Source organism: Panthera tigris, chromosome C1 (assembly GCF_018350195.1).
Source record: "Panthera tigris isolate Pti1 chromosome C1, P.tigris_Pti1_mat1.1, whole genome shotgun sequence".
NCBI lineage: Eukaryota > Metazoa > Chordata > Mammalia > Carnivora > Felidae > Panthera > Panthera tigris.
In genome coordinates, this window is record NC_056667.1 from 51,828,979 (window position 1) to 51,945,662 (window position 116,684).

The following is a 116,684-nucleotide window of genomic DNA, read 5'->3' on the forward strand; positions in this document are numbered from 1 at the left end:
AAAATCAACTGAAGATATAGACCCATATATTTGTGTGGGTATATTTCTGGACTCTATTTTGTCTTACTGATCTATGTGTCTTTCTCTTCACCAATACTACACTGTCTTCATTATGTAGCTTTACATATGGTAAATCTGTAGTCAGGTAATATGATTCCTCCAATCTTCTTGTTCTTTTTCAAAATGGTCTTAACTGTTCTAGTTTCTTTCCCTTTCCAAATGAATTTTTTTTTAAGTTTATTTATCATGAGAGAGGGTAGGGCAGAGAGAGGGAGAAAGAATCCCAAGAAGCTCTATACCACCAGCACAAAGCTCGAGGCTTGAGCTGACAATCCATGAGATTATGACCTGAGCTGATGTTGTACCCTTAACCACTGAGCCACCCAGGTGCCTCCTAAATGAATTTTAGAAGCAGCTGTCTATATCTACAAAAATTCTTGCTGGGATTTTGATCTATATTGTGTTAAATATATTGGTCATTTTGGGGAATTGACATGTTTATTGTGTTGGTTGCAATCCATGAACATGGTATATTTCTCCATTTATTTAGGTTTTCTTTTATTTCGTTTTAAAGAAAATAGTTTTATAGTTTTCGGCTTACAAATCCTGTACATCCTCTATAAGATTTACATCTAAATATTTTATTTTATTTTATTAAAAAAATTTTTTTGATGTTCATTTTTGAGAGAGAAACATAGCATGAGCAGGGAAGGGGCAGAGAGAGAGGGAGATACAGTATCTGAAGCAGGCTCCAGGCTCTGTCAGCACAGAGCCCAACACAGGGCTTGAACTCACAAAACTGTGAAATCATGACCTGAGCTGAAGTCGGGTGCTTAACCGACTGAGCCACCAGGTATCCCTAAATATTTTATTTTTATGAACTATTGTAAATGGCATTATTATTTTTTTAACATTTATTCATTATTGAGAGACAAAGAGAGACAGAGTATGAGCATGGGAGGGGCAGAGAGAGGGGGAGACAGAGCATCCAAAGCAGGCTCCAGGCTCTGAGCTGTCAGCACAGAGCCCGATGCGGGGCTCAAATGCACAAACTGTGAGATCATGACCTGAGCCGAAGTCGGACGCCTAAACAACTGAACCACCCAGGCGCTCCTAAATGGTATTATTTTTTAAATTTCAGGTTTTAGTTATAAACTACTAGTATATAAAACCATAATTGATTTTTTCATGTTAGTATTGTATCCTGAGACTCTTGCTAAACTCATTTGTTAGTCCTAGGAGTTTTTTCTTTGTAGATTCCTTGGGATTTTCTACATAGAAAAACATGTCATCTGCAAATAGGCACAGTTTTATTTTCTTTCCAATCTATATGCCCCCTCCCCCTTTTTTTTTTCTTGTCTTATTTCACTGGCTAAGACTTCCATAATGATGTTGAGTAGAATGTTGAAGGTGGATATCCCTACCTTGCTCCCAATCTTAGGAAGGAAAGCATTCAGTTCTTCACCATTAATATGATGTTAGCTGAAGATGTTTTTGTAGGTGCCCTTTATTAGGTTAGAAAAATTCTCTTCTATCCCTAGATTACTGAAATTAAAAAAAATATATTTAGTTTTGAGTGAGAGAGTGTGGGCATGTGGGGAGGGGGAAGGACAAAGAGAGAGAGACAGAGAATCCCAAGTAGGCTCCACACTGTCAGTGCAGATCCCAAGTTGGATCTCAAACTCACCATCCATGAGATGGTGAGCCAAAATCAAGAGTCTGACACTTAACTGACTGAGCCACCCTGGAACCCTGAGATTTTTTTTTTTAATCAGGAATGGATGCTGAATTATGTCAAATATATTTTTTGTGTCATTATATTGTTTTTCTTCTTTAGACTATTAATGTGATGGATTACACTCATTGATTTTCACATATTGAACAGCTTTTCATTGCCAGAATAAACCCCTCTTGGTTGTGATATGCTGTTTTTACAGTATATACTGTGAATTCAATTGGCTAGTACATTGTTCGGCATTTTTGTGACCATGTATGTGAGGAATATTGGTCTCTAGTTTTCTTGATTTGTATTGTCTTTGTCTGGTTTTGGTATCAGGGCAATACTGACTTTATAAATGAGTCAGGATTGGTTCTTCCTCTTATTTTCTGGAAGAGACTATGTGGAATTGGTGTTGTTTCTTCTTTTTTTTTTAATTTTATTTTTTATTTTTTAAAATTTACATCCAAATTAGTTAGCATATAGTGCAACAATGGTTTCAGGAGTAGATTCCTTAGTGCTCCTTACCCATTTAGCCCATCCCCCCTCCCACAACCCCTCCAGTAACCCTCTGTTTGTTCTCCATATTTAAGAGTCTCTTATGCTTTTGTCCCCCTCCCTGTTTTTATATTATTTTTGTTTCCCTTCCCTTGTGTTCATCTGTTTTGTCTCTTAAAGTCCTCATATGAGTGAAGTCATATGATATTTGTCTTTCTCTGACTCACTAATTTCACTTAGCATAATACCCTCTACTTCTATCCACGTAGTTGCAAATGGCAAGATTTCATTCTTTTTGATTGCCGAGTAATACTCTATTGTATATATATACCACATCTTCTTTATCCATTCATCCATTGGTGGACATTTGGGCTCTTTCCATACTTTGGCTATTGTTGATAGTGCTGCTATAAACATGTGCTATAAACAGGGGTGCATGTGCTGCTTCGAAAAAGCACACCTGTATCCCGTGGATAAATGCCTAGTAGTGTAATTGCTGGGTTGTAGGAGAGTTCTATTTTTAGTTTTTTGAGGAACCTCCATACTGTTTTCCAGAGTGGCTGCACCAGCTTGCATTCCCACCAACAATGCAAAAGAGATCCTCTTTCTCCGCATCCTCACCAACATCTGTTGTTCCCTGAGTTGTTCATGTTAGCCATTCTGACAGGTGTAAGGTGGTATCTCATTGTGGTTTTGGTTTGTATTTCCCTCATGATGAGTGAAGTTGAGCATTTTTTCATGTGTCAATTGGCCATCTGGATGTCTTCTTTTGGAGAAGTGTCTATTCATGTTTTTTGCCAATTTATTCACTGGATGATTTGTTTTTTGGGTGTTGAGTTTGATAAGTTCTTTATAGATTTTGGGTACTAGCCCTTTTTCTGATATGTCATTTGCAAATATCTTTTCCCATTCTGTCGGTTGCCCTTTAGTTTTGCTGATTGTTTCCTTTGCTGTGCAGAAGCTTTTCATTTTGATGAGGTCCCAGTAGTTCATTTTTGCTTTTGTTTTGCTTGCCTCCAGAGACGTGTTGAGTAAGAAGTTGCTGCAGCCAAGAGCAAAGAGATTTTTGTCTGCTTTTTCCTCAAGGATTTTTATGGCTTCCTGTCTTACATTGATGTCTTTCATCCATTTTGAGTTTATTTTTGTGTATGGTGTAAGAAAGTGTTCCAGGTTCATTCTTCTGCATGTCCAGTTTTCCCAGCACCACTTGCTGAAGAGACTGTCTTTATTCCGTTGGATATTCTTTCCTGCTTTGTCAAAGATTAGTTGGCCATACATGTGTGGGTCCATTTCTGGGTTCTCTATTCTGTTCCATTGATCTGAGTGTCTGTTCTTGTGCCAGTACCATACTGTCTTGGTGATTACAGCTTTGTAGTATAGCTTGAAGTACGCGGGTGTTGTTTCTTCTTTAAATGTTTGTTTCAATTTGTCTTTGAGACCATCTGGGTGTGGAGATTTTTTGGAAGTTTTTTAAGTGCAGTTTTCATGGGGCCATTGAATTTACCTATTTCATCTGGTGGGGGAGGATTGGTCATGTGTGGGTTTTGAGGAATTTGTCCATTTAATCTAAGTTGTCAAATGTATGTGTAGAGAGTTTTATGAAACATTGTTTATGAAGGCTGTAGCGATAATTCCTTTGTCATTCCTGGTATTAGTAAAATGTATCTTCTCTTTTTTTGTCAGCCTTGCTAGAGGTTAATCAATTTTATTGATCTATTCCAATAACCAATTTTTAGTTTCATTGATTTTTCTCTATTTTTGTTTTCAATTTAATTGATTTCTGCTCTTTATTATTTTCTTCTGTTTGCCTTGGGTTTATTTGCTCTTTTTCTAGTTTGTTAAGGCAGAAGTTTGGATTATTGATATGAATTTTTTTTAATTCTAATACTAGCTTTAAAAATCAATACCTTGGGTTGCCTGGGTGTCTCAGTCAGTTAAGCAACCGACTCTTGGTTTGGGCTCAGGTCATGATCTCACAGTTTGTGAGACTGAGCCCTGCACTTGACTCTGCACTGACAGAATGAGCCTGTTTAGGATTCTCTCTCTGCCTCTCTCTCTCTGCGCCTCTCCTGCTCATGTTTTCTCCCTCTCTCAACATAAATAAATAAACATTAAAAAAACCAATATCTTTGGGGCACCTGGATGGCTCAGTCAGTTAAGTGCCCGACCCTTGATTTCTGCTCATGATTGTGAAATAGAGCCCCGAGTCAGTTCAGTGCTGGGCATGGAGCCTGCTTAAGATTCTTTCTCTCCCTCTCTCTCTGCCCCTCCCCTGCTTGTGCTCTCACTCTCTCTCAAAAAAAAAAAAAATCAATTACCTTCTTGTGGTTCATACTTTGTTTCTTATATATTAAAAAAACTTTTTTAATGTTTATTTATTTTTGAGTGACAGAGAGAGAGACAGAGCACGAGCAGGGAAGGGCAGAGAAAGAGGGAGACAGAGAATGCAAAGTAGGCTCCAGGCTCTGAGCTGTCAGCACAGAGCCCTATGCAGGGCTTGAACCCATGGACCGTGAGATCTTGACCCAAGCCGAAGTTGGGTGCTTAACGGACTGAGCCACCCAGGTGTCCTTGTTTCTTACATTTTATATGTGTCTGGACTGCTCTGTTTTTAACTCCTTGAGTACAGGGTCTTAGGTGATTAATCTGAGCCTAAGTGTCTTGTACTATGTGTTCAGTGTTTTATAGATGATTTGAATGGTGGGATGTGTGGATAAAAGGAGAGTGAGGGTAATGAATATAAATTATTTCAAGATAGCTTCAGCATTAAGAAAAATATATAACAGGGGCTATAACAGTAAGGTAAAAGGAAGGAATAAAAATTCACTCATCAGGAAAAGTTGGTAACACCAGTCGAAGCTAGTTTTGATAGGGACTATTCAAAACTTCAGGGTGTTGTACAGAATACTCACTATTGCATTCAATTTTACACAGTGAATGAAACAGAATTCTGTTTCCTAGCCAATTCAAGAAAGAAAAAACCTTTTAACTTATTCAGGTAATTTGAGCAAAATAATTTGGAAATAATTACCTCCATGATTTCTTGATTCCCTGTTTTACTTCTGCTATTCCTGATATACTTTCCTCTGTTATTTATTCTTTAGTAGAGACTTAGGATATAGCCTACTTTCTCTTACTCCATCTCTTACTGAACACCTGAAGTCACACTGTAGGCCCCTAGGGAATCAGGCCATGAGTTTGAGCTTCCTGGCTTATCCTCCTCCATAAAATGAAAGCATCTGTATTAGTTTCCTATGGTTGCTGTAACAAATTACCACAAACTTGGTAGCTTGAAACATGAATTTTCCCACAGTTCTGCAGGCTGGAAGTCCAAAATCATGTCACTGAGTTAAAATCAAGGTGTCATCAAGGCTATGCTCTCTTTAGAGGTTCTAGTGCATAGTGCATTTCCTGCTTTTTTCCAGCTTTTGGTGACTGCTGGCATTCCATGGTTTGTGGCTGCATCACTCCAGTCTCTGCTGCTATGGTCCTATTGTCTTTTCTTCTGTAATGAAACCTCCCTCTGTTTCCCTCTTAAAAGAACACTTATGATTGTATTTAGAGCTCACTCAAATAATCCAGGCTAATCTCCTCATCTCAAGATCCTTAATTATGTCTACAAAGTCCTTTTCTTACCCTAATTCACATATTGCAAGGATTAAGACATGGGTATCTCCTAGGGAGCCATTATTTAGCCTACCACAGCATCCTGATTCCTTAATCAAGAACATTGGTGAAATGGGATAACAGAAGACATTCATTATCTCTTAAAAAGTGTCCTTCCTAATCTGTATTTTTAAAAATCTTATCTTTTTGCTATTTTAAATATTAATATTTGCATATAAAGTATTCATAGAAATTAATTCAGGCTGATATCCTTTATAGTAGATTCCAAAAATGAATTCTAAGGAAAAAGCCCAATTTATTATATATCAATCTTTTTCACATATAGCTTCATGAATAACCATTTGACACTGAAACATGAGCTCCAAAACTATTATTATTTTGGCACAGGAACAAACTTAATTTCAGAATCAGAGACTCCAGACATCCATTAACTTTTATTCAAATAAAAGTTTTAAGCACCTGAATAACTTAATGGATACAAATAGAAAAGGCATTAAATGGCTTCATATTGCTTCCATATGTAAGAACTAGTCATTACAGCAAGTTACAAATACATCAAAATTTAACATAATGAACAAAATCTGCAGCCAGGAAGATTTAGGTTTAACAGATGGAACTAATATGACATTTACAGTATTGCTCAGCATTAACTTGTATGGATTCATATGGAATCATCATTTAGTTATTCATCAGCCCCAAATAATTGAAAATTCTTGTAGGAGATTATCTATCATTTACCTATCCTGTCAGAGGTCTCTTAATTGAGACATCACCTTTCAGGCCTTGTAGAACTCTTGGGTAGGACAGAGATTTGGGCGACCATTCTAGGCCTGAACTAGAGACTATCCTAATACAGATTCCTCAGTACAGATTCTTCAAGCATCACTTGACACCACCAGACAGGAAGTTGAGTGTATACAATAATTGTGTTTTGTTTTTAACAATATAGGTACTTTCTAAGGCTTTATAGTAGATTCCAAAAATGAATTGTAAGGAAAAATACATACATGTTAGTGAATTACTTTTCAAAATTTTTTTTTAAATTTTGATAATCAGTTTCTGTATAAGCCATGTTAATGGCTAATACCTCTAGATTACCCACATCACCACCCTGTTTTGTTTCTTTTTTTTTTTTTCTTTTTTTTTTAAGGGAGGGGAGGAACAGAGAGAGAGAGAGAATCCCAAGCAGGCTTCGTGTCCAACGTGGAGCCTGATGTGGGGCTCAATCTCACAACCATCAGATCATGACCTGAGCTGAAATCAAGACTCAGACGCTTAACCGACTGAGCCACCCAGGTGCCCCTCCAGTGTTTTCATTATAAATTCCATACATGTCTTTTTCATTATCAATTGCATATGCACGCCATTTGTTATTTGTTGCATTCAGCAGAGATTGATATCCTATGATAAACACATTTCTTGAAATCATTATAGTTGGAATGCAAATGATGATTTGTGAAGGGTGAAGTTAAGCTGTCTTCAATGAACACTGTATTTGGAAATGGTATTGATTGACCAAGTCTTGTACATTTATCTAGCCAGCACTTAACCTACCTCCCATTTATACACATTTGTATATGTAGACAGAGAAATCATTAAAACTTTTCACAGAATTGCAAACTTTTCTTTTTTATTTAAACCTAGATCAAACCTAACAAAATTCTGGATAACTTGACCTCTAGGAAGGCTCCTAACTGGCATATTAATAACTTGCTGAAGTAGATCTTCCTTGCCTTTGAATGTAATCTAGTAGATTTGAGCTCAGGATTATGGAAAGCTGGATAGCTTATGGAAGAAACACATCTAAATCTTCCTGCTGGGTTGATGTTCCTAAAGAAATTCTCTTTCAAAGGTAGAAAAGCCTAACTTTTCACCTTTTTTTCCACACTGCAGTTACTGGCCTTTAAATGTTGGGAGTTTCTGAGCTCGGTGTCAGACTCTTTTTTTTTTTTTTTCCTGCACTCTGTATTCTCTCCCTAGTGATCTCATTCATTTTCAAGTTTTCAAATACTATCTATATGCTAATGGATTATAAATTCATATCGCTCTGCCAAGTCTCTTTTCTAAGTTCTAAATCTCTGTATCTAACACTTTTTTCTGTACCTCCTTTTGGATGCATGACAGAAGCCTCAAACTTTACATGTCGCAAACAACTCAGAATCATATTGTACCACCTCCAGCCCCACACTTCTTATAATAGGAGTGGTATCTCCTAGCAATTTGAGACTGGAACTATTCTAAGAAGTGTGGGGTTGGAGGGTGGTACAGTATGATCCTGAGTTTGGGACATGTAAAGTTTGAGCTACAATGCTAAATGAGTTACTTACATCACCTGATTATTATTTAGTGTTTGGACTGGAGCCTGGGTACTTTCAAAAGTGTCTCAGGTGATTGTATTGTGTATCCGTGATTGAGAACTACAGACATACAAAACACCATTAATTCTTGCAGAAACTCTTTAAGGTAGGTTTTCTGTTCATTTTATAGTAAAGAAATGGATGCTCACAGATACTAATTAACTTTCCCCATGTCACACATCTCATAAGCGGGGCAGGGAGAAGCTGTGGCTTTTCTACAAATGACACATTTTCTGAGCAGAGGAGACAATCACTCTCACCAAATCAAGGGGAATGCTAAACCAAAAGGAAAGAATCAATATTCCTACTTAACAATCAAGGGTCTTTTGTTCACTCTGTATCCTCCATGAACTCTTTCTGGCCACCTCAGTTCTTCTTGGTCTCTTCACCCAATTTTTATTACACAAATAACTGACTTATTTTGATGATGAACTATGCTATACTCAGCCTTACCTTATATTTGTACCTGTATTAAGGCCTCCCTGTACATTTCCTAGTTATGAAATCTGGTGACTTAGCAGGCGAACCAGGTTAAGAGCCCTGGTTTTGCAGCAACACCCACCTGAGTTGGCCTCCTGCATATAGTTATCTCCATGGCCGTGACAAGCCATTTAATTTTTTAAATCTCGTTTTGTAAGCATAAAATAGGGAAAAATAAAACTTGTACTTTAGCAAGGATTAGAAACATTCTATTCAATAAACTTTAGTTCTTAGTAAAGGCACCCTAACCAATGGGAAGTAAAGGGTTTGGTCCATCAGTAAATACATGGAAAGTAGTAGGTGGAATACGACTTTTGGAACTGACTGACTCCTTTTTCTGACACAAACTAATATTTGGACAGGGAATATAAAAAAATAAGGAGTCATGAAATCTACCTAAGGCTGCCACTTCTATCTCTCAGAACACGTTTCCAGAAAGCTATTTACATGAGATACTCTGGCCAAACCACAGGAAATTATTATACTCTGCAATTTTCCCACCCTGTCTCCAACACTTGCCCTCTAACCAAGTCCCTACCCCACGTTCTGCCCTTCCCTGTAGGGAAGGAGTTGCGGATTTCATTTTATAGTGGATTGGCTGACGGGATGGGGTGGGAAGGGGAAATCAGAGAGGCTCCACCCATTTCACTGGAGGCCTGGAGGTGGGCGCTCTCCTTTTCTCTACCCGCCCCCCTGTACCTGCAAAGTGGGGCTGGCCACGGGGGGAGGGCCCTGTCCCCTGTCCCTTTAAGGAGGAGGGCCGAGCGCAGGCGAGAGAGCTGGCGTTGCCCCTAGCCCGTCCGCGCCCTCACCCCAGAGCAGCTGCAGCCACAGCTCCGGCCTCCCCGCGGTTAGCAGAGTCCGCTCCGGCCCCAAGAAGCGAGTCGCCACCATGGTGAAGATTGTGACGGTGAAGACCCAGGCGTACCCGGACCAGAAGCCGGGCACGAGCGGGCTGCGGAAGCGGGTGAAGGTGTTTCAGAGCAGCGCCAACTACGCGGAGAATTTCATCCAGAGTATCATCTCCACGGTGGAGCCGGCGCAGCGGCAGGAGGCCACCCTCGTGGTGGGCGGGGACGGCAGGTTCTACATGAAGGAGGCCATCCAGCTCATCGTGCGCATCGCCGCCGCCAACGGGGTAAGGGACGCGCCGGCTCCTCCGCGGCGTGCGCCCGGAGCGGGGCCGTGCGCGACGTGCCGCTGGAGTCGGCCGCCCGCCCCCTGCCGCGCTCGGGCCCGGCCACTTCCGCGTGCCGCCCTAGTCTCCACCCAACTTCTTTGCTCTGGCTTTTCCTGGCCGGGAGGCCCCGCGGAGGTCGCAGGGTGCTGAAGGGTGGCCTCGGGGCTCCGCGGAGCTGCTTTGTCGACTCTCCGGGGACGGGCGAGCAGGGCTTGACCTTGGGAGGCCCGACCCTCCGCCTCTTGCCCCGCCCTTCTCTCGCCTCCTCCCTTCCCCACCCCTCCGGCTGAGGCCTCTGACATTTACATTAACCTTTCCTGTGGCTAAAGATACAGTTACAACTCTGAGTGCAGTCGCCTTCACCCGGAAAGGTTAGACGGCCTCTGCCTTGCTCAGAACCCCCTCCCATCCCTCCCAGTTGCTTGCTATTCTGGTCTGAGACTGGCGCTTCCCACTGGCTGGGAGCCCGACGCCGTGGGGCATGGTTGGCGGGAGCGCCCGCCCAGCTGGTGCGTGAGACCCGCAGGGCTGAGAAGAGGTTGCCAAGTCTTGCTCTCTCTCCACATCCTAGTTTGCGTTGGGACTGAGCTCCCGCCCTTCCACGGCCTGGTTGCTGGGACGCAGGCTTTTGAAAACGCTAGTCTTTGCCAGATGGTGCTTCTAGATCTGTTCTTCGAGGAGTTGGAGCTGAATTTTCATGAGAACAGAAACTGCATGCCCAAGGGTGCTCTTATGCAAGCCTTCGTGGCTGGCCAGGAAATTAATGCAACCCCTTGGCTCGCCCCTCGCCGCACCCTCCCCACCAGCTAAGGAACGTTAACAGACTTCAGGGGCAGGTCCACTCGGATAGGTGAAACTCTGAAAGATTTTTCAGTAAACTTCATGAATGAAAAGGTGGATTTATAAAACAGGCAACTTGGAGCTGATTATTCATTCACTTTTATAAAACATCTTCTAACGAGTTTCTCTTTCTGTATTTAAAATAAGATTTGACTTATACCTAGCTTTTCTGGAACTCATTTCTTTTAGTGATATTTTTATTCATTTTAGTAATACTTTATCTTTAACATATAAGTGTCATTTTGCCACGCACCACGAAAAGCACTAAATGTGCAGTATGTCATTTATGCTGCAGCCTTATGAGGTCGATGCTATTATGGGCATCTTCAAGTTGCCAGTGAGAAAACTGAAGCCTGGGCAGGTTAAAGAGGAACTATAAAAGCAGCACCCAGAATCTAATATAGACCTACCAATTACAACTTCTGTGAAGGAAGGGACCCTTAAATCTATAAGGAACTATTTTTCCCTAGTCTGTAAAATCTACACTGGGCCCCAATCTACATCTCCCTCCCTGAGTCAGGCATTTATAAGCATCAAGGAGAGAAGGTCCTCTGAATAGAATATGCTCTTGAGTTTTCAGACAACCACATATTCCCTTAAGATCAAAAACAGATGTTACCCAGTAGATCCCTTCATTTCCTTATCACCTGTGTTGAATATGTATTTCATTCATTCATTCATTCAAAAAGACTGAACCTATGCCATATACAGAAAATGTGTGGAATAAAAAGACAATTCAGACACAAGACTCATACTTAAGGAGCTTACATCATAGTGGGAATTTTTGAGGAAAGTTGTCCATTTGGGAGTAGTGTAGGATGGGAAAGAAAAATTTAGGCTGAGACCAAAAAAAAAAAATATATATATATATATATATGTATGTTTTTAAAACCTCATCCCCTTTTAGCTACTGCTTTCTTGCTTTTCCCCTTTTTGGCCAATTGCCACCACTGATTTTTCACCCATTCACTTACCACCTCCCTGCAGTCTGGCTCCTTCTTCCTTCACCACTTGCCAAGGTTACTAATGACTTTCTGGTTGCTAAATCCATTGAATACTTTTTTTAAGGCCTTATTTGGCCTTCTTATTGCCTCTGGCATTGCTGGTTTTGCACTTTTTTAAAAAAAATAATTTTTTATTAAGTTTATTTTTTTTGAGAGAGAATATGCATGAGTTGGGGAGGTGCAGAGAGAAGGGGGGAGAGAGAATCCCAAGCAGGCTCCGCACTGTCAGCACAGAGCCTGACATGGGGCTTGAACTCACAAACCGCGAGATTACGACCTGACCCGAAATCAGGAGCCGGATTCTCAACCGACTGCACCACCTAGGCATCCCTGGTTTTGCACCTTTAAAGTCCTCATTCCCTTGCCTTGATCACTCTCCTGATTCTACTCATGCTTTTTGAGAGTTCCTTCATGACCTGCTTGCGCTGTGTACACCCTAGCTATTTCCTAAGTTTTTGTCCTCAGCTGCTGCTCTCTGATTTTATTCTGTCTCTGTCTCTGTCTCTCTCCTCACCAGGGATGTAAATATATTCCTCCTGTCTTCTGGTGTGATTCAATTCAGATAACATCTTCAGAAAACTTTCCCCAACAACCTCTGTCTGCCACTTTCATCCCCCCCCCCCCCATTAAGTGCTCCTTTCTTATAGATACTTCTAGAATAGATTAATGAAATCCCAGTGAAATTATCTTCACATGTGAGACTCCCCTCTAGAGAGTAAACTTCTTTAAGATGGAGTCTGCTTTTATCTGTATCTGCGGTATCTAGGATCGTGCAGATTTCAGTGAGTCCTGGTTTCAGTTGCCCTGAATTGTGAACAGTATGCAATATACTTCAAGTTAAGTGTATTCCAGCCCTTAAAGCCAGTGTATAGTTGGTGAGCAATAAATTTATTCTCTTCAAACATTTATTATGTGCTTACTTTGTATCAGACATTGTGCTGAGTACTTGGGATAGAAAATATTCCTGTCCTCAGCAAAAACAGTATAGAAGGGGAGGTAGACAAGAATAAACCGAGCACAGTGCATTAGGCGTTACGATGGAGGTGTGTGCCAGGTACTGAAGGGGGAACAGCATGGAGGGCTGTACGGGTGTGCCGTCCTTTCTGAAAGTTCGTGTTAGGCCACTTCACTTGGATGAAAGACCTACCTTAATTACCTGCTTTTGCAAACGGCAAACCCAAAGCAATCTGAAGAGGACTTTTGCTCTTATGAAGAAAGGTGGAAACTGAAAGTAGAGGTCAGCATATGGTGTGCAGGGGGTCATTCGAGAGGTAGCAGGGACCCATCCCCAGCAGCAAGAGTGGCTCCACCAAGTGCTTTCCCCTACACTCAACGTCTGCCGCTATAGCTTTGAACTGTGTGAGCTTCTCTGCTTTATCTTGATTTATTCTGTGTGTCCGTTAGCAAGATGTGCCCTAAGGTATCAGAAAACACTAAGAGGTTTATTTCTGGAGTCTGAGAACACTGAAGGTGGTAGCTGAATTGAGGCTTAAAGGTGGAATTCCTAAGGTGGGTTTGTCAGGGGAAGAATACTAGACAGAAAAGAATAAAAATATAGGAGTTGGACACTGCTGGGCAAGTTCATTAACTTCTGATCCCCTTCCCCCCACTTTTCTGTAAAGGTTGGAAGCAATGAGACATACCCATAGAGGTTCTTGTGAGGATTAAATGAAATGAGTTTAAAAGTACCTGTAGTGTTGGGGCACCTGGGTGGCTCAGTCGGTTGAGCATCCGGTTTTTGGTTCAGGTCATGATCTCGTGGTTCGTGAGTTCCAGCCCTGCATCAGCTCACTGCTGTCAGCACACAGCCCGCTTCTGATTGCCTGTCCCCCTCTCTCTCTGCCACTCCCCTACTCACATTTGCTCTCTCAAAAATAAATAAAACATTTTTTAAAAATTAAAGAAAAAAAGTACCTGTAATCTCTTGTCACCTGGAAGCTGATTGACACTTTGGGGAAACCTTACGATGGGCCTGGAACAGGACTTTGTGTTATCAGTGTTCTGTTGATCTGGGGACACTAAGCTAATCAGGCCCAACCTGATGCAGATATTAACATCTCTTCCCCACCTTTCATAAATACTATCATTGTCCCCCATCTTCCTCTACCCTCAGTGGCCCCAACCAATATAGAGGGACTCCATGTTAGTCAGAAGCCAGGTGCATGCAAGTGGCAAAGACCTAACTCAGATTAGCACGGTGAGAAAGGAATTTACGGGCCTCTGTAACTGAGACGTCTTAAGAGATACCAGAGCAGACAACTTAGTTCAAACCACTCCTGGTCTCTAAAAATTGCTCTTGGGCCCAATGGTCTGCATGTGACCAGTATTAAGAATTGGGGAGAGTTCAAACTCCCAAGTAAATGAATGTTTGGATATTTTGTAAATTTTTTTTAATGTTTTATTTTTGAGAGAGAGAGAGAGACAGAATGCAAGCAGGGAAGGGGCAGAGAGAGAGGGAGACGCAGAATCCAAAGCAGGCTCCAGGTTCTGAGCTGTCAGCACAGAGCCCGACATGGGGCTTGAACTCACCTACCATGAGATCAGGATCTGAGCTGAAGTCAGATGCTTAACCAACTGAGCCACCCAGGCGCCCCAGAATGTTTGGATATTTTGAACGATAGTTCATCATTATCTCCAGCAAAAAAAAAAAAAATAAATAAATGCCTGCGTGGGAACTTGTGAGTAAGCTGGTTTTCTTTCATCAACCCACAGGGGTTCTTGTGTGTTGAATTCCTTTATTTAGTCTCCAGACTCCTTACTAGAATATATCTTTTTAAAAAATAGATAAAACAAAACATACAGGATTACAAAGGAATTATTATATTGAAATTCAATTATCAAAATATTAATCAAATTTGTGATGCAGCAAGATCTGTATGCTTCCTTACTGACACATTAAATAACAAGATTTAGTGGGAAGTCTAATACTGTCTTACTTTAGAGTGGTGATAAGTGATATTTTGATACATCTGCAATCTCAGTAATTTTAGATAAGTATAATATGATATGAAACTATCTGTGATTTCTATTGATGATAAAGTCCCCGGTAGTATTTGTAATGGTAATAATAATAATACTTGTTTGTTGCCTATATTCATAATTCAAGGAAATGCTAAATTTCATTTAGAGGTTAATGAAAATAAAGCTTTTGTTTGTTTTGCCATTCAAATTCAAGGACACCATTGAATTCTACCCAGGGATTTCTTCTAAGGATCCTGAGTTAAGAACCCCTGCACTAAATAAATGATCCTTTTTATTTTTAATGTTTATTTTTGATAGAGAGCATGAGAGGGGAAGGGGCAGAGAGAGAGAGGGAGAGACAGAATCCAAAGCAGGCTCCAGGTTCTGAGCTGTCAGCACAGAGCCCGATGCAGGGCTCAAACTCACGAACCGTGAGATCATGACCTGAGCCGAAGTCAGATGCTTAACTGACTGAGCCACCCAGGCGCCCCACGAATGATCTCTTTTTAGGGTCAGGTACTGCTTGCACCAAAATGGGCATCAAATACATGACACAGAGATTAAGGGTCTCAGGTTCTCAGATCAAACCAGTGGGGCTTTGAGAACTTTGTCTTAACTGGAGGAACTCCACTATCTCCCATTTGGGATGAATCACCCTTTCCTGAACTTTCATGAGGCCAGCTGTAAGCACGGGTGAAGGGACATGTTTCTAGATATAGTTCTGAGAAGGAAATGAAAGAATACTGGGGAGGAAGGGGGATGTTTTGGGACTCTGAGGTAACTGGTGTTAGGTAGAGGCACCTTGCTACCTTTCCTTAAAATCTGATGTCCTAGGGCAAGGAAGACTTGGCAGAGAACCATCTTTGGGTCAATGTTTAATATGCTATGACTCCCATTAAAAAAAAAAAAAAGTCCTTTAATTATGATGGCTTATGAATGATTGTTCTCCCCCTGTTCACACTTTGTTTATTTGAATTGGTATTAAATACCAGGATAAATGAGATACTGTCCTTTTCCATCCAGGAGTGGGGGAAATAAGACACAAGAAATACATATATGTGCAAAGAACAGAATTAGAAAAAGTGCTGAGTGCAGGTAAGGGAGAGAACATTCTGGACTGGGGAAAGAAATGGTGGAACTTGAATTGTGTCTTGAAGAGTGGATAGTGTGCGAACAGAAGAGGGGGGGTGCATAGCCGAAAGAGCTAGCTAAGTAGAGGAACGGACAGGACTGTTTTATAGAGCCAGGCACTTAGCCCTTACACAGCCTTTGTTATGAAAAATATTTTAAGCAATTTGTTCAGGAGCCTCTCTTTCCTGGCTTCACTGATCTAAGTCAGACTCTTTTCCCCTCTCACTCTGTGTTACACTGCACACTCCCACTGCTACTCAGAGTTGCACATTTGAGAAGGAGAGCCATCATAATTCAGCACATGCACTACACAGCATTGTGCCCTGTGGCTTTCTGCTTGGCTCATATTTGAAGTCTCTGTTAGAGTTCCCTATCAAGGCCTGGTGTCCCATCATCGCTCAGTTTTGGAGGCTCTGGAAGATGACATTTAACGGTGCCTTCCAAAGTGAATTTGATGTACACCAGTGGCCTGTATTTTAACTCAAATAATGTGTACAATTACATAGGTTCAACTTGTAACAGAAACTCAAACAGCAGTGGATGAAACAAAATGGAAGTTTCTCTCTCGTGGAATAGTCTAGGTCTAAGCACACCAGGACTAGTATGGTAGAGCCATGGGACCCAACTTCCTTCAATCATATGGCTCTGCCATCTTGAAGGTGTTGCCTTTGCCCACCTGGTTACAGGTGGCCCCCACACCCTTATCCACATTTCAGCCAGTGGGCACAGGAAAAAGGTGGAGCAAATTGTTTTGTTTTGGTTTTTTCCTTCCCTTTAAACAATCTGGAAATTGCACACCTCACTCCTGCTCACAATCCATTGATTAGATTTTCCAGACAGGCCACACTTACCTGCAAGAAGGGCAAAAAGATGCAGACTTTATACTGGGAGGCATGTGGCCAGCTAAAAAGGGGTGGTTCTGTTATCTTAAGAAAGGAAGTTGCAAGTAGAAATCTCTGCCATGGGCCACTTCTTTGGGCATGCAGACAGCCATGCCCACTGTTCTTCCCGCCCATGAAGCACATCACTCTTCCTTGGGGGCGTCACCTCTAATTCCTTCCAATAAATATATAGACTGATGTAGTTATAGAAATAGAGCAATCACCAGCCATGGTATTCACACTTTGCTGCTGGCTGGGAGTGCAGACTCCTTGGTCTGACAATGGAGTAGGTCCACAGGGAGCCCTGATTCTGCACTCCGGGAGGGATTTTCTTCCTTCCTTCCTTCCTTCCTTCCTTCCTTCCTTCCTTCCTTCCTTCCTTCCTTCCTTTTGTTCTTTCTTTCTTTCTTTCTTTCTTTCTTTCTTTCTTTCGGTTTATTTAATTATTTATTTTGAGAGAGAGAGAGAGAGAGAATGAACGAGCGGGGAGGGATAGAGAGAGAGAGAGGGAGAATCCCAAGCAGGCTCTGAACTGTCAGCGTGAAGCCCAATGAGGGGCTTGAACTCATGAACTGTGAGATCATGGCCTGAGCCAAAGTCAAGGGTTGGACGCCTAACCACTGAGTCACCCAGGCGCCCACAGGAGGGACTCTCTTATTCTTTGTCCTCCATGCTCATTTAGCCCTAGACACTAAGCTGTAGGTTCTGAGAGTTTGGGGTCTGCACAGCTTTTGCATCCTGCTTTCTGCTGATAAAAGTTGGGGGGTGTAGGAAGGCAGGAGTTGCTTTTGCAGACCAAGTTAGTGTGGTTTGTTTCACTATATAATTACTTCAAAAGTTTATTAGGCTTCTTCTGGCCTCTTCTGATCAGTTCCATGTACTGATAACCACAGTGAAAATTCTCATGTAGATAGAGTTTTAAGCCTGAAAACTTTGGCTTTTATTTTCTGGCCTCTGTGCTCTGTTCCTCCTCTGATGTTTCCATCATGATAGCCGCCTTGAGACAGGAAAAGCTAGGCTAAATAAGAAGGCGGTATCTTTAATTCAATCTTTGCTGGTGGGCCAGTTTTCATTGTCCAGCAGGGAATCCTGGGAAAGAGTTGAGTCCACAGCCCTTTCCTCTACACCTACTGCTTCATGTATAAGCTGCCTTAGCTGGGGAACATAGGTAGTGGTCATTTCAACTCTGTAAGGCTACAAATACTAGACTTGGACAACACAGTTTGCAGACCATAGTTAAAGAAAACATCCTTAGCAGAGCTATAACCTCCATTTTTGCCTGTGGACTAGCTAGTCTTTGCCTGAGCTCCTCTCTGTTGTGGCAAGAAGCAGCCAACAAATGCTCCTGTTCTGAATTCTCTCACCTGTTTGCCTGGGTTTGGTTGACCAGTGGTCTGCCTTCCAAGGTAGCAGTGATAATAGTTTTGCCATGGCATAAAAGGTATGCTGATGCTGCATATTTTAAATTCTGTTTTGGTACAGAATATCAGATTTTATCACTAGTTAGCATATAGATTTGTCTGTGAAAACAAGTTACTTAAACAAAATAAAAGATCATAGTAATAGAATCCTTTCTGTAATAGACTGGGTGTGGACAGTCCTGGGCTGTTGTGGGTGGCTCTGTTGTGTAAAGGGTCCTCTATTTCTTTTCTTTTGTTCCTCAGCCTCCCCTAGTGAATTGCCCTTATCTGCATGATCCAAGATGGCTTCCTACCACCATATGGTCATTCCGGGCAAGAGGAAGGGGAGGAAGTGGGAGGAAGGCACACTTTTTCTTTTTCTTCTTTTTCTTTTTAATTTTTAATGTTTATTTATTTTTGAGAGAGAGACAGAGCATGAGCGGGGGAGGGTCAGAGAGAGAGGGAGACACAGAATCCAAAGCAGGCTCCAGGCTCTGAACTGTCAGCACAGAGCCCAATGCAGGACTTGAACCCATGAACTGTGAGGTCATGACCTGAGCTGAAGTCGGATGATTAACCGACTGAGCCACCCAGGTGCCCCAGGAAGGCACACTTTTCAAAGAGACTGCACATCTTCAATTTTATTCATGTCTTCTGCACCAAAACTTGGTCTAAGCCCTCTAACAGCAAGGGGGCTGGGAAATACCCATGTTATTCTGGGTACTGTGTGTGAGGCTAACCATTGGGGGTGTCAAGCAAAATGAAAGGGATAATTGATATTGGGGGACACTCAATAGTCCTCACTGTCCTAAACATGCTTTCCAAATCTGGTGAAAACCATGCAGTCATTTTCAAGTGATAGAGATATAGAAGAAGACAGAAACTTAATTTTATATAGAGAACTAGATTTTTGGAAGAGAAGCTATCATTTATTCCAACTGCCATATTAGAAAGGAATCAAGGCACAAACATTCCTATTGTGAAGGACTTTTAAAATAAACTACCTTATTGAAATATGATTCACATATCACACAATTCACCCATTTAAAGTGTACAATTCAATATCTTTTTTTTGAGAGAGAGAAAGCATGAGCAAGGGAGGGGCAGAGAGAGAGAGAGAGAGAGAGAGAGAACATGAGCAAGGAAGGGGCAGAGAGAGAGAAGGAGAGAGAATCCCAAGCACACTGCCAGTGCAGAGCCCAATGCAAGGCTCCATATCACAACCGTGAGATCATGACCTGAGCTGAAATCAAGATTTGGATGCTCAACTGACTGAGCTACCTAGGCACCCAAAGTGTACAATTCAATGTCTTTTTTAAATTTTTATTTATTTATTTATTTTTAGCATTTATTCATTTTTGAGAGACAGAGTGCGAGTGGGGGTGGGGGGAGAAGTAGAGAGAGACGGAGACACAGAATCCGAAGTAGGCTCTAGGCTCTGAACTGTTAGCACAGAGCCCGATGTGGGGCTTGAACTCACTGACTGCCAGATCATGACCTGAGCTGAAGTTGGATGCTTAACCAACTGAGCCACCCAGGCGCCCCAATGTCTTTTAATGTGTTTACAGAGTTATGCAACTATCACCATAATCTAATTTTAGACTATTTCCATGACCCTAAATGAAGCCCCTTGTGTTAGTAATCAGTCCCTCTTATTTCCCTATGTTTTTGGCCCTGACCAACCACTAGAAGTTTGGGTGGGTGGATTTTACACAGTCTAGTTTGGGTTGCTAGGCAGAAGAAGTTACATTTAGCAAGTGAAGCTCCAGGAACACAAGAAGCAAAGTCAAAGGATTTGTGTCAAGAATGGTGGAATTAGTGTCTCATGCTTCTGTGTGTGCTGTCCTGAGCACTGGAGACACAGAGTTGAAGAAGTCCCCTTTCTCAAAGAGCCTTTGATTGAATGGGGGAGGACTGATACAAAAAAAAAGATAATCCTCCATGGATTTTTCTCAGCAGACTCCCTGTCCAAAGCAGACCAGGCTGTCAGTAAAAAGGAGGAGAAATTTCTCCAGGAGAATAGCTTCTTCATTTTCATGAGTGTAAGCAATCAGATTTCTTTTTTTGCAAACATATTTGAACTTATATATCCAAATTAGTATTGTACCCTGCCAAATCACCACTCTGGGAACCGTACACTTATTCCAGTGATGCGTCTAGTGCTCAAAGCATTTTGAAACTCCTCTATGGGAATTATTTTTCAGCCAGTCGGTTTATGGGTCACCTAGGAAAACCAGTCACATTATTTTATAGTCATGCCTCATTTTTCACCTAAAGCGATGTAACAAGATTTGATCACCCACTTTATTCATTAGACATGGCTCCAACCAATTTTTGTCTCTTTTCAAAGTTCAAATCTACTCTCAGAGGATTAAATTTGTTATGACTGAAGACTTTCAAAGGAAGTGCCACAGACTGTTAAGAGAGTTGCTGAGAGAGTTCCAGAAATGTTAGTGCAATGTGAGCACTGTTTGAATAAATATGTTGCTTCCCAAGATGATTGTTTTGAAGGAGATAACATTAATTTAAATGAAAATACTCTGGCATAACTGTTAAAAATGAGTTCCCATATTTTGTGCTGTTCAAGCACGCTGCCCTGTGGAGAGGGTCTTAGAAGATAGTTCATGGTGAGGAAGATTCTGGCATTCTGCTTTCCTTTGGCAGATGCCTGCGGTGGCCTAGGGATATGGTTCTCTTCCATTCTGGTAGGCATCTAAACATACTTTGGTCAGGCATTTAGAAATTGTGCACAATGAGAAGGTTTGTTAAAACACAAGTAGACCGAATGGCCCTGACCTAGGATGAGAGTCCTGTCAGCTCTAAGCCACAGAAACTAGAGACCTAGATGTTAAGATTGTGCCCGCCTGACTCCAAGAGGTCATCTCATGGTTGCAAAGAGGCCAGAAAATGGAGCTGAGATGGCTTGACTGGGTGGGGATGGGGAAGGATCTTTTGCTTTAGTAATGAAACTATTATGTTACACTGCCTCATGGGGATGTTGAGGAATGCATTCTGTGAGCAGAATGAAATGAAGTATGTTTAAAAATGAAGTAAAAGGGAAATGAGTGTAGGAGACCCAAATGGAAATGGGAGTGAGGTTGGCACCTGTTACAAAAGCCAAACCTCCTCTCTGAGCTCGGCCACACGGTTGGCCATAGTCAAATCTGTTAGAAAAACATGATCACATAGCTCGCCATAGCCAGTTCCCCCATGTGTAGATTTGGTATAAAAAGAGTAATAATAATATCTGCCTGGAAACATTTATGTGAGGATGAAGCATAATTTGTGAAGCGCTTACATAGTGCCTGACATTGTCTTTGCTAAACAGAAGACTTGGGTGATTCTAATGATTGTTATGATTATCCCAAACGCTGGGCCCATTTGGGCGCAGAGGGGAGGTCTTCTGTGTCTGCCACCATACCCACCACATAGATGTCTTATTCGCTCTCTATCCATACACTATCCCTTGAGTTTGATCTGTGAGGCAGAGGTTCACAGTGGCTGTGACTCTCCGTCACAGGCTCCACAGACTCATTGATTTGGGGCCTTTACCTTTTTGGAGTCCTGAGCCAGCAGTGGGTAGTTGAAGATGGTGATCGTAGGGTGGACCTGTGGAATAGTTATCTGGCCCAGGCTAATGTCATGCTGCTGATGAGGTGCTGCAAGAAATGTATGCTGGCATTGCTGTGTGCTGCCTACATATGCCGGACTGTATGGATTTGTTCATTCAACAAACATTGTTGAGCCGTCTCTAGGTGTAGGCACTGTGTGAGATGGTTGGGGGTACAAAGGTGAATAAGACAGAGTCTTTATTCTCAGGATACTCATGCAAGTAGAGCAACATCCATAGGTAACAAAAATATGGTGCAAATGCTAGTGTGTTGGTTTCCTATGGCTGCTGACAGTTGACTATAAACTGGGGGGCTGAAAGCAACAGAAATTTATTTTTTTCCTAATTCTGGAGACCAAAAGTGTGAACTCAAGGTGTTGGCTGGTCTTTGCTTCCTCTGAAGGCCCCAGGGGAGAATCCTTCCTTGCCTCTTGCAGCTCTTGGTGGTTCCACGTGTTCTATGCTCATGGCTGCATGAGCCTTCACGTGGCCTTCTCTGTGTCTGTCTTCTCTTCTGTCTCTTTTAAGGGTACTTGTTACTGGATTTAGGGCCAACTCAGATGATCTATGATGATTTCATATCGAGATCTTTAATTAATATGCAAAGACCCTTTTATCAAACAAGTTTGCATTCACAGGTTCTGGGTGGACATATCTTTGCAGGGAGAGGGTGGAAGTAGTTACCATTCAGCCTGCGTCAGCTGGAGGAGAGAAGTTTGGGGAATCATGAGAGCACAGAGGAGAGCAACCAGCCCCACCTGGAGGGGGACGGGGAGAACCAGGCTGTCTTCTCCCCAATGAGGTGATTTTTGGGGCAAGTATGGAACCATGAGGGAGGCCTTATCTGAGAGTAAAGTAAGGGCAGAGGCAGAGAGCAGTCACTGGTTTAGTGGATGTGGCTAATTTGTTGTCCTAGTTTAAAAAGTATACTACTGGGACGCCTGGGTGGCTCAGTCGGTTAAGCGTCCGACTTCAGCTCAGGTTACGATCTCGCGGTCCGTGAGTTCGAGCCCCACGTCGGGCTCTGGGCTGATGGCTCAGAGCCTGGAGCCTGCTTCCGATTCTGTGTCTCCCTCTCTCTCTGGCCCTCCCTCGTTCATGCTCTGTCTCTCTCTGTCTCAAAAATAAATAAACATTAAAAAAAAATTAAGAAAATAAAAATAAAATAAAAAGTATACTACTGGTAATAGTTGTCGAGAAGATTCCAGAGCTCCATAATCCAAAGTGCTTTGTAGACTTCTGACCTAATGCCAGATGGGAGACAGGCCATGTGGTGGCTCCCAGAATCTTACCAAACAACTTTAGTGCATAGTAGTGGGTTGGAATTGAAAATTTGGGTTCAGATCTCCGTTGTACAACTTACTGTACAATATCATGTAGTCTGCCTAACTGCTGTAAAGCTCAGTTTTCTCATTCGTGAAATGGGATTCATTCTAATATCTGTCCTATCGGAGAGTTTTATAAGAATTAAATTAAGTAACAGGCACACAAAGGTTTTGGGAATGGTTAAGATGTGAGCCAAATGTATGTTATTATGGTTGTTTTGAAATTCCATTGTTATTTCAGGAAAGTCACCCCCCTGGACTAATGTAAGCCTCCTGCCAAAACAAATCTCAACATGCAATGTTATCTAGCATCTCTCAAAGTCCAAAACCTAGATGTGCTAAAGGATAACCAGAGAGTAAAGATCTCATGCCATTCTGAGGATCTTAGTGGGATATCAAAATGACCTCTTGTACATTAGAATTTTGTGGCAGTATAGCTTTTCATGTCAGATAGATTGAATTTGATTCTTGGATGTTATTTATTAGCAGTTTAATCTTGGGCAAACTGCTTGAACTTTTTTTTTTTTTTTTTTTGCTCACGTATAAAATTAAAATAATATGTCATAGAGGTGTGTTTAGGAAATAATAAGATATACATAGGAAGTCACGTAGCATAAAGCCTCACACCATACTCATGATAAGCACGTTGCTAGTGGGGATTCTGATCAGAAATACAGATACTTTACACTTTTCTTTGTTAATGGTCCCCAGCCAGCTCCCACCTTTCAGTTTTATTTCTTAGCTTTATCGATGACCTATCAAGATGCTCCACACCCGCTGGCCAATAAATTTCAGAACTGAAATGTCTTTTCTTACAGAGAATGTTTCAAGCCCAGGGCATGGGGTGGGGGATCTGTTCTACATAACTTTAGGCTTTTAGAAATATGTTATCAGCTTGATACTTAGTTGTCTCATCTCAAAAGAACACAGAAGCCAGCCCAAATAACACAAATAGCCCAAATAACCCAAGTAACCCCAAATAAGTAAAACTGTCCCTGAGTAGCTTAAGTGCTAGGCTCAGTGTTCGGTGTTTGCACCAGGTCTGTTACCCATGAGGGTTTAGCGTCGCAGTTCTAGTAAGTGGTTGGGTCTGCTTGCTCAAGCAGCCTCTTTTGAATATTTGAGGGGTTGCGTTCTGTCCCTCAGACACTTGCTGAACATTTTGTCGTTGCTCAGTATCCTGCTGTGCATTTGGGACATGCACAGGTGCATTGAGACAGTCTCTGGCACCCCGCAGAGCTCATCGTCCAGTGGGCATTACCGTATAGTGTGACAAGTGCCTCCTCAGGGTGTCATTGGGAGCCCTTGGGAGAGGGGCGCAGAGAGGTGGTCAGAGGAAGCCTCCAAGGGGAGATGTATTCGAGCCAAGTCTTGAAGGATGATGAAAAGGAAGCCAGGAAAAAGTGAAGGCATTCTGCATGGAGGGAGTATGGGCAAAACAAGGAGGCCATTGTGAGAAGTAAGCCCACAGGCTTAGACTTTAAAATAGAAGTCTTTGTGACTCCTGTACTGCAGAAAGGGAGGAGGGTGGCAAGGTGGCCAGTGGTGAATTAAGGACCACATGGATCCTTAACCCCTGATGCTTTCTTTTACACGCTGGCCAACCTAAGATACAGTCTAAGAATTATCTTGTGAGTCCGGTAGGAAGGGAGAATCATGGAGACTTAGGTTAGCAAACCTAAAAAGCTATTTGTTTATTTATTTATTTTAATTTTTTTAAACGTTTATTCATTTTTAGATAGAGACAGAGTATGAGTGGGGGAGGGGCAGAGAGAGAGGGCGACACAGAATCCGAAGCAGGCTCCAGGCTCTGAACTGACAGCACAGAGCCCAACGTGGGGCTTGAACTCACGGACTGTGAGATCATGACCTGAGCTAAAGTTGGACGCTTAACTGACTGAGCCACCCAGGTGCCCCTAAAAAGGTGTTTATGAGGAGGACTGGGCCACAGTATTTGTCCAGTAACACGTCAGAGCTCTGTTTGCTGACTGTCTTTAACCACCAGAATATAAGGCATACAGCAGTCTGTATGTGACCCAGTGTTTTCATCAGGGCAAGTCTTTTAACTTGGGTTGGTTGATCTAAATCCATATCATAGAATGTATGATGCACAGTTCACTCAGTTAAATCACACATTTACAGACAACAAAAATTTACCAAAGAAATTAGACCTGTACTGTAGCTACACTGTTTCCTATAGATTTCACCCTGATATTAGTGAAGGGGTGGGGTGGGCCATGACCCTCTTTTTCTCTTGTTAGGTTTAGTCTGTCTCTCTCTTACCACTTTCCTAGTCTACACTGAAGTTTGCTTCCAGGAATGAGCACCTCTCTGTCTTTCTGCCTGTAATTATACGGGGCTCCTCTTGGAAGAAGCCCAAACATTGGGCCTCAACCACCCAGGCTAACCAGCTCTACTTCCTTCACTATTGCAGTTTCTAGCTCTGTTCCTAATTGTTATTACACAAGTCTGTGTGCTGTAGAAATTACCTAAGATGCCAGTACGCAGGCAGAGTGTGCTCTGTTGTGGATGCCTTGTGGTTTGGGAAGTTGTCTGATGCTGGGAGTAATTTTATAGTTGAGGTTGGTCTTAGGACAGGAGACCATGTACTGGGTGACTGACTGCCTGGAAAAGCTCACCTCTGTCCTCAGAAACTCTAGTCAGAGAGGTCACAGGATGCTCTTCCTTCGACAGTTCAGCCAGCAAATATTTAAGCTGCTGTCTGCTCCACTTTATTCCAGGTACCAAAGTTACAAAATGTGCTGTCCTTTTCCTCATCACTGAGCAGGGGAGCAGGCTTATTTGTATATTCCAAGCCATGGTACATACCGTGTTATTTAGTGGTGAGAACCAAACACTTTGGGGCAGTGTGGGGAGAGGTCTCTCCAAGGGCCTCTGGCTCAGACCAGCCGCTCTGATGCAGACGGATCAGCTGTCCCTGGACCTGGGCTTGCCTTTTTTTGTTTGTTTTTAATTATATTTATTTGTATTTTAAAAAATTTATATTAGTTTCCTCGGGCTGCTGTAACAAAATACCACAAATGGTGTGACTTCAAACAGCAGAAATTTGTTTTCTCACAGTTCTGAAGGCTTACAAGTCCAAAATCAAGGCATCACAAGGCCATGCTCCTCCCAAGAATCCTCTCCTGCCTCTTCCACCTTCTGGTGGTAGCCACAGTCACTGGTACAACCCAGCTCGTCTCTGCCTGTCTTCACGTAGCTTTCTTCCCCCTGTGTCTCTGTCCCCAAATCTCCCTCTTATAAAGATACCAGTCACTGGATTTGGGCCTACTCTAATCCAGTATGACCTCGTTTTAATGTGATCACATCTTCAAAGACCGTTTTTTTTTTTCAAATAAGGTCACATTCACAGGCATCTGGGGTTAGGATTTCAACGTAGCTTTTTTTTTTTTGGTGGAGTTTTCAACCTACAACCTACAACCTGTGCTCTGCCTACCAAGTGCAAGTGGGTTGTGCAGTCCACTAAAGCTCATATACTTTGCAGTTGGGCAGTATCCCTTTGACAGTCACCTGGGATCTATTTCCTTTTCATTTTCTGCAAGTTCAAATGTGCTTGGTTACCCAAAGGAAACAAACAGCTGAAGCATCAGCTTTGGCATTAAAGCTGGCATTGAAACCTGCCTTCCCAATTTATTAGTTGCAAGATGTGGAGTAAGTCATTTCACTTCTCCAAGCCTCAGTTTCCTCATCTGTAAAAGGGAAACAGTGAGATTCCCTGCATCGCAAGGTTGTTATTGAGCCTGCATGAGAACCTACATGTAGTGCTCTGCACTGTGCTATAAGCTCTTTGTACGTTCTCATTTAATCTTTTCAACAACTTTTTTTTTTAGTTTATTTATTTTGAGAGAGAGAGAGAGAGAGAGAGAGAGAGAGAGAGCGCTCACGAGCAGGGGAGGGGCAGAGAGAGAGAGAGAGAGAGAGTAAAGACAGAGAATTCCAAGCAAGCTCTGCACTGTTAGCACAGAGCCAGACTCGGGACTTGAACTCACGAACAGGGAGATCATGACCTGAGATGAAACCAAGAGTCAGATGCCTAACTGACTGAGCCATCTAGTCACCCCAATCTTTTCAATAACTCTTTTTTACAAAAAATTTTTAATGTTTTATTATTATTATTATTTTTTAATTTTTTTACGTTTATTTTTGAGAGACAGAAAGAGACAGAGCATAAGTTGGCGGAGGGGCAGAGAGAGAAGGAGACACAGAATCCAAAGCAGGCTCCAGGCTCTGAGCCATCAGCACAGACCCCGACACGGGGCTTGAACCCACAAACCGTGAGATCAGGACCTGAGCCAAAGTTGGACGCTTAACTGACTGAGCCACCCAGGCGCCCCATTATTATTTATTTTTAAGAGAATGATAGGCAGAGTGCAAGTGGGGGAGGGGCAGAGAGAGAGGGAGACACAAAATCCGAAACAGAGTCCAGGCTCTGAGCTGGCATCACAGAGCCATCACGGGGCTCAAACCCATGAACTGCTAGATCATGACCTGAGCCAAAGTCTGACACTCAACTGACTGAACCACCCAGGTGCCCCCTTTTCAACAACTCTTAAGAGCCTGGTATTTATATCCCTGTTTCACAGTTGAGGAAGTAGAGGATAAGTGATATGCCCAAGATCACTAACATACTAAAAATTATCAAGAGTTGGGATTCAAACCCAGATTTCCACTATGCCATATTCCTCAAGGTAGACATTAAAAAAAAACTTATTTATTTTTGAGAGAGAGAGAGAGAGAGAGAGCAGGGGAGGGGCAGAGAGAGCAGGAGACAGAGGATTCAAAGCAGGCTCTGTGCTGACAGCAGAGAGCCCAATGCGGGGCTAGAACCCATGAACAATGAGATCATGATCTGAGCCAAAGTTGGACACTTAACTGACTGAGCCACCCAGGCGCCCTGGTAGACTTTTTTTTTTTTAACGTTTATTTATTTTTGAGACAGAGAGAGACAGAGTATGAACAGGGGAGGAGCAGAGAGAGAGGGAGACACAGAATCTGAAACAGGCTTCAGGCTCTGAGCTGTCAGCACAGAGCCCGACACGGGGCTTGAACTCATGACCAACCAAGCCACCCAGGCTCCCCTAGACATTTTTAATAGAGTTATCTACAGCTGTAGTCTGAGGGTTCCCAAACTTTTTTATGTTGCAGTCCAACTTTTTATTTCTCTGAAGCCTGTTTGCACTTAAGCCATAAGGGCAGGAGAGAGTACCTTGCTGCCCACTTGAGATGCTGTTCATCCCAGGAATTCCTATAAATGTTCAGAGGGGAGAAAATACCCATAGTTCTTTAGATCGCTGTTTACAAAGCTATTATTTATTGAGTACTTACCATTTACATGGCCACATATTACAGTGAGAGGCAGCACAGCATGATGGTTGAGTGTGGGCTCTAGAGCCAGATTGTCTGGGTTTAAGACCCATCTCCACAATTTCCCAGCTGTTTGGCCTTGGGCAGATGATAAATCTGTGTCATCTGTGTCCATGTCCGTAAGATACGGGCTGAGAATGACAGCCTTGATCTTACAGTGTTGTTGTGAACATCTCATGAGTTAATGCTTGTAAAGCACTTGGAACACTGCCCAGCACACCGACCTACTGTGATTATTTCCTATATACAACAACCTTTAAAGCAGGTGTCATTGTCTCTATTTTACAAATAAGAAAACTGAGCCCAGAAAGACCATACACAGCCAGAATGTGGCAAAGCAGGATTCACACCCAGGCCTGTCTGACTCCAAAGCCCTAGAGCAGGGGCTATAAATACCCCTTCCATCACCTTTTCCCTGGCCCCTTATAAATATTCACTACCCAGACCCCCCTATAGCATTAATTTTTTCCTGCCTGGTCTCCCTTGCTCTAGAGATCAGAGGCTGTATTAGAAGGATGTGATCAGCCCTTATCAATAGGTCTTTCTATTTTTGGTAGTTTAGATAGCATTTATTGAGTGGCTACTGTATTGCCAGGCAATTGTGGTAAACGCTTTACATGCCTTTTCTCACATACTTTGAAAACCTTTAAAGGAAGTTTTACTATCCTCATTTTACAGAAACTTAGGCTCACAAAGTTTCCACAGAAAAATTCATCCACTTTTTGTGGTCATCTCCATTTACTTCCTTTACAGCTGGACATCCTCGTTTCGCCAGGCCATGCAATTGGAAAAAACCTTAATGAGACCGAGAACAACCTCACCATACCCTTCTTAAAAGTCCAGAAATCCCACCACGTTTTAGTTATTTCATAGAGGGCCAACCACTGTCTGCCACAAAACTCCAGGGCGCATGATTCCCATTATATTTGAGGAGAATGGGGTCCCCTAGACTTGTGTGATGCCGCTGGGCCACCTAGTGCGCCCCCTTGTGAGGTCATGAGAAATCTTGCATGTTTTTCCATTTTCCACCACAAGAGGGAAACACACAACCATGAATGAATTTGAACATAAAGCAGTTCTTTAGATTGACTTTTTAAATTGATTAATTTTTAATTTTTTTTTAAACCAAGGGGTTTTCATAAATAGTTTCTGGTAATATCCAGAATATGGAAAGATACTCTTTTAGCTCCAAATGAATACTCTTAAGGGAGTTAAATGAAAATTTTCTTGAGGGTGTTCCAAAAAGGAAATAAAAGATACATATAAAAATTTTATATGAGACATATAAATGGCCTCTTTTATAGGTCAAAATGGTTGAATACTGGTAATTTCTAATAAAACAGGAGCCCTCTTTACAGTGCAGTATATAGTAAGTAATATGTAGGAAGCCCTGTGCAACTTCAAAGCTTGTTTTTAGGTTTAATCATATGAATTAAGGATGGCATTTGTGGAGGTAGGGAATGCCTTTCTTATATTCTCTTTCTCCTTCAGGAGCTCATAAATCCCTCTTGAGCTCCCAGATTAGCACTTATTACTCCATTTTTTAATTTTAATTTTTTAATTTTTAATTTTTAAAAATATTTATTTATTTTGAGAGAGAGAGAGAGACAGAGGGGGGGGCATGAGTGGGGAGGGGCAGAGAGAGAAGGGGACAGAGGATCTGAAATGGCCACACGGATAACAGTGAGGCCAATGTGGGGCTCAAGCTCATGAATGGTGAGATCATGACCTGAGCCGAAGTTGGATGCTCAACCGACCAAGCCACGCAGGTGCCCCATCTTACTCCCTTTTTTTAAAAAAACAATCTGTTGATTTATCTATCTCTCTCTTTAGACCAAAAGTTTCTTAATGACTGGAGTCTGTCCTCCCGTGGTGCACAATGTTTGATAAAATGAATGGAGCAAGTCAGTTTTGTAGTAGATATTGGATACGTGGGTGAATAAACAGATGGATGACAGATGCTAAAAGATGTGTACGCTCTGATGCAGTGGTTTTGTTCGTTTTTGATGTCAAAATATGCTTCAGGAGTCTTTTTGAACCTGAGATTCTGTACAGCTTTGAGCCGCATGGCCCTTGGAATTCTTCAGACCTTGTACCTTCTTTATAGTTTAATGTAACTTCTCCATTTCTTTAAAGGACATTTCCTAACTCTGTTAAAACACTATACCCATTGATAGGTATGGAACACTGCTACATAGTTTCAGATGGGTTTGGGGCAGTAAAAAAAGCTAACCCTTATGTAGGGCTTACTACAGCCATGCTAAGTTCTTTACATTTATTAAGTCATTGTATCTTTATGCAAAAACCCTGCAGTATATACTAGTTTTTCTTTATTTTTTAAACTCTCTTTAAAGGATGAATTGTTTAAATTTTTTTTAATGTTTATTTATTTTTGAGAGAGAAACAGCGTGAGAGAGAGAGGGGCAGAGAGAGAGGGAGACACAGAATCTGAAGCAGGCTCCAAGCTCTGAGCTGTCAGCACAGAGCCCTATGCAGGGCTTGAACTCATAGATTGCAAGATTGTGACCCAAACTGAAGTTGGATGCTTAATTGACTGAGCCACCCAAGTGCTCCAAGGATACATTGTTTAAATTGATGTATAATTCCCAGGTTTTGGCGCACACACACACACACACACACACACAAATTGATGTATAGTTGACCTGTAATATCATATTGCTTGTAGGTGTACAAGGTAATGATTTGATATTTGTATATATTGCAAAACAATCACAGTAAGTCTAAGTAAGTACTATTTACAGTCCCTATTTTAAATATGAGAAGGTGGGGCACCAAGAACTTAGCTATTTTGCCCAACGTTCACCCAAATAGTAAATGATATTCTATCTGTCTCCTTGCTGTTGACTGAGGTTGCTCAAAGGGAGAAAGAGAGGGGGGCACCTGGGTGGCTCAGTCAGTTAAGCATCCGACTTCTGCTCAGGTCATGATCTCACGGTTCGTGGGTTTGAGCCCCGCCTCGGGCTCTCTGCTAACAGCTCAGAGCCCCGAGCCTGCTTCAGATTCTGTGGCTCCCTCTCTCTCTTCCCTTCCCCTGCTTGCACTGTGTCTCTCTCTTTCAAAAATACACTTGATCTTAGCCAAAAGGCCGAGAAGCGATTCTCTCTTTCAAAAATAAATAAACATGAAAATTTTTTTTTTTAAAAATGAAAGGGAGAAGGAGAAGGACTTTGCTCTCCTCCTCTTCTTGCCTGGATGGGCCAGCCAGTGGAGCCTGCCTCAGAGCTGCCAGATGGGAGCCAGGCACCACTGAGGCCCACTCAACAGAGTGAAGAGCGGCAGGTAGTAGCACGTGTTAGGAAGCGAGGCCGACTGCAGTGAGTTGCCAAGAGGATGGCTCCATAAGGTTAGAGAGGGGCCTCCTAAAAGCTGGGGGTGGAGTGGACAGTTGTGTGTCACAGGAGCCTGAGGCAGGAGGAAGCCCTGCAGCCACTCTCTGCCTACCCTCTCTGTTTATCTCGGCACATCTGCTTTGTTTTTTTCTCCTCCGCTGACTCGGTTGTCAGTGTGAGCTGGTGGGTTTGTGTGTGTGTGTGTGTGCATGTGATCTTAGTTATAAACTCATTTGCTCAAACTCCTATGAACATTTCAAATTTGTAAATCAAATGCATTTATTTACTTTTAACGTTCTTTGTCACGGGGCACCTGGGTGGCTCAGTCGGTTAGGTGCCTGACTCTTGATTTCACCTCAAGTCATGGTCTCGTGAACCGTGAGATTGAGCGCCGTGCCGTGTCTGTCTGACAGCTCAGAACCTGCTTGGGATTCTCTCTCTCCCTCTCTCTCTGCCCGTCCCCCGCCTGTGCTTTCTCTCTTTCAAAATAAATAAACTTTTAAAAATAAAATAAATTAAAATTCCTTATTTAACGAGCAAAGCTTGGAAGTATTCAAACGGAAGTCTTGTACAGGAAGCCAGCTGAGGAACAGCAGGATCCTCAGAGCCACCACAGCTGAGGAAGGAATCCTTTTTTGCGACCTTGGCTAATCTTCCAGTCTCTCCTCTAAGCTATTTGATGTGCCACTGGAAGCCAGCCAACTTTCCAGAAACATATCAGTTTAGATTCCTTTCGCTTAAAAATTTCCATAGCTTCCGGCAGCTACAAAATAAACTTTAGTGTGGTTCATGAGACTTTGTAATCTTGCCCCAACTATTTCTGCAGTCTCACCCCATTCCTGCAACCTCTCAAGAGCCATAGGGCTGTGCGTGCACCTCTGGGACAGGGCCATGGCTCCCACACTGTGATGGCTTCTCCCTGACATGAACTTGTTAAGAACAAAGGCCCATGCACTTTTTTTCTCTCCTCCTCCACCTCCCAAATATGAAAAAAAAAGTTCATATCTTTACATCGTTTTCCAGTTCACAAAGACTTTCATAGACATTTGGTGGGGTCGTTATCACAAAAACCTTGCGAGGCAGGTATTATTATCCCATTTTAGAGATGGGGAGGTTGAGGATGGGAAGGGTGAAGGGGTTAACAGTCACTGATAATCTACTAGATGCCAGACACAGCACAAAGTGTTTTCACATATGTAACCTGATTCAGTTCTCAGGACAACCTTGAAAGCTGTCCCCATTATACAGGCTCAGTTCAGTTAAGGCACTTGCTCAAGATTGAATTTCTCCTGCAGTTTAAAGTCAAAGATTTGAGCCCTGGTTGTATCTGGCTCCTAAACCTGTGGTCTTTGCATCGTCCTGCACTGCCTTGCCTGGGGCCGGCATTTACTACATGCTTTCTTACTGTTGGTGGGAGAAATGAATGAGTGTTTCCCATCACTTGGGTCACACACCCCAACCACTCAGGCAGGCACCTGCAGCTGTCGCAAGTGCAGGGCTTCAGGCTGGGGGTGTGATGATCCCTGCTGCTTTTAGCCCAATTAGTAGCATTCTTTCTCGTGCTTACACCTAGAGACAGCCTCCACTACTGTGGACAGCCCATCCCCCACGTCCACTACTGTGGCATCAGCTAAAGAAGAGCTCTTGGTGTGAAGAGGTGAACCTGTTCAGGGGCTGGGTCCAGCCCTCGCAGGAAGCCTGGGACATAGTAGTTAGCTACCCAATAAGTATTTGACGGAAAGAAAGAGAGATCGAAGAAAGGATTGGCAAGTCAGTCTACAGTCTCTGTTGTGTTCTGCTAGGAAGGTGCCTGCAGATGAGAATGGGGGCTGGAGTCTTTGTGAGCCTGGGAGCGAAGGGGTTCATAACTCTGCCGTCGTGAAATTGATTGGACCCAAGACCAGTACGAAAGTTCCTTGTCTGAAGGGAGTAATCCTTAAGTCCCCCATATGGTTTAAATGTAATTTGTGTCATTGTGAAGGGAGTACTGGCGATGCAGGCGAATTCATTAGGCCAAATTGGGTTCGCTATGCTCGACAGTAACGTTTCCGAAGATGAAGTTCAACCTTTGCTGGAGAGCTAAAACAAATGAGTTTCTTAATAGCTGCCCCACTTAGTCTGAGCGTCGTAGGAAGCTTCATGTTCTTAATGCCCCTTCTTTTTTTACCACACTTCACAGTCCATCTAGCATTGCTGCCTCTGGTAATATTTTTATATGGGATTGAGTTCTACAGTGTCCATAAAATTACGGCTCTGGCCCAATTTTAGAATAGAAGCTTTTCTAGGGCAAGGGCTATGTCTTTTTGCTTTAGTTTTGCATATTGACAAATACTGTGCCAGGCATATGCAGTTGCTGACAACATTATTCTCTGTTCTGGGATATAGAACTCTTTCCTCTGGGGGCTTAGCTTCAGCGTACACTTAAATTGCTGGGTATTCATTGACATGTGCAAGAGCCGTGAGAGAGGGAATCTTCCCCGGTCCATGCCTCGCTGGAAGGCTGGCTCATACACAGGAAGGTAAAAAGGTCCATGTGCCCACATAGATATTTCCATGCAAGAGGGATATAGTGGGTTCACCCAGTGACCGGATTCCACAGGTTCAGCATATATGATCCCCTGGTGCTCAGTCACTTCTGTTTCCTCTGGTGTTAAATATATTTTTTTTTAAACATGAAGATGATCTACAGGGGAGGTAGATTTAAAAATCCTGAAATGACATCAACCCTAAGGTGGCGTATCTAGTATGTGGAAGGTTCAGACTGGAAGAACTCCAGCATTACTGGTTTGCAATATTTCTTTTTTTTTTTTTTAATTTTTTTAACGTTTATTTATTTTTGAGACAGAGAGAGACAGAGCATGAACGGGGGAGGGTCAGAGAGAGGGAGACACAGAATCCGAAACAGGCTCCAGGCTCTGAGCTGTCAGCACAGAGCCCGACGCGGGGCTCGAACTCACGGACCGCGAGATCATGACCTGAGCCGAAGTCGGCCGCCTAACTGACTGAGCCACCCAGGCGCCCCGCAATATTTCTTTCTAAACTACCTTGTAAAAGTTTTTTACTTTTAAGAATCAGAATAGTGACATTTGGAATACTTTCTGTATCAGTTAGTTTTTAGATGGTTAGCAACCAGTGCTAGGTTCAAGAGCAGGTTCGATTCTGGAAAAGTGCGGCTTTTATGACACTTTACAGTGTAAAAAAAACATTTTTAGAAACACGTTGTGGTTCCTATGAGAAAACACCTCACTGGTAAGCTGAGGTGTTCTGGCCATGTGACGTGGCCATAGTCTTCAAGAAAAAAAAAAAAAAAAAGTGATTCCTATCCTTTGAAGCAAGATCTGTTGGATCTCATGCTGTGAACAAACCCACTTTTATGCTTGTAATTTTTGCATTGAACATCTATTTTGAATTTGCATAATTATGCCTTGATTCTTCATAACTTCTCATTTTATGAAATTGATTTGCATGAACCAGAAACTGTAAATAAAATCAATGCATGGGGAAAAAAAACCCAGAAGAGTGATACTTTCTTGGTTCCAGCTTCAGAAAGAGCTGCACTGAGAGAGTGGCAGACCACCAGCAGAGAACATGCTGGAATATAGGGACAGAGAAGCTTCAGCTGGGGATGTCGGAGCACCCTTGTGACCAAATGCCCCTAAGTCTACCCTGGGATTTCTTGTTAAGAAAACTACCAATTATGTGGTTGGTTGCTCTATTATTCCCAATGAAAAGATTATTGGGTTGCTATTTCATAAATCTTGATTTGTTATTAAATATGTCAAGACACATATGCTGGTATAGTTTGCAAACCTACCTAAAACCAGAAAACTTAGCACCAAACTTTAAAAAAAAATGAATTAAGCATGCATTTATTTTAAGTTGAAATACAGTAGGTATGTAAACTACTGTTCATACAGCAAGCTTGCCTCATAAATTAATTTCTAGAGAATTTTATTTTTAAAAACTAAGACCCCAAAATAAACTGTAACAAGTGTCTGTTGGCTGACTGGTCTTCAACTAAATAGACATGGTCTTGTGAATTTTTTAATGTTATGTCTCGAGGTCTTCCCTGCACGTGGGCCAGTCCCATTTGTCACGTGAAGGAGACCAGGCTTCCTTGCCAGTGGGCTCCAGCTCCTGGGCCTGTTCATTCTGCTGGCCCTGCACAGAGCAGCCCCTGAACCACAGGGACGTTCTTGCCTTAGGACAGTCTGCTGCTCCCAGTCTTGTTGGCTTTTGGACCTGGCTTGACAAATTAGCAGAAAAATATTCAGATTTTTTTTTTAATGTTTATTTTCATTTATTTTTTTGAGAGGCAGAGAGACAGAGTGTGAGTGGGGGAGGGACAGAGAGAGAGGGAGACACAGAATCCGAAGCAGGCTCCAGGCTCTGAGCTGTCAGCACAGAGCCCGACGTGGGGCTCGAACTCATGAACTGTGAGATCATGACCTGAGCCGAAGTCAGATGCCCAACTAACTGAGCCACCCAGGTACCCCACGGATTTTGTTTATCAAGGGGTTATTCATGTTTCACTTGAAAACCTGGACTGTAATGCATGTCAGACTCTCCAAACGTGGTGTAACTGGTGCTGGTTGACTTTTCAAACATCCTTAGCAAGTTCACCAAAACCTTGACAGTGGAGCTCCTTAATTGTCAGCCTCTGCTGAACCAGGTAAAGAACGTGTATGCATTTAAGTAGATTATTAATAAAATCTTAAGGATCAGATGGGGGTTGGATAATAACTTTATTCAGATAGAATGTTTTCAAACATCTTAGGTTCTTCAAATGCGAAGAAAGGACTTAACCTGCTTCACTAAAAATGTGTTCTTAAAAGCCACGTCTGTGTAAAACTGAGAAAATGAGGACACAAAATGTAGTCTTATGTTCATATTATTTTTCCAGATAATAACCTGATCAAACCTCGTGCACTCAGAAAAGTATACGTTTTTTCCCCCTCCCTGTTTTGCCCACATTTTCAAGGATTTGGTGCATCTCCATCCCCACATTTCCATAAGGTCAAAGGAATGACCAAGCTGTTGACCATTCAGGGCATATTTGTAGGTATCTTTTTTTCTTGATAGAAGAGCTGAATGCTGTTTTGTTAAATCCTTGGTGGGCAATGAATAAATCTGTTTTTCTTCCAATTGGAATTGCATGCAAGACGTAAAAAATTGCTTGGGTATCAAAATGATGTGATGTAAGGAAACCAGAGGTAACCGAGATCCCTCACTTCCATTTTAAGATTGACCTTTAACTTGCTACATGGCATCGAACAACTGTAGCAGCAGATGGCCTTCTCAGTGGTGAGTGCCCAGAGAGACTCTGCTTCAAGGGCTGTAAGGAGCCACACCAGGGTGTCCTGTTCAACAACGAGCCTGCTTCTTGGGACTGGACTTGCTCCATTGCTGCCTGGGCTCTGAGAGTGGAGTCTGGCAGCCATCTGGTGTTTGTGACTGACGTCTGCCACAAGCAGTATCCTTTGGAGCTACCTAATGGGGAAATGAAGCAAAAATAATTGAAGGGTATTTGACGTGGTTATGTGGGCAGAAGTGTCCTCACCAAAACAGCTTGGAAGTTGTGCTTTGTGTGTGGGTGTGGGTGGGTGTGTGGCCCTTAACTTTTCTCAAGGGGTGACGACAGCAAGGAATTAACCCAGCTTCCTCATCCAGGCATGACCTGTATTTACTTACTCAGATGACACTGTTGCAGCTTCAGGTTCAGACAGACTATTTTGAGGACCCCTGACTGCTTTCTGGACACCCTCTTTGAGCCAAGTGGTGAAAATGAAAGATGAGTGATTTTGATGAATGGATTTCTGGAAAATACAGAAAAATGGAAGAAGGTCCTCTCCCTCTGTTGACTTTTGCTACTGCTCCCTACTATGACCAGAAACCAGGAACTAGTGGATTACGGAAGAAAACCTATTGTTTTGAGGCGAAGCCATGTTATCTGGAGAATTTCATCCAGAGTCTATTTTTTTCCATAGACCTTAAAGATCGCCAGGGATCCTCACTGGTAGTTGGTGGAGATGGGAGGTATTTTAATAAATCGGCGATAGAAACAATAGTGCAGATGGCGGCCGCTAATGGGGTTGGTATATGATAAGTATTGTTATGTTTCTGGCTCTCCACATATGTTTCTTTCTTCATTTTGCAGAAATATACAAGAGTACACAGATTTGTATGTTATATACACTTCAGTTCTACTAATATCCAGTTAGTGTTTCATTGTGACTTCAGAGAATGTGTTTTGTAATATTACTCCTGAAATTACATTAGTCACATTGGGATATGGGAATGTAAGTTCGGCTCTTTGTTGTACTCTGTGCCTCTTGCTTGAAAAAATACCTGTTGCCTTTTAGACATTTAAAGCACACCCCCAGCCTTAAGCTGTCTTATCTACATTCTAACTAGTCCCGAGGGGTACCCTATCCTATGTAAGAAAGCTCCACTGAGTAGTAGAGAGAGGAGGATTTTGTTTTCTTTCAATGGCTTCCTTGTTGAAGTTCAGTCACTTGTCAAACAGGAAAACAAAAGCCAGGGCATGCTGTTGTTTGTGGATCCTGGTAGTCATGCAGAAATGCCAGGAGGGGATTGGAAAATGTTAGGTATAAGCCTACCAAGAGGACCTGTTACAGGGGAACCTGCTTATAATGACCTTGGACACAAAGAAGCCCTGTGTGCAGTGAATTTGTGCAGCAGGGTAGAGTTAATAACTCCTGTAAGACTATAATATAAGGAGGCTCTGCTAACAGCTCTGCATTGTGAAAAACTGCCTTGCCTGAATTAACCAAATCAGAAGGAATCTTGTGCCAGGAAGCATTGATCTTGATAATCTAACAATTTGCACAGTCCCACTGATTTGCTGTAAGGTGGGCATCAGGACATTGCTGTTTTTGCTCTGCAGATTCCTCTGTGGGACCAAAAATATATTTTTAGTGTTTTAGGTTATACTTAGCAATAATTTGGAGCACACAGCCCCTCAGAACTCATAAATTTTAAAAATCTGTTGTATTTCCTTTCTGGGAGTGATTCTGGTTCTGAGAACATAAAAATTTAGCATGGCAACCAAATATGTTAGGCATTCATCGTCAGTCTATTTCAATAATACGCCGAGCAGGTATGATTGCAAAACCCAAATTAAAAACAAAAACACACCACCAAATGAAATTTAAAAATGATTGTAGTTATAATGCAAAGTTTCCTTCATACCCACTTTCAGAATCTGAATGCCTCTCATGTAAAAATTGCTGACAAAGCACTCAAATATGAAATTATTATGAAGCATACACATTTTTAAGATAAAATGTGACATGCTATAAATTTCACCTTTGAGGAGAGCTGCGGAGGGAACGGTATTAAGATGCTTTTAATCTTTAGAGAAAGAATGAAAGGAACATTATTTCTCCGCATATATCTAGATTGTTGAGTGGATCTGGTACACTGTCCCCTTTGCTGTGATATATTCGGCTTCATTTCATTTTTGTGTGGAGCTGAAGGATGTGGAAGAGGTGGTAGGAATGTGTAATTCAGGCAGACCCTATAGACTTGCTCAGATTTACGATCTGAAGGTTTGCTAAATAATGCATTTAAGTGATAATAATTGACTAAATATGGCAACTGCCTATTTGTTAGAGCTGTGGCAGCCCAAGCAATATTTTCAAATCTTCTCAAGGGCATTCTTTATTTAAAATAGTATTGCATTTAAAGCACTCATGCAACTGAACTGGATTACTTAAAACATGAGTGGACCAGTAAAGCACTTTGATCTGATAAAACCTATCAAATCCTAGATAGTTCGATTTCTTCTTTTTCTAACATATCCTCATTTCTGACTATTTTAATGTCCCTTTGATTGTGGACAGAGCGTTAGGGGGAAAATGTAAAGGAAAGATAATGTATTGCCACAGATTTTGGTAGGAGTCAGTGTGCCTTCCTCACCTCTGTCGATACCCACTCCCCTCTTGGGGTGATTCTCGGAAGACTTTTCAGCCTTGTGAGCTAAAATGGAAATCATATCATTTTTTTTCTCTTTATTACACTTTCATTTTGTGCATTTATGGATTGTAAAATATAATTCGCCTTTGTTAGAAGTTTCCTTTTGTTTTTATTTACATAGAGCTGTCTGCATTTACAAGAGATTTTTTTTTTTTTTCATGATGCTTCTGGGAGCTAAGAAGTATAGGAAATTTTAATGTATAAAATAAGACATTGGTGGGGCCCCATTTACAATACTGATATCTCATTTGGCTTCCAGAGCTTTAAACTTAGAGATATGTTTAGAAATAAGAATATGTGTATATGACTAGCAGGGCAAAGAAAATGGAACTTGTTTTTGTTTTTGTTTTTGTTTTGTGAAACATAGGAAAACACCAGGCCCTATTTTAATTGCAAGGAAAATTAAGTTTGCTCCTGTTATGTTTGACTATCAAATGCTGGGCAAACAGCGAGGTATCCAGCCTGGCAGTGTGAGTTCTGTTATTCAGGGAGAGAGTAGCAAGAAGGGGAAGGAAGGGCAGGAAAAGCTGTTTGATGGGGGACTTTCAGTATCGGGTAGACGGAGTGATCTCTAAGTTGGTAGACACTGGGAGCCAGGGAAGATTTTTTCTGTTTTTAAAATTTTTTATTTTTTGTGGTAAAGTATACATAACACAGAATTTAGTGTATCAACCATTTTTAAGTGCACACTTCAGTGGTATTAATTACACTCACAATATTCTGCAACCGTCACCATTATCCTTTTCCAGAACTTTTTTCTCATCCCATCTGAAACACTATACCCACTAAACAATAACTTCCCATTTCCCCTCCCTCAGCCCCTGGCAACCTCTGTTCTACTTTCTGCCTATGAGTTTGCCTCGTCTAAGTACCTCATGTAAATCGAATCATCCAATACTTGTCTTTATGTGTCTGGCCTATTTTACTTAGTATATAGTGTTTTCAAGGTTCATCCATATTGTGGCATGTATCAGAATTTCATTTGTTTTTCAGGCTGAATAATATTCCATTATATGTATATACCATATTTTGTATATGTATATACCATCATTTGTTGATGGGCCTTTGGCTATTGTGATTAATTCTGCAATGAACATGGGTGTGCAAGTTGTCTGTTTCAGTCCTTGCTTTCTTTTGTGTCAATAGCTAGAATTGGAATTTCTGGATTGTATTGTACAGGGAAGGTTTTTGAGTAGAGGCAGGACATAGTAAGAACTATGGTTTAAAACAGATGAACTGGGTGGTCCTGAGTTGGAAGGATGGATTCAGCCAGAGCAGAGTAAGGGAGGTACAGGTGGGAGAGAGAAAGGGGGGATTGAGTCAGGAGCTGTTGCAATGCTCTAGACATTGTTAAAGGAAGGTGGGTAATATCTCCTCAGTATCAGGTTGAGGATTAATATTCCTGAGGGTGATTCACAGGAGAGGGTCTTCTCTGGAAGGAGAGACTTTGACCAGCTGTACCTCTTCTTGGGCTCAAGAGAAAGAAGGTATTGCAGACCTCCTTTCTGTCTCTTGACTTTCCTACTCTTACCCCTGGTATTATCCCCTCAGTCTTGGACCATTACTGACCGCAGATCTTACCATACAGAATGGTAGAATAAGGGGTGACCTGGGTGGTACAGCTTAAGATTCATTTATCAGTCTCCCTTTCCACACAAAATACATATAAACCCCTAGTAAAAGTCAGTATGCTTGATGCGCAAGTACAATTTCCAGATAACTCCACCAGCCACTCTGACTGATTAAATTGCCTTTCTTAATTAAGGCCCTCCTGTTAAAATTACACAACTACTCAACCATAAACTCTCACTTTATCAGAACCACACCTGGAAAGTGCTACAAGGGTGACTTGTTACTCTTCTCTCTGTATGGAGGCAGGTGCTTCTCCCAGCTATGGCCACTAATTTGCCATGTGACCTTGTCCTGTCGTCTATCCCAGTGCCTCCCATACCACCTTTCCATAAGCACTTGTTATGATTGCTTTTGGATGGATGGAAGAATCGACAAATGGGCAGCATCATAACTCTGGACCTCAGCTTCTTCATCTACACAACAGTACTAGGGAACATATATGGGAATTAATTGAAAATGCCATGGGTTTTTAGAAAGCATTCTGCGCCCAGTGATAATCATTAATATTGATTTCACACCATCTGCTGGTCCCTCTAGTCTATGGAGGAGACTAGTTATAGCACCTACCCCACTTCCTGAGGGAGGCAGGGCATAACAAATGTATTAGTGTAACAAAAACTGTTCTGAGATGGACAAATGAGAGCCAGGCTACTTCCTGGGAGGTGGTTGACAGGGGAAGGGTTGGTGATAAGGCAGTCAAGTTTTCAGTAACTTATAGTGTGGCAAAGGTAACAGTCCCAGACAAACTTTACCAGGGATTCCAGGTATCATCAGACACATCTTCCACCATAAGTCATTTCTTCAAGCATGTTTATTTAGGTGGGGCCAAAAGAAATAACAAATGGAAAATTCAAAAACATTCCTGTCTCTTCTCTCAGAAGGGAGAATGGAAGGAGGGCACAGACTCCTCATTTTATAAATCTATTTATGTAGTGGCTGCATTTTCTCCAAGTATGTTCAAGGAACTGATAGAACTTCTTCCTTCTTTCCCAACGTGGGTCATGTTGAAACAAATATAAATTACATTTTAGTGAAGGAAGATTTAGGAGCCATGCTGATAGCATCTGTGAGAGATAAGGGAAGGCAAGTTAAGAATGCAGTGAAGTGCCACCTGTAGCCCTTCCCTGTGGGTGGTTCTGGCCGGTTTACTCAGTAATAACCCCCAGCACCTTCTGCCTTAGGGCCAGCAGGCAATCCACATACACCCTCACATAGGTAGGTGTATCCTGCTTTGGGGAGACCACCATATCAAAATCAAGTCTTGACAGGAAAGATAAATTTATGAGACGGATTTTGTAAAACTCTTCAATGTAAAGCTTGCCCTTTTTACTTAATTTTTTTTTTTTTTTTTTTTTTTTTTTTTTTTTTTTTTTTTTAGTTTACAAAAAGGGCTTCTCTTTGGGTAGGATTTCTTTAACTAGCTAAATTTATATCCTCCCCCAGTGTGGTTTGAAAGTATGATTGAACTGGATAAAAATGTGGGTTTTCTAACAATGTTTCAGGGAAAATTATGAACCTGGTCTGGAAAGACTGTGTTTCAAATACTCTGTGTTTTCTTGCCAGAGCCTTATAGCTCCCCCAGACCATATACTATTTTAAAACTATAAAGTCCCCAAAAACTATCTGAAGGGATGGCCTTGTTCAGCAATGCTGATTCTACTTCAATAATGTTATTCAACACTGGTATTCTACTTTGTAATAAAATAATAGTAATCCAAGCTGTGGATGTTCATTAAAGAACATCTTTTCTGGTTCACTTCTTTGTTCCTCTGCCTATTCTGTTGTTTCTGTGCAGTAGTTCCGGGTTTATTGGTGTTAAAGAGTGTGTCTGGATTTCTTCTCTTAGATTGGTCGCTTGGTTATTGGGCAGAATGGGATCCTCTCTACCCCTGCTGTATCCTGCATCATTAGAAAGATCAAAGCCATTGGTGGGATCATTCTGACAGCCAGCCACAACCCGGGAGGGCCCAATGGAGATTTTGGAATCAAATTTAATATTTCCAATGGAGGTGAGTTTGCTGTCCTTTCGAAGAATAGTCCATTTATGTTCATTAGGATAAACCAATAACCAAGGCCTTGGAAGGCCAGCGTTCTGGTTCTGATCCTTAACAAGGGGGTTCTTTGTTTCATTTTGGTGAAAGTGGAATGCTTCTCATCCTGTCGTCCCTGAATATGAGAAACCATGCACAAATCATCATTAACATGGTATTTTTCTTTTAGACAATTTTGATACTTTGCTGTCTAAATGATGAAATGGCAAATGTGTGAGTGAAGAGGAGTTGACGAGCTCTGTGTTCTTTGTATTTTCACGTCAGTCCCACAAAATGACCCCATGGTTCGCTGTTTGATTTCCAGGTCCTGCTCCAGAAGCAATAACTGATAAAATCTTCCAAATCAGCAAGACAATTGAAGAATATGCAATTTGCCCTGACCTGAAAATAGACCTTGGAGTTCTGGGAAAGCAGCAGTTTGACCTGGAAAACAAGTTCAAACCATTCACAGGCATGTTGACTTTCCTCCCCTCTTGCCCCCCTTATTTCCACCTTGAGCAGTTGGACTTTCAAAGTTTTAATAAAGTAGATCTTCAGTTTTGGAAAGACTGGTCACTAAGCTTTGCATGCATTATTTAGCAGGTCTGGAATGGGGTCTAGGAGCCTAGAGACCTGGGCTCTCTGGGCCCTACCAGGAATCAGCCGTGTGACTTTGTGTGCAGCATTTCCAACTTTCTAGGCCTTGCCTTCCATACCTATTAAATGAATAGCCTTGACTAGAAGACCTGTAAGATTACATTCATAGCTAACTTTTATTGAGCTTTTGTTACGTGCCAAACTCTCAACAAGCATTATCCCACTTTATTCTTAGAGAGCCCTGTGAAGGCAGCACTATCTGTATTCACTTTTTCCATATGAGGAAACAAAAGTTGAGAAGAGCTTACATCTCAGGCTCAAGGTCCTATAGTGAGTGAGTGGCAAACCAGATTCAGACTCAGGTGTGAAGGATTCCAAAGCCTGGGCTTTGATTCTTCATTTTTCCTGCCTTAATATTCAGTGAAATCAAAGTAAGCCATTCAGGGGGCTAAATTGAAACTCCCTGCATAGGCAGCAGGGGTAGAATGCCAAGGTATTAATAATTGTTGGAGTAAAGGTTTATAACATTGTTCATATCAACACAACAAGGGTGAGGTGGTTAGTAATGCAACTTACGTTTTGACTGTTCCAACGTGTACTCTCTCCTCTGGATTGCCATTTTATGGCAAACATTTCTTTGTTTGAACCTACCCATCGAGAGCTGGCAGTCGCGTCCTAACAAAGATAAAGCAGTGCCTTGGAACATCTTGAAGACATTCTTAGGGCTTGGAAAACACCAGTAGGAAATTTCTTAAACTCTTAATGTTTTGAAAATGTTCAGATGTGCCCTGACATCCAACGAGGGCAGCAAGACTAAGTTCTTATATTTGTCTTACTCCTTTAGCAGTGCGTGTGAAAAGTGGTTTGTTAAAAAAATTTTTTTCTTCTTTTTACCATTAATAAGTCTTATGGCAGTGGGCCTAGAAAAAGGAAAGAAAAGTGGGCCTTACATTTTCTGTTATTTATGACACCAAAATACACTTCTCATGGTGATGGGCAAAGAGTCAATGTGGCAGCATAGCTGAGCTTCTAGCCAGGCAAACCCCTGTCCGAATCTCTTGTGTGCCCCATCCCAGCTGTGTGGGCAAGTTACTCAGCCTTTCAGAGTTTAAGCTTTCTCATCTTTTTGTCTATAAAATAGAACTAATAACATTTACCTCTCAGGAAAATGGTTGGTACTGAGTAAGAGATCATGTGACAGCCCGGGCACATTGGAACACATTCCTCGATAATTGTCCTTTTAAAATAGCTATTGTGGGTTTACAGCAGTAGAATCATTTCAGAGGATACTATTTCTTTGTGTGTTTGGCTCCCCCATCTTTTAATGTTGCTTGTTCTCACAGTGGAAATTGTGGACTCTGTGGAAGCTTATGCTACAATGCTGAGAAACATCTTTGATTTCAACGCACTGAAGGAACTGCTTTCTGGTCCAAACCGACTAAAGATTCGTATAGATGCCATGCATGGAGGTAAGGAGCCAGTTTTCTTCCCTTCCCTTCTCTCAAAGATATGGAGCTGCTTTTTACCTTGCATATCGTGATGCTTTAACAAGCCTTTTCTCAAGACTGTTTCACGGTTTTTATTGATTTTCTTTAATGTTTATTTATTCTTGAGAGAGAGAGAGAGAGAGGCAGAGTGTGAGCAAGGGAGGGGCAGAGAGAGGGAGACACAGAATCCAAAGCAGGCTTCAGGCTGTGAGCTGTCAGCACAGGGCTTGACGCAGGGCTCGAACTCATGAACTGTGAGATCATGACCTGAACTGAAGTTGGACACTTAACCAACTGAGCCGCCCCTGTTTCATGGTTTTTAAATAGTGATTTTGCAACCATTTCAGAGCATTATTCACATAGAAGAAAATCTAACTGTACACAGCAAAAATAGGAGAGACATTCCTCATGGTAAGGTAGTGTGAAGGTCAGAGTTTCCACATTAAGTATCAGGCCTTGAATAACATGCAACTGTTTTTGTGGACTCTTCCTTCCCCTCAGAAGATACCTTACATTCTTCCTGCACACCCCCATCTATTCCAAGGGGGAGGTATCATTTGCTAGATGAAGTAAACATGCTTGTGAGTCCCATACCACTCAGCTGCCCCCACATGTACCTTTTCTTAGAAGAGCAGAGCCTACAAGAGCAAGCTGAGGATTAAATTCCAGAACAACAGTTGGGTATCTCTCCCTCTTCTTCCTCTCTGGGTGCATGGCCAGGTCAGCAGAGATAGCAGCCATCATTGTGAATCAGAACCATGAAACTTTCTCACATGTTGGAATATGGGAATTCCAAGCACTTAGGTTGTTTATTTGTTTTGTAATAAATTTAGAATTTTAGAATCTTTGAGTGGGAAGGATTTTCCCTAGTGGGGAAAACTTTCTGTCTGTGATTGAACCCTCTCAATGATGTTGTTCAGGGCCTCCTGTTACCCTGTAAAACCACAGAAAACCTTCTTCTGTGGCAGTCAGTTGAGCATCCAACTCTTGATTCCTGCTCAGATCGCAAGATCAAGCCCGGCATTGGGCTCTGTGCTGGACATGGAGCCTGCCTAAGATTCTCTTTCCCTTTCCCCCCGCCCCTCCCCCACTCACTCTCCTTCCCCCTTTCTCTGTAAAACAAAAACAAAAAACCTTCTTTCAGTGGGCTGAAATCTTCTATCCCTGGAACTTTACTGTTGAGTCCTAGCTTGCCTCTGGAGTCTCACAGAATGGGTCTACTTCCTTATTTAGACAAAAGCTATTCTGTCTTTTCAAAGTATTCAACAAGTATGTATTGAGTACCTACTACATGTGTGCATAGGGGGGTGGTGGGCTGGGACTCAGCAGAAGACTTCCTTCAAAGAGCTTGCAATGCCTGGGGAGATGGGGTGGGTCAAAAACTACCGCCAGGCCAACAAAATGAGGGTTAGATAAAATTTCAAGTATTCTCTTTGGGGTGTGGAAGAAGGCATAACTTGACTAGCCGTATCAAGAAAGGTTTCCTGGAAGAAGTTGGCAACCAACTCTTTCATGAAAGAAGGATCTAGGGTAGTCATTTCCAGCTGAGGCAATGGCTGTAGCAAAGACATGAAGGCTTAAAAGATGTTATGTTAGAAAAATGGGGAGAATGGCTTAAGAATAGGCTTTATATGTTAACTAACTGAAGCTTGAATAAAAACTTGAAATAAAAAATAAATAAATAAAAAGAAAGGGCTTGTGGTGGTAGATGGGGTAGGAAAAGCTGGTCATGAAGTATACTTCATTCTCCTGGCCATTCAGGTATTCCTTTAACGCCTCAGTTTCTATATCCTTCACCTCCCTGGCTGCCTTGACCTTTTTCTGTGGTGTGTCCATAATATCCTTAACATGTGGCCCCAATCACTGGAGAAGCATATTCTCCACTGTTCTGACCTCTGTGGCTTCTATGGGTGTCAGTACCTTCCTTGGTGAAAACACATTCTTAGCATATTAGAGATGAAGGTTCTTGGTAGTTGTATAAAATGTCACCATAAAAGTATGTGACCGTTTTTTTCCTGTGGTTGGTAGTTCTGTTTTTCTTTCTTCTTCGTTTTTTTTAATGTTTTATTTATTTTTGAGACAGAGAGAGATACAGCATGAGTGGGGGAGAGGCAGAGAGACACACACACACACACACACACACACACACACACACACACACACACAGAGAATCTGAAACAGGCTCCAGGCTTTGAGGTGTCAGCACAGAGCCCGATGCAGGGCTCGAACTCGGGAACAACGAGATCATGACCTAGGCTGAAATCGGACGCTTAACCAACTGAGCCACCCAGGCACCCCTCTTTTTGTTGTTGTTGTTGTTGTTATTGTTTTGGTTTGTTTGTGTTTTTAACCAGTTTGTCCTATAGCTGGATACAGTTGAGAGATTAGGGCTCTGAATCCCAGCTCCCACTCCTACTAGATATGTAAGTTTGGGCAAATGGCTTCATCTCAGACCAGTTTTCTTATCTATAAAGTAGAGGTGATAATCATAATGCAAACATTTATAACCTACGTGCCAGGTACTGTTCTCAGGGCTTCATATTTTTTAACTCATTGAATCCTCACATCAGCCCTGTTAGGTAGCTACTGTTATTATCCTCATTTTGCAGATAGAGTAGATGGAGACACACAGAGATTAAATAACTTTACCAAAGTTGTACAGTCAGTGATTAACTGAGCTGGGAGTTGAATCCACGCATTCTGATTCCAGAGTCCAAGCTCTTAAGCACTAAGCTCTACCACATTGTGAGCTTTTTTTTGTTTTTGAAAGAGTGAGAAAATGGTTGCAAAGGGTTATAGTAGGGCCTTCATAGAAGTTAACTCCCCTCCCTTGCCCCATTCTCCTTCATCAACTAGCCCCACCTTTTCCAACCGAATCTCTCATTATTTCTTTTTGCAAAACCTTCTACCCTAGTGAGTCTTACCGTTCCACTGGCCCCTGAATATAGTTTTCATGTTCTCATTGTCCATGCCATTCTCCTTAGAACACCTCCACCTCCTCCCCCAGTCTTCTAATACTTTAATAAGTTCTATTTTCTGATTCTTCATTTCACATTTTACGTAGTCGTGGGACCGTATGTGAAGAAGATCCTCTGCGAAGAACTCGGTGCCCCTGCGAACTCAGCAGTTAACTGTGTTCCTCTGGAAGACTTTGGAGGCCACCATCCTGACCCCAACCTCACTTACGCTGCTGACCTGGTGGAGACCATGAAGACAGGAGAGCACGACTTTGGGGCTGCTTTTGATGGAGATGGGGTGGGTACAAGTGCATTGAAGTGAACTCTGGTATAGGCCAGTACCCTTTGTTCCTACAAAGGAGGAAGAAGCAGGCTGCTTCTGTCAGGTCTTGTGGGCTCGGTGAATGAGTGATAGTCGAGGAGTCCTTATTGCACCATAGGGTCAGGGCTAAATTGTTAGAAGACCCTCTTGAACATAAATGAGTCCTTGAAATGTAACCCATGTGCTTAATTTTAGACATTCAGATTTTCTAAGAGTGGCAGGGTGATCAGGGCTCAGTTACAATGGAATGGTGCTTCATGAGCTGGTCTGGTTCTAGAAACCCATCCTAGGTTTATTCAATCCCTGGAAAGCATTTTGGTCTTATAATATATCCATTTGTTCATTCTCATTGGTTGAATGATAAAACTATAATGAGAGAATAAATCTTTTATTCCTCCTCTACAATTAATACTTTTACTAAGCAGGCTGTTTTATTTACTTTGGTGAATACATAGCAGACAAAGGATACATGTAATTTAAGTGGTTTTGTATTCTTGGTGTCTCAGAGAGAGGCACTACATGTATTTCCTTAGCTGAAAAAATATTTTTACTGCTCTTGTCCTTTAAATTCAGCTAGAATCCATTACTTCCTAAAAATCAAATTTCTCCATATCAAAATTTTGAAAAATGAAAAGGATCCCTGAAGAGACTATTTTGCAATGCATCTTTCTGCAGCAGTGTGTGATGAGAGTTTTTTCCTCCATATGCTGAGTTACTTGAGTATTTCCTGCATACCAGGCATCAAGGAAGTAGTGAAGGTGGCAGCATGTTTTGCTGGGTCCTGTATCCAATGGCGGGACCGTGATTTAGGTGCCCTTTCCTGAAGAAGTCTGCTTTGTTCCTCAAAAGATGTCTGGTAGACCCACCAAACTATGTGAATAGCCAACATTTTCTCTCTTGTTTCGATCTCTTCTCTCCTCTGGGAGAGAGGTGATGGATTCCAGAGTTTGGAAGAGGTCTGGGAGGTTAAAGTCAGCTGGCCTCTGGAGGGAGAACAGAGTTTTTGTTCAGAAGGAGTTTGTGCATACACTTAATTGAAAACAGTTTTAGTTTTTTGGCATGGGGATGCCTTTGGTGCAGTGGCACTGTATAGATCAGTTAGAAACAAAGTCCAGTGTTTAGAACCCAGTAGGAATAAAGGTATCAGTTTTAAGTTTTATAAATTAGAGTTTTATTACCCTTTCCCATTCCCTCCCTCCCCATGTAAGATTGCTTTTCCAGCAGTTTGATTAAAAGCTCTTCCTTTGAATCCCCCTTCTCTCAAAGGATCGAAACATGATTCTGGGCAAGCACGGGTTCTTTGTCAACCCGTCAGACTCCGTGGCTGTCATTGCTGCCAACATCTTCAGCATTCCGTATTTCCAGCAAACTGGGGTCCGAGGCTTTGCCCGCAGCATGCCCACCAGTGGGGCCCTGGACCGGTAGGTCTCTCCAGTCCCTTGGCCCTCACCAGGCTCTTCTGTGTCTGGAACTGTCTTCCTTCCCTTGCAGCCTGGGCATCTGATGCATAGTATGTGCTAAATGTTTGTTTTATTAAATTTTTTTAAGTTGAAGTATAATTAATGTGCAATGTTTTGTTAGTTTCGGGTGGGCAACACATTGATAGAACAGTTTTGTATATTACTCAATGCTCACCGCAATAAGTGTCATCCCCATCTGTCACCATGCAGTGTTATTATAGTAGTACTGACTATAGTCCCTATGCTGTACTTTTCATCTCTGTGACTTGTACCTCTTAATCCCCTTTACCTCTTTTACCATCCCCCCACCACCCTCCCCTATGGGAACCGCCAATTTGTTCTCTCTATTTAAGAGTCTCTTTGTTTTGTTTTTATATTCCAGATATAAGTGTTTGTTTTATGAAGGAATGGGTGGGCTTTTTCTGGATTAGATATCCCCCTCTCTGTGCTTCCTTACTACACTGTACTTCTTCCATTCCAGCACTTACCACCCTGTTCTGATAGCTTGTTTGCTTGACTGTCTGCCCTGCTAGACTGTAAACTTCTACAGAGAAAAGACTGTCTTATTCTCTGTCCTAAACTTTGCCTGTCCATAGTATGCCTGGCACATAGTAGACCACACACGCCCCCATACAGACACCTTTTTAGGAAATGAACCACTGAATGTTAATGAAGAAATGCACAGATGGCAGCCCTGTTGTACCAAAGACATCGTTCTAGAGAATCATCACTGCCCTTTAGCAGGTGTGCACACAGTTAGAGTGAGAGAGCAATCTGAAATAAGATCAGTGTGTAAAGAAACATTCCCCATCCATCCCTGGCTGGATGCCCATCCATGCACAAACACAACAAATGTTCATTTATCCCAAATCCAAATAGATAGAAAGCTCAAATAGTTAAAGAAAATTCAAGAAAATTCAGTTTTCATGAGAAAGAAAGGACCCAGTGACAATAAACACTTGATATCTCTGATTTGCTTATTTGTTTATCTATTTATTACATATCCCCTCATTTACAAAGGCTTTAAGGTGGCTTGCGAGATCACATCTAAAACAATTGAAAAATATAAGAAATAATAAATGAGGACTAGGAAGAATGTTAATTAGAACATGTTAGATGCCCAGCAAATGTTTGCAGAATGAATGGGTAAGGAATGAGTGACTGAATAAAAGGTCAAGGTCAGAGAAGAAAGCAGAATGGATACATCTAGGTTCTTACAGTAATAACTAGTATTTATTGAACATTGCCTTGTGTGAGACACTAAGTATTTTATGTTTGAAGTCATTTAATTCTCAGAACAACCTCACGAGGTCAATTTTATCTATAGCCCTGCTTTACAGATGGGAAAACAAAAGGACAAAGAAATTAAGTAACTTGCTCAAAGTCACCCAGCTAGTAAATGGCTGAGTGAGGATTTGAACCCAGAACCGTGGCTCCTAATTGGCCCAGCTGGGCCATGTAGTAGTTTCCCAATGTGTGTGTGTGTGTGTGTGTGTGTGTGTGTGTGTGTGCATGCACGCATGTGTGTGTGTTACAGAATTAGTGCTGACTTCCCTTCAGCTAAGAAGAAGGTAATGACTAATATTCATAGAGTGATTTCTAGTCTACACAGAGACAAAGCAATCCTTACCCTAAAGAAGAGGGACCTGAAGGTCAGAGAGGTTAGCTGTCTTGTCGAGGACCCCACAGCTAAGTCAGAGCTAGAATTAGAGGCTGGTGCTTCTGCCTCCACATCCTGCATCTGAAGTTGTGAGCTGATCTCGGCCAGGCTATTGTAATTAGACCTAGCAGATCCTGAAATCACGTCTGTGTCATCCAAGAGCAGCTTAATTCTAATTTTTGGAAAAAATCGATAATACACATAGAACCACAATGGAAATATCTCATTACCCAGGTAAAGGTTTATTGTACTTTCACTTTCAAAATTATGGATTTAATTTTCCTCAGATGTTAGAATCTAAACATGACATTACTTTGCTAGTAATAAGGCAAGCATTCTGGAAGGCAGAACTTATTAAAACAGTGAATTAAATGTAGATTAGTCTTCCTTTTCAGAGGGAAAGGGATCTTTTAAAAAGAGATCACTTAAAGGTTTTAAATTGTCTACAGATATATAGGAGTAAAAGATGTGTTAGAGGCGAGAGAGGACCAAGGAACAGTGTGGGGAAGTCACTACAAATGGGAGACCTACTGCACCCTGTCCTTTCTGGGCCTCTGGTGAAATGAAATGAGCATTGACGGGACATCTGAATAGCAGGCCATTGGTCATCCTGGCTGTGTGACCTTGGGCTGGTCACATAACATCCTAGACCCTGTTTCCTTTTCTGTAAAATGGTGACCCCCTAAACGCAATATTCTATGATTCTGTGATTATAAGTGCATCAAAACGTCATTCTTTTGTTCTTTATGGAATGGGTATAGATGCAGTCTCTAACCAAAACATTAAATAGCCTAAAAAAATAGGCTTGCACATTTCGCTACTGTTGCTTCTTCTAAAATATTAAACTTAGTGACCTGAATTAATTCTTTCTCCTTCCTCTTTTACTCCCTCCTCTGATTCCACATATAATAGTCCATTGTGCACAAGTTTTCTCCTACGATTTTCCACCAATCTTAGAATTATGTGTACCTCTGAGCAATGCTAAATGGGACCCTTGATTACAATAACGGTTGCTATTTTCCATCCCTCACGTGGCTAAGCTAACAGTCCTGCTGTGATGTAACTTTGATTTCATGCCTTTGAAGGGTGGCTAATGCTACAAAGATCGCTTTGTATGAGACCCCAACTGGCTGGAAGTTTTTTGGGAATTTGATGGATGCGAGCAAACTGTCCCTTTGTGGGGAGGAGAGCTTTGGGACCGGTAAGTGCGTGGCCCTGCGCTACCATTTTCTTTCCTGTAAACATTACTTGCAGGGAAAGCACAGACTTGCTAAGGCAGGACTGAAATAGCAACGGTAGCTGATGTGTCCTAAATCAAGATGCAATTTATTTATAACAACCCTGGTGAAGTGTACACATTGGAAAAGCAGTGAGCATGCTTAGCTGAGGAGGGCTAATTTTACTTTCAGAGGATCACATCCACCGTGACAGGAAGTTTGGGGGCCTCCCCGGCAGCATGGTCACTGAGTCTGTAGAGATTAAACAGAGTGATAAACATGTGTTTCTTCCCTCCGTGGTCAAGGAAACTTTTATAAATGTTTTCATTTCTGGGAAGAAATATGGTGTAGCGAGTCAGTTTTTCGTCTTTCTGTAAGAGGAGGTGTCAGCATGGCATTAAATCTTTCTCTTTAATGGGCCCGAGTTTTCTATAGCAACAAGTTATGATTTATTAAGGTTAAATGAGAGGAGATCATTAGGGTGGAACTAAGTTGCTAGGTGATCAAGAAATTAAATATATGTCCTTGTCCATGAAGATGTCTGCATAAATTGTAGTATGTTGGAAAAGGGGAGTGTGGTAGGCTGGGGGATGTTTCAAGACCCTTAGACCCCACTTTTTGTGCTCTCCCTCCTCCTCTTTGTCTGTCCAAATATTATCCTGAAGTCCCACTTACATGACCTTCTCTACTACTTCATCCAACCTACATCAATTTCTCACCTTTCTAAACACCATTCAGGCCTTTGGCCCTTTTCCAAGTGTTGGTCTCCAGTCAGGTTACAAGGTACTTCACTGGCTGCATTTCTTCTCCTCTCTGTCTCTTTATGCAACATTATGAAGCAAAAGGACTAATCTTCTTTGTCCTTCAGTACCAAAACAAAGCAAAGATCAAAATCTGGCATTCTATAAGCCTTCCAATTGAGTTGCAATTCATACTGGGTTAAAGAGAATAAATTGCTGATTTTATTTCTTTTCCTACAAGTCCTGGGGTAAGTAGATAGAATGAGCTGGTAAATTTGAAACACCTATTTACAAAGTTCTAAGAAATTTAATATCCTTGAGGGAGTGGTAATGCTCCTTGGTAATGAATTGACTTGATAGAATTGGAGGGTATTAAGAAAGATGGATGAGTCTTGGGGTTGAACAGCCGTCCACAGAGAAGACTTGATGGTTTACTATGTTCTACATCTTTGGTCAGAGAAATCAAGGCCACTGGCCTAGGTTTTTCCTACTTCATAAATATGGACGATGCCACATTACTCCATGGGATACCAGATGAATGCCCATGAACCTGTGAGGTGGTCTTATTCTGTGAAATTCCCACCCAGTGTTATCAAGTGCAGGCTTGCTTTCAGCCATTCTTCTTTATGGTTGAAGGTGTCTTTGAAGGCAGGGACCACGTCTTAACCTTTGGTTTCCTAACACCCTGTACCTATACCAGTGCTGAGCATTGTGAAAGTGAGAAAGTTTAGAACAAGGGTTTCCAGGGTGTTGGGCTATGTGGAAGGTTACTAATTTCATGAGAGGGCTCTGAGTTCAACAGAGATTGGAAAACTTGGAATGCAGCTCTGTCTTGGATATTCATAATGATATTAACATTTGAAGATTCCAAAACATTCTACTATAAGGAATCCTGTTTGTACAGTTTTACCTAAACATAGTTAGCTGCATCTCTCTCTCCCTCTCTCTCTCTGTCTCTCTCTCTGTGGTATATCCAGTAACTTCTTGCCCCACAGACCCATGTGGGAAGAACTGGGCAAGGTAGGTCTGAGCCCTGGACCCACGTAGGAGTCCCTGATATAGAGTGGCTGGGAACAAACCTGGAGACAGCATAGCACAAGTAGCTTTTCTCATGTGACAGGGCTGCACGTACTGGAAGGCAGCTTGCTCGTCCTTTCCTCTCCAAGTCACCCATCCTCAGTTCCCCTGGTCGTTCCTCACTTCACATTGTTTACATACCCAGCACCAGCTTCTAGATGCTTCCAAGTTCACGAGCGCCTCTCTTACATCATGTCCAGAACTGAGCCCAAATCCATGTGTGACCTAACTGACAAATAAAGATTAGAGTAGGATGATTATTTCTAGAGAACTGGGCCCTGGCCTTTTTTTTGGGAAACAACTTTCATTTATATTAGCTTTCAGGTCATTTCATAATACTATTTAGCTCATATAATGTAGATAATTAAACCTCTTTAAGTTTTTACTCAGGAGAATTTGTCAAGAAAATTCGTCTTTCATGTTACCTTTGAGGGATTGATTTCTTTGAACACATTAGACTGTAAATGATTTCTTGCTAAAGCTTGTTTGTTTATTTATTAACCCATTCAAATGCTAAGGGCCAACTGTGATTTCATCTTCTCTTTGATATCTTTTTTTTGCAAAGAGAGAATGCATCATGAAAATAATCCACAAACTCTCTTTCTCTTTGAAATAAAGAAAATTGTAATGTTTCTGAGATAAACTTTTAAAAACCAACCTGCATAGCTATGGGTCTCCACTGCTGTGAATGAGTGGCAGCTGAAGTTATTTAACTGAACTTCTGATCTCCTTGTTTATAAAGGAGTTAATTTCCACCTGCTAGTCCCTCTCTGGTGAATGCTTCCAGCAGTTTCTTTACAGAGTTTCTCAGGGTGGACATTAGTGATTATACAAGCTTTGCAGTGTTTAAATTCTGTAGCTTCATTGAGTACAGGGTCATTTATTTTTGTTTTTCCAGGCGAGAGCAGAGGCAATTTCTTAGGAAAGCCTCCCTAACCTTCCATTGTGGGTCACAACCCCTTCTTATTGGCTCTCATGGCACTACACATTTCTCTCCTTTGTTGCACGTATTGCAGCTGTAATCTTTAAAAATATTTACAATTACTTGATTAATATCTAGGCTCCACTAGACTGTAAGTTCCATGAAGACAGGAATTACATGTGTCTTATTGTCCATCATATCCCCAGAGCCTCCTATAAAGGCTAGCATGGAATAGGCACTCAGCAAACACTTGTTGAATAAATGAGTGACTGAGCACATAATTTACTTGGCATCCTCCATTTAGACAAACAGAATCCTGGAGGTGGACATGAAAAGACTTCAAAGGCCATCCGATGTGATTTCCTATCTGTTGGAATCATAACTGGCAGTCGGTTCTCTTCTGCTTAAACACCCACCTCAGTGGGGAATCTTCACCTTACCTCTTGAAGCAGTCTGTCACTCTTGTGGGAACTTAACACCATTCCCACTCCATAGTCCAGAGTCGGGGACCCAAGGTCTTTGTGAGAACAGATGAGCTCTTATAAAAGAAAAGAGGTTTGCTTGCAAAGAGGCACGAAGGAGTTCAGAAGAACTGGCTCACCAAATAAAACAAGCCACCAGCATTTCAGAGCACAAGCCATAATATTACTAATGTTACCAAGCATATATTAGCCTGTCCATGGTGGAGAAACAACAGCTGTCTCACACGATTATCATAGCCGCAGAGGCTAGAACACTTCCTCAGTCATCAGCATTACAAATGCCTGGGATAAAGGGACTCAGAAATGGGCACCAGCGGAAGACAGCATCAACCTATTGTTTTTGGTTGATCTCATGATGCAAAGTTGTTTTTCCTCCTAACTGAGGATGATGATATGCACGTTTATACACAATGGCAGAGGGCAGAGTGGTCAGTTCTGTCCCACCTTGAATTTGTTCGGAAACTGGGAAGGAAATAGACAGTGAAATCACCAAATAGAATAGAATGTCACTGCTTTTGAAACTCTTCTTCAGGAAAATGGGGGGCTTGGGAAACAGGGATAGGAAACCAGCTGAGGATGAACCTGGTAGCCTAAGGAAATATGCCAGTAAATTATGATCTGGCCAGGTCTAGAGATTAGAAATATTTTTTTCCTCTTTCCTCTTTAAAAGGTTCTAGCAATGACGCATCCTATGGGAGTGATAACTAGAAGTACAACATTGTACGTTGCTTTGCAAATTTCTTTTAATTTTAATTTCTTATGAAGAGTTTTTCATGTTTGTGCTTCTTTTCATCAGCTCATTCCTCAGATGTTTATTGATCTTTGTGAACCAGATACTGAGTTAGGCTAAAGGGTCACAATGCCGAGCATGACCTTGTACAGGGCTCTGAAAAGTCTGCATTTGGGGAAGGAAGTCAGACTCTGGCCACGTACTTACAAGTGTGCAGAGTGATCAGAGGTGAAGTACAGGGTGCCCTGGGAGCTTTTAGTCAGGGCACCAACCTGTGGTAAAGGAGATCTGATTTTCTGTCTGGTTCTCTGCATATTCTAATTTGCATAGCTCTGGAGTACATTTTCCTTTAGGTGAAGTCCCCATGGGAAGGTTAGAACATCCCGTCTCTGGAGATTTGCCAGATCAAGTACCCTACTAAAACTAGGCTGATGCCCTAATTATAAGTAACTCAGTTACACTATTACCTGCATGTCTATTTCCCCCACCTGTATGTCTGTGCTTATTTGTGAGGGCAGGTAACATGTCTTATGCATCTTGGTATTTTCCTTGGACTTGGAACATGATAGGCACTGATTCATATTCGTTGAGCATAAAATGGAGTTTGGGTTAAGACACAGTTCCTGCCTGTCAGGCACTTACTATATTCCCGCAAAGGAAATAGTTCCAGGGACAGTCACAAGGCAGAAGAGGGTTACTTGCTAAATGGAAAGTCTGTGGGCTGCTGGAGGAGAGCCCCCAAAGGCTCAAGCAATCTGGAAGTGGCTTCCTGAGCCGCTTAGCAGCCCTTTCAGAGTAAATTCATTTGTGCCATAAAAAAGACAAGATGGAGCAGGTCTGCTGAACCTCCCATCCAGTCAACGGGGTCTGACCATTCTTTGGGCAAATCCTTACTGAGAACTGGCTATGTACCAGGCACCAACTAGGGATACAACTCATAGTCCAGGTAGGGTAAGAACAGACAAGGTATGATAGACTAGAGGTGAGCGTGAAGGGCAACAAGAAGGGCATCCTGGTTTGGGGGGAAGTTGAAAGTCATTGCAGGCGATGTTAGCCAAGCTGATAGGTATGTTTGGAGTGGAAATTTTCAGGCAGAGAAAATAGCGCGTTTAGAAGACCAAAGGGGAGATAAAGATGGGCAGAGAGATAAAGAGAGACATGAGACAGATGCATGTGTTTTCAGACAACTCCACGTAGCTCTTTTTTATTTGCCTCTTCCCCGTCCTCAGACCCGTCACCAGCCAGAAGCAGGAGGAGCTCAGCACTCCTGAGATGCCTATACTGGTAGATGGAACCTAATCCTAAACTGTTAGCTTTTGGCTCCCTCGGCAAGGGTTGACATTTTTCTTGGCCGAAACCCGGAGTCCGCTCTGACTGAGCTGAATTTATACTTATCACAAGGTGCTGATTAGGCTGAAGTTAAGTGACAGGTGTTTGAAGATGCTGAAGGGGCAGAATTCTCATGCACTCAGTTGGTCTCTGAGCTGGACCAAATACAAAGAGACCCACCACTGCTTTTGTGTCAGCGAGGGCTAGTGGTGCTTGCTGGTGGTGTTTCCCTTGTCTCACAATTGTGGGAGCTTGACTTCATTTACTTTTTTAAAAATGAAACAAATGATACCAGTAACTCACATTCATAATCGGAAAATTAGATAAGGAAGAAGAGAAAAACACTGTGATCCCATTGCCCAGAGAAAAAAGCATATTGGGTTCTATTCCATTTTCTTCACCAGTATGTAGTTAAGAGACATTTTTGAAAGCTTAGTAAGGTAGTGGAAAGCATTCATTTTCCCCAAAAGTTTTTTACTTTTCCCTTATCCATGATGGTATTTTGCATTTATTTACATAGTATTCAACAGTTCATAGACCAGTGCTACTTTCTGTCACACTAAAGTCTTACAATTGTGTGAGAAAGGTGACATTATCCCCATTGTACAAAGAAACTGAGGCTCAGAAATGTTATGTGACTTGTTCAAATTCAAACAGCTAATAAGTAACAGTGTTTCAGATTCTGGTTTTGTGACTCTTAAATATAAAGCATTTTCCATTGAAATATAACCTCCATGACTGCAAAAGCAACAGCTTTAGAAACACACACACCTGCATACCCACCCACACATCATTGTCTTTTTTTTTCACTAGGAGCTTGTCATCATTCATTAGAACCCTAAAGAAAATGAATGTGCCCAGATTTTCTGAGCATTAGAGTTACTTAGAGTTATGTAGTTAAAAAAAATTTTTTTTTAACATGTATTTATTTTTGAGAGACAGAGAGACAGATTGCCAGAGGGGGAGGGGCAGAGACGGAGAGGGAGACATAGAATCTGAATCAGGCTCCAGGCTCTGAGCTGTCAGCACAGAGTTCGATGTGGGGCTCGAATCCATGAACTGTGAGATTATGACCTGAGCTGAAGTCGGACACTTAACTGACTGAGCCACCCAGGCACCCCATAGAGTTACCTAGAGTTTTGATTAGATAAATGTGATTAATGAGAGTAGTCAGAATTTCCAGAAAGACCAGGGAGCGTGCAAATGGAATACAATAATTGTGTATATTATCAAAGGCAGGTATTTTGTTCATAATATTAGGTATGTCATTTAGTTATCTCCAAATAACTAAAGAGTTGGGTAAGATTTTTAGATTTTATTTTATTTTATTTACTTAGAACAGGAAAAGCACAAAGGAACCCTATGCTTTTAGGCTAGCCTAAATAAATAACTAAATAAATAAGGAAAAGAAAAGGAAGGAAGAAAAATACCCCCTGGAAGCACAGACAAATAATTGCAAAGCTGTATACTTTTGTCACGAATTCTAAATGTATAGGGGAAGCTGCCAAAATCTTGCTGCTCAGGGTGAGCAATTACCATAACATCATTTGCAAATGCTGTGAGGACCAGAGAGCTAATTTCTGTTCCTTGAAATAGCAATACAGGCGAATAAAAGTCCATAGATAATAAAATTAGGTAAACGAAAAATTTGTTACATAAAGTGCTAAAAGTATTGCCTAGTATCTCTGGTTTTGTCAGCATCCAGCTTCTGAGAACTATTGTTTCTAAAAGTGGTTATCTTATTGAAGAGAAGATCTTTTGGGAAAAAAAAAAAGTTGTGTGTTTTTATGATCCAAAAGGAGAAAGAGAAAGTATTGGAGTAGATTAATTAATTAACTCATTCATGCACTCCTTCACAGTTATTTACCTATTCCATGTGCTGTGCTAGTCACCAGACTTAGTTTTAAGGATAAATAAGAGATGTCTCTAGGATATACAGGAAAAGTGGGGTGAAAGGCTCATAAATAGATTAGCAAGGAGTATGTCCCACAGCAGAGGTTTTGAGCAGGTCGCTATAATAGGAGAAGAAAGAGAAAGTAGCTCATAACTGCCTAGGGAAGCTGGGAACTAGTCCCAGAGAGGAGAGGACATTTGAGTTGAGTCTAAAAGGATGAAAAGGGGCAGGATATTCATGCCTACTACATAGTTAGCATTGTGAGATACTCTGACTTTTTAAGAAGAATAAGCCTCAGTGGGAAATCAAGGACAGACAGGCACATAAAGAATTCAAGGCATGATAATATGCAAAGCACCATCAGAGAGGGATTGTATTGAGTCCTATTCAGAAGTCAGAAAGTAGCACTTAATATCTATGAGTGGTGTTTTGTTTTGTTTTGGTTTGTTTTGTTTTAGAATAAGGAAGTTAAAGGCTAAAAAGGAGACTTGTGTCCCACATCAGGCTCTTGGAAAGGGTCTCCAGAACACATACAGAGGAAACAACTTGTTGGTTTCAGAAGATTTTAGCAAGTACCTCAGAAGGGGACAGATGTGCCACAGTTGATTTAACCAAATCTCTGTTGGTTAAAGAAAGATGTCCTAGATTGGAGTTGTTGGATCCAAAGTAGGTCCATTTTTAAGGCTTTGATACTTTTTGCCAAATTGCTCTCCAGAAGATTGTACCTTTCCCTGTAGCAGCATGCTGGAATCCCATTTCCCTTAAACGTCTCCTGATACTAGGTATTCTCATTTTGAAATCTGTGGCATTTGCCAAGCAAGCAGCAGTTTCTCATTGTGGTTTTAATTTTAATTTATTTTTTTAAAAAATTAATGCTAGCTTCTTATGTGATTGGGTACCTGTATTTATGGTGAATTGTTTATTTATATCCTTGGTCTGTATTTCTATTGAGGTTTTACTTTTTTCTTGTTAATATATAATTTTTTTTCTATATTGAATGTATTAAACATCTATTTTATATTGCAAATGTGTTTTTTTTTAAGTTTGCCAATGGCCTTTTGCTTTTATCTATAGTGATTTTGCTGATAGAAATGGCAACTTTAAAAACTGTATGTATGTATGTATGTATGTATTTTCAGAGAGAGAGAGAGGGAGGGAGCATGCATACGTGCACACACGAGCTGGGGAAGGGCAGAGAGAGAGGGAGAGAGAGAATCCCAAGGAGGCTCTGGGCTGTCAGTGCAAAACCCTGTGTGAGGCTTGATCTCACAAACTGTGAGATAAAGACCTGAGCCAAAATCAAGAGTCAGACACTTAACTGACTGAGCCACCCAGGTGCCCCTGAAATGGTAATTTTTTTTAGTAGACTGTAGATTTTTTTTCCTTTATGAATTCTGAATTTACCTGTATTTGCTATCCCTAAGACTTTAAAATATATTATATATATTTTATATTATTTACATTATATATTTATATCTATATCTCTATGTATCTTTATATATATATATATATATATATATATATATATATATATATGTATGTATATATGTATCTTCTAGGATTTAAAGGTTTTCAAGTTTTTTTGAGAGAGAACATGAGTGGGGGAGAGGGGCAGAGGGAGGGAGAGAATCTTAAGCAAGCTCCATGCTTAAGTGTAGAACCTCAATGCGGGCTCAATCCCATGACTCTGGGATCATGACCTGAGCTGAAACCAAGAGTTGGACGCTTAACTGACCTAGCCCCCCCAAGCACCCCTAAAGCTTTTCAAATTTTGTATTTGAATATCTAATCCATTTGGAAATATTTTTGGTATAGTGTTTTATAGGGGAAAAAACTGAATTTTTCCCCAACTGTTTAGTTACCTAAATATTATTTAAAAAGTAATCCATTCTTTTCCTACAGACTTGAAGTGATACCTTTATCATATATTCAAGTCGCATATGTGTATGGGTCTCTTTCTAAATACTTTCTTTTGTTCCATTAAGCTACCAGACTTTTAATTATTGAATATCTATAATGGCCATGTTCTTCCATTATTTGTTTAAGATTTTTTTTTCTGCTCACATTCATACTTTATAAATGATACATCAAATTCTACCAACTATTCCGCTGACATATTTATTGGCATTTGCTGTAAATATCTAAATTACTTTGGGAAGCATCATCTTCTTTTCAATATTATGTTACTTTGTTCACTGTGTATTCAAGTTCCTCAGTAAAGTTGTGTGACTGTTTTGGTTCGGTCTACATGTTTATTATTGAGTTCGTTCCCAAATGTTTTAGAGAAATCACGTTTCTCACAGCTGTTTGCTGTCCTCCCACCAGGTTCTGACCACATCCGTGAGAAAGATGGACTCTGGGCTGTCCTTGCTTGGCTCTCCATTCTAGCCACCCGCAAACAGAGTGTGGAGGACATTCTTAAGGATCACTGGCAAAAGTATGGCCGGAATTTCTTCACCAGGTAAGTCACAGCCTGGCTGGAGTACAGAGATAGGGTGGGGAAGTGGGTGGAGAGAATTCTCATGTGTACAAATTTTTTCCTGTCTCAAGTGATAATAAAACCCTAGTTCATCCAGCCTCTGCAAATTGAAGGACTTTAAAATAATTCAGTCAGGGTCCAAAGAAATTACATCTTTTATGTTAGCCATAAAGAATGAGACTTAAAAAATTTAATTAACATATTCAAAAGAATGTTTTCTAAGCCTTTTAAATGTACCTGCAGGTATGGGGTGCCTGGGTGGCTCAGACAGTTGAGCGTCTGACTCTTGATTTTGGCTCAGGTCATGATCCCAGTGTTATAGGATCGAGGCCTGTGTCAGGCTGTGTGCTGAGTGTGGAGCCTGCTTAAGTTTCTCTTTCTCCCCCTCTGCCCCTCTCCCCTACTCATGCATGCTCTCTCTCTCTCTTTAAAGAGTTTTTAAAAATTTTTAAAAATTAAAAAAAAATTTAAATGTACCTGCAGGTAGACATGATAATTGCATTGAATTTGAATTCAGAAGAACGGATTAGAATTCTCTTTCTGCCCCTTAGTGCAATGGGAAGTCACTTAGCCTCTCTCTAACAGAAAACTGTACTCATTTCTTTCGTTTGTAGAAATGGAAATAACAGTCTGCCATTGAGTAGGTTAAATGAAATAGGAGTCAGAAAGTGTTTTATAAACTCTGGGGCACTCAAAGTATGGAAACTTTATTTTTCTGAAATTATGGAAACAATTATGCCTAGTCTAAATCAACTTTTCTGACTCATTAAAATAGGTCCCCAAAGGTTGCATACCTGTCAATACTTCTTTCATTGATTCAATAAATATTGACTGTGTACCTACTTTCCTCCAGGCACTGGGGATTCAGCAGTGAACAAAATACTTTGAATACTTAGTAATTCCTCTTTGCCATGCACACTTCTGTTTTTAAAAAGCATTAATTTTTTTTTTTTTTTTGAGTAGTGCTTTTCACTAATTCCAATTTGCCTTCCCCTGGTAAGTGTAAAAATCTAACAAAATTTTTCCTAGAATTTCTCGTATTTCCTACATAGGAAATACGAGAAAAAGGAGAGTAGATGAATTGTTTATGTAAGAAATGCAAAGATATAGTTTCTTTGGACCTCAGTTGCCTTTTCTATAAAATAGGTGAGTTAAATTGGAGAATTTAAAAAATATGTCACGGATTGAATAGTCCACGATCTCTGGATAGTCAGTAAGAATTTAACCTTAAGCAATTCAGCGTCCTTAATCAGAATCCCTTATCAACTTTGGAGAAGTTCATTGCTGTCTTCCTAAAGTTATTTGTTTGAGGAAGGTATAAGCAATAGCTGTCACGTGGTACTGGAACAGTACCTGGAAACCAAGGCAAAAATCTCTACTTTCTAACAACCGGAAAAACGTGGTAATTCAGAATGGCAGTCATGAACTCTCTAGTGCCTAGAGTGTCATGTAGACAGGACCATCTCTGTTTTTGTTCTTCATGGTATCACCAAACACCTCACTTGTAGTGACACTGTCAATACGCTTTGAGTTTTTTTTTAATGTTTATTTATTTTTGAGAGAGACAGAGTACAAGCAGGGGAAGGGCAGAGAGAAAGGCAGACACAGAATCTAAAGCAGGCTCCAGGCTCTGAGCTGTCAGCACAGAGCCCGATGCAGGGCTCCAACCTATGAACTGCAAAATCATGACCTGAGCCAAAGTTGGACACTTAATGGCCTGAGCCACCCGGGTGCCCCTGTAAATATGCTTTGAATAAATAAATGGATGAGTTAACAAGTGAATAGTAGCCAGAGTGGAATAAGATTAGGAGGGTTTGTTTGGAGAAGGAAGGGGTCACTCTTGAACCAGTTAAAAGTCTCCATCTAAAAACCATTTTAACATATTTTTATCAATGTCAAATAATTGCTATATAAGTATTTCAAATAAAGTCCCTAGAACCTGCATTTATGGTTAATTAAGACTCCACTGTACCCTCATTTATTTAACAAAAGTGCCAGGCGCCTCAGTTACATTGTTTCGTATCAGCCTCACAGCCGTTCTTGATAAGGCAACTGAGATTCTCAGGGATGAAGCAACTTGCCCATAGCTGTACAGTTAGTAACCGATAGGGGCTAGATTCATCGCATGCTCTATGGCCAAAGCCCAGATTCTTTCCATTATACCCCTCTGTGCCTAGGATTTATAGAACACTTCCCTCAAACGCCCAAAGGTCACAGATGTAAAGCACAAACACCTGGCTGTAATTTCTTGCTGTTTATCATTTTAACTAGGGGAAAGAGCTGACTTCAAGATTAAGGAGACTCTTGTCCTTGATTCATAGAATCTGGAGCCAGAACAGGTTGGCCTTAATTCCCCAGTATTTCTCATGTCTCAGAGGTGTCATCTTACACATATCATATTTGTTTCACTATCACAAATAAATATAGACTCTGCTGTCTTGAGCCTCTAAAAAATAACTCTCTCAAGAGGGTGTGTGCTACTAGGTCAAGAAAATCCACCTGTAAGAGTCTTTAACCTCATAAGAAAGAAGTCCAGAACAATTCTTGGAGTAATAATAACAGTTATAGAATTTCTTTTGTGATTTTTTTTTTTTTTTTTTTTTTTTTTTTTGCTTTGACCCTTTTGTGTCCACACCAGGCCTCCTCTGTGGGGATGAAGCCAAAGCACTTTGGACCAGAATCCACCTTCACTGAAAGGACAGAGGTGTTTCAGATGTAAAGAGTTAGGGTTTGACTCCTTCCATCTGGTCAGTGAAAACTTGGCCTTACTTTAGGAAGCTCCTGTGGAGACTGGAACTCTCCTTGGCCAAAATCTCAGCAGCCTCAGGCAGGTCCCAGACTGGGAGCTGGCCCAGCATTTATCCCAAAGAAGCTCTAGGAGTTTGGAAGGGAAGTGCCTGAGTCATATGCTCCTTGATGCAGAGTTCTCTAGAGATAACATTGCATTTAATTCTACCTCCTCAGGATGTGGTGATTAAATATTAGATAGAATCTCTCAAAAGCCTTTCTTTGAAGCTTCTGAGAGCTTATTCTGTACAAAAGCCAAGATGGGAGTCTTCTGCTTATTCAGAAGCTCCTAACCCTTTCCTGAAATCCTGCAAAGCCTTCCTTTCATCCCCGACCTGCTCCCTCCCCAGAGACGAACAAGGTCAGCCTTTTGCCAGCTTCTTCTGAAGTTAGGTGGTTTTGGGGGGACAGCCAAACAAATGATGAAGAAAGTGGTAATCTACTTAGTGTGATCTGAAGTCAGTCTGGGGCCCCACCTTTGTGACTTCTTGCAGGTATGACTATGAGGAGGTGGAAGCTGAGGGTGCCAACAAAATGATGAAGGACTTGGAGGCCCTGATATCCGATCGCTCCTTCGTGGGGAAACAGTTCCCAGTGGGTGATAAAGTTTACACTGTGGAGAAAATTGACAACTTTGAATACAGTGATCCAGTGGATGGAAGCATTTCAAGGAATCAGGTAGGAGCAGATTTATGTGAATTGGGGGAGAGGCCTCAGAGCCTCATCTATGAAATCTCACGAGAAAAAGGAAAAAAGCCCCTCGATCATTTCTCCTTTGCTGCCTTGTTTTCCTGGGGTTGGCAGTTCTCTGCTGGGTCACACACAACATGCAAACATATTCGTAGGGAAATGGGTTTTGCCCTGGTTCTATGCGCTTCCCTATGCCCTCCTCCTGGGATTCTTAGCCTCAGCTCCAGAGGGATTTTTACAGCCTCCAGAATCCCACGTAAGGCATTGTGTTGAAGGTGTGTGCAGAAAGAAGCTCTAGAATCTAAAGGTGAAAAGGTGAACAACTGTCTTAGGTATCAATCCCTTTTTCTCTCAAGAGATGATAGCACAATGCCAGCCGCAAGAGTGTCGTTATCATAGACGTTTCCTATGGTATGTTCTAGTTTCTAAAAAAAGAAGAAAAAAAAATGACGAGGCATTCCAGACTTAGAAATGTTAACTATTACTACCCATAGCATGTGACACGCAGCCAACCCTAACACAGCAGTGCTCATCGAGATAATCACAGTTGAGAGCCTGGGCTGTGTCTGGATGGAGACAGAGCTGTTAGGGTTTCCCTCAGTGGGTGCCAGGGACCCAAGGCTGCAGGCTAGGTCAGCCCTTCTCAAGGCTTCTCACAAACACTTAGGGCCTGGGGTCCTGTTTCCTCTGGTTCTACTATTGTCACAGGATGGACTTCCCAGTAATAATTGAGAAGCAGAGATAATAAAGGAGGTGAACATTCTGTTGCAGCTCCCCCGTTTGCTTTTTCCTGACAGACCCAGATGTTTGGCCTGGTCCTTGTCAAGGCATCTGACAGCTGTGAAGGAGATGCACTGCAGGATTGATTTAGTGCCTTTCTGGAGAGCAGATAGTGGATGGGTGGATGGAGCATGGTCACAGTGGCCCTCAGTGCCAGGAGTCTCCCATCCTCAAAATATGAGCACAGTGGGCTTTCTTCCCTATGCCTTTTCAGCCCCTGTGAGAACTCTGGGTCCAGTATGGGAGAATGACAGGCTCACAAAGACTAGAGAGTTCTCAGATAGCTGTCTTGCCAAACCTTCCTACCTCTCGCCACAGAGGATCTACCCGAGTCTTCAACCTCAGGTCCCCTGAAGCAAGAAGATTGTTGAGGACGAGAGACACTGCCAGGGTGGGGAAAGAGGGCAGCAGGGGGTCAGGGACTTGGCTCTGGCATGGCGCCAACATGGACCGGGCTTTGAGTCCTCAGTCATGGGTGGGGAGATTGATCACAGGATCCTGCTTGATAGGTTGGGAGGAGCCGGCTTCTGCCATCTGGGCCTCCTGTTCTCTCTTTGAGATTCTCCATCAGTATTTTGCAAAGAGTGCTTCCTCTCATCTGTCTGGAATCTCATCTGCTCTGGTTTCAGCCCATTCTGTCCATGTTTTCCTCCTGATCTGGGGATCAGATTTCTGCATCTAGTGGCTTATTTGTTTACTTATTTATCAGGCTTCAAACTGGAATGGTTAGTCCATAAATTACAGGGAAGTGGGGAGAGGTGGGGAGGGCAGGCCTGTGTCATCCAGCATCCCTGCGCCCCGGGTCAGATCTCCCACTGACCCTGGGAATGCTTCTACCCCCCACCCCTGATGAGCTCAGCCCCCTTTGGCTGGATGCAGTGACAGGCTGACCAAGGCAGACTCACGGGGCTTAGCTGCTGCCATTTATCAAGAATCTAATCCTCCAATTGATCACGAATGGGTGAAATTAGATCTCCAAAATGAACCCCTTGTAATTTGCCAGCCTTCAGTTTCCCTTCCAGCATGTGGGGAAGACATCTCTGCTTTTCTTCTCCAGGGCTTGCGGCTCATTTTTGCAGATGGTTCTCGCATCATCTTTCGACTGAGCGGCACTGGGAGTGCAGGGGCCACCGTTCGACTATATATCGACAGCTATGAGAAGGACATTGCCAAGATCTACCAGGACCCCCAGGTAATGCCCAAGCCTTGTGCCCAGGCTACTTCTTTCTGTTGGAGGGAATGATAGAGGTTGCGCTGAGTCTGTGTCATCACAACCCATTTCTCAAATGACCAAACACGTGTGCTCACTTTTCTCCATGTCTCCTTCAGTACATCCTAACAGCAGTCCTAGCTAACGGTTACGTCAGTACTTTCTATTTGCCATGCTCTGTTCTAAACCCATTACCCAACTGGATTGATTCATTTAAGTCTCAAATGAGGTAGACGCTATTATTACCCCTATTACAGATAAAGAAACAGGCAGAGAAAGGTTAAGTGGCAGTTAATAGGGTTACATGCCCAGTAAGCAGCAGATTCAGGACAACTAATCTTCAAATCAGCCCCTCCTCCAATGTTCTGATCTGTCACTGGTCATTTGCCACTTTGCTTGGTCTCATTGCCTGTTCTGGCAGAGCACACGCTAGGTGGTGGGGCAGACAGTTTCATGACCCAGAAATAAAGGTCTTTATGGAAGAACCTGCAGACTTGCAGCCTGGTGGTTTGGGCTCCCAGCCCTACCTGAAGAGTCTCCAGAAGTATGTCAGAGTGAGGAGGGACTCTGGGGCCAGGGGTGGGGCAGAGAACTTGGAGGACAGCCACCTAAGGGGAGGAGCCAAGCGGCGGGGGGGGGGGGGGGCACTGGCACACAGGGGACTTTCACCTCATTTGTTCCTCATGCACTGGTCTTGACAAATGCTCCCCCAACCAGAGTTCCATAGCCAAAATTTTTAGGAAGTGCTGTGGTACATTAAGCCCTTCCTTACATAATACACAGTGTGCCTTAAGGGCTCTGAGAAAGCTTATGGTGAAGACACCTGTTTAAGTGGCATCTCACCATGCTTATTTTTCCACAAAGCCTTTTTTCCTCTGACACCTAATTAAAATCCTAGGAAGCTCATTTGGAAAACCTTGGCATAGCGGTTTTGAGCATAAGTTTTGGAGTTAGAAAGATCTTGTTTTAAATTCAGTTCCTGCCGCCTGAGTAGCTGTGTGTCTGTGGGCAAGTTATTTCAGTGCTCTGAGCTTTGGTTTCCTGGTAGAATCCTACCTGCCTCATAGGGTCATTATAGTGATTTAAGGAGGTGAGGGATGCAAAATTATAAATACTGTGCCTGGCACATAGGATCAGCTTTTGAGAAACCGTGGCTCTGATAGTTGTTGTTATTACAAAAGGAGGGAGGTGAGAGGATGCTTCACTTTTATATTTTTTACAGTGGCCAGACTCCAGTTTCAATCACTGCCAGATCTCTGTTGTGCTATAGGTATCCCTAAAACTTAACAGAGGCAATGGTGTCTGTATTGTAGACCCACAGAATGACAGAGCAAAAGGAAAGGAAGAAGGAAATTGTTTTCTTTGTCTTAATACCTGACACATGGTCGGTACAAAGAATGAATGAAAGATCAGTTTCTTTGAACCATAGTCTTCAGGGGGTAGGAGGGAAGTGGGAGGGAGGTGGGAGGCTCTGAAGGGTATAAGGTGCTCACAATACCTAGGTGTACCACTGTTCCAGCCAGGAGATGCCTTCCTTAATCTGGAGCTGCTGGGCATCAGCCTCAACACTTTCTGGGACTGTGGGAGCCCCAGGGGGAATGGCAAGTAGTGTGGTCAGCATGTGAAGTTGCTTCTGTTGCCTTCACCCAGGAATAATGAGTTGGTGGAAATTAAGATTAGGGAAAGCAACAGTAGGCAGTAGGAAATGAACTACTGTTGGCTCTGCCCTTGAGTCATTTGATGAAATCGCTTCATCTTTTTGGATATCAGTTTCCTCATCTGTAAAATGGGCAGTTTAGCTAGATAAATATATTTTTTAATTTAAAAAATATTGAATAATATTATATTTATAAATAATATTTATAAGATATTTATATTATTCTGTAACAGTAAAATTCTCTTCTCCCTCTGCCACCCCCCCCCCACACACACAAGTGAGAGGTAGATGGGAGGGTAGTGTTGTTGCATTTTGAAAAGATCTCTTTGGGTACAGTGTAGGAAACAAATTAGAGGATGCAGAAATGGAAGCAGAAGCACCATTGTTCCAGGTAGGAAAGAGAACATTGATTTAGAAAGATCTGTGGCCCTGGGAGAGGTGGAGAGAAATGGCGGCCATTGAAAGATACTTAGAAGGTAAAAGTCACATAGGCTTCCTGATAGATTGGAGAAGGGGAATGTGGGAGAAGAAGGGGTCAAGAGTAACTCTTAGCTGTTCATTGGCTTTATTTGATGGACTGTGGTGTTAAGTCATTGAGATAGGGATGCTGGAAGCAGGTTTTAGGGGAAAGACACATCTTTGTGCTTAGACTTGCAGAGTCTTTGGGATGTGGGAGTAGGGAGTAGGCCGTCAGACTTGTGGGTCTTGGAGGTAATCTGAGGGCTGGAGCTATGGATCTGTGTCTAGAGAAAGTAATGGAAAAGTTTCTCCTTGTGTCTCTCTCAGGTCATGTTGGCTCCCCTTATTTCCATTGCTCTGAAGGTGTCCCAACTCCAAGAAAGGACGGGACGCACTGCACCCACTGTTATCACCTAAGAAGACAGGCCAGATGTGGTACGTCCCTCCACCCCGGACCCTCCAAGTCATCTGATTGAAGAGCACGGACAGAAGCAAAGCGTATTCACCCAGGCTTTTTAGGATTCGTTTTTTCCACTAACCAGTTGTTGATGAATGGCACATTAGTGCGACACTGCCATTTGTGGGAAAGAGGAAAAGAGGACCCAGGGGCTTATGCTAATGCCACCTCCTTTTTGTGCCCTTAGGCCCTGCTGCTGTGTGGGTATTTGTCTCCCTAGCACCAGCTTCTGTTGACTACAATGTGAGATGGAGGTTGAGCATCAGCTAGTGAGGCCATTTCTCATCCTTAGGATGTACCAACGACAGGACACTGCAGCTTTTGTTCTCTTCCGTGAATTCTTTCCCCATTAACTGTTTACATGTGATCCAGCAAAATGCAATTTCTGGTGCCTTCTCTCCAGTCAGTTCTTTCCTCAGAGTGAGACGTACTTGTCTACAGATTTCTGCCGTGGTTTGCAACATAGTCCCAGTCACACAAATATTTTGGGATATTAAAGCAAAATAAGCTACTCTTTCTTGATGTCTTTTTTTTTCTTAACAGCAAAATGCTCTTTCAATTTCAGAAAGAAAATAGATTTCTTTTTAAAAATTTGTTTAAAGTTTTTTTTTTTAATGTTTGTTTATTTTTGAGAGAGGGACAGAATGCCAACGGGGGAGGGGCAGAGACAGAGGGAGACACAGAATCCGAAGCAGGCTCCAGGCTCTGAGCTGTCAGCACAGAGCCCGAGGCAGGTCTCGAACTCACAAGCTGCGAGATCATGACCTGAGCCAAAGTCGGACGCTCAACTGACTGAGCCACCCAGGTGCCCCAATAGATTTCTTTTTTAAAGGAAGGTGTTGTATTTTGTTTTGATGTCCTAGCTAGAAAACAAAATATTCTGTGTGCTATATTTGAAATCCTTGAAATGCTCGAAAACTGGAATTTCAGATCTTAGCAGGGTCAACTGAGCCCTGGATCCATCGGAAGTGGGTAAAATAAACTTGACATGGTTAATTTGGATGAAGGAAAGCAAAATTTTCAGGAGATCTTGAATTTTTTTTTTAACGTTTTATTTATTTTTGAGACAGGGAGAGACAGAGCATGAAGAGGGGAACGTCAGAGAGAGGGAGACACAAAATCTGAAACAGGCTCCAGGCTCCAGGCTCTGAGCTGTCAGCACAGAGCCTGATTTGAGGCTTGAACTCACGGACCGAGAGATCACGACCTGAGGTGAAGTCGGCCGCTCAACCAACTGAGCCACCCAGGCTCCCCTTCAGGAGATCTTAAATAGCAAAGCACTGCCGTGTGCTTTATGGTGTTGAGATGCCGTAATGCCTATTGAGGGGCTAGAAGTAGAGCTCTCAGAATACGTCAGTAGGATTACTGGCATTTGGCTGGATATTTTAAGCCCACTGGCATCTTCCTCATCTTAAAACACATATATTTAATCCATAAGTAAAATGTGATAGTTAAAAGCATAGGCTTGGGAGCCAGCAGACCTGAGTTTGAATCCCACTGGAGACTTTGAGTCACTTTTGAATATCATTCTCTGTATCTTTAAAATTAGGATGAAGGGGCGCCTGGCTGGCTCAGTTGGTAGAGTTGCGACTTTTGATCTCAGTGTGGTGAGTTTAAGCTGTACATTGGGCGTCGAACCTACTTAAAAAAATTATTAAAAAAAAATTGTTGAGATGAAAGTAGTTCCAACTTTATAGGGTCATTGAGAACATTCAGTGAGTGGACCTGGGAAAAGCAGTGGGCACTTTATCTAGTTCATGGTAAGTTGTCCAGCAAGTGGGAACTGGGATTACGCTTATACTATTGTTTCTAGATTATCAAGTATCAGAAAAACAAAAGTCATAACACTAATACTTGTGATGCATTTATGCTTTGCAGGGCATTTCCACAAAGTCACCTTACCATACAGACTATTCCAGAGAGGCAGCCCAGCTCTGCACCCCTCCCTGACCCAGAGTGGACTCCCCCTGTTCCAGGTGACAGGGTCTCCATCTGGGGTGAGATTTCCAGTGTTGCCATTTAGCAACAGGGTCTAGTCCAGCAGATTTGGAACTGAGCTTTCACCCAGATGTGAGGAAGAGGAGTATTTGTCGAACAAATGCCAGCCATTATTCTGAGTGTTTTGTGTATATTTTTTTACATGCTGCCAATCACTCTATGAGGTAGATGCTCTGGATATCCCCATTTTACAGATGAAGTCTAGTTACTTGCCCAATGTCCACTGCTGGATGGCAGTGACATGCCCCCAGTCCGTGAAGCTCAGCCCTGCCTGGTTTGCCAGTGTTTTGTATTGCCCCTTCTATTGACTCGCTGCTTCTAACAGGTGAAAGAAAGGTTTTTTGCACTTGCACAAATGCCCCTGTATTTTATTTATTAAAGGGTCATACCGTGAGCGTTCAGTGCCAGAAAGTTCGTTTTGCCATTGTTGTCTTCGCCCTCCCTTTGGCCCTGGGATCTTGATACTTGGGTATATTAGTCAGCCAGGAGATATGTATTGACCCACATTGAGTGTGAGATGCCATGGGAAGGGAGGAATGTGTGACACACAGTTGCTACGCTCCAGCTGCCTGTGAGACTAGCAAAGGGAATGAAGTCAGCACAAGTAGAAGACTGAACAGGATAAATGCCTTACGAGTTGTGTAGGCAATACCTGATGTTAGACTCCAGATTTTCTGAGCACCTGTTCAGTTTCAGATGTTGGGCTACAAGCTTTCCAGTAACCCTGCAAGCAAGACGTTATTATTCCGGTTCTAGAATTCAGATAACTGAAGCAGAACAGAAGCTCAAGTCATTTGCCCCTGGTTTCCAGCTACATGTGATGGAAGTGGAATTTTGACCGGGAATCTCATTTACTTTCCATGACCTTTTTTCTGCCTCTCCATCTGTTGAATCAGCTGCAGACACTCCCAGGTCTGGGCCCCTAGAATGGCTTTATAAATTTCCTCCTCATCCCTGATCATAATTCAGCTGTTTTCCCTGACCCCACGTGGCTACGGGTTTGGGAGTTAAAAGCTCAGGGGAGGAAGAAGGAGGTGACTGGAGCCATGGAGCAGTGGGGGTGAGCATGGGTGAGGGCCACCTTTCCTCCCTCTGTGGCTTCCAGAGAGACACCCCAACACATGTGCCCACCAGGAATGCTGGGGGATGGGACCCTGAGAGGCTGGCCAGCGGCCTGCTGCCAAGCTTCCCCGCCTGCCAGGATTGATGTGGTCTGTGAGTCAGGCCTTTTTTCTCTGGGGTGTGGTGAGGATTACAGTGAGAAAATCGGGTTGGAACTGTTTGGGGCTGAACTCTGAAATTTCACTTTCCCCCTCCCTCTTGACATTTCTGCTTTCACTTTGGAGAAGCAGATTTCAGGTCAGGGATGTTCCCCAGGTCCAGAAAATGGCCAGGCATACAGGGGATGGGCCTTGCCTCAGAGAATGAAAACAAAGGCTAAGCTCACTGTGTTTCGGGGGAGGCCAGGCCTTGGGGCCTTGGTCCTTCTGCTTCCTCTGCCTCGGAGTTCATCCATGCTGCATTCTTCTGCGTTTCTTGTTCATCTACTGGACAAATATTGGCCTTACTTTGTAAGAATCCTTTAGAAAACATATTACAAAGTGTAGGAGACATACCCCTCATGTTTTCATGTTCTGAACTCCCAGCAAGAGTAATGATGTGAGTAATGTCAACCGTTATGCTTGGAGTCACTGCATCTCGCCTGAATTACAGTGGAGATTCCCTCATGGCCTCTGGCCTTCATTCTTGCCCCTTCTGATCCATTCCCCTCGCCATCAGCTAAGTGCTCTTTCAAATGTAAAGTCCAAGTGCCTGTGTGTGTCACCAATAAGGCCAGGCGTCCTGCCTGTGGCCTACCCCACCAACTCCTTGTCCTCTGCTCTCAGCCTTATGGCTGGTACTTCAGCCATATAGAACCACCCGTGTTTCTCTGGAAGTCCTGTGCTCTGATGGGTCCATGTCTCTGTAGCTGCTCTTCGGTCTGCCTGCATCCCTTTTCCCCTCCATCCCACCCTCCACGATATCCCCCCAACTCCTGCTTGTTCCTTAGATACTGTCTTCTCCAAGAACCTTTCCCTGAGCCTCCAAAGTCTGGTTTGAGCACTTTTTCAGGTATTCCTGTAGAACCCTCCTCACAGCACTTACCATGCCCTATATTAATAGCCTGTTTACTTCCCATTTCTCCCACTGCCCTGCAAGCTCCTGGGGACTGGCTTTTCGTCAGTATTAACCCAGGATCTTGCCCTATGCCCACCACATAGTAAAAGTTCAGTGAACAGTTTCTGGAAAGAGTGAATGGAATCTAGTCGCGTGGCAGAATGCGACTTTTGCTGTGACTCCCCCTGTGTCCACCCAGCCCGTGGAGTACGAGTAGCTTCATTTTGCAGGTGACAAGTTAGTTGACCAACTTTCACAGCTTGTCAATGTTCTTCTAACCAAGAAATCTTTCATAATAAAGCATTAGAGGTTGAAAGGGAGACAGCACCCAGGCCAGAGGGTCAGGGTGGCTACTGGCAGCAGATGGGAGATACACGTGTCATGGTCACTTTGAGTAAAACTTAATTTGAATGTTAAAAAGTATTTTATCTCTCCTTGCTACAAACGTTAATTGGGGGTATAGTTGGGGAAGAGTTCTACCAAATTAGCCTGAATATAGAAAGGAGTTATTTTTCTTCAAGGAGTAGAGTCAACAAAGGCAGCCCCAGGCCCTGAAGACCGCCTCTGAGCAGATTCACGGAAAGAAAGCCATGACAGGCAAGGTGGGTACACCAGCCCCGGGCCTCACACCATTGGCACACACAGCATGTACCTGGGGAAGAGTGAGAGGCTCTTCTTGGTTCCTATTATGAGAGCAAGACACATTCTTACGGTTTGGCATGTCATTACACAAAAGGAGTGAGGTCACTGCCAGCAAGACTGTGTCTCATGTCTGTCTGCTTGTCCTGGGGACCTTTTGAGGGCTTTGGTTTGGTTTTTCACCACATGTAGACTCTACCTAGATCTATTAAGCTGGATTTGTGGGTGTGGGCTAATAACTGTTTTCCAAAAAGCATGTCTTCTGTGATTCAGAGGGCTGCTGTCCAGCCGACAGAAAAGCCAGTTAAGAGTAGCGATCTGTTTGCTTTTCACGACAGTGTTATTTTGTAAAAGTTCTGTCTCCGTTCCTTTCTGACTTCATTTTTCGTACTGTGATTAAAAGGGCTATTATTATCCCAGATAAAGAGATGGAAACTCTGGGAGCTTACAGGGCCTTACAGAGTCTCACAAACACGACGAGGGAGAAGGCAGACTGCCATGTCCATCCTTTGGGTGTTTGGGATTCTTTTTCCAGTTTACCATTGTTGTATAACAAAGCATCCCAAAATCTAGTGGCGGTAAACTTTTGCACAATCTTACTATGCTCGTGGATTCTGTGGGTCAGGAAATCAGGGCACTGTGGAAAAAGCTTGTCTGATCTGCAGTGTCTGGACCCTCACTGAGAAGACTGGAACAGCTGGGGAATAACTCACATGCCCAGGGGATGGCATCATCTGGAGGCTCCCAGACACTGGGAACTATTGACTGCTTCTCCGGCTCATGACTTCTTTAACCGTGAGTTTCTCACAGCACGGCGCTAGCTTCTAAAAGGGAGCTTCCCAAGAGCAAGTGTACTGAGAAAGTCAGGCAGAAGCTATATTTTCCTTTCCCACCTGGCTGTGGAAGACATGTAGCATCACTTCTGCTATATCCTACTGGTTGTGACCAACTCGGGCCAGCCCAGATTCAAGGGCAGGGGAGTTACATCCTACCTATTCTTGCGGGGGGTGGGGGTGGCAAGGTCATTTACAGCAGAACATGTGCAACAGGAGCTCTTGTAGGCATCTTTGGAAAATACAATCTGTCACAATTTTCAGATTTTCTTCCAGTGAATATACCATTCTGAGTCATGTGAGTATGAAAATGAGTTTAATTTAGAAATTATTGTCACCAGGAGCATCCATCACTTACCTGAGTATAGACACGTGTTACCACCTCACATTCTGATACCCATGGAAGACATGACAAATTGATTGCAGCACCGTTCCTACTAAACTCAGGGCTCCAGATACCATCTCACGTTCCCATACCCATGACAGACATGACAAATTGATTGCAGCACTGATTCTACTAAGCTCAGGGCTCCAGATACCATCTCATGTTCCTATACCCCTGACAGACATGACAAATTGATTGCAGCACCATTCCTACTAAGCTCAGGGCTCCAGATACCATCTCACGTTCCCATACCCATGACAGACATGACAAATTGATTGCAGCACTGATTCTACTAAGCTCAGGGCTCCAGAAAACTCAACACAATACACTAGACAAGAAATAGTCAGAAACCACAATTGCACTGTGTGTTAACTAAAGTTTAAATTTAAAGGGGGAAAATTACTGAAAAATATTAATCACTTCAGTGGGGATATGAATGAAAACTTATTTGCTACTTGGGAATCTTCTTACTTTCTTACCTTTACAATGTTTAACAAACACTTCACCTAGGGTGTGGAAGCCTACAGAACAGCCGGTCTGTAAATTGATGAAAAATATGTTCACAATATGGAGAAAATTAGTGATTACTGTTAAATGAGATAAATCACAATTGATTTCAGAAACAGCTTAAACCATACTAATAAAATAATTTTAGTGGTATTTTTAAACTAAGAAGTGGACTAGAGGTTGATTTCACTATCTTAAGGTCATGGTCCCAGCTTTTTTCTGCATTTTGACTCTTCCCATCTGCCACTTTGCTGCCTTGGCTGTAACAGTCCCCCATATGTGACTTCATGAATTCTAAAGTTTGTATAGCACTTTTCCAAGCACTTCAACTCACTGTCTCATTTAATCTTCACAGCTGTGCTGTGTAACAGATTTGCAGTGAACACGACATTTAGCAATCAGATTCTTTGTCCCAAATCATACAGATTACTACTACAAATAACGTATATTGATCACCTTTTAGGTACCAGATACCTTTAATCACTTTATATACACCTTGTCATTTAATCCTTATCCCTACCTGAAAGATGGGAATTATTAGCTCCGTCTTACAAATGAGCAAATGGAGACTGTATGAGATTGAGTAATTTGCCTGAGTTTGAAATTAGCAAGTGGTAGAACTGAGATTTGAACCTGAGTTGATCAGACTATAAAGTCCAGGTAAAACCTAGAGCTAGAACCAAGGCCTTGGTTATTTCCATTGAAAAATAAATTTATTTTTTCAGATTATTATTATTTTTTAATGATGGTTTGGGCAAGATAAACTGATAATAAAATTTTATTACACTTTGATAATAATGTTTTCTACTGATCGATGGTAGTGGTAGAGACACATATATGCACAACTTATAGTTGGGAAGAGGTCAATGCCCAAGTTCAGGGGTCCTAAGTGTCCTCAGTAGATCACCCCTTGCGATGTGGTTGATTTATGGAAGAAAGACTCGGGAGATTGCCACATCTCCACATCTCCCTGAATCAGTCTGGTACTGGTTATTCTGTGGGGAAAGTGCTTGGCATCGTAAGAACAGCTCCTCTCAGAACCCCTGAATTCAGGTTTATGTTCCTGTCTGTATGCTCAAGGCAGATTTTCTTTTCTATCATTTAGCAATTTCCAGAGAAAAAAGGATTACCTTCAAAATGACTCTTTGGTGGTGGGGGTGGGGGGAATGGGTGGGAAGAGGACCTCTGACAACAGTGACCAGGGATTCCCGCTCCTGGGTCCAGTATGACTCTGAACCAGAGTGGCCCATGGTGAGTATTTGTGGAATAATGATTCTCACCACCCTCACTCCTGTCCTGCAGTGAAAGAATGTCCTGACTTCCATAGCAAGGGGACAATGTTCAGCCCAGCTAGCTCCTCCCCAGCCTCCCTTTCCAGGTTTATCTCCAATTACAATCCATTTCTTCATCCTCCCATCTTCATAGTTTCCCAAATATCTCATATTTTTCCACATTGGCCCGACTTTGCACACGCTGTTACATCTGTTGGAAAATTTTTCCTTATTGTACCCCAGTGTGGTCTGCTGTGCCCCATTCCTCTTCTAAGAGAAACCAGCTTCTGATGGGGGAGAGGGTACGACCACGCTTTGTACCATGAGCCACCATCACATTTCCTGGCCACAGCTGATTAGACCAGGGGTGAGCACCTGACTCAAGGGCAGCCAATCCTCGAGTCAGCAACCTATCACATGACCTGTGGCTTGGTTCAAAAGGATGAGCTAGAGTAATCAGGATTTCTATTGAGAATTTGAGGTAAGAAAAGAACAAATTTGCTTTATCTGCCTAGCCAGGAGTAAGTCTCTTCTGGGTGACCACAATACTTCATACCTCCTTACAGTAATGTCTCAGCGAGAAAAATGGTGTCTTGCATTGTATTCCCAAAGTCTGGTTCAATGCCTGGTGCATGGAAGAGACTCGGTAAATATGTAGTGAGTCCATAAACTCAAGCAAGAAAAATTCACATTTCTTTATTACCTCAGTGCAATTTAAATCTGGCTCTGACCCTTATTTCAGTAGGCTGCCAGGATTTTTTTTTTTTAATTGTACACTTTTCGTGTAATTTTTATTCCCTTTTTCTACATGAAAAAGCAGAGGTGCAGAGAGTTTAGGTAATTTGCTTGAGGTCACAGTTGTAATAAGTGACACATCTCAGCTAAAACATAGTAAGTCAAGTCCTTGCTTTTCATCACTACCTCTCAGATTTCATCTCCATCATTGTGATGCACCGATGAATGAATAAAATGCTCTGTGGACCTAAGACTCCTTGCCACCATCAGTTGGTCCCTCTCTTTCTCATGTTTCTTCAGCACTTATTTCATTCATATTTAATCTATCCACACCTTTTGCAGAGAACTTCCTGCAGTGTAATAATTAGAGCTAACAATGGGTACTTGCCTTATGCTACCTTCTGTCCCAGGGAATATAAGAGAAAAATTGACTAAATATGGTTGAAAATTTCATATTTTGAAATACTAATTCAAGGTGCTGTTAGTTCAAGAAGGCATTATTTTTTAAAGCCCAGATGCTTTCCTCCTTTTGAAAAATTTAACTTCAGAGTAAAATTTTCCAGATCATCAGGTCAAGCCTTTGCTTGCTTTTCTTTGGAAGTTAGAGCTTAAGTTATGGAGTGGTATAGGTTTCAAAGCTCTGGATATTTCCCATTAGATCATGTTAAGTGCCATGTGACATACCTAAGCAATATGTTTATAAAAGTTTTTTTTTTTCTTTAAATGGATCTTACTCTTGTCATTCTCTGCTTGGCGATTTGGAAGTTTTTTGTAATACGGCACATTAAAATCACACTGGTAAAGAGTCTTCTGGTCCCAAATGGTGATGTAAGAAGACCCTGGGGGGACAGGAAAAAAACCATGGTTTAAAATGGCAACTAGAATATAAAGGTACCATCCTTAGAACCCAAAAGCCAAGGAGCTGCGAGAACTCTCTCTTGGTCAGAGGGGCTGGCAAGTGCCATGGTTTACATTCCCTTTGACCTTGATAGATGGGAGTAGGGACTGGGCACAATTGCCAGCCTGCTTCCTCAGGATACCTCTTTAGTGTATAGCTCTAGCCATCTTGCCAAAGTGACACAGCTGCAAAGAACCCTGAACATTCCAGACCAACACCATTTCAGCTCCAGACAGCTTTCTAGGGTGTCTCTGGAGTGGAGTGCTCCAGGTTAATGCTTGCTTCAACTCCAGCTGCCTCACCAGGGCACCCCCTGTGTAGAGTACCCTAGGAACCCCCAGCCATTCCTGGCTCGGTTCCAGCGGTCCTGTTAGGTGCCCTCTGCATGGAACCCCCTGGGGTATCTCACTGCACTTACTTAAGCTTCAGCTCTCCTGCCAAGACACTCTTTCTACTGAAAGCCCTGAGACCACTTCAGGCCCACCCCCACTAAAGCCCCAGCTATCCCACCAGGGCAGCCCCACATGGAGTGTCGTAGAACTCCCAGCCCACTCCAGCCACAGCTCCGGCCACCAGGCTTACACAGTCTACACTGGGGGTGACCATACACAAGACCATTCATTCAAGGTTATGAGAAGTAGCAGTTCTGCCTAATTCATATAAACAAACACAGAAAGTCAAGCAAAATGAGGAGACAGAGGAATATTTTCCAAAGAACAAGACAAAACCTCAGAAAAGAAAAAGAACTAGATGAAACTGAGAAAAGCAATGTACCTGATGAAGAGTTTAAAGTAATGATCATAAAGATACTCATTGGGCTGGAGAGAGGAGTGGAAGAACCCAATGAGAACTTCAACAAAGAGAAAATATAAAAAAACATCAATCAGAGTTAAAGAATACAATAACTGAAATGAGAAGTACACTAGAGGGAATCAGTAGTAGATTATGGATACAGAAGCATGGATCAGTGATGTGGAAGACAGGGTTGGTGGAAAGTACACAAGCTGAGCAGCAAACGAATAAAGGAATTTTTAAAAATGAGGATGGGTCAGGGATCTCTTGGACAATGTTGAGCAAACAAACATTCATATTATAGGGGTCCCAGAAGGAGAAGAGAAAGAGAAAGGGGCAGAAAACATATTTGAAGACATAATAGCTGAAAACTTCCCTAAGCTGGGAAAGGAAACAGACATCCAGATGAACCCATGGAGGCTCACACCGTGACACCCAATAATTAAAGTGTCAAAGGTTAAAGATAAAGAGAATTTTAAAAGCAGAATGAGAGAAGTGAACAGTTATGTACAAGGGAACCCCCATGAGATTATCAGCTGATGTCTCAGCAGAAACTTTGCAGGCCAGAAGGGAGTAGCATGATATATTCAACCAAGAATACTCCACCTGGCCAGGCTATCTTTCAGATTTGAAGGAGAGCAGAAGTTTCCAGACAAAAGTTAAAGGAGTTCATCATCACTAGCCTGGCCTTACATGAAATGTAAAGGGACTTCTTTAAATGGGAAATGAAAGGCCATAATTAGAAGTAAGAAAATTACAATTAAAAGATGTAAAATACGACAATATATACATAAAATGTGGAGGAGGGTAATAAAAAAAGTTCTTTTAGAATGTGTTCACACTTAAGTGGCCATCAGCTTAATATAGATGTAAGCTGTATGCTTAGGATGTTATATAAACCTCATGGTCACTATTAGCCCCAAGCTTATAACAGATACACAGTAAGTAAAGAGAATGAAAGCCAAACATAATACTAGAAAGTCATCAGTCATAAGGAAGAGAGCAAGAGAAGAAGAAAGGAACAGAGAAGAACTACAAAAACAACTGGAAAACAATGAACACAATGGCAATAAGTACATACCTGTAAATAATTGCTTTAAATGTAAATGGTCTAAATGCTCCTAAGAGACACAGGGTGGCAGAATGGATAAAAACCCAAGATCCATTTACATGCTGCCTGTAGGAGACTCACTTCAGATGTAAAGAAACATACAGACTAGAAGAGAGAGGATGGGGAGAGATCTCCCATTCCAGGGGAAGTAATAAAATTGCACCGATATAGTCAGCATGGTGAGTGAGTTATTTTCCTCAGTGTTCCATTAGATGATTATTATTATCCCCTTTTTACTGATGAGGAAACCGAGGCCCAGAGAGGTTGTATAACTTGTCCAAGGTCCAGTAGCTTTAAGCGGCAGGCAGTCAGACTCTAGGGTGTTGTTTTTAAAAATTGAGTTATAACTCACATTCCATGAAATTCACTCTTTCAGAGTGTATAATTCATTGGTTTCCAGTGTGTTCATAAGGTTGTGCAGAGGGTGAACTGTTACCATTGTCCAATTGTAGAACACCTTCTTTCCCTCTAAAACAACCTGGTAACTACTGGCAGTCTCACTCCATTCCCTCCAGCCCCTAGCAACCACAAATCTACTTTCTGTTTCAATGGATTTGCCTGATCTAAGAATTTCATATAAATAGAATTGTATGATATGTGGCCTTTTGTGTTCTTAGAGCTCTTAACCCAAAGCAAATGCCCCTAGACCACAAGATCCTCCAGTGTGAAGGCTATTTTGTTCATTTATGTCGCTATGGTGCTCTGAATCCACTTTGCTTTTAAATGAATGATTGAATGCACAAATGAATTATGAAATAAATATATGTAAATGCTAAAAAAAACTCAGAGTCTGATGTTTGCCAAGTTCCCACTATGGGCCTGGCACAATGCTAAGTGCTTTGCAAAGATGACCTCACTTCACTCTTACAAACATCCTCATGAGGTAAGTACTGTACTATGCCCATTTTACATATGGGAAACATAAGGAGGTTAAATAACTTGCTTCAAGTCCTAGATACTGGATGGTGGAGCCAGACTTTGAACTCTTGTTGCTGGTATTTGAGTCTGCATTCCTAAATTGTATGCAAAAGAGAATCCTTTAGAGAGAGGGTCTAACCTCCTCTGTCTGCAGCAAGAAAATGAAGGTCTCGAATGCATTTGCGGCTACTTATGGAGCCTATGCTATGTGCCCAGTCACTGCACTACATTGGAAGCCATATACTACTCAAGAACAAAGGTAAAATAAACAATGGCAATTCCCTGCAACAGGCAGGGGGTCAGATGTATGTGTGCAGTGAGGGCCGAAGGAATGGAGTGCCCAAGGCATCTATATAAGGTGCATAGCCCAGGGCCTGAACCAACCTTTCTGCCGTCTGCTGTTAGCAAAGCACATCTCCATGTCTGAGCTCATGGAGCTCATTGTCACCACCCTCAACACTCTCAACATGCCTGGGATGGGTGCCTCGACATGGTTATTTTCCTGGCCTTTTGGAGCCCAGGTAGAGAATCCTGACCTGGCAATGGCTGTGAAGGCTTGGCCTTTGTCTCTCAGGAAAACAGGCAGGCAGCCCTTTGTTCCCCACTGCAGGGCAGGGTGGAGCCGCCAACCAACTCCCTTAGTGTTTCTGGCCTGCTCTGTGGCTTTTCTCTTCTCACAAAGACTGGTGTGTTGGACCTGTTTTTCTAAGTCAGATAGTTATTTGGTTTCCACCTCAGAAGTCAGTGCCAGCATTCCGTATAGCAGGCCTCACTGCCACAGGCTGTGGTGTAAGAAGAAAGTGGGTTCCCAGAGCACGGTCAGAGATTACACTCCTCAATTCAGGTGGGTAGAGTCAGGAGTGGCTTCTCACACCCACTGTCTAACATTTGCCAGACTTGGGCTTGGCCAGGAATAGGCCTCTGGTGCCAGGAGAAGCCCAGGCTCCACCGGGCCACACCACCTCCATGAGATGTCACAAACTGGGATGAAGACCATCCTAGAGCATGCCCCTGATTGTCATGTCTTTCTCCCTTGTTCCCTCTGTAATGGTCCAGCGTGTAGGGCAGGGCAAAATGACTGGGGTATCACGCATGCGGGGTCACACCAGGATGTAGCATCCTAATGGCAGGCTAGGTCTAAGAGGCAGAGAAATATTGCCCCCTGGGGACAGCCGGAGGCTTCCTAACTAATAGAGCTATGTTCCATAGCTATGTTGAGAGGGAGGTAGCTGTTCCCAGCTTGAGAACTGATGTAAATATCAGGGCTATAGCTGGCTCCGTTCAGGCCATGGTAGGAAGAGGAATCTTGAGGTCAGAAACTAGGAAGGTCAGAAACAGGTTGGGAAGGGGTCAGGAATGCCCTAGTGGCCTGCAGCCAGTTGAAGATCATGGGGGAAAGGGACGGCTAAAAACCTCAGCATGGGATTGTGAGCATATGCTCAGTGGGATTTCCCTCTGGGTGCATCCTGGATTGAGGGTCCCCAGAGAAGCTCTGTGTTTGTTTCTCCCAGGTACCACAAGGGTGTGACAAGTCTGGAGACTTTTCTAAAGTTGAAGACTCTAGAACCATGCAAATGGAATGAATTTCAACCCCAAACCCATGAGAAAACTCATATTTATAAAGTCTCAAAGGGGATGGCTTTTTCCATCCACAGACCAGGCTAAGACACAAATGCTACTATCTCTCTGCGGCAATGGGTGCATTTTTTATCCTGGTCCATTATTTTATCATGTCCAGCTTTATGTGTGGTATGGGTATAGGGGGAAGAAGGTTCTCAGATCTAATACCCATCCATGCAGGCCCAAGACTTTCTCCTTTCACCACATGCTGTTAAAATATAAGTCTCTTGGTTACCTAAGATTGGAAGAACTTTCCTGGGGAGCTATTGCTTCAGCTACTCACTTAACCCTGTTTTTCAGCTTCCTCTTTGTCTTTACCCCATGAGGATTCTCATACTTTCTGGCAAGTTCTGTTGTGCATTTAAAATGATCTCTGCTATTGTTTGTTGAGCTTTTCTAGATAACTTCTAGGTAGTTGGGAAGTGTTTCAGTTTGCCTAGAATCTGAAGTCCTTTCTGCTTCCACTCTTGTCCCTTCCATTTTAGCCTTACAATAGCCAGTGTGGTCTTTCAAACAAACAAACAAACAAACAAACAAACAAACAAAAACGTTATCTTGTTTTTCACTTGTATACAGCCCTTCAGTGGTTTCTTATAGTTTTCTGCCAATTATGATATTGTTTTGTCAGTATTTTGATATATCCCACCGTTTTTCCCATTTCTCTTCTGCAATCAAGCACCACTTTCCCAAGGGAGAAACTCCTCCTATATTCCATATGGCCCTGGGGAGGTCAGGCATGGTGGCCTCTCTTTTCCTTTCTTCACCTCCCACCCCCATTCTAGCTACAGTGGAAGGAATACAGCCCATGTTAAGCCAATCATTGTGACACATCCCCATGAACATAGTGATTGGTCTAATGGGTAGCCATGTGACCTAAGCTGGGCGAATCAGAGTCTTGCCCTGATTTTATTTTCCAAATGGAGATAGAGGAGTAACTTTCATTTTCTTTTGGACCATTGGGTTGTGAAGATGTAGGCCTGGTGAGTATCAGTTACTATTTTCCTACAGGAGTGACAGAATTTGTCAGTGCAGAAGAAAATTAGGCCTACTTAATAAGAAATGCAGAAACAAACAGAGACAATTAATTAGTTGAAAAGAAAGTCTTTTTTTTAAAAATTTATTTATTTTTTGAGAAAGAGAGAGAGACAGAGTGCAAGTAGGGGAGGGGCAGAGAGAAAGGGAGACACAGAATCCGAAGCAGGCTCCAGGCTCTGGGCTGTCAGCATACAGCCCAATGCAGGGCTCCAACTCATGGACTACGAGATCATGACCTGACTTGAAGTTAAATGCTTAACTGACTGAGCCCCCCAGGTTCCCCGAAAAGAAAGTCCTAATGATACTATTTGAGCTCCTGGATTCAGTCCTACCTGATGCTTTAACTCCAGACTTCCCAACTTAACGAACCAATAAATTGCCTTTTCACTTAAATTAGTTTGCATTAGGTCTTTGTCATATGTTAACAAAGAGAATTGACCAACATGGGGCCAAACCTTTTACAAGGCATTCTAAGACCCTGTGTGATCTGGTCACTGCCTATTTCTCCTCACATACACTTTTTCTCTATCTTGATGGCCCATCAATATAGAACTTTCAGTTTTTCAAATGTTCCAGGCTCCTTCCTGTCTGAGGGCCTTCACACATGTTGTTTTCCTAGATCATTTTGCTTCTCATATTTCTATACATCCTTCAGGTGTCTGCATATAGATCATGTCCTTAGGGAAGGATTTCCTGACTGACTGACTAGACCAGAGTCCTTGTCTCCCCTTCAGCATTAAGTACTCCTGCTCACCCTGTGCTCTTCCTTCTAAACTCATCATAGTAATAATGAACACATTCCTTGTTTACAACAAGATTGTTCCTTATTTACAGTTCATCTTCTTTGTTGGAATATAAGCTTCATGAAGTTATGGACCATTTGTCTTGATCATTTTTGTGTATTCAGTGCCTAGCACAGTGTTTGGCATAAAATAGGTGCTCAGTAAATATTTGCCAAGTGAGAGGAACCTGGGTGGTTCAGTAGGTTAAAGGTCCGACTCTTGATTTCAGCTCAGGTCAAGATCTCATGGTTCATGAGATCGAGCCCCATGTCGGGCCCTGTGCTGATTGATGGCACAGAGCCTGCTTGGGATTCTCTTTTGCTCTCTCTGCCCCTCCCTCACTCCTGCTCCATCTCTCTCTCAAAATAAAAAACATTAAAAAATATATTTTGCCAAAGGGAAAAAATGAACAGTTCAGTGTTTGACTTGAAAGCGTATGCTTTCAGTCTCTGTGGGCTTTGGTAACTAACGAAAAAAGGGGGGGTCCTGATTCATAATGGGACTATAAAAGGCTCCTTGGGGGAAGATTGATTTAATCAGGTATTTTGAGCCAGATTTCTACCTGGCCAGGCCAGAGTGGGCCTTGCTCCCAGGAGATGGCAGTGTTGTACAGTCTGTGGCTCATCAAGCCTCTAAAGTCGCTTCTCCGAGGCATGGGAGCTACCTTGCTGGACATTGACCCTCCTGTCCTGGAAGCCAAAGTCCATGGCCCTTTGAAAGGGCTGTTGTTGACAGCAGCTCTGCAGCACAGCTTTGTTTCAGAGACTGGCAGTGCCCCGGTCTGAGATAAACAAGCTCCTGATGGACCGATGGATCGATCTGGGATGCTGCTCTGTTCAGGAGCTCCACCTTCCCCAGGGTGTCAGCCTTTGTGCCCTACATCTCCTCGGAGAGAAGGCTCAGGACACTGTGTCTGTGCCTCCTGAGGCTGTGGGACAGCGACCTTACAGTTTCTCTCAAATCCAAAGGCTGCTACTGAGGGTGCAAAATAGCCCAGCGACCAGCATGGACCCACAGGTGGACAGTCCTCGGTTCAAATTCATATCGCTTACTGGGTAGCCCAGAATAAACACCTCAGCTTCTCTCAATAGAGGGTAGTGATGTCTACTTCTCAGGCTTGTGCAGAGTGGTGGAGCCAGCAGAATCCAGACCACCTGGCACCCTGCCTGGAGCATGGTAGGTGCTTAGGAAACATCAGTTCCCTTCCCCCTCCCAGTCCCCACCCACTGCCATCATTGTGGGACCACATGCACCTGGGGGAAGTGCGAGAACACCTCAACAGTTTTTCACTGGCAGATGTCTAAAATAAACAACCTTCTTCACTTTCCCCAAGCACTTTCCTATCCCCAGTGTGACTGTAAAGTCAGATTAAAAAGTGCCCATAGTCATTGGAACACACCCCAGTCAGATAATCCACATCACCAGTCCCGTCCACGTGAGCCTTGCTGCTGCTGCTCCCGCTGTGGGGAACCAGGTCTCCCAGGAATCCTGAGATCCACCCGGGCCCAGAGGCCTTGGCTCCTTTTCAGTTCATTTCTTTCTTTTGTGGTGGAGCATCTGGGCCGTAGTGTTGGAAGTGTTTGGCCCTGGTGCTGGGGCCCTTATCTCTGTGCTGCGTGAGCCCCATTCCTGCCGTGTCAGAACCCATTAGAGGCCACTCTGCTGAGGCTTTTGAAGGAGTAATCGGTTTGTAGAGGGAAGGGGCTGTGCCAAGCCAGGCCAGATGGAGTAAGTAATGAAGGCCCCAGATTAATCTCACTTGTCTCTTTTTTCCAATATGAAGGCTCAACCCAAGAGCTTGGCAGTCTCAAGACAAATTATACTTGTCAGCTTCAAAGCACAAGTTCCCTTCCAAGTCAGAATGTTTGTGCTTTCTCTTTCCCTCTCGCCATCTCCTTCCCCCTCTCTCTTGAAATAAAAAAAAAAAAAAACTGGAGTAAAAAAATGGGGTGCATGTGAAATGTGGTGACATTTTTGCATCATTTTAATACTAAGAGCTTCCACTGGGCATTTGCTTTGTACTAGGCAACATATGGAGTCCTCAACATGCATTTATTTCTCACCCTAACCTCACAAAACAGGAATATGCCAGAACTCCCATTTTACAGATTGGGAAACCAAGGTTCAGAGAGGATGACTGACTCAAAGTCGTACTGTTAGTAAATGTGGAGCAAGGATTAAAACGCAGGTCTGTATCACTCCAGCCACCGCACTGTACACATTCTCCAGTCTTCAGAGTGTTAACCTCTCTGACTTAAGTCTCTGCCTGAAGGAAGAGTCTGGCTCTGAAGCCACGAACACAGTCTCCTGTTCATTCCTGTTGTTAAAGATTCCCCCCTGGCGTCTTGAGCCAAAAGCAAGGGGTAAGGAATGTGTTCCCAGAGAAGCATTTCCAGGGATATACTTTATAACATCCTAGTCTTTGAGATATATGGGGACAAAGATGCTGTGGTTAAATAAATTTGGGAACCACTGCATATAATTGATCCCCACTGGCAGCACGTAGGCAGGCAAGAAGTCCTGAAAATGGGGACCTTGATGAAATTTTCTTTACCCACTGTTTCCCCAAATTATTGGATCTAGTTATGTTTTTCAAGGCACACCTACAAACATCCGTGGAACTGAGTCCTCGGAAACCAATCTGCCCCAGAGCCCTGCTACTTAAGTGCTCAGACCAGCACAACAGCATCATCTGGGAGCTCATTAGAAACGCAGACTCTTTGCCTCAGTCCCACTGGATCCCCAGGTGATCTTGGAAGCTCTATGTTGGAGTATAGCCAAGCTGAGGTCAGTAGACCAGGAAGCTCACTAAGTAGACTGGCCTCATTCAGCCACCCAATTTTTTAGTGATGTCAACACAAGTGTTGTTCATTTGGAAAGCTGAACCAAAAAGATCAGTTTCTCCCTTGTCCAAATAGCTGTAGCCCCACAACTGAACATAAACATGACATGGAGGAAGAATCCCATATTTAATGAAGGCCCTGGCCCACCTCTAAGTTTCTGGTAATTCCTCATTAGGAAGAGTTAGTTCTTTGAGGATCATTTTCTCCTTCGGTATACACATGCTGCCTCAGAACCAAGTTCCTATTGTTTTGGTTAAAAATTTCCAGACGTTTGAGCTGAGCCAGATCTGGCAACCCCATCCTCTGCCACACGCACAGTCCATAGCCCCTGAGGGAGAGATATGTGCTCCAGTGACCCACCATCCGTTCATCTTCCATCTCTGTCAGGCCAGGGACACTCGCCACAGAGGGGCACTTGACTTAAGGGCACAGCCAACCTCTCCACTGTCCAGCAAACTGATGTGCCCTGGGGCAAAATGTGAACCACAAAGAGCAGTGAAAAAAGCCATGGCTGTCTAAGCTAGAAGATTCTAATACAGACAGGAATGGGAGAGACATGGATGGGCTAAGTGTAAGCCTGTGCTGTGAGGGAGCAGTAATTGTGAGCAGACAGGGATGACGGAGACAAGACACAGCAGAAGACCACAATGACAGTGAGCCATCAGAGCAACTGTGCAGAGCTGCGGTATGCTTTGGGCCGAGCACTGGGCAATGAGTCATACCGTGTTTTATTTCCTGGGGCTGCTGTAACAAATCGCCATGAACCTGTGGTTTCAAACCACGGAAATGTATTCTCTCAATAGTTGGGGAGGGCAGAAATCTGAAATCAAGGTGTCTGTGGGGCCGCACTCCCTCTAGAGGCTCCAGGGAAGAAACCTTCCTCACCTTGCCGGTTTCTGAGGCCTGCCATCTCTCCTTGGCTTGTGGCCACATCACTCCAGTCTCTGTGGTCACAATGCCTTCTCCTCTGTGTCAAATACCCTTCTTGTGATTGCATTTAGGGCTCACTTGTATAATCCAGAATAATCTCTCCATCTCAAGATCTTTAATCTAGTTATAGCTGCATAGCTGAGACAGCCATTGCTGTTTCCATGCTTTGCTACAGCAACCCCACAAAACTAATGTATATAGAGTATGGGGGAGTGCCCAGGGCTCTCTGTCTTACACTCTCTCTCTCTTTTTTTTAAGTGTATTCATTTTTGAAAGACAGAGAGAAACAGAGCACGAGCAGGGGATGGGCGGAGAGAGAGGCAGACACAGAATCTGAAGCAGGCTCCAGGCTCTGAGCTTTCAGCACAGAGCCTGAAATGGGGTTCGAAATCACACACTGGGAGACTATGACCTGAGCCTAAGTTGGACACTTAACTGACTGAGCCACTCAGGCACCCCTCTGTCTTAGACTTTTCCTCTTCTCTAAGTGGTATTGTCCACTTCCTTGGCTTCAAACTGTCTGTAAACCAGTGAATTCCAAATTTACATCTCCTGCCCAAGCCTCTACCCAGAACTATAAGTTTCTATATCCCACTGTCCATTTGTCATTTACTTGAGTGTTTCTTAGACATTTCATATTATGTGGTACAGACCGAAATCTTGATCCTTTATACTATGGTGACCCAATTATTTCTTCCCTGGTATGATGGTTAATTTTATGTGTCAACTTGACTAGGCCACTGGGTGCCCAGATATTTGGTCCTGACATTACGTCTGGGTGTGTCTATAAGGGTGTTTCTGGAGGAGACAAACATTTTAATCAGTCAACTGAATAAAGCAGATTGTCCTCTCCAGTGTGGGTGGGCCTCATTCAGTCTGGAGTCTGGGTAAGGCACCTGGGTGGCTCAGTCAGTTGAGCATCTGATTTTGGCTTAGGTTGTGATCTCATGGTTTGTGGGTTCGAGCCTCACATCAGGCTTGCTGCTGTCATTTTAGAGCCCACTTCACATCCTCTGTCCCCCTCCCTCTCTGCCCATCCCCTGCTGACTCTGTCTCTCTCTCTCTCTCTCTAAACAAAAATAAATAAAACATTTAAAAATGTCTGGGTAAGAAAGAATTCCTTCTCTTTTGACTTGTTGCAACCCTGAAAGCAAGATGCTATCACCCACCCAGTCCAGCTGTACTGGACTCATCTGTGAGAATGTGGCTAGAATTCTTATTCTTGCTGCTCCTGCCCAAACTGGCATGGTCAGATCCAGAAATACGGTTTCAGTGTGTGCCACTGGTGTTTCCATTAGGACGAGAGAGATACTATTTTTTTTTTAATGTTTATTTATTTTTGAGAGAGAGAGAGAGAGAGAGAGAGAGCATGAACGGAGGAGGGGCACAGAGAGAGGGAGACACAGAATCTGAGGCAGGCTCCAGGCTCTGAGCTGTCAGTACAGAGCCTGATGCAGGGCTTGAACCTGAGATCATGACCTGAGCTGAAGTCTGATGCTAAACCAACTGAGCCACCCAGGTGCCCCAAGAAAGATACCAATTTTATCAGGTTAGACTAAGTGATCTTCTTTGAATGGATCATCTAAGACATTGACCTGATACAAGAAACAATGTTAGCTCCCCATACACTAAGCAACAAAAAACAAAACAAAAAAAATAGAAATAGTTTATTTGTTATAGATATGTCCTTTGTAAAGTTTAGTGATATTTTCTTCAAAATATGTGGCTTATTTTCCCTCATTTATAGAAAAGTATTCATCCTGGAAAAAAAGAGAGAATTCTTTCTGCTTGACTATCTTCCAAAAGAGACATCAGTCTTCTCTTGCCTTTGGACTTGGACTCAGACTGGAACCACACCATCAGCTCTCCGGGGTCTCCAGCTTGCCAGCTGCAGATATTGGACTTCTCAGTCTCCATAATCGTGTGAGCCAATTCCTTATAGTAATTTGTGCCCTCTCTCTCTCTCTCTCTCTGGTTATTTCAGTCTATCTATCATCTCATCTCTGTCTGTGTCTATCTATATAGACACGTATCTATATCTTCTCTGGAGAACCCAAACTAGTACACTTGGTTCTTCCCATCTCACTAAATAATCCCCAGGCCTCCATATGCCCAGGCCAAAAATCTAGGCATTATCCTTCAGTTTTTCCTATCTGATGGATCTAAGAGTGCTATCACCTTGGCCTCAGAAACATATCCTAAACTCTCCACTTTTCTCTTCTCTATGGGCACCTCCACAACCCAAGGCCCCATCCCCCATCCAGATTACAACAATGGCTTCCATATAACAGAGCTGCTGCTTCTGCCTCAGCTCGCTTCTTCACAAGGCAGCCAAAGTGAACTCTTAAAGACAAAGTCACCACACGTTACTCCCCTGTTTAAACCCTCCAAAGGCTTCACAACATATTGAGATAAACTCCAAACATCTAGCCCTACCCACTAAACCTCACATGGTCTCTTCCTGACTGCCCCTTCAACTTCCCACACTGACCTCTCTTTTTTTTTTTTCTGATGAGATTTTATTTTTAAACTAATTTTTAAATTTATTTTTTATTTATTTATTATTATTTTTTTCAATATATGAAATTTATTGTCAAATTGGTTTCCATACAACAGCCAGTGCTCATCCCAAAAGGTGCCCTCCTCAATACCCATCACCCACCCTCGCCTCCCTCCCACCCCCCCATCAACCCTCAGTTTGTTCTCAGTTTTTAAGAGTCTCTTATGCTTTGGCTCTCTCCCATTCTAACCTCTTTTTTTTCCCCCCTTCCCCTCCCCCATGGGTTTCTGTTAAGTTTCTCAGGATCCACATAAGAGTGAAAACATATGGTATCTGTCTTTCTCTGTATGGCTTATTTCACTTAGCCTAACACTCTCCAGTTCCATCCACATTGCTACAAAAAGCCATATTTCATTCTTTCTCATTGCCACGTAGTACTCCACTGTGTATATAAACCACAATTTCTTTATCCATTCATCAGTTCCTGGACATTTGGGCTCTTTCCATAATTTGGTTATTGTTGAGTGTGCTGCTATAAACATTGGAGTACAAGCGCCCCTATGCATCAGTACTCCTGTATCCCTTGCCACCCTGACCTCTCTTGATTCCTCACACATCTAACTTCTTTTTGAACTAAGTCTTTGCACTAGCTGTTTCCTCTTTCCAGAATCCCCTCCCTCCCTGGCCCCCTTGCCACTATTCTCTTGAGACAAATGTTGCCTCCTCAGAGAAGCTTTCCCTGACCAATCATTCTGAAGTAGCTAGTCATATCCCATTACCATCTTGCAATTGTCAGCATGAAGAGTACTTGTTACTAGCAAATAATTTTACTGTGTTTTTGTTTATTCATTTCTTTCTTTATCCCCTTCCCTTCACCAGAGTATAAACTTCATGAAGAAGAGACAAATCTGTCTTGTTCACCACTCTATATCCATTTCCTAAAACAATGCTGGGACCATGGTGGGCATGGGACAAACATTTATTAAATGACTGATTCATGGCTTTGAGATGTATGTTCGTGCCTCTTTGGAATATGTGGATAGGTCAGCCTGGTTAAAACAAATATTCGGTTAGACAAACAATGGCTCCTGGAAATAGTTGGTATGTGTAGAAACACTTCCAGTGCCCCATGCCACATCTCCTTAGTTTGCTTCTGATTCAGCTGCTGCTATGGTGGGCAGTTCTGTGGTGGGCAAAGCTGAGTTTTTCTTAGGGCTTTTGTGAAGAACAGGAAGGGAAAGGGAAAGGAAGCAAAGGAAAGAAAAGGAAGGGAAAAGAAAGGGGAGAAGAGAGGAAAAAGAAAAAGGTACAGGCAGAACCCAAAAGAGCTAGGAAGGTCATGCTTCTGGGGCAAATTTCAACACAGGGAGTGGGAATTGATGGATAAGAGGCCTTTGATCTTCTGGCGGCGCCTGGCTGGCTCAGTGGGTAGAGCATGTGATTCTCAATCTCAGGGTTGTAAATTCAAGCCCCATGTTGGGTGTAGGATATTAGTTAAAATTTTGAAAAATATATAAAATAAAATTAAAGGGGCACCTGGGTGGCTCAGTTGGTTGAGTGTCCGACTTCAGCTCAGGTCATGATCTCACACTCCATGAGTTCGAGCCCTGCGTCGGGCTCTGTGCTGACAGCTCAGAGCCTGGAGCCCGCTTCAGATTCTGTGTCTGCCCCTTTCTCTGCCCCTCCCCTGCTCATGCTCTGTCTCTCTCTATCTCAAAAAATAAATAAAAACATTAAAATAAAATTTAAAAAGTCCTTCAATCTTCTAGTGGGACTATCCTGAGGTGTATTCTCTAAACTTCCTCAGGGAGTCCCCAGCAGAAGTTTCTGCCCATAGCAGAAAGTAGCTCACACCCTCCATTAGCGTTACCTCCTCCTCTGTCTTCCTCCCCACTTCTCTCACTGCCTCCTGCTCTCTTTCTCACCTCCCAAATAAACTTCCTGCATCAGACTCCTTGCCCTGGGCTCTCTTTCAGGGGTTCCCAAATTAAGTTAGTGCTTCACAGTTCTTGTGTGCATGAATGGTTCAATGCAACTAAAGAAGGGTTCCCCATCACAGTCTTGAAAAATATTATTAAAAGGTATTCTCAATTGCCTGCATAGCCTATAGGTTTATATATTTTTGTTACACTTCTCCCTTTTGTGAAAAAAAATAGGTACTGATTTGTATGGAAAATATCCATTTATAAAAGGTTAACAGATTGGCATACTTAATTTTCCAAGGTGCAGTCTCTCTCATGGAACTCATTTGATTGTTAGACTCTAATTATTCCAGTCTGTGTGACCTTGACCAAAACACTTTACTTTTGTCTCCCCATATGTAAAATGAATGGGCTAGATAGCTACTTTCTGAGGTAATATTTCAGTTCTAAGGCTCTGTAGGTCTATATCCAAACTAGATAATATTTGCTGAGGGCAAACACAGTCCCACTTAGAGGCAGGGCACACCTCCTACAGCCAGAGGCAGAGGCGCCACAAGGCTAATGGAGCTTAAACTTCAGACTCCCTCACTTGCACTGGCTCCCCCACCCCCCGCCCCAGGCCCTGGAAAGAACCCTTACCATGTGTTGATGGGATCATGTGCTTTTTTAAAATGTGTAATAGTTATATACTTTCTTCTTGTTTTTCTTGAAGAAGATCTCCCTGATTTATAAGCTTCAAGCTGTACAACCCTAAATCTGTCCATGGCCACATCCTGTACTTTGGGTAATTCTATTGTGGCTCCACACTGGGACCACCCTCTGGCTGCCATGGCCTGTTGGGCTGTGTAGAGTGATATGATTCTTTCCCACTCATAAGCCATGGATTTGTCATGAAAGTAAATAATGGGTGACTTCCCATTTCAAAATGGCTGTACCTTAGAAGTCTCTGAATGTGAAGTCCCTGCTCTGCTGAATTGTCTTTTGGATTTTAGAAGCTGAATGGCCTACAGTTTTGTTTTCTGGCCTGTCGTGTGTTTGTTTAGAAGCCTTAATTAGCATACTGTAAACTACTTCTGCCTCCCTGAAAATGGTTTCAACAAATGATAGGCTTTGCTTATTAGGTAGGCCTCTGGCCACAAAAAGTTCCCAGGTTAATCAGATTCACAGTATGTATTTATTTTTAAAATTTATTTATCATTTATTAAATGCCAGGTGCTATGTTAAGAGCCTTATATGCATTGGTTCATTTATCCCTCAAAGAATGCTATAAGGTATCTTCCTCATTAAACAGAGGAAGAAACCAAGGGTCAGAGAGATTAAGAAAATTGCTCAAAGTCATAAAGCTAGCAAATAGTGAAAAATAAATTCAAATCAAAGTCTTTAATCTTAACTACCGCACCACCTTAACTCTAAAGGCAGTCGGAACCCTCCGGGGAATATGTCCACAGACTCTTTGAAGTGACACATTTGAGGGACGACATTGGTTTTCAAGTTGAGATATTGATAATGCCCACCCACCTACTCATCCACTCACCCCTCCCTCTATCCATCCACTACTCACCCATCTGTCTGTCCATCTATCTACCCATTCATCTGTCCAGCCAGCCAGCTAGCCATCTTACAGTCCTCCATGTACCAGGCCCTCTTCTAGGTGCTAATGTCTCATGACACATTGCCTCTTTTATTGTTTCTCACTCGGAACGACTTCCCCTTCCTCTCTGCCCATCCAAATCCTACCCAGCTCTCACATTCAGTTCAAGTCCCTCATCTTCCTTGAAGTCTTCTCTCACTACAAATCCAAATGAGCTCAGTGCAGCTCTGGATTGGATGTAACATTAAAGAACACAAGACTTGGGATTCAACAGACATGGGCTTAAATCCCATAACTATGTGAAAAAATTGTTCCCTCTGAGTCTCTGGCTCCCTCATTTGTAAATTGGAAATAATAACAATAATGAGAATAGTGATAATGATAATATCTACCTCATAAGGTGGTTGGAAGATTAAATGAGAAACTGAATGTAAGTTACATAGCAGGTGGTACATGCTTAATACAAATGATTTCCTCTCCTCTCCCATTGCCCCTTCCTCTCTAAAAAATTGGACAAAAAGTCTGTACTACACCTGACTCAGATTCAGGCTGTTAATGAATAGTTTAATGTGTTTAAATCAGTCATTTCCCTGGTAAGAAGCCTATTAATTCCTCAAATATATAGAGCACATCTTACACTCATCCCCCCTGCATGGGGTTTCAATACAGTGCTAAGGGCATAGTGAACACTCCAAAGTTGTCAGATCTAATTCAAGTCAATCTTTCTCCCACTTTTCTCAGTTGTCAAGAAGAAAGAAACCAGAAATCTGCTCAGAAGTTTCTTGAGACCCCTGCCTCAGGCCAGGGCTCCCACATGCATGCTTGTTTCGAATCCCCATTTTCATGTCCTGGGGTTCTTGCCATCATTGTGGCCCTTGCCAGATTGTTTTGACAGCGGTAAAGCTCCCACCCAGCATCTAAGGAAGAGTTAGGGGTGGGGTGGAGAGAAAGGCAGATGCTGAAGCCATGTCCTACGTCTGATTGATGTGCAGGACTTACCTTGACCTCTGGCCCTGGAGATCCAGAGCTCCTGCTGACCAGACTCTCTTAATGCCAGAGCTAAGGACACCAAAGGAAAGCAGAGAACCACGAGGGCAGATGGATTTGAATCAAGGAGTAGGCCAGGCAGTGGCCAGTCAGGATGCTGATCTTCACAAGGGACTAAATTAGCAAAATGTAAGTTGCTTCTGCTTCTACTAAGAGAGATGACATCACCAGGAATGAAAAATGCTCCTTGCTCTCCCCTGCCAATTACTGTTGAGTTTTTGTGAAACTCATAATCTAATGAGGTTCTGAAAACCATAGAATTGTTAGTACTGTTTATTGGGAACTTATGACTTATTTTTTTATCTAAATTTAAAAACCTTTTATGGGGCACCTTGGTGGTTCAGTCTGTTACGCATCTGACTTTAGCTCAGGTCATGATCTCCCAGCCTGTGGGTTCAAGCCCCATGTCGGGGTCTGTGCTGACAGCTCAGAGCTTGGGGCCTGCTTCGGATTCTGTGTCTCCCTCTCTCTCTCTACCCCTTCCCTACTCACTCTCTGTCTCTCTCTCTCTCTCTCAAAAATAAACATTAAAACATTTTTTAAAAAATCCTTTAAAGTCCCTCTTTAAGAAGTCCACTTCAGGAAGTCAGCAAAGAAAACTGAAGAGAGAATCACAAATTCTGAAAGGGGGGACAGAATTTTGTCAAATTTCCCTGAACATTGATTCTGCTTCAGTCCTAGTAATTGAGTTATTTCTGTAAATAGTATTTATTCATAGGAAATCCATAATTTTTCATAATATTTATCCATAGGAAATTGCAACCCCCATTTAATAACTGGGAATAAAACCAGAGAATAATAATCTGAAAGGCATAACAAGTGTTTGCTGCCTGAGTGGGCGAGGGTGTGAGTTTCGTGCAGTTTGTCTTGATTGGCTTTTTCCCAGAGGCCATCTTCAACACCAGGAAAATGTAGACAGTTTATTGAGGAGGTGATCCCAGCACCAGTAGGGGAGTGGGGAGGCTGGACAGGAAAAGGAAGGAAGCAAATGAAGAATGCATTTTCAATCACCTCACCATCGTGGGAAGCTAGAGCCTGACTCCAATGAGGAACACTGGGAGCTAACGTGGAATACCTGGCTTAGATTCATCCTGCTCTAGGAGCCTAGTAGCTGAGTATTTATACGCCATCTCCCACAAATCATTGGTACAGGGCTTCCCCAGGGGGTGTTGATTCCAGGATGTGTCTGTCTTGCCTTGAATATAGGCAGAGCAAATTCCCTTTGTTAAAAAAAAAAATTTAAAAACCCTAAAGCATGGGTGTCTGTTGGATCAGCTCACTCTGAAATGGGAAGGCCTGAGGGAATATAAGCAGGTACCAACAGCATCTGCTACCTTGCAGTATTGCCAGCCCCAGCACAGTGACTGGCCACAGCTGGCACTCAGTATTTTTCCACCAGCTGAATGAATCCACAACTGCATCTGTTTTGCAAAGGCCACAGTGAAGGCTGACGATGTAACCCATGGGTGCAATGTGAAATGGCAGGGTACCCGGGTGTGGTCATTCTTCATGCTCCAGGCTTTTGGATACAACTTTGCTTGGGGGTCTTCGGACTCCATTGTGTTGGAAATAAAGAAAAGACTTGGAAATTCTTAAAGCATCTGAAGCTGGAGAGGCAGAAAGATACTCAGGGAGGTCTACAACACTTTGCACAGATCTCCAGGAAATCCCGCCAGACTGATGTTGTGTTTGCATCCTTGTCCCAGAATTACAAGTTGTCCCTGTCCAGTCCCCAAGCCATTTGATGTGGGAGGCCATATTTTATCAAATTGGAATTGGATGTCAGGAGAGGCAAGGGGATTGAGAGAGAAGATGTCAAAGCTCTCAAGAAAGCTTCCAATCCACCATAGTGACGTACTGTGGCAGTTGAGCTCAATGGTTAGCTAACCGTGTCTGGATTCTAAATGTAGTTTTATCACCTCCTGGCTATTGGCCTTGGACATTTGTTAAACTCTCAGCCTTAGTTATCATGCACACACGGAGCTAATTCCCACCTCGTGGTTATGTGAGAACGAAATGAGAGAATGTATGTAAGTGACTTTCCACTGTTGCATGAATATATGGCTGAATATATGTCTGGTGTCTTTCTCTCCTAGGGACCCTGGCTGTTGGGGTGTCCTCAGTATCCTGAGCAACTGGCAGAATGACTGGCACAGAGCAGGTGCATGAGAAATAATGTTGAATTAAAATAATCATTTGCTTTCACCCTATGTCAATTAACTCATCACCTTATCCCTTTCTATCCAAGAATTGTCAGAGTTTACTTCCAATGTCTCGAGTGTGTGAAACATGAATTGAAAAAATTCTGCCAGAACTCAGGCTGGGGACATATTTCCTGGTCTTACCAGCACTGTGGTAAGCACTTTCTATGGATAATTTTATTTAATCCTAAGAACAGGGTATTAGATTGAACCATGTAGAACTGTCATTTCTTTAGGTCAAAATGGTTAAATACCAAAATTTCATATGTTTCTACTTTATACATGGGTTAGGTCTTATTGATTGTTATATTCTCATTATATAGATGAGAAATCTGAGGCTTGAGAGGGCAAGTCACTTAATCATGATCTCAGATGGGTGTTTCTCAAGTTGTATTGTGTGTATGAATCATTGGGGGCCTGGTTACAGGCAGCTTCTGATTTGGAGAAGCTGTAGGTTTGGAGAGGGGTGGATTCCACATTTCTACAAGTTTCCAAGTGGCTCCTGTTGGTCTGTGGACCACACACTTTTGAGAATCAAGGGCTAGTTAATAGTTGACTTGAGTTTCCCTGCCCCTAAAAGACCCCTAGAACTGAGATGGGGATCGAGTTAGGAGACTACCAAACAAACATCTTCTACTACATTAATTTTTTATAAAGGGACTTTCCTTGCATCCAACTTTATTGAGTACTTACTATGCCTTGAGCATGTGCTACACACCCCCCGTTTGCTGATCAGAGAGGACTTCCCCCCCCCCTCCTTCCTTCCTTCCTTCCTTTTTCTCTCTTTTTCTATTTCTTTCTCCCTTTTGATTTCTCTTTTCCCTTTGATTACTATTGTATTAGTTAAAATTTTTTTCAGATGCTAGTAACATAAACTGACTCTTGTTTCATTGAGTCAAAAGAGAAATAGATTGGAAGACTATATGGGCTCACAGATTTCTCAGAAAGTCTGGAGGACCATGCTTGGAAGAGAGGCTAGAAGCCAGACAGCTCCAGAAGGCCAAGAAGCCAGAACCCTAACCCCCGCTATTTATCAAGAGCTGGGACTCTTTCACTGCCTCCTGATGCAGACATGGCCACAGTGGCCAAAGATACCCCTCTGCTCCCCACAAGAGCTGCTACTACAAAAGGATTTTAATGACCATTCCTTTTGTACCATCCCTTCAGGAGTCCAAATCAAGGGCAAGAATGATAAATTGGCTGATATTGGGCTATATACTAGGACCATGGCTGCCAGGGGACCAGGGGAAGGCAGGGCACTGTCCCTCACAGGCTACTCCAGCAGGCAGTCCCCTAATAGACAGGGGCTGATGCTGGACACCAGACCTGCAAATGTCCACCACAGCTATGCAGGGCTAGTGTCCTCTTCCTTCTGGAAAAGAGAAAATGCCTCGGCTGCCGTGCAATTACTGAAAGCCTCAAGGAAAAAAGTGAAAAGTACAGCCTGTGACCCTGAGAGTCTAATGACCACAATTTGAGTAACACCAAGCTTTTGATTCTGCTCAACTACAGGAGAAAGGGAAACAGGAAAATTTTAGAACCTGCTGATGAAAATTCTGAAGCACTTGTTGATAACTAAATGATTCTGTAAACCAAATGTGGCTCTCTGTAGTTCACACAGAACTGAGAGGCTTAGAAAATGCTCAGGGCACCTGGGTGGCTCAGTTGGTTAAGTGTCAGACTCTTGATTTTAGCTCAGGTCATGATCTCATGGTTTGTGAGATAGAGTCCCAGGCCTGGCTCTGCACTGGCAGTGTGGAGCCTGCTTGGGATTTTCATTCCCGCCCCCCCTTCCTGCCCCTCTCCTGCTCCCTCTCTCTCAAAAATAAATAAACTTAAAAAAATATTTTTAAAAATTCCCTTCCTTCTTCCCCTCTCTCCCTGCCAACTTCCCTCCCTTCTTTTCTGCACTGCCAGTGAGGAGCCTGCTTGGGATTCTCTCTCTCCCTTGCTCTCTCTGTCCCTCCCCTGGACTCTCTCTCTCAAAAATAAATAAACTTAAACAAAGTCTTTAAAAAATGCCCTTCCTTTTTCCTTCTCTCCCACCTTCTTCCCTCCTTCATCCTTCCCTCCCTTCTTTTTGTGCTTTCATTTGGTTATGCATACACGTGTGTAACAAAATTTTATTGAATACTTTCTATGGCTCAGGTCCTGTGCTAGGTGCAGAGGAAACAAAGATGAACAAAATGGAATTCTTCAGAAGGAGCTCTGAGCAATGAGAATATAGGATATGATCACAATAAACTGAAAGTAGGAGTTATTGTACAGTTAGTGCTGGAGGGCTCTGAGAATGGGGGAAAACTTTAGGTGAAGCACGTTTGCCTCTGATTGGCAGATTTACTATCAAAACCAAAATGCTCTTAGCTGCAAAGGCATCCGGACTCCAGGCAAGAAGCTCCAAGCCCTAACCTTACAGAGCAAGTCACCCTCCATTTGTCACCAGTAGGGGGCGACAAACACGATGGATTAAGCCTTGTCCTGGAGAAGGAACCCTACAGGAAACATCTAACCTCATGGAGAAGCTGGAAAAACAAAAGTCTGGCAATAAAATATATATACATTTTTTTTTCTCGTAGAAAGCTGTTTCAAAACTTTACAGTCTGTTCTCAGGGAGTAGGTCTTTATGTTAGTGAGGAAGGAAATTCACATAAAGAAATCAGGTCCAGTGTGAAAGCAGTGGGATTTAGGCTATAATAACAAATCTAGGGGACCAAAAACCTAATAAAAACCTAATATATTCCTCAGTGTTAAGATATAATCTGTCCTTATGTACCAATTGATCAACGATATTTATTTTAAAAAAAATGTTTTTAAAGTTTATTTGTTTTTTGAGAGAGAGAGAGAGAGAGAGTGACAGAGCATGAGTGGGGGATGGGCAGAGAAGGGGCAGACACAGAATATGAAGCAGGCTCTAGGCTCTAAGCTGTCAGCACAGAGCCCGATGTGGGGCTCGAACTCTTGAACTATGAGATCATGACACTAAGTCAGACGCTTAACCGAGGGAGCCACCCAGGGGCCCCTGATCAGCAATACTTAGAGAGCAACTACTTGGTGGTGTTCTAGCAACTATGGTGTGGCATTCAAAGAAGGCAATCCACCTTCAAAGGAAATAGAAATTTTAAGATTTTTGCAAACTGAGCACATCACAATAAGCTGAACGTTTTTATTCTGGGATCTACTTTATAGGGTATGGAAAGTAAATGGGATATGCAACCACTGTTTCTGCAGTATAGCTTTGGGGTGCTGCCTTCCACAAACCTCTCCATACTCAAGAAGGTGCAAGATTTATTTCCATCGCTGAGTTGTCTCATTAGTCGATCAATTGACCAATAGGGCATAAGCTCCCATGTGTTGGTGACATTTTGTTGGGGGTCCTGAGGGATAATGAGATCTCCAAGGCATATTCTCTATCCAGAAGTCACTTGCATTCCAGCTAGAGTAAAACACGGGAACAGACATGCTATTTAATAACAATGGAAAGAGCCACATGGGTGCTTCAGGTGGATAGTTGGGACACGGAAGACTGGCTAGCACAGGGGATGCAGTGTGAGCTTTCAGGTCAGTGGGCACCTCGGCTCTGCTGAACTGGGGGCTGGCCCTGCATAAGTCCTAACCTCACTGGGAAGCCAACAGGGCTATACAGACAGAATACGGTGTTTGATCCTGGAACCAGCTCCTCATCTCTGCCAACTTGGACAAGCTCACCTCTCTGAGCCTCAGTTTTCTAATCAGTTAAGGGGAAATTATAATAACAGTGCTGACTTAATGGGGTTGTTATATGGATAATGCAGGCAATCCATGAAAGGTATTTAGTCCAGCTTCTGGTACATAATTAGCTTTTATTATCTTGATTGTGCCTCAGTTTACTTTTCTGTAAACTGCAGATAACAATGATCCATATTTCATAGGGTTCTTGTAAGGATTAAGTGTAATAAAGGGTGTAAATTGCCGAGCATGATTCTTGGCACATAATAAATATTCAAGAACTACTGCTAGTGGAAGAGAAGATGACTTCATGCCAAGGTAGTCAGGGAAGTCTTCCTGGAGGAAAAGAGCCTTGAAGGATAGTCTTTGGAAAGAATAGAAAAGGAGGCATTCTAGGCAGGGCACAGACATCTAAGCAAGGCATGGAGTAGAAATATAAAAGGTATGCTTAACGGAGGGTAAGGTCCCCGAATGGAGAACCTCTCAAGTCAGAAACTTACAGGGGTGCCCGGGTGACTCAGTCGGTTGAATATCTGACTCTTGGTTTTGGCTCAGGTTGTGATCTCATGGTTTGTGAGTTTGAGCCCGACATTGGGCTCTGTGATGACAGCATGAGACCTGCTTGGGATTCTCTCTCTCTCTCTCTCTCTCTCTCTCTGAGAATAAATAAATAAACTTTAAAAAAAGAAAGAAACTCAGAAAGATCATTAGACTCAGGGACAGCCAACCAAAACTGTGACTGGCTCATGAGACAAATCACTTCAATAAACCACTTCCCTCTCTGGGCCTCAGCTTCTGGGCTGGAAGGGTTGGACAGGAACAATTCTTCATTAGGGACTCTTCTAGTGCTAACATTCTCCATCTGAGTCCAAGTTTGTTCCACAGTGGATTAAAATAAATACATGAGCATACATGTTTACACAACCCCAGAGGACTTTGAAATTCACATGGAATGTCAGTGCTTACACCAGGAGGCAAAGTTGGGTTTCCTTAGAGTCGCTCATTCATTCTTTCATTCCTCCATCCATCTATTCATCCATCAAATGTTTATTGAGCACCACCATGTGCAAAACATGGTTTTAGGTGCTAGGCTTTCTTTCTAAAACCAGGATCTGATTATGTCACAGCCCTGCTTAGATACTTTCAATGACTTCCCGTTGCCAAGTACAAACTCCAACTCACACATACCAAGTAACTGCCCACCTGCATGCTTTTGTTTATGCAGTTTCCCCTCTCTGGATTGCCCCTCCTAGTGATCCAAATGCTTGTGAAATGTCCCCTGATCTTCAAAGTTGCCAGCAAAGCTGCCTGGGTGCGAATCCTTTCCCTAGGCTGACATCATGATCTCTCCTCTTTGCTCACACAACACTTTGTACTACCTCTGTTATAGCACTTGTTACTTTTTACTTTAATTCATTGTTTGTGTGCCTTTCTCTTCTGCTGGATTTTTAATTCCAGGAGGCAGGAAGAGTGTTTTGTTCCTTTGTAACTTGAGCACCTAGCATACTGTTTGGCACAGTGGATGTAATTAAGTCTTTGATGAGTTTGCTTATTGAGACTTTGGAGGTGGTTGAGAATGGTGATAGGAATAGTAATGACAATGATAGTAACTCTCTTATATAATGTATTCCTCACATGCCAACTCTGAGCCAAGAGCTTTAGATCTGTGACCAATTTAGTTTTCATCTCTGCAACGCCCTGTGAGGTCAATGGCAGAGGACACTGTTAGGGGCACTGCATCTCTGGAGTCAGAGAGGCCAGGGGTATGAGGGTCACCTCCATGAGTGCCTGGCACAGTCCTGCCCTTTGGGCCCTGTGTGTGGGGGCTTCGCTAAGGAGGCAACTGGGGCTAAATGCCCTCTGTGTTTGCCAAACTAAGCTCTCTGGATCGGGGTTGCATCTGCCCAGAGGAAGGGGGGTTCCTTTTTCAAATGTGGAGAAAAGACACCTATGGGCAGGAACTGACCTCGTCTGGTTCCATCTCCAGTGGCCTTGCACAAGTTCCTTAATTCAGCTTTTTGCCTTGATTCCTCATTTGTAGAATGGGGTTACAGCACCCCAACCTCAGAGGGTGCTTGCTAGGATGAGGTAGGATAACACATGTGATATGCTGGCACCTGTCTGACATTTATATTCAATAAATGCTAGTTATTATTACTATTATTAGTGGTAATAGCCCTATTTTCCAACCAAGAGGATCTCGAGAGAAAATAGTTGGCAGAGGGAAGAACATAAGGGCATTCCTCCATTTAGGGGCATCAGAAGGAACCAGGAGAGAGAAGAGTTGAAAATGTTGGACAAGAGTGAGTTAGAAGAGAGGCTGGTCAGGTGTCAAGTGCTTTCGAGAGATTAAGTGGGAAGGGGCAGAGAAAAATTCCCCGGAGTTGACAGTTAGAGGTCATTAGTGACCTTTGCATGAAAGTATCAGGATAACAGCAAGAGAGGAAGCCAGATTGCTGCAGGTTAAGGCATCAATGACCGATAAGGTAGAAATAGTAACTCTGGCCTATTCACCAGAAATCAGGTCGTGAAGGGTTGGAGACATAGGTCAGTTGTCTTAGTGAGATACAGGATGGATAAACAGCCCTCTCTTATAAACATTATCTAGGGAAAGAACCATCCTCTTCAAAGGGCCAGATGAATGGGGCTTTCAAAGAACATTGGCCCTCAGTCTATTTGGAGAATTTGGTAATCTGTCCAGACTTCTGGGATGACAAGGAGGATGACTTGCCTCAACTACCCAGCTTCTAGGTGGGACTCTCTTTTTTTTAAGGAGAGAGGAGGGTTCAATGCATTGGGCGGGCAGAGGACAGTCAACAAGATGTAGGTGCAAAGCAGATGAGGGAATGGAATCAAGCCCCTGGGTTGATGGATCCATCCTCTGGGGTGGTGCAGATGGGGAAAGCAAGGGTAAAGACACATAGACAAGTCAAGGATGTAGCAGAAGGAAGTTAAGGAACTCTCTGGATGGCCTGTCTTTCTTGGAACAAAAAGAGGCCAAGTCCTCTGAGAAAGTGATGAGTATAATGTGAAAGGCAGTGCATCAGTCAGGATAGATTAAAACTGTAACAAACCATCCCTCAGTTTTAGTGGCTTAGGAGAGGCCTCTGTTTTGTGTAGTGATCAGGAAATTAGTCTCCATACGTTTTATGGCTTTCCTCATTTTATGGCTCTGCAGGATCTCTGAGTCCCGTTCTGGACCTTCTGCATCTGCTGGCAAACACAAGACAAAAGACAGTGGAGGATTGTGGAGAGGCCTTCATAGGCCATTCTTGGAAGTGTTGCACATCACTTTTGCCCACATTCCATTGACTTAACCTCAATCATATGGCCACTCTTAACTGCAAGGGAGGCTGGGAAATATCAAATGGTGTGCACAATACTGTATTGTCTGTATTCTCAGTGCCTAGCACACTTTCTAGAATAGGCTGGATGCTCAGTAAGCACCACTGAATAAATGCAGAGATGAACTTTATCTCATTTGCTTGCCATCACTTTTCTACCTGTGCCTTGCTTGAGGTTCAAAGATAATAGAGACCCAATTTCCTAAATATGAGCTAAAGGTTGGGCTTGTACTTGGAGTGGTTCCTCCTGTCATGCTGATGTGTTTCAGGGATCCATTCATACTCAGCCCCAGGATGTTTGCTACTGGGGGTTAGTCCTGAGGTATGTGGTTAATGAACCTAGTGGAGTGGTGCTGACTTATTCTCAGAGAGATAAAGATCAGACTCTTTCTTCCAAAGCCCAGTGTTATAGAAACTTGAGTTAATCAGCTAGAAAAATACATTAACTAACCCCTGAGCTGTAATTTCCAATCCAAATATGAGCTAACCAGTCCAAGATTTTGCTAACCAGATTTCAGCTGAGCAATCCAGCGCCTTGCTAAACTAGCCAGTCCCAAGATGTGTAGACAGGTCACTAAGATAACCAACCTCCAGTTAAGCTAACTAGTTCCAAATCAAAGTAGTTGTCCTGAAGTTACTATTGTCCTGAAGAGAACATTTAAAAGCCAGGACTGGGATTAATCTTCTCCATGACCTTTATAATGGCCCCTTTTATGGATAACATGAGCTCTAGAAAGGGAAGGAAAGCTGGTGATCTGAGTCATAACTTCCCTAAAGGGCAAATAAAGGGCTCCTTATCAAGCTGGCAAAGCTGCCTGCAAGTAGAGCATGACATGGAACCATGTCGGGCAGGGAATGCCAGGGATATTTTTATAAACGACTCCAGAGATATCAACAATGTGGGGCTGGCGCAGAGATTCCCATATTTGCAGATGATATTCCATTAACAAGGGTGCCCGCAAATGGGAGTGAGTGCCAACAAGCCCAAGAAGGAAGAAGGAAGCAGAGGCAGATGGTTATAAAACAAGTCAGTGTTTCAGACAGGGGGAGACACAAAAGTTAGGCCAACATCTCTGAGTCAGCCAGCTGGGCTGGCTGGGTAGCTGGGTGCTGGGTCGATGTGAAGGGGAATAGGTGCCCAGTGCCGGAAGCCCTGCCCAGACTAAAGGGACACCAAGGATGAGGGCTCTGATGGTAAAGAGATGGGCATCCCCTTTAAAGGGCCAGATCAACAGAGCCCTTAGGGAACATGGACCCTTCTCCCCTATTGAACCCTAAATCTGTCCAGAGAATATGGCCATCTCTCCAGACCACTGGGATGGCAAAGAGGAGGATTTGCCTCAACTATCCATCTCCAGACAGGTCTTTGCTGAACTGCTCATGATAAAGTCATTCATTTCAAAGCAATTTTGTGGTGTCCTGCCTGGAAAGAGGCCAATCTTTGGAGTCAGTGAATTCTAATCCCCCAATTACCTTGTGATAACTATGTGGCCTTGGGCAATTCATCCAGCCTCTCTGGACCTCACTTTTCTCTTCCATAAACTACTAATGTAATTCTATTTTTCAGGTTAGTGAGGATTTAATGAGATTGTGCATGAAAACAGCCTAACCCACTGCCTAGAAGTGGTAGGTACTTAGTACAAATATTCCTTTCCCTTCCCTCCAAGCCCTACTCAGTGATCCTTGGACCAGGTCTAATCCTTCCCTCATCACAGTGGAGCCCTGGGCTGGCCTATTGCATCACTACTACGGGGCCCACCCTGGCCAGCCCACCCTGGCCCATGCATGCCTGCTGATGACTCCCCTCTACCTGCTAGGGATTCCAACTGCTCCCAGGCTATGATCAAGACTCAGGCCCAATATACTTCTCTGATTCTTGGGAAGTACAGACAGGTAAGATACTGGCAGGCAAGGGATCAAAACTGGGAACCTCTGCCAGATTTCACACAAAGAACCAGAGCCTGCCTCATGAAAAAAGGCAGAAGTGGCTCAGTCCCTCGTGCCTATATCTAACAATGTCCAAATTAATGTCAAGTTCTGCAGATGAACTGCAGATTCTAAAACACAGCGTCCATATCTAAAGAAGGGCTAAAATTTATACCATGTAATTTACATGAACTGAGGTAGTGTGAATAGGAACATGTTCATTAGTGACTAGGAAGTGCTTTACTTTCTGAGTCAGGCTGGGATGGTGTTGATTGTGGTCTAGGGAATCCTTTGCACATGCAAGATTCTGGACCACTGTTTATTACAAAGGGGGGGTGGATCTCTAGACAACCTTTCCCAGTGCCCCCAGGGATGCTTATATACATTAAATTTGGGGAGCCCCAACCTTTCCCCTTGAGCCCATCTGCTATCCCTCTCTACTCTCTCACTCTGCTCTAGCAACCTTTGTCTTCCTACTTGAACACTCCAAGCATTGCCACTGGACCCTTGTTCCCACTCTTCCTCCTGCCTGAGATTCTCTTCCCTCACTTCCTTCAGGACTTGCCTTATCAGAGAGCCTCTTACTGACCACCCTTTATAAAATGGCACCCCACCCCATCATCCTCTGTTTCCTTATCATGATGATTTTTCCTCTTAGAGCTTAGCATCAGACCTATTCCTTAGGTTATGTTTATCATCTGCCCCACACTGAGTGAAAGCTCCTTGAAGACAGAATTTCATTTTGTTTGCTGTTGTCTTCTCAGTTCCTAGAACTGCCAAGCTCCTCATAGGCCATTGATAAATACTTGGTGGATACATATTAAACTTCACCTTCAATTCAGTCTTTTGAGAACACAATTAGGTAGAACATCGTTAGTCACATTATACAGTTGAAGAAACTGAAGTTCAGAGAGGTTAAGTGACATGCTCTGTGTCACCAAGTAGTTAGAGACAGAGCAGGACCAGAACCCAGATATCCTGAGTCTCAATCTGATGCATGTGCTGAGCTACTCGTGTCTCCTTAATTCTTCAGCATGTTGCATTGCCTTCAAGACCACCCTTACATGGAGCGCTGACTCCACTTAAACTTGATTGATTTCACTCATGGACTTGTCAGAAACTGGAATTTAGAGGTAATAGGCACGGTCTAGGGTTTTTTAGTAAAAACCACTTTTCAGTTCCCCTAGCCTTCTACTCTGAACTCTTGTTTATTCCAGGTCTAATGCAGAAAATATACACACTAAAAAACAAATTAAAAATAAACGATAAGTGAGTTAGAAACTGCCCAGGGCTGTCAGGAATTTATGCTCCACGCTATGTGGGTTTTGGGTAAATATTTGCTTTGCAAGTCAAGGAGCAATACGTATTTACCAAGGCAGTCTCCGGCTGAAGGGCACATATGCTACTTCTGGGAGCTGGTACAATTTCTCCAGGGAAGTGTGCAGACAGGCCCAAGCACGGTGGCATTCTGCAAAAAGGAAGCAACTTGGCGTTGGGAGACCTGGGTTCTTATTTGAGCTCTGCCCCTCTCTTGTTGGGTAAACTGGAAACTTTTGTTTTTAGTAGCATCTTAGGACTTCAAGAGAGAATATCAGTAGTTTTTCAATCAGTGAGTGACTCAGGAGAGAGAGAGAGAGAGAGAGAGAGAGAGAGAGAGAGAGAGAGAGATCTGTAGTGGTCTCTTTTTCAGTCTTTTCCACTAAGTCAACTTTTCCCCCCAATTAGAGCATCTCTTTTTCAAAGAGCTTGTAACCAATGTCAAAACCTTCTGAGAGCCTTTACTCTGTTCTTCAACAAGAGCTAGTACCTGTGCCCAGGACCTCTGGGCTCGTGGAGTAGGTGGTTGACTATGTGGGGTGATGTGATGGGGCTAAATGCTGAAACACATTTATTCAGTAACTATTTATTGACCTTCTGCTACACTAGGGAACAAAGCTCAGACCCCAACCTCATGAAGTTTAAGGTCTGGTAATGGAGAAATGGTTAAGGAATCAGGCTCATTCCATGCTCCCAGGACACAGGTACAGGAAGTTATATCTATAGGAGGGCTAACTAACACAGACCTGTTAACCTTAAAAAAATAAAATTGCCAGTTATTTATCAGCAAAAAAGGGTTTATTTGGGAATAACTGAGAATTATAATATAATGTACAATATACAATGCAAGCTATGACACAACCATAGGCAAATCCACAGAACAAAGGAGAGGATGGCTCTTTTATAGAGGAAGAGGAGAAGGTTGGCTGTTATAAACAAAAAGTCCACTGGAGTAAACTGGGAGTTTGAAGCACAGTGGTTTTTCATTGGATAAGCTGTGACAGGCTCTTATTGGCTGGGCTGTTGAAGGGGGTAGGAGGAAAAATTTTCTTCCTCCTACTGGGATACTAAAGTGGTAACCTCACCCAGATGGTTTCTTCCTGTTGGGTCTGCAAATGACAAGGAATGGGAGGCTGTGAGTGCTTACTCCTGCTGGCCTCCTGACTCCTTTCTAAATGAAGTTTCCTTTTTGCACACCTGCTTTGAGGGGGAAGCTTCTGGCAAACCTTCCAAACCGAGATGTGAAATTGGGAGAGTAGAAGTTATTCAGGCAAAGGTGAGGAGGGGGGCTGAGAGTATAAATGTGTATAAATGAAGAAGGTGAGGTGGGGGTATATGAATAGGGGGGCTGAGTGGCTAAGTGGAGAGTGTGAAGGGACAATGAGGTCTGAGAGGCAGGGCAGTGGGGCAGGTCTTGGCCAGAGCCTTGTGAGCCATCTGTGCCCAGGGTAGTAAGGAGTTTCTGGAGCTGGGGAGTGTCACATTCAGATTTGCATTTTAGGAAGACCACTCTCACTGCAGTTGGGAACTCCCTCTGGAGGAAGGCAAGGCTAGAGGACCAGATATGGCCTAAAAGGAATAATAGTGCAGAAGAATCTTGACTCCAAGAGGAGGTCCAGGCTTTGGAACTTCCAGAACAAATTTTGGTACCTGTCCTTTCTCTGACCCCTGTTGTTCCTTGTTTCCATGTACCACAGCATTCTCAAATTTGATTTTAATAAATTCTGGGGCTTTTGTCACATTAAAGCAATGGGATCCAACCCTTTTGAGCATGACAACCCTTTGTTAACATAAGACTTCACCCCCATGTCACAGTCTTGTGATTTTAGTATAAGTTAATTGAGAAAATACCTGAAGAACAAAGCCTGTAGTAGATGCATGCACGCTTGAAAATTTTGCCCACGTATATGTGGGAGCCAATATTTAGCTAGTCTATTGACATGACTGTTGCAACATATGGATCCCCAGAGCCATCTGAAAGAAGTCTGCATCCCCCCGAGGGATTGGGAACCACTGCTCTGGAACATGTGTGTTAAGAAGCCACATAGACATCTGTCCCCAGAGCGCAGTGCATGGCTGCCTTCTCTGTAAACCATGGGGTGCATAAACTCAGCTGGTTCTAATTGCACAGGGCATGCCATATTGTTGCCCGATGTAATGTCAATTTTTATTTATTTGTGTTTGTGAAAAGCAGGGCTGATTAGACCACTTAAAACTACACAGGCTGGTTAGAGCGGGGCTGGTGTTAGTGATTTCAGCTGCCCTCTCTAAAGTCATCAGCGCTCCCAGCCCTCGGCCTCCCTCTGAGAATGTAAACTTGGGGCCTTGTGCTATCATGATTTCTATTTCATCCTGACTCTTATAAACTACCATATAAAAAGCAGCCGCGGAAGGTTTTGGGTTTTTTTTTTTTCAATTTCATTTTGAGGCTTGGAAAATCACAAAATAAAAATAGCCCTGAGAGTGGAAAGTTTGGGGGAGTTGTTTAGCTTTCTTTGAAATGCACTTTGTGAAGGAATAAGTAAGTCATAAGATCCCTCTTTGTGGAGTGCTTTACCGTTTACGTAATTTTTTCACATCCCTTTTCTCCTGTTTGATCCTCATGGAGACCTTGTGAGGATGAATTATTACTATCGTCATTTTGCAAATGAGACAGAAGCTCCAGGAGATTAAGAAACCCGGCCTGGGCTGGGATTATGTGAGCAGATAATGACAGTATCAGTCTGGGTGGACCCTTGCCCCAACTCCTGGCCTCCCCCTGCACTCTGCAGACTCTCCAGAACTCACCTCACCAAGGCCTGGTTTGTGCCTTTCTCCTTCCTTAGAGCCATCGTCACAAAGGGGAGGTGTCCAGGCGATGTCTGAACACGCAAGGTCACTCTGTGCTGGTCACCCAGGGTCTGTCTTCCTATCAAGGGGTCTGCTGCTCAGTGTAACATTTATTTAGGGACCACCTGAGACCCCCTACAGGCTCCCAGCTCGTGGAAGGAAGGCCCTTCTTGCCTTTGTCATCTCCATGTCCTTAGGGCGCAGAGCAGTGTCTAGTACATAATAGACACTCTGTAAATGTTTTCCAAATTGAAACACTGTTAATAAAAAAGTTGTGTTTTGTTTAAATCAGCCTTCTATTTCATTCAATTTATGTCCTGGTTTATGAATTGGTCATTGGAAGACTGAGTAAAGTCTTGAGGTTGTTACTTGGCCCATTATTTCCCAAACTATGTTTTGAGGAATGCTATGAGACACATCAACAGATATTCCAGAAAAATGAAAAGTTCTGTGGTCATAGAAGTTTGGGAAATAGTGATTCAGTAAGTTCAACAGGTTTTTTAAATTGTATATTTCCTGAAAGCATAGATTATTTTCTAGGTCTGGTTCCCTTCAAGATCTCCCCATCTGTGTGAGTTTCAGGCATACCTCTCCATTCTCACGATTGTTTAATGAGTAACTCTCAAACATGCACATCTGCACTCATACACAGTTATTTTCCCTAGTGGTCCAGAGTTTTCAAGGCTGCTTCTCTCACGGTGCCATAGTGTCTCAGCAAAGGGCCTTCCTCCCACTGCCAGGCCTCCTGATGGTTGGAAAACCCCATTTCCTCTAGTTCCTTCCCTTTAACCTAAAAAGTGCTAACATTTCTTTCATTTAAAGAAATCTTTCCCTGGAGTGCCTAGGTGGCTCAGTTGGTTAAGCAGCTGACCTTGGCTCAGGTCATGATCTCATGGTTTGCGAGTGCAAGCCCCACATCAGGCTCTCTGCTGTCAGCACAGAGCCCACTTCAGGTCTTCTGTTCCCCTTTCTCTCTGCCCCTGCCCTGCTCGCACTCTCTCTCTTTCAGAAGTAAATAAATAAACTTAAAAAAAAAATAAAGAAATCTCTTCCTGACCATACCACATCCTCAAGCTGTCGCTCCATTGCTCTCCTTCTCTTTGACTTGAAACTTATGTGAACATTGCTCTCGTCCAAGGTCACACCCCCTTTCTGAGGGGCCCTGAGAGACTGAAGATCCATCCAAGCTCCAGAGCTCCATCCAGGATTAGGTGAGAACTTTGCTGTGAGTGTTTCAATACCCTAACTTCTGCCTCAGTTTAATTCTGCTTTTTCATGCCCTTCATTGTGTTTATTCTGAGATTATTCCCCCAGTAAGTTTATTATATGTTAATATCCATATCAGAGTCTGCTTTCCAGGAAATCTGACCCACAGCAGACAGTTCCTGGAATGTCCAAGAATGCAAATGTTAACATGAAACTTTTGAGCTGATTGCTGGCAATAAGAATGCCATCACTCATGGTAGATAAAGCTCATATGGTTTCCTGGAAAAAGGAGGCAGTGTGATTGTTAAAATTTTCCCCATGGTAAACTGAGAGGGTATACAAGTGTACTTCCATACAGTGATGGGTCAGGTGTTTGGGTAATAAGGAGAAAACATCCATGAAGAGAATGGAATTGGATGGGTGTGGTTGGAAGCAATTGATGTTTTTGAAGAAAGATAAGGGTGAGTAAAGATTTTGGTAGATTTGTAGACAAAACCAAGAAAACATTTAATTTCCAAAATAATGATAATGTCTAATGTCTGTTTGGGGCAAAGAGAATAGAACTATAATATGGACAAAAATAGTGTGTAAGTGTGGAGGAGTGGGTGATCAGATTTAAGGCATTCTAAGCACATGGTATTTTTTGAGAAAAAGGTAATGGAACTATTTAACTTTGGTGAAAAGAATAGGGATGGATAAAAGAAAAAAATGCAATCAATCCAAAGAAGGTAAGAAGAGTGGGCATAAGACAGTAAAAGTGGTATGAATAGAAAAGACAAATAGAAAAAAAAAAGACAAATAGAAATAAGAGAGTAGAAATAAATGCAAATCAATCAGTAATCCAAATAAATGTAAATGGATTAAACTCTTCTGTTAAAACACAAAGACTCTCAGGCTATATAAAACCAAAATTTAGCACATGCTTTCCATAAAAGACTCAATTATAATGTATGAACACAGACAAGTTTTAAAGTCAGAGGCTAGAAAAAAATATAACAGGAAAAATATTAACCAAGGGAAAGCAGGTTTAGTGAAATTGATGCAAATTAAAATAGACTTTGAGGGGAAAAACTTTAAAAAGATAATCACTTAACATGATACTATGAAGTTCAATTTATCAGGAAGATAGTTGAAAACCCATTTATCTAAGAGCATAGCTTCAAAATATGTAAAGTCTTTGGTAGATCTACAAAGAGTTATTAATAAATCCTTCACTATTTTAATACAGCTTTCTTGGTTATAGATAGATCAAGCAGGAAACAACATTGGCAAAGATATTTGAGATTTGAATAGCACTATTAAAAAGCTTTAAGAAATTGCCTTGGTTTACTATTGTCTTACCCCCATCTCCACCCCTACTCCTGTCCAGTTTCCTCCTTTATTCCAAATATGTCCCCGTCACTCTTGCTTCTCTTTTATTTGCTTATCCCAGGGAAGCTCTTGTTTGTGTTCTGTACCTCAGTTTTATTCTTTGCCTCTGATTTTAGGCTCTACTCATACCCTTAATGTGGCTTCCTTAGCTTCTTAAGCAAGTCTCTTCTCTTCCAGTATCTTAGTAGAAAGAAGCCCTTGGTAAGCAGGGCCAGACTTTCACCTCTCACCTTTCTCAAACTTTAAAGTGAGTGGGGGCGGCGGGGGTGGGGGTGGGGTGGGCAGGTTCTGACACCACATAAATGCCGGTGGTGAGTTAAGTTAGGTAAGTGCTCATAAATGTATATAGAATAAAAAGAGTAAACATAAACTTATTTGAAGAATTGTCCCCCAGCATCCTTTATGTCCAGACAAAAGTACTTGGTCTTGTCATATCCTAATCCCTAAATGCAGAGAACTTGATCAACCTTCACTCTCCCAGCCCTGCATCTGTACACATTCCAGGTCTTTATATTTCTTCTCTATTTACTCCACATTTCCTACCACTTAGTGCCCTTCATGGGATTTGAGAGTCTGGGAATGGTTTCTCCAGTACGTCTTGTGACAGGAACAGCAGTGACAGATGGAAACCGTTCGTAATATCTACCACATATGCTGGGCTCGCTCAGATGACAGTTTCTTAGAAAATGAAAACTCATCTGGCAATAAATAACAAGGGCTACAAATCTGTTCCTGCTCTTCGATCCAGTAATTCTACTGCTGGGAATTTATTTCACGGAAATAAGGAGAAAAAAGTAATCTGTCTAAAGATGTTCATAGCAGTACAATTCATAAGAAAGGAAAATAGAAACAATCCAAATGCCACTGGAGAAATGGCAGGGAAAATTTTGACATTATCACAATGGAATATTCTAGAGCTATTAAAAATGACAAATATATACAACAGGCCAATTCTTAGAAATGTACTTGGGAGGTAACCTACAGTGAGAGGCAGCGGACCAGAAAACATTTAGTGAGTGTCTGTTGCATAAAAGACACTTCAAATGCTAAAAGGTGATAGGATTATCTGGGTCCAAGGATGAGGAAACTGAGGTTCAAGGGATTTAGTGCCCTGCCTCGAGAGGAACTAGAATTCAAGCCTGGATCTCTCTGATTCCAAAGTCCATGTCCGCCTGCAAATGCAGCTCCTGGCTGGTTTAATTTTCTAGAAAAGATAAAAAGAAAACAGAGAGTGATCCAAAGAGATTCAAGTTTATTTTTAATTGTCTTATTAATAAATATTTGTTTAAATTTAAATTAGACAAAGGAGAAATAAAGTGAGATCTGTCTGGTCTACAAAGCTGGACTAGGCAGTCCCCTATTAGGATCTGTGTCATGTAGAAGTCCACACTAATTATCTCTCCATTGTGCATCCAAATCATTTGAGGGGCTTGTTTAGTTCACACATGCCCTCTCTTCACCCCACCCTCCCA

At 42.6% G+C, this 116,684-nt stretch overlaps 1 protein-coding gene across 3 annotated transcripts; it reads left to right on the forward strand.

The window, feature by feature from the left end:
- The first annotated feature begins 9,377 nt into the window (after positions 1-9,377).
- PGM1 (phosphoglucomutase 1) lies at positions 9,378-71,310 on the forward strand. 3 transcript variants are annotated; one of them, XM_042997442.1, is made up of 12 exons: positions 9,378-9,817; positions 43,223-43,385; positions 43,732-43,878; positions 45,347-45,472; positions 48,555-48,745; positions 50,036-50,190; positions 52,975-53,090; positions 62,606-62,741; positions 66,041-66,224; positions 68,074-68,208; positions 70,670-70,777; positions 70,987-71,310. In XM_042997442.1, the coding sequence occupies exons 1-11, from the start codon at positions 9,572-9,574 to the stop codon at positions 70,757-70,759; spliced, it is 1,689 nt and encodes a 562-aa protein (XP_042853376.1). In that variant the 5' UTR covers positions 9,378-9,571; the 3' UTR covers positions 70,760-70,777; positions 70,987-71,310. The 3 variants fall into 3 exon arrangements, with proteins under 3 accessions (XP_042853376.1, XP_042853375.1, XP_007089910.1); XM_042997441.1 differs by having other exon boundaries at positions 70,670-71,310; XM_007089848.3 differs by lacking the exon at positions 9,378-9,817 and adding an exon at positions 37,523-37,837 and having other exon boundaries at positions 70,670-71,310.
- Positions 71,311-116,684: the final 45,374 nt, after the last annotated feature.

Bases quoted from the DNA above. Each gene is read 5' to 3' on its own strand.
- PGM1 (XM_007089848.3), top strand. From the start codon at position 37,538: ATGAGTGATTTTGATGAATGGATTTCTGGAAAATACAGAAAAATGGAA. The intron at 62,742-66,040 runs GTAAGTCACAGC...GACTTCTTGCAG, and splicing joins GGCCGGAATTTCTTCACCAG to GTATGACTATGAGGAGGTGG. The intron at 66,225-68,073 runs GTAGGAGCAGAT...TTTCTTCTCCAG, and splicing joins GAAGCATTTCAAGGAATCAG to GGCTTGCGGCTCATTTTTGC.